At 39.2% G+C, this 144,179-nt stretch overlaps 3 protein-coding genes and 1 pseudogene across 12 annotated transcripts; 2 read left to right on the top strand and 2 right to left on the bottom strand.

Annotated features, from left to right (window-relative positions):
• Positions 1 to 1,142: 1,142 nt before the first annotated feature.
• USP45 (ubiquitin specific peptidase 45) lies at positions 1,143 to 63,421 on the bottom strand. Of its 6 annotated transcripts, none has more exons than XM_047761492.1 (18): positions 63,349 to 63,419; positions 58,312 to 58,421; positions 54,023 to 54,192; positions 53,293 to 53,396; positions 48,500 to 48,600; positions 34,257 to 34,399; positions 33,801 to 33,896; positions 29,996 to 30,126; positions 22,630 to 22,717; positions 16,017 to 16,098; positions 13,741 to 13,832; positions 11,577 to 11,633; positions 11,096 to 11,239; positions 8,344 to 9,016; positions 6,600 to 6,697; positions 4,720 to 4,806; positions 2,324 to 2,477; positions 1,143 to 1,710 (listed from the first exon to the last, which is right to left on the bottom strand). In XM_047761492.1, exons 2-18 carry the CDS (start codon positions 58,409 to 58,411, stop codon positions 1,580 to 1,582), a joined length of 2,451 nt encoding a protein of 816 aa, XP_047617448.1. In that variant the 5' UTR covers positions 58,412 to 58,421; positions 63,349 to 63,419; the 3' UTR covers positions 1,143 to 1,579. The 6 variants fall into 6 exon arrangements, with proteins under 6 accessions (XP_047617448.1, XP_047617441.1, XP_047617459.1 ...); XM_047761485.1 differs by having other exon boundaries at positions 54,023 to 54,195; positions 63,349 to 63,418; XM_047761503.1 differs by lacking the exon at positions 11,577 to 11,633 and having other exon boundaries at positions 54,023 to 54,195; positions 63,349 to 63,418.
• Positions 63,422 to 66,970: 3,549 nt separating this feature from the next.
• On the top strand, positions 66,971 to 73,196 carry TSTD3 (thiosulfate sulfurtransferase like domain containing 3). Its single transcript, XM_047769138.1, has 5 exons — positions 66,971 to 66,988; positions 68,677 to 68,845; positions 71,891 to 72,064; positions 72,160 to 72,319; positions 72,872 to 73,196. The coding sequence occupies exons 1-5, from the start codon at positions 66,971 to 66,973 to the stop codon at positions 72,942 to 72,944; spliced, it is 594 nt and encodes a 197-aa protein (XP_047625094.1). The 3' UTR covers positions 72,945 to 73,196.
• Positions 73,197 to 81,666: 8,470 nt separating this feature from the next.
• CCNC (cyclin C) lies at positions 81,667 to 107,751 on the bottom strand. Of its 5 annotated transcripts, XM_047761559.1 has the most exons (13): positions 107,447 to 107,745; positions 101,192 to 101,298; positions 100,415 to 100,499; positions 100,127 to 100,196; positions 96,395 to 96,446; positions 92,677 to 92,732; positions 91,651 to 91,686; positions 90,894 to 90,985; positions 90,280 to 90,347; positions 85,816 to 85,895; positions 84,398 to 84,516; positions 83,446 to 83,540; positions 81,667 to 82,899 (listed from the first exon to the last, which is right to left on the bottom strand). In XM_047761559.1, the coding sequence occupies exons 1-12, from the start codon at positions 107,476 to 107,478 to the stop codon at positions 83,489 to 83,491; spliced, it is 849 nt and encodes a 282-aa protein (XP_047617515.1). In that variant the 5' UTR covers positions 107,479 to 107,745; the 3' UTR covers positions 81,667 to 82,899; positions 83,446 to 83,488. The 5 variants fall into 5 exon arrangements, 3 of the variants coding, with proteins under 3 accessions (XP_047617515.1, XP_047617507.1, XP_047617520.1); XM_047761551.1 differs by lacking the exon at positions 83,446 to 83,540 and having other exon boundaries at positions 107,447 to 107,738; XM_047761564.1 differs by lacking the exons at positions 83,446 to 83,540; positions 107,447 to 107,745 and adding an exon at positions 107,308 to 107,432.
• Positions 107,752 to 130,755: 23,004 nt separating this feature from the next.
• On the top strand, positions 130,756 to 131,179 carry LOC125121035 (40S ribosomal protein S18-like; annotated as a pseudogene).
• The last annotated feature ends 13,000 nt before the right edge of the window (positions 131,180 to 144,179 follow it).

Below are 144,179 nucleotides of genomic sequence, written 5' to 3' on the forward strand. Positions count from 1 at the left end.
CGACCCCTAGCCTGGGAACCTCCATATGCTGTTGGTGCGGCCTTAAAAAAAAAAAAAGACACCCCCCAAAAAGGTAAGACCAAAACTGTCCTTTTTTATCTTTTTTTTTTTTAATATTTTTTTTTTTATTTTCCCACTGTACAGCAAGGGGGTCAGGTTATCCTTACATGTATACATTACAATTACATTTTTTCCCCCTTTTTTAATCTTTTTTTAAAATGATTTTTATTCTTTCCATTATAGCTGGTTTACCAAAATTGTCCTTTTTTAAACAAGTAAGCCTAAGTAATGGTAACATTTTCATGCCAAGTTTTGACAGCTTAATAATTTGTATTCTGGAGGGAAAACTACCATATTTTTGCTATTAATGATTTTAAAAGAAGATAAAAAAATGCCAACCTTATGCCCATTAAAATAATAAAAACTAAACACACTTGAACTTAATGATGCTTGCTGAAGACAAAAGGTGATTCCAAAACCTTAAAGCCATGATTAATATTTACTGACCTATAGAGCTAGAAAATGCATTATGTTTTCCTGCTAAGTATAATAAGAATATAATTCTCTATTACTTGTAAATATGATTTGATCATTTACATTTTAAAGGTATCTTATGGTCCCATATGGATCAACAATTTCTATTTATCAATTTCACATGTTGCATCTATAAATATATTTTTGACCTTGGCACATAACTTGTAAATTATCCTCAACTTCACCATGAATAGACTGCAAAGAATATGCTGAAAAATATTTCAATATTTTTCTAGTTCTCAAAACCCCAAAGCAATAAGCTAAATAACATATTATTTGTAAATCCGTATTACTAAAGCTACCTTTTTATATGGTTGAATCATACAAAATAGAACAAGGTCACTATGCCAATTGTGTAAGTACATGTTACAGCTAATATTTCCCATCAAGCAGTATATACATAGCCCTGAGATAATTTTAAGTGGAGTGCTTCATGAATGAACAATTTTTCTTAAATATTTATATTCTTATTTTAATGTTTATTTGGAAAAGACACAGCTAGCACATACAATATGGAATATGCCCAAAATAAAACTATGGTTTAAAAAGGCTAAAAGGTAAGGTTAAAAATAATAAGTAAACAATGACATATGATATATACATATATGTCTATATGTGTGTGTGTGTGTGTGTGTGTGTGTATACACACATACACATGAGAACAGAAAGGTGGGATGTGACTGTTTTAAGGAACGATTTGATTTAGCCAGCATCATTTCTGAATGCTTGTGATAAGCCACATCATAAAAGGGTTTCCTCTAGTACTGTAAATTCTAGGTTTTTTCAAGGATAAATATTTTTTAAAAAATACATGTTTAGCTTTATTTTAAGAATATAATTTTGAAAGCATTTAGTAAATCTGATTTTTTTTTTTAAAAAAGGATACACCAGATGATAAGAATGTTCAGGAGCAGTTGAGGGATATGCTATACATACAGAAGAGAAAAAGACTACAAAGAAAGGCACATTGCATATTATGGTTATCATTGCAGCATTTAAATAAAAGTGATCTAAATAATCATTGCCATTAATAATTAACAGATAATTAGAATATTCTTTCATAAAAAAGAAGGTACGCTTGTGCACTTAGTGCTCTTGATTCTGGAACCACCTGCACGTAAGTGTCACTAACATGGACCCACTGGCCTGCTGATTCACTATCAGGTTCTTTCAAACCTAACAAAACAAAAAGAAGTATAATTTTATAATAAATATGTTCTGACTTTACATATAAACAACACATTCATTACAGACTGTATTTATCTAATGCAAGATTTTACTGCATACGTCTGTTTCTTCTTGGGATAAAGCACCTTCTAAAATGAACTCCTAGAGCATTACTATTAGTATCATTTTACTTTAAGTACCTAGTGAACTATTAGATAGCCTTGTAAATATTTATTAATTCAAAGAAAGAAGCATTTGCACTAAAAAAGAGAGAAAAATAATACAAAGTTAGTTTGCTGATCCTAAGCAAATCCAGCAAATTTTCTACTCCAACTCTATTCTGAGGATCCGGTGTATCTTCAAAAACTATTGGTATTGTTAAATAAAATGCTACTTCACCGTGATACATGATAACTTAACACCTTGAAAAACTGGGTGTCACTTCACATCACCTGAAGTATACAGTTTTATGATCTTTAAGTTCCTCTAAGATTATCTAAGTACTCTTAAAGGTATTTCTCACTTAACAAAGTGACTCGACTTGAACTAACTTAACCTCTTCCAGAAGAGGAAGACTAAATTCATTTGTTTTTAAGAATAAAATAAACTTAGGATGGCATACCTGGTATATTTTTCTTTCCAGTGATATGTTCCAATAATTTCCTGGAGGGTGTTCTCACTTTCACATAAGCAGTGTAGTGACCTCCTCTCATTGAGCCACTGTGTTCTACTACGCCATAGAGACCATAGAGAACTTTATCACCCACACATACATTCTTTTAGACAAAGAAAAAACTCAAATTAGTAATATTTAGTGAAATACTAAATTATAAGGAAAATCATAAGGAAATTATAACTATAAGGAAATTAAGCTAAAAATACTTCCTACATTTCTTTTAAAATTTTATTTTACAGCTGCACCCCAGCATATGGAAGTTCCTGGGCCGGGGATTGAATCTGAGCCACAGCTGCTGCAACACTGGCTCCGTTAACCTATTGTACCCTGCCAGGGTTTGAATCTGCATCTCTGCAGTGACCTGAGTCGCTGCAGACTGATTCTTTTTTTTTTTTTTTTTTGTCTTTTTAGGACCGCACCCGAAAGTTTCCAGGCTAGGGGTCAGTCAAATTAGAGCCACAGCAACATGGGATCCGAGCCGCATCTTTGACTTACACCACAGCTCACGGCAACGCCAGATCCTTAACCCACTGAGCGAGGCCAGGGATCAAACCCATGTCCTCATGGACACTAGTCAGGTTCATTACTGCTGAGACAGGACAGGAACTCCTGCAGTCTGATTCTTAACCCCCTGCGTCATAGCTCCTGCACATCCTACTTAAAATAAGAAAGAAACGCATAGTAAGACTATGCTGGGGTAACTTCCCACATGTATTAGATTGGCAAAATGCAAAAACTTGACAATATTCTCTGTTTGCTGGGCTGTGGGGAAGAGTACTCACATGTGGGAATGCAAAGGGGTACACCCCTCTTCAAGGATATCTTGCTAAGTTATATGTGTACTACCCTCAGATTTATTAATCCTTTTTCTAGGATTCTATCTCAGAAGAATATGAGCAAAATGTAAAAAGATGTGCACCAGATTATTAACTGTAGGATTAGTTGTAGTATCAAAAAACTGGAGTAGACTCAAATGTCCATAAACTGGGGACTGGCTGAACAAACTATTATACATCCATAAAACAGAGTATTATGCTGCTTGAAAAATGGACTGCAGACTCTCTTTAAATACTGCTATTAAATAACCTCCAGGATATAATGTTAAGAATAAGGTGGAGGAGTTCCCGTCGTGGCGCAGTGGTTAACGAATCCGACTAGGAACCATGAGGTTGCGGGTTTGGTCCCTGCACTTGGTCAGTGGGTTAACGATCCGGCGTTGCCGTGAGCTGTGGTGTAGGTTGAAGACACGGCTCGGATCCCGCGTTGCTGTGGCTCTGGCGTAGGCCAGTGGCTGCAGCTCCAATTGGACCCCTAGCCTGGGAACCTCAATATGCCGCGGGAGCGGCCCAAGAAATAGCAAAAAGACAAAAAAAAACAAAAAAAGAATAAGGTGGAAAAAAGCATACATATTATTAAAGAAATGCAGATATAACATGCCTATTTATTTTTTTAAAATAGATGAATAAACCATAATTTTAAAAAATGCCTATCCTGGAGTTCCTGCTGTAATGCTGAAGGTTAAGAATCCAGCATTGTCTTTACAACAGTATGGGTTCAATTCCTCGCCCGATGCAGTAGGTTAAGGATCTGGCATTGCTGCAGCTGTGATGCAGGCAATGGCTACAGCTTGGATTTGATTCCTGGCCCGGGAACCTCCATATGCCACAGGTATGGCCAAAAAAAAAAAAAGTGCTCCTGCTGTGGCTCAGCAGTAATGAACTCAACTAGCATCCATGAGAATACAGGGTCCATCCCTGGCCCCATTCAGTGGGTTAAGGATCTGGCGTTGCTGCAGTATAGGTTGCAGATGAGGCTCAGATCTGGCGTTGCTCTGGTTGTGGCATAGGCTGGCAGCTTCAGCTCTGATTTGACTCCTAGCCTGGGAACTTCCACATGCTGCAGGTGCAGCCCTTTAAAAAAAGAAAAAAAAAAGGCAAACTATTGCATTTGGAGTAGATAAGCAATGAGATCCTGCTGTATAACAGAGGGAAATACATCTAGACACTTATGATGGAGGATGATGTGAGAAAAAGAATGTATGTATATGTGTGACTGGGTCACTTTGCTGTGAGTAGAAATTGATAGAACACTGTAAACCAACTACGATGGAAAAAATAAAAATCATTTTAAAAAAGGCTATCTATAAAGGAGGAAAGAAACAGGTGGAAAAGACATGGAGAAAAGCTATCCTTGTTTAAATTTACTCTGTTTCACACATTTGACTTTGTAACTACATGAATATTTTATGTATTAAACAAAATGTTTTTAATTTAAATGACCTAATTAACAATATATTCGATATCACTTGCAAGTCAATTAAATATCTTAATAATATACTATACCTTACAAGTGGCAGAACAGAATGGTGCTAAATCAAGCATAAGCGGAAAATCCACATGTCTGTTTACTTTGCGAAGACTCAAGCCAGCCTTAAAAAAATACCAAAGGAAATTTTCTTAATGCAACAAACTTAATTAAACAAGATCATTATGTTTGTTAATTAAAACCCAAACTGGAATCCTGGAAGTTAGTTTTTTCATGCCTTAACGGGTATGAGTTCTTTCTCTAAGTTGTTCCTAAAAGGGATGCAAGTACTAAATATAAAATAACTGTGGCACACCATAAAATTAGTTTCTCAGATCTGGCACGACCCTGGCAAGATTCATACAGAATCACTGCCAACATATACCTTCCATTACGCATTCTGATGTAAGGAGACATGATACAACTGCTTCTGCTCTCCACGGCCATTTCACTTCCACTGAGTTTCTGTTACAGTGGCTATAGAAAATCAAGAACTTAATCTAATTCCTGTGGGTAAGGATAGGGTTAGATAGAAAAAAAGCCCTTCCTGCCCATCCATGCATGGCCCACCTGAACTGTTGTTGCAGATATATAATCAAAGCAATCTCTTCCTTTGAAATTTCTTCCAAGGGTTTTTATACTTCTATCTTTCATATAGATGTTAGGCTAATAATGTTTATCAAGTTTTCTTCTAGTCTTTCAATAATTTGTTTCATACAACTAAAAACATTTATCTGAGGCATTCTCCTTATGGTTCAGGGGGTTAAGAACCCAACTAGTATCCATGAGGATGTGGGTTCAATCCCTGGTCTCGTTCAGTGGGTTAACGATCTGGTGTTGCCATAAGCTGTAGCATAGGTCCCAAATGCAGCTCAGATCTGGCGTTGCTGTGGCTGTGGCTGTAGCTGTGGCATAGGCTGGCAGCTGTTGCTCTGATTTGACCCCTAGTCTGGGAACTTCATATGCTGCAGGTGTAGCCCCAAAAAGAAAAAAAAAATTATCTGAAAATAGTATTGATATATATGGTATAATAAGAAAGCGCCATATTTTTATTTCTTCAAACACCTATTTTCCCTAAGTCCTTTACTGAATAATTAAGCCTCTTCCAAAATGATTTGAAATTCATCCTTTAACATAACAAAAGAGCTTTAAATTATACTCAAATTTTATTTTTTGACAATTCTGACCATACTGTTTTAATTATTAAAGTTTCTTCTAGAGAGGCAGGGGGAAAGTGTTCCTTTTCGAGAAAGTTTAAAATCATTTTATCAAGGCAAAAAAAAAATGAGAGAAGGCATTGAATTAAAACTATAAATAACTGGAGAAAAACCCAACACATTAAAAATATTTAGTTTCTCTCTCATTAGAGTCCTACAAGAATGAAGTCTGCCTTGCAGCACCACTCCCCCATCCTTTTAAATTGGCCTCAGCATACAGAGGCTTGATATGGGATCCCAGTTCCCAGATCAGGGACTGAACAGGACCTCAGAGGTGAAAACACCAAGTCCTAACCACTAGACCACCAGGAACTTCCCTTGTAGCCCTTTTTGGCAATTAGTCCCAGTCAACCACGGCCAACCCAAGCATCCCTCTCATCTCAAACATGAGAGCTCAGAAAAAAACTATGTGCACTAGGCAATTTCTTTGTTTCTAAGGGTTCTTAATAATCTTATTTTCCACTCACACACATGCATATGAATGCTACTTAAGTTCCTACCACCTAAATCTTCAAATGCTGTGAATTAAACAATTTCATTTAGAAAAGTAAGCTATTACAGCTGAAAAAGCAGTAAATCTCACATGACAAATTTGTAAATTCAATATAATTACTGTCTAATCCTTGACAATACTTTAACAAATTTAGGGCTCTGTAAAACATATGAGGAAAATTACTATAGTGCTACTAAAGGGAATTTACCTGATGAAATCTTTTAAGATGGAGAATTAGGATAGCTGGAACAGCAGAAATGAGCAGTTGCTTCCTGGCATTTGTATAAACCCCTTCTGCTTTCTTTTCTGCATAAAATGTAATATTATAAATTTATATGTGAAGTTCCATTTTATACATTATTTACCATCTAATATAGTTAAAATTTATACAGAAGCACTATACCACATTTTTGAAAATATTAAAAATGAAATCAGACTTCTAGTTACAGAGAGCCTCTACTTATCCCCAAACACCACTAATATGAAAGTGATTTTTTTTTTTTAAGGCACACACTTATAAGGATAAAGAATAGGGGAGGTGACACATGCAACATAACTTGGAAGCTATAAGCAGACAGACCATAAATGACTTGTGTCAATGTCCTCTAAAGATCATCAGAAACACAACTATAGCTGAAAAAAACTTGGTCATTACTCATTGCAGTGGAAGGAGCTTACTATTACAGGAACAATGGGGCATTTCAATAAGAGGCTGTTTCAAAGGACTCATGATAGGATTTGAATATGGCCAACTGCATGTTTAACTTGGATTAATGTTAAGTTGGCATTTCTTCCTCTCCCATTTAGACATTTAATTACTAATGTATTAAGCATGTCTTCATTCTGATGCTTTGATATATGGGGCCTTACTGACACTGGCAATCATCTCCTTATTTGCTGGGCTCACCATAACTGAATAATAAAACCTACATTTTTTTTGGCTACACCCATAGCATATGGAAATTCCTGGGCCAGGGATCAAACCTGTGCCACAATAGCAACCTAAGCTGCTGCAGTGACAACATCAGATAGTTAACCTGCTGCACCACAAGAGAACTCCCCAAATCTATATTTCGAAAAAACTAGTCACTAAGAATCAGTGTTTGCTCTATTTATTTATTTTTTTATTTTATTTTATTTTTGGTCTTTTCTTGGGCCGCTCCCGCGGCACATGGCATATGGAGATTCCCAGTCTAGGGGTCTAATCAGAGCCATAGCCACCGGCCTACGCCAGAGCCACAGCAATGCGGGATCCGAGCCGCATCTGCAACCTACACCACAGCTCACGGCAACGCTGGATCCTCGACCCACTGAGCAAGGCCAGGGATTGAACCTGCAACGTCATGGTTCCTAGTCGGATTTGTTTCCACTGCACCACAATGGGAACTCCTCATATTTCTATCTTATGACATGACTTTACAATAGACTGATGGGATTTGTGAAGAACATTAATCTTACTAGTAATAAAACTTTAAGTTTTAAGAATATTTCTTCTGAAAAATTTCAGATAGCTAGTCCCCTGAAATAAGATTATGTGGCTCTGTGGAGTTCCCATCATGGCTCAGTGGTAATGAACCTGACTAGTACCCATGAGGATGCAGGTTTGATCCCTGGCCTCCATCAGTGGGTTAAGAATCCCAAGTTGCTGTGAGCTGTGGTGTAGGCCAGCAGATACAGCTCCGATTAGACCCCTAGCCTGGGAACCTCCATATGCCATGGGTGCAGACCTAAAAAGACTAACTAACTAAATAGATCTATTGCAGATTGACTCTGCCCAGTCAGTATCTTCAGTGCTGAGATACAGATCTGAATAGACAACCCCTGCGTCCAAGCAGCTGAAGTGTGGAGACAAGGTTCTTAGGTTCCTCAACTTGGGATCTATGACCCACAAGTCACTAATGATCAGATCATCCACGAATACCTAAAAAAAAAAAATTAAGCTAAACATTTACCTGCAGAACTGGTTTCCTTTTGGTACTTCTGTTTCTTTTCAGTACAGTGCTCACACAGAAGTTTGTTATTCCCCATTAGTAATTCCATAGACGTAAACTGATAGAGACAGGATTGAATTGAACATTCTTTAGAAGTGGTTATATAACTCTGAGAAAGGGTCTGAAAAGCATTTTGGGGGCCTTGAGGCACCATTTGCTTATTCTCTGAAAAACATAAATTATTTGAAACATTTAGTGGTGGATTTTCTCGGTCAAAATCCCCATCTCCAGTTACAGTGCTGCTCAAACGAAGTTCAGAAACAGCTTGAGCCACTCCGCCATCACCACTGTCACTCTCCCTGGCGGGTGGTTCAGTTTCTGATGGGTGGCGAAGGTGTCCATTTGTGTGCACACAGTAGCTGTTGCCGGATCTCAACAACAAAGTCTGTTTAGGGGCACTTTCAGACTCTGAAGCCTCACTGTCAGCATCAACACTGCTGTCAGAAAGGCTGGCTTCTTTTTCACTGCCATCGGTAGGGCTTTCAGTCAGAGTGGACTCAGTGCTCCTGACGCTTGCAAACAATGAAGAGCCTCCATCCGTTTCAAGGTTTTCGTTTTTCTGGTACATGACAGCAGCCTTATCCTCTCCAGATGACAATTTTCTTATACATTTTCTGCCATGAATTAGTTGATTCTGTAAGTTGACAGTGTTTTCAGAGAAAAGAATCTTGTGACCTTACTGAAAATAAATGGCAATAAGTCTTAAATATTCCACAATTACTAAAATACTATTTCTAATATCTCTGGAATCTATTTCCTAAACCTACCTAAACTGCAGTCAATTGAAGATATGCTAACAAAAAGCTCTAATTCAAAAGTAAACTTCAGGAGTCCCATCGTGGCTCAGCCTAGCATTCATGGGGACGCAGGTTTGATCCCTGGACTCACTCAGTGAGTTAAGCATCTGGCATTGCTGTGAGCTGTGGTGTAGGTCGAAGACACAGCTTGGATCTGGCATTGCAGGGGCTGTGGTATAGGCTGGCAGTTATGGCTCCAATTCGACCCCTAGCCTGGGAACCTCCATGTGCCACAGGTGCGGCCCTTAAAAAGACAAAAAATAAAAAATAAAAGTAAACTCCTATACAAGAAACCAAAAATAATGGTTACCTACTCATAGAGAGGGAACAGGACTTTTGTGGAATGGTGGTATGAGGGAGGTTTTTCAAGGGTCAACCTTGGCATAATCTCTGTAGTCTTGTTCCTTAAAGAGCCTTCTGACAGTGAATTAAATCAGATAATGCATCAATTTGCCATGTTAGTACAAATCATATTATGTAAAAAAGGGTTTTTTTAATGAGATGCAATTTCAGATTGATTTCTTTAAATTTATATGGTATAATTCTTCAGTGAGGTATGTCCCTGGTGAAATAACAGGTCTAGTCAATGTTCATCAATGACTGGAAACATCACAGATGAAGGAATATCAAGCATGATGTGCACCCACCGATGGAAACAGACACCATCACTTAAAAATTTTCTTGCAGGAGTTCCCACTGTGGCTCAGTGGGTTATGACCCAACTAGAATCCATGAGGATGCAGGTTTAATCTCTGGCCTTGCTCAGTGGGCTAAGGATCCTATGTTGCCATGACCTGTGGTGTGGGTCACAGATGCAGCTCAGATCTGGCATTGGGTGGCTATGGCATAGGCCTGCTACTGCAGCTCTGATTTGATCCCTAGCCCAACTTTCTTTTTTTTTTGTCTTTTTGTCTTTTTATTTGTCTTTTTTTTTTTTTGTCTTTTGGGCCACTCCTGCGGCATATGGAGGTTCCCAGGCTAGGGGTCCAATCGGAGCTGTAGCCACCGGCCTACGCCAGAACCTCAGCAAGGCAGGATCCGAGCCGCCTCTGCAACCTACACCACAGCTCATGGCAATGCCAGATCCCCAACCCACTGAGCAAGGCCAGGGATTGAACCCTCAACCTCATGGTTCCTAGTTGGATGCGTTAACCACTGAGCCACGACGGGAACTCCCCTAGCCCAACTTTCATATGCGGCAGGTGCAGCCCTTAAAAAAAAAAAAATCAAAAATTAAATAAATCAAGCTTAAACCTAATTAGGTCTCTACCTCAAACTGCCTTAGAAAGGAAACAAAAGGGACAGAGTTACCTCTTAACAATATGTAAATGAATTAGTACACACAAAATGAATTACCACAACATGCAAAATGAGTTACTACTGATGTGAGAATGTGAGAAACTGCTGGAAAAAATGATCTGATTTCTCCAACAAATAAATTGCAGAGAAAAAAAAGGAGGAATCTGTGGATTAAGATATTTAAGAGACATGGCAAATCTATATATCTTTTTTAGACCCTAAATTCAAATATGTTTTAAAAAGCAAAAACAAAAAAACAAATACTTTCTGAGACAACTGCAGAAGTTTAAATTATGACTAGATATTTATATAATTAATGTTATTAATATTTTTAGGTAAAATAATGATATGATGGTTATGTCTTTTAAAGAAGAGCTTGTTTTAGAAATACATATTGAAGTATATATTTGGGATTTATTTCAAAATAATCTAGGATGGGGAAGAGGGAAATGTGGGATACAGATAAAACATGATTACTTGTGAATGATAACTGAAGCTGAAAAATGCGTACATGGGAGTTTATTATACTTTTTTCTCTACTTTTATATACTTTTAAACTCTTTCTTAATAAAAAAGTTTTAAAAAACCAGATATCTCATAAATGCTCAGAATCTTACCATATCTTTAGATGGAGAATGCTTCTTGGTGGCTTTGGGTTGCTGAGTATTTTCTACAGTAACAGAGCCACTGTACTGACCATTATCTGTCTCCTGTAAGCTTCTATATTTACTCGTTCTTCCCAAAAGTACAGGTTTTGAAACCTAGATAGATACCATGTACACAACACAAAACTTTAGGAAATAAACTCTGGATATCATCTACTTTTCAAAATTTTTAACTCATTTGAAATATGGATAATTTTCTTAACATTATTTCTCAAAATATAAAGCATAAGAGTTGAAATTCCTTGAGAATAAGAATTATGTCATACTTCATGCAAACATACACAAACTCCAATATCAAACACACTGCATAAACTCAAGTATTGCATATTAAAAATAATGACTCTCAGATATCTGATAATACATTCAACACATGTCTAAACATAGGAATTTATAACTCCCTTCACAAAAAGACTTAAGTTTTTTTTCTCCTTACCCTCTCTTCTATTATAGGAAGTGAAATATCAATAAATGGATCTTTCACTGTGGAGATCTTAAAAAGAAAACATGTTGAGGACTTTAGTTAGAATTCTAATATAGACAATGTAGTTTTGTAAAGTCTTAAAGAAATCAAACTTCCCAGGCAACTTAAAATTTTAAGTTATAAAGTGTTCCTGGAACAAACAGTAATTTGAGTATAGCAATGCATATTACTAAATCAAGATATTTTAAAACCTGAATAAACGCAATCCAGTTGAATTTTATCATACTGTTAATATGACTAACCTTTAATATTTAAAGTAATTTTAAAATAAATTGTACTTAATAAAATGGATGAATTGAAGACATAAACATATTTTTGGTGAAATTAGGACCATAACATAAAATATGAAATGTTAAAAAATGTCATGAAAAAAAGTCAGAGAGTTTGGTTCTATAGATTCTTTAGGATAATTTAAAAGATATTCTTGGGGGGGTTCCCTCTGTGGTGCAATGGAATAGGCAGTCTCCGGAGTGCTGGGACACAAGTTCAATCCCTGGTCCAGGGCAGTGGATTGGGGATCCAACGTTGCTGCACAAGCGGCATAGGTCACACCTGCTGCTCGGATCTGATCCCTGGCCCAGAAACTGCATGTGCTTCAGGGTAGCCAAAAAAAAAGGGGGGGGATGATACTCTTGTGGCACAGTAGGTTAAGGATCTGGTATGGTCACTGCAGCAACTTAGGTCAATGCTGTGGCGCGGGTTCAATCCCTGTCCAAGAATTTCCACATGCTGACAGTGCCACCAAAAACAAAACAAGATACTCTGTACCTCGTGAAAAAGAAAACATCTACGTTGAATATAATAGAAATTTGAGTGGAGTTGACCACTGAACAATGTGGGGGTTATGGATGCTGACCCCCATCCCACTCAACAGACAAAAATCAGAGTATAATTAGAGTTCCCGCTGTGGTGCATGGGATCAGCAGCACCTTGGAAATGCTGGGACACAGGTTCAATCCCTGGCCCAGCACAGTGGGTTAAGGATCCAGCATTGCCGCAGCTGCAGCTTAGGTGGCAACTGAGGCACCAATCAGACTCCTGGTCTGGGAAATCCATATGCCACAAGGCAGCCAAAAAAAAAATCAGAGTATAATTTTACAGTCGGGGCTCTGCATCCACAGATTCAACCAAACACAGATTGTATAGTACTGTGGTGGTATTTATAAAAAAAAAAAAAAAATTTAAACATGAGCATAAGTGGCCCTCTTGCAATTCAACCCATATTGTTCAAAGCCCAACTATAATATTACGTTGACATGTTCCGTGCTTTAGTATGACAGGCTAGAAGGAGATATACTATATAATCCTGGTTTTATAAGACTAGAGAGGAAAGGTACTCCATAATCTGGGACAAGTTAATGGACATAAAGACTCTCTCTTTTTTGGAGAGGCTGTACTCATAACATGTGGAAGTTCCCAGGCCAGGGATCAAACCTGCATCATAGCATCGACCCAAGACACTACAATGGTATAACTGGATCCTTAAACCACTGCACCACAAGAGAGCTCCAGACAAGTTTAAACCTATCATACGCCATATGCTTTCAGAAATATTCTTTACCAAGCAACTGAAAACCTGTAAAAATTTATACATATTTTAAGAAGTTGTTAATGTACAGATGTCATTCAAAATTAACATTTATCACTAAATTCAAAGATGAGTCAAGTCTGCTTAAAAAAACTTCAAGTCAAATAAATGTAAACTTTTAAAAAGTAGATCAGCCTTAATTATGTTACTACATTAAATTACTTCTATTCAGATTACAATTCAGAGCAGTACACAGTTATATTAACATGGCTACTCTCTTCACAGGAGTTTCTCTTTCATTTTCAATCCAAATGAGTAGCTATCACATTGAAGCATATTAAAACAAGCTAAATAAACTGCAAAGGTGTATTAAGAGGAAAAATTAGATAACACATTTCCTTGTAAAAAATTATACATTATATTTATTTTCTAGGAATGAAGGATATATTTTCAAGACTTAAAAAGACTATTACGTAGTCATCTGTCACAAATAAAAATAAATGACTGCTGATGATTACATGTGAAAGAAAGTAAAAACAATGTAACTATAATCTATTCCATGTTGAAGTGAATTCCAAAGTTACCTACATTTGCACATTCTTCACACATGACCGTGCTAGTTAATTCACCAATAAAGATACGATCTATGAAGTTCATTTTCACACCTTCTCTTCCATATGCTGTAAAAATAATACTTTTTAATGCACAAAAACATGTCAACCATCAACCTAACAATGTAATAGGCTTGTTTTCTGTTGAATCAACAGAAATCTGAATATGGCAGATATCTAGTACCATATTTAATAATATATTTTACTATGTGATATCACCATGTCTTTCTTCTTTACAATTCTACAGAGAAAAAGTAACTAGCAACTACAGTAGTCTCTAAGACTTAACAAACTGTTCTTAAACTTAAGAAGTAAAACAATAACCACCATTCATACCATACTCAACTTCTCCCACCAAATCCTTTATAAAGCCTCTGTGCCTAGCCTAGAGGTAGACAGAGGGATTGGGAAGAATATGATTTAGGATTACAGAGGCCTAGACTATAACTATGGAAACAACAGGGTAGTAAAAGACAAGTAAACACTGCATAGCATAAAGAACTCACATGGCAATTAATAACTCAGTTATATTTGTAACTCAACCATAATAAAATGTTAAAATTATTTATTTCAGAAATATTTATAAATAAAAGAACATTATGTCGATGATATGCTTCAAAATAATATGGAGTTGGAGGGAAATATATGAAACATAACACACCATGGACTGAATGTCATTTAACAGAGGCAATGGGCACACATGCACACAGGCTTCCTTAGACCATGCTCTCTAGTGGAAGTTTGAAATTTTCCATAGTAAACCATGGGGAAAAATATATTACCAAACCTATTCACTCCTCTTTCAAACGTCTCTTCTATCCTTTTTGGCTCTCTATCTTCAAATTTCATACAAACAACATTTTAAATCATTTAAAAACATTATTTGAATCACTGAATGACAGAGCAGACTTTATCTGGAGGTAATAATAAACATTTATTAATTACAATGATAGCTATTTAGATGTTATGTTAAACAAAGATGTTTCATTAAGAAAAATGGCCTGGGAGTTCCCATTATGGCTCAGTGGTTAACAATCCGATTAGGAACCATGAGGTTGCAGGTTCGATCCCTGGCCTTGCTCAGTGGGTTAGGGATCTGGGATTGCCTTGAGCTGTGGTGTAGGTCGCAGACACGGCTTGGATTCCACGTTGCTGTGGCTCTGGTGTAGGCCAGCGGCTACAGCTCCGATTCGACCCCTAGCCTGGGAAACTCCATATGCCGCGGGAGCGGCCCAAGAAAATGGCAAAAAGACAAGAAAGAAAGAAAAAAAGAAAGAAAAAAGAAAAGAAAAGAAAAGAAAAGAAAAGAAAAGAAAAGAAAAGAAAAGAAAAATTGCTGGATTGAAAATAGGTAAGATTACAAAGTGGAAAGAAGTGAAAGAACAAAATGAGCAGTTATTCCAAACATACACTAGATGGCACTATCTCAAAACAAAAGAGCAAAATATTCACGCTCTACATTTTTTAAAAATCTTGAACCCAATAAAGTTTTGTTACATACAACTATAATGTATGTATATCTGTTTATCAATTATAGACATGTATTATATATATGATGCTACAAAAAAAAGATGTAGAAAAGAGAATAAAATACAATGTTTAAATATTTTCTAAAAATGACTATACATTACTACCATTAGTTAATATCTCAAGGCAAAATATACACTTAGGACAAGGTAAATCATTAATAACATGGGATATAAACCTATATTGAAATATTGATCACTGTAAATGATCAGCTTTGATTAGTTAATCATTGTTTTGGCCTCACATTTTGGCTGATGAAGATTCAACACTAGGTATAGACATGTATACTTAACAGTACTCTCTTAAATAAATGGCTTCCTGGCAGGAGTCTTTGGAACACTGAAGCACTGTCTAGTAGACAACGGCCATAAATACACTTATCTAAGTACACTTTATATGCAAAACGTTACAATATGATAAAAACAAACTTCCAAGTGAGATTGCTGCTTTCAACCTTTCAGGTTTCCCATAGGATACTTCCCATAAGGGCATCAGTGTCAATCTGCATATATGTTATTGGTTTTATTTTTAAAAATTCACATGGATCCTAACATTTTCTATGACCCACCAGACTATCTCGCAACCACAGGTGTAAGTACACTCTTCCTTCTAAGGCCACTACTTCAGAGAATTAATTCACATAATGCTCAGTTCTTTCTCCCCAAAAAGAAACTTTTTAGTATTTTCTTCTAGAAGAAAGTTTTAACAGTGAAAGAGTCAACATACCTTTGACTTTTTTTCTAGTTTCATCATCAGCAGTTTTAGTAGTTGGGTTGTTAAACGCTTTTAGAATGCCAGCTTGTATTCGCTGTAAAACAAGAATTTAATAAGAATCTAAACTAGAATGTATTCTTTCAGAGCATTATATTGTATTCTCATGAATAGAATCTGGCTTCAGTAACAGTTGACTCAAGCCTCATCCTCTTAAATAAGAGGAGGACTTTTTTTTTTTTTTGCTTTTTAGAGATGCTTATACGGCATATGGAAGTTCCCAGGCCAGGAGTCAAATCAGAGCTGCAGCCACTGCCCTACATCACAGCCACAGCAACGACTATCATCATCTTTGGGGAACCTTCGTCCAATAATAGAAATAGGTTTATGCTTGCTACCCAGTCTTACAAAACTAAATTATAATGTTTAAGCATACAGAAATAGCTCTCAAAACAATAAGAAGTGCTTGGAAAAACAAAATAGGTAGATTTTACGGTACTAATGAAAAAAACTTTTTGTAACTCTAGGGGCAGTTGATATTACGCCTTTTTGGTCTTTTTAGGGCCACACTCTCAGCATATGGAGGGTCCCAGGCTAGGGGTTGAATCAGAGCTACAGCTGCCAGTCACAGCCACAACCACAGCAATGCCAGATCTAAGCCATGTCCGCAACCTACACCACAGCTCACGGCAACACCAGATCCTTTAACCCACTGATGGAGGCCAGGGATCAAACCCGTGTCCTCATGGATATTAGTTGGGTTTGTTACCACTGAGCCATGACAGGAACTTATGCTTTAAGCCACATGTATGTTGTACACATTGCTCTATATGTTCGATATGTTTTACAATAAGTTTTTAATATCCTCCCCCGATAATTATGACACTGAGTTTTGTTTATTGACTAGCCTATGGTCAGCATATTTTATTTCTTTAGAACTATTTTCTTCAAGCATATTTTGAAAACAAAATTTTTTTTTTTGTCTTTTTAGGGCCGTACCCACGGCACATGGGAGTTCTCAGGCTAGGGGTCACATCAGAGCTGCAGCTACCAGCCTGTACAAAAGCCATAGCAACGCCAGATCCAAGCTGTGTCTGTAACCTATACCACAGCTCATGGCAACACTGGATCCTTAACCCACTGAGTGAGGCCAGGGATCAAACCCATGTCCTCTTGGATACTAATTGGTTTCATTACTGCTGAGCTACAGCGGGAACTCTGTATTTTGAAAATTAATGCAATATTCAGAAACTTAAATATAGGAAGTTCCTGTGTAGGTGCAGCAGGCTAAGGTCCAGCATTGTTGCAGCTGTGGCACAGGTTTGATCCCTGGTCCAGAAATTACCACATGCCACAGCTGTAGCCAGGGGGGGGGGGAAAAAAAAGCCTAAATATATACAAAATGGGGTATAAAAGTAAACATACAGCAATCTGTATGTCATGTCATGCTCTCCGGAAATATACATAAAGGAAACTGAAACAATGTGTCCCAAAGCTATTAAGTATTGAATACTCTATAACTCAGACTCAATAAATTTGAAAATTGATATAATTTGGATTTGTCTAAGCTAAAGTTGACTTTTTACACCTGGAAAAAGAGAATTTATTGGATTAAAATAAGCAAAATAGAATGATGTGAATTCCACAAAGGAGAATATTTAATGAAAAATGAGAAATTCCAATGAATACCCATGTTCACCTATAAATTTATTGTATGTGTGAAAAGCTTCTCCAGCTACCAAACACCTCAGCTTTAGAAGATGGTGAATTTATCCTACAATTAGTAAAATGTTCAAATTCAGACATGATTTTCAATATGATTTGATGAGCCTTTACTATACTCTGAAAGGCGAACCATGACATCACACTCTTTATTTATTTATTGTCTTTTTAGGGCTGCAGCTGCAGCATATGGAATTCGGGTTCACTACAGCTGAGCCACAGTGAGAATTCTGATATCACAGTCTTTAAAAAAAGAGTAAAAACAATAAAGTTGTTTAAATTATTAACTTTTAAACTATTAGACTTTTGTCCTTTTATTGTAGCCTAGCCGTAAATTTATATTCTCTGCTCTAAGCTGTTAAAGAGTTGGTTAAGAGGTAGTTCATCAAGCCAAATAAAATAAATGGGCTTAGGTCCATCTACAACCTTTCACTGTTAAGAGTTGAGCTTTGACCCATTTAGGTTAAAAAAAAAAAAAGACTTTGGTTAAGGAGCTAATAATAACCACAATACATTAATCAATTAGCATTATCAAGGTTCAACTAGTTTAAATTTCCATGTTAAACTCCTTTCAAAAATAAGAATGTGAAACACTCATAATTTAAGTCAGCTGAGATAGTCTATCTTGAAAATAATTTACTCAATAATATACTAAAGTGATAAATCTTTGATAATAAAAATACAGTATCATTAATTTAGTGATAGCTCAAGTTAAAAGGAAAAGTGAAGAAGCATATATTTCTAAGCTGAGAAGATTGCCACAAAGGAAGTTCTTATTTTAAAGTTTAATTTATTTATTCCATACATAAAAATTTTAGTTTTTACACAAATGATCCCTTTAGCTCTCTAGTCAGCAAGAGCGTGTTATATCCCTCAACTTCACAGACATTAAAAAAAACAAAAACAAAAACCAACTTTAATGAAACAATATGAAAGAAGGTCAGTTCGTTTTTAATCATCACTAAGAGAGCCTGGTGGCAGACATACTGCTGTTGCCTTCCTTCAATCAAAAAACACATGGCAGTGACAAACTACAGCAATAGCCCGATGAACAGCTGTGGAGTTCCCAGGCTAGACAATGCAGCTCCTGCTTGGGTACTCACTGTAACTGACCGGCAGGGCTGTCCTTGCTTACAAGACTGAATAGATCCACAGACTTGACATTTTAATTTTGCCACACCATCTAAAAGCCTCAAATAGAGTGAAAAAAAAGGTAAGAGCTTTCAAAAGCCAGTGTTTCCTGCTGTATTGCCCAAGTTTTCAAGCTACTGTGAATCCCAACCCATCCTTATGACAGAAGAATAATTCAATTGTAACAAAGAATGCCATCAAGTAATAAAAGTAAAATAGAAAAAAATAGGGATAGATTTTATTTTTATTTGTAGTATCAACAGAGAAGAACACTTAATATAAAGAGGTAACTTTTAATTCCATTTCAATGATATAAGACCACCATGTAGAAAACATATTCCTGCAAATCACAGGGGGAAAAAAAAATCATTCTAGCAACCCACAGTTTGAGTTAATCCTAAAGTAACTCCTATGTCATCTGTAGGCTCTCAGAAAGTCAAAATGTGTTTACTATTCATAATAGAAAGACACAGCATCTCTTTCCACCTTGCTACCTTGTAGCAACTTCCTCAATAAGGGTATCAATATATCATAGTTACTGAATCAGATTTAACATTTTTTTCAAATAGTGAAATAATTATGAGTAAATTTTAAATAACAAGCCTAAAAATACATTATTTATGCTAATCACTGATGACCATGCATTAAAATTAAATTTTAATAAGAAGTATTGTGTAAAATTAGATCATTAGTCAGTGGAACTGGATAGAAAGCCCAGAGATAAACCCGGGCACATATGGTCAACTAATCTCTGACAAAGGAGGCAAAAATAGACAGTGGAGAAAAGACAGTCTCTTTAAGTGGTGCTGGGAAAACTGGACAGTTACATGTAAAAGAATAAAATTAGAACACTCTCTTACATCACATAGAAAAATGAACTCCAAATGGATTACAGATCTAAATATAAGACTGGATACTACTAAAAAAAAAACACACAAAAAAACTGGCACACCGTAAATCAACTATACTTGTAAAAATATTTTTCAAATTTTTAATTAAAAAAACCCCCAGATACTATATAACTCTTAGAGGAAAATGTAGGCAGAACACTCTGACATCAATCACAGCAATATCTTTTTGGATCCACCTTCTAGAGTAAAGAAAATTGTAACAAAAGTAAACAAATGGGACCTAATTAAATTAAATTTCTGCAAAGGAAATTATAAGCAAAATGAAAAGACAACCCACAGAATGAGAGAAAATATTTGCAAACGAAGTGACTGACAAGGGATAAATCTCCAAAATATATAAATATCTCATATAGCTTCATATCAAAAAAACAAACAACCCCAGCAAGAAATGGTCAGAAGATCTCAAAAGACATTTCTCCAATAAAGACAGACAGACGACAAAAAGCACATGAAGAGATGCTTAATATCATTAATTATTAGAGAAATGCATATCAAAATCTCAGTGAGGTATCACCTCACACCAGTCAGAATGGCCATCATCAAAAAGTCTACAAATAGTAGGTGCTGGAGAAGGTGTGCAGATAAGGGAACCCTCCTCCACTACTGGTGGGAATGTTATTGGTACAGTCACTGTGGAGAAGAGTATGGAGATTCCTTAAAACACGACATAAAGAACTACTGTTTGACCCAGCAATCCCACTCCTGGGCATATATCTGGAGAAAAACCATAACTCAAAATGATACTTATATCCCAATGTTCACTCAGCACTATTTACAACAGCCAAGACATGGAAGCAACCTAAACATCCATCAACAGAGGACTGGATAAAGAAGATGTGGTATAGGAGCTCCCCTTGTGGCTCAGCAGAAATGAATCCGGCTAGGAACCATGACGTTGCAGGTTCGATCCCTGGCCTCACTTAGTGGGTTGAGGATCCAGCGTTGCTGTGAGCTGTGGTGTAAGTCGCAGACCCGGCTCTGATCTGGCATTGCTGTTCCAGTGGTGTAGGTCAGCAGCTACAGCTCCAACTAGAACCCTAGCCTGGGAACCTCAGTATGCCGTGGGTGAGGCCCTAAAAAGACAAAAAAGACAAAAAAAAAAGTAGAAGATGTGGTACATATATACAATGGACTATCAGCTATAAGAAGAAAGGAAATAATGCCATTTGCAGCAACGTAAATGGACCCAGAAATTACCATACTAAGTGAAGTTAAGTCAGAGAAAGACAAACACCATACGAGATCACTAATATGTGCAATCTAAAAAAGTATGATACAAGGGAACTTGTTCACAAAACAAAAACAGACTCAGAGATTTTGAAACCAGACTTATGGTTACCAAAGAGAAAATGCTGAGGAGAGGGATAAAATGAGAGGTTGGAATTGACATAGACACAGTAAGACACATGGAAAGGATGAGTAATGGGAACCTACTGCATAGCACAGGAAAACCTACTCAATACTCTGTAGTGACTTATATGGGAAAGAATTTGAAAAGGAATGAATACATGTATTATAAATATATAACTGATTCAATTTTCTGTACACCTGAAACTAACACTACCTTGTATAGGAGTATACTATACAACTATACTATACTCCAATAAAAATTTGTAAAAAATTAGATCATTAGTTTGGTAGTCAGAAAGACAAGTTTGAATCTCCATTCTCAGTATCAGTTTCTAGTATAAGAAAATACGATCAAATATTAGCTCAGGGTGATTGTGCTAAAACTTAACTAATTACAAATCTCTTTAAAAAACAATTTACAGGAGTTCCCGTCATGGCTCATTGGAAACAAATCTGACTAGCATCCATGGGGGCGCAGATTCAATCCCTGGCCTCACTCAGTGGGTTAAGGATGCGGTGTTGCCACGAGCTGTGGTGTATGTCACAGATGCGGCTTGGATCCCGAGTTGCTGCGGCTGTGGCATAGGCCGGTGGCTCCAGCTCTGACTGGCTCTCGAATATCCTGCATTTTCTCTGAAAAACTATTCTATTTGCATAGGACCCCACCAAAAAAAGGTGAATAAACCAATTTGATATTAAAGCCAACCAACAGGCAATCAACTAAGAGATAGGATTACAATAAACAATGGGCAGTCTATCCAGTCCTTCGTTACTCAGAAACATTCCCTGATCCAGGAGGCTGGGACCCTAATCCTCTTGTCCCTGAGTAGATCCTAATCCAACATCAGATAATGAAGTTTCTCTCTCTTGGGAATTTAGACTTGGGATTCACCAACAGCCAGTTTCCTTTTTATATCTGTGCAACTGCAACACGCAAACCATGGTGGTCACGTGCTACCAACCAGACAGAGGAGCACAAAAACTATTCAGGCCACAGAGAGATGGACAAAGAAAATCTACAGAGCCAGAGAAACTGGGAAAAAAGGAGACTATTTTTTTTGGATTACTGAGAACCTTCCTGTCCTATATCTCCCTTTATCTGGATTATTAGATTCCTTTTTCTTTATTTAAGCCAGTTTTCATTAATTTCTGTTATTTGTAATCAAATAGCATTAACTAATAAAGGATAATAGTGTTGCGAACGGGTTAAAAAAATAATCTTATGGTAGGAGAGGCAAAAAAAGAGGGGTAGAGAATACACAGAATAGTCAAAAAATCACATTACTCTTAACCACACATTAAAATCTTGGCAAAAATTAATTCCTTCAGTTTGTACCCTCATTTTAAAGTGTATAGGGAGGTGGGGGGATGTGCTTGGGCTGTGGGATGGAAATCCTGTGAAATCAGATTGTTATGATCATTATACAACTACAGATGTGATAAATTCATTTGAGTAATAAAAAATAAAATAAAATAAAATAAAGTGTATAGTGATAAGCACAAGGAAACCTGACCTTTGTTTCTTCTGTCCTGACTGCATCCAGAAGATAATGAAGAAGCTCCTGACTGTCCTGCTGCTGGAGACTTTTAAATCCAGGGGCCCTATGATTTAATAACAAAACAAGAAAGAAAAAAAGATCAATCATTCTATCAACGATATATTCCTACCATACAAAATAACCTTGAGGAGTTCTCATTATAGCTCAGCGATAACGAATCTGACTGGTATCCATAATGATGCAGGTTCGATCCTGGCCTCACTCAATGGGTCGTTGATCCTGCACTGCCGTGAGCTATGATGTAGGTCTCAGACTTGGCTCAGATCCTCCCTTGCTGTGGCTGTGGCATAGGCCAACAGCTGCAGCTCTAATTCGACCCCTAGCCTAGGAACTTCCATATGCCGTAAGTGCAGCCCTAAAGAGCAAAAAACAAACAAAAACACCCCAAAGGAGAGGAGTTCCTGTTGTGGAGCAGCGGAAATGAATTCAACCAGGAACCATGAAGTGACAGGTCCAATCCCTGGCCTCACTCAGTAGGTTAAGGATCTGGTGTTGCCGTGAGCTGTGGTGTAGGCCGGCAGCTGCAGCTCTGATTCGACCCCTAGCCTGGGAACCTGCATATGCCGTGGGTGCAACCCTAAAAAGAAAAAAGAAAAAAAAAAAGGGAGAAATTGTTCCTGCCATGTCTCTGCCTACAGCTCCATGTCAACCATGTACAAGGCATTTACTGCCTTCTAAACCACTGAAGAAAATTTAATAAACCTAGATTTTTTTTCTTTCTTCTTTTACCTAGGACTGGGGAACGAATCATATGATGACTTACAGAATCTCTAATAAAGCCTATCTAAACTACTAATACCAAAATATATTAATTTTAACACCCTTCAAACTTAAAGGATAAAAACAGAAAAATCACCAAATATATGAAAAAAATCCACCCTATTCAAAGGTAGGGAAACAGTAAACATTCACAAGAATTGTACTTTAATAAAAAGTGTTACTATGAGAAAGAGTTGGGAACGCCTAAAAATCTAAAATTTAGGAGGAAAATGTATGATGCATATTCATAAAACAGGGACAGACTGTTAAAAAGAAATTTAAAATAAGAGAGACTTTGTGATGTCTTCTGGGTGAAGATGAATCAGTCTGTTCATAACCCCAAAACTCTCTCTGCTCCAAACATAAGGAAATATAAAAAAGAGAAAACAAACAAACAAAAGGCTTAGGAGTTCCCTGGTGGCTCAGTAGGTTAGAGATACAATGTTGTCACTGCTGTGGTGGGGGTTTGACCCTTGGCCTTGGAACTTCCGCATATCAAAAGTGTGGCCCAAAAGAAAAAAATACCAAAAAAATACCAAAAAAAAAAGTGTGTGTGTGTGTGTGTGTGTGTGTATATATATATCTCCCACAAAGCAAAAATAGAACACAAAATTGTAAGCAGACTGAAAAACAGACTTGATAAGACTCTGGGCCTGAAGGGTAAAGAGAACTAAAAGTATTTCAGACAGAGACCAGAGCCAGGCTCATTGTTTAAGTCTGGCAGATCTTACCAAGAGCAGGGAGAGTAAGCCTTTAGGCAAGTGTTGCCTAAGGCTACAATAGAACACAGACACAACCTGAGGGTGAGATGCGTCTTTTGCAGACTCCTCTCACATCCCCCGAACCAGGACAGCACAGGAACTGAACCATTAAGGAACCTGCATCTCGGAGTTCCCATCATGGTTCAGCAGAAATGAATCTGACGGGCATCCATGAGGACGCAGGTTCGATCCTCAGCCTTACTCAGTGGGTTAAGGATCTGGCATTGCCATGAGCTGTGGTGTAGGTTGCAAACTCGGCTTGGATCCCGAGTTGCTGTGGCTGTGGTGTAGGTCAGCGGCTCCAGCTCTGATTGGACCCCTAGCCTGGGAACCTCCATATGCCCTGGGTGCAGCCCTAAAAGGACAATAGAAAAAAAACAGAAAGAAACCTGCACCTCCAAGTCCAGCAGCCTGGAGGGAGGGGGTGAGGCTATCTTAAAATTTAAAATTTTTAGGCAGAGAGAGAAGGAGGGGTTTGCGGAAGGGAGATGATAGGAGGCAGAGAAGGGGATGAGAGTGTCCAGGAAACAAGCAGGGGTGGAGGAAATGGGAAAAAGCGAAGGGATCAAAGATAGGAACAGAAAAACAACTTCCCTCCAAAGAAGCCTACAATCCAATATTATAAAACACGCAAAGAAATCCAATGTTGAAAACTCACCAACTGAAACAAATTTACTTCACTCCAAATAAATTTTATAAAACTGTCACAAAAACCTAACCATAAATATGTTGGGAAGGTCCAAAAACGTAAAATAAAAGCATACTTCCAATAAAAGCTTAGATGTTAAGAAAAATAGGAAAAAACTAAATGAAAGCATGTACATATAGGATAGCCTGTTAAAAATATTAGAAATAAGAAAATAAAACCACAGATATAAAAATGCAAAAATAAACTCAAACTATATACAGTTGAAGGGTACATTAGTAAATTAGAAAATACACTGAAGAAATACCCATAATACTATATTATACTGAACTCTCTTGTTCTTTTTTTTTTGTCTTTTTGCCATTTTCTTGGGCCACTTTCGCGGCATATGGAGGTTCCCAGGCTAGCGGTGGAATCGGAACTGTAGCCACCAGCCTACGCCAGAGCCACAGCAACGCTGGATCCGAGCCACGTCTACACAGCTCCTGGCAACGCCGGATCGTTAACCCACTGAGCAAGGCCAGGGATCGAACCCGCAACCTCATGGTTCCTAGTCGGGTTCGTTAACCACTGCGCCACGATGGGAACTCCTCTCTCATTCTATCTGGAGAATTTGGTAGCACCCTTAAGGTATATGACACACCACAGAATATCACAAAATTAGGAATATATATATGTATGTAATTTCCTCATGGACAAAACCCAAAGAAAGCTCAGCATATCAGTATTAGTTAGCAACATAAAGAAATAAAGGAAGCAAAAGACAGGCATGAATAAGAATGGAAAAACAATCACTCTACAGCATCTCTAAATCTTGCAAGGAAGAGTTCATGTAAAAACTGGTGACATACAAATAAGATCTGTACCAGAGCTGCTAATTTTGCATTAATGTCAATTCTTTGGTTTTGTCAATGCACTGTTATTATATAAGATATTATCATTGGTGAAAGCCGGATGAAGGGTACACCGAAACTGTACTCTTCTGGTAACCTTTTGTGAGTCTTAAACTATTGCAAATAAGGTATTCAAGGAGGAAATAAACTAATGAAAAAGCCCAGGGAGTTCCCTTTGTGGCTCGGCAGGTTAAGAACTTGACACAGTGTCCATGAGGATATGGGTTTGATCCCTGGCCTCGCTCAATGGGTTAAGGAGCCGGCATTTCAGCAAGCTGCAGCATAGGTTGCATATACAGCTTGGCTCTGGCGTTGCTGTGGCTGTGGTATAGGCCAGCAGCTACAGCTCTGATTTAACCCCTGGCTTGGGAAGTTCCATATGCCACAGATGTGGTCTTAAAAAGGGGCAAAAAAAAAAAAAAAAAAAAAGGCCAGAAGACAGTCGAAGAACTTGCTTCTAACAATTCACCACAAGTGGTCAAAACATCTGACAATCACTATTACAACAAAATCTTCAAGAGATTGGTTCAACTTTCAAAAATCAATCAATGTATACATACAACATGGAAGACTCTCAAAATAATTACTCCACGTGAAAGAAGCCAGATCAAAAAGCCTATAGGGGAGTTCCCGTCGTGGCTCAGTGGTTAACGAATCCGACTAGGAACCATGAGGTTGCGGGTTCAGTCCCTGCCCTTGCTCAGTGGGTTAACGATCCGGCGTTGCCGTGAGCTGTGGTGTAGGTTGCAGACGCGGCTCGGATCCTGCGTTGCTGTGGCTCTGGCGTAGGCCAGTGGCTACAGCTCCGATTGGACCCCTAGCCTGGGAACCTCCATATGCCGCGGGAGCGGCCCAAGAAAAATGGCAAAAAGACAAAAAAAAAAAAAGCCTATAGGTTGCATGATCCATTTATAGTTGACCCTTGAACAATATAAGTTTGAAGAGTGTGGGTCCACTTACAGGCAGATTTTTTTCAGTAAATATGTACTACAGCACTACATGATCCCCAGTTGGCTGAACCCACAAATATATAACCAGGGATCTGGAGAGTGGGTTGCCTGTAAAGTTATATGCAGATCTTTAACTTCAGGGAGGGTTGGTGTCCCTAACCCCTGTGTTGTTCAAGGGTCAAATATACATGGAATCTAAAAAATGCAAACTACAGCACAGTGACAAAAAACAGGTAAATGGTAGCCCTGGGACAGCGCTCAGGGGAAGGAGTCCAAAGAGAGAGATTACAAAGGGGTCCAAGAAAATTTTTAGGGGCCAATGGATACATTCATCATATTGACTGTGGCGTGGTGTTACAAGTGTATACATGTCGTAACTTAACTGGTAGTATACTTTAAATACGTACAGTTTATTATATGTCAAATATATCCACTAAAGCTATTGAGAACATCCATAAATACAATTCACTATTTTGATGGATTAAAAAAAGTGATTATTTTAACAGATGAAGAAGAGCACTTGGTAAAATTTAATACCTATCTTTTCTTCTTAAAAAATGATTAGCACTTATTATCCCATGTTTTCTCTGGGCCGTATGAAAGTTCCTGGACCAGGGATTGAACCCATGGCACAGAGATGATCAAGGCCACTGCAGTGACAACACTGGATCTTTAACCTGCTTCACCACAAGGGAATTCCCCAATACTCAGTAATATCTCTCAAAAAAACTAGGAACGGAAATTTCCTCAACCTGATGAAAGGTTTCTACTACAGCTATTATCATTCTTATGTGTGGAAAACTGAATGCTCTGCCCTTGATATCAGGAACACAGCAAGGATGTTCATTTGACCACTCCACCACTATACTAAAAGTTCTTGTCGATGATATAAGGTAAGAAAAATATATAAGGAGTTCTCCTCATAGCTCAGTGTTTAACGAAGCTGACTACTATCCGTGAGGATGTGGGTTATATCCCTGGTCTTGCTCAGTGGGTTAAGTATTTGGCTTTGCTGTGAGCTGTGGTGTAGGTCGCAGACACAGCTTGGATCCTGTGTTGCTGTGGTTCTGGTGTAGGCTGGTGGCTTCAGCTCTGATTGGACCCCTAGCCTGGGAACCTCCGTATGCCGCGGGAATGGCCCTAGAAAAGGCAAAAAGACAAAAAAAAAAGGAAAGAAAAAGAAAAAGAAAAATATATAAGGAGTTCCCTCGTGGCTCAGTGTTTAACGAACCCAACCAATATTCGTGAGGATGTGGGTTAGATCCCTGGCCTTGCTCAGTGGGTTAAAGATCCGGTGCTGCCATGAGCTGTGGGGTAGGTCACAGACATGGCTCAAATCCCACATTGCTGTGGCACAGGCTGGCAGCTACAGCTCCAATTGAACCCCTAGCCTGGGAACCTCCATATGCTGCAGTGTGGCTCTAAAAAGAAAAAAGAAAAATCTATATAAGAGGATACAGACTGGAAAGGAAGAAAATGGTCTTTGCTTAACAATAACATTGTTTACACAGGAAATCCCAAAAGAATCCACATAAAGCTACTCTAACCAGTAAGTGAACTGAGCGAGGCAGCAAGAAACAAGGTCACTATACCAAAATCAACTGTATTTCTATATATTAGCAATGAACAACTGGAAATTGAAAAAAATCTTAAAGTATCAAATTACAATAACTAGCATTTCAAAAATACATGAAATTCTTAAGATAAATCTAACAAAATGGTGCAGGATCTGTAGGATGAAAACCATAAAACTTTGATGAGGAAAAATCAAGGACCTAAAAAACTGAAAAGGTATATCATAATCATGCACTGGACAACTCAACATTGTTAAGATATCATTTCCCTCCACATTGAGCTACACGTTCAATGTAATCGCAATTAACAAATTAATTCTAAAATTCACATGAAAAAGTAAAGTATCTAGAATAGTTCCAAAAAAAAAAAAAAAGAAAGAAAGTTTGGAGAACTTATACCATCCCATTCCAAGACTGACTATGTATAAAGTTACAGTAATCAAGACAGTACAGTATTGAGGTAAGAACAGAGCAAAGTCCAAAAATATACTCAACGCCTTAGCTTATATCTTCATCAGATTTTAAAATAAATCCCTTTTGTTAATATAGACATATATCTTTTTAAAGTAAACATAATAAAGCAAGAAAATGAAAATTTTAAAATATTTTCAAATCGGAGTTCCTGTCATGGCTCAGCGGTAATGAACCTGACTAGTATCCATGAGGATTCGGGTTTGATCCCTGTCCTTGATCAGTGGGTTAAGGATCCTGTGTTGCCATGAGCTATGGTGTAGGCCAGCAGCTGCAGCTCCAATTCAACCCCTAGTTTGGAACTTACATATGCCATGGGCGAGGCCCTAAAAACAGACCAAAAAAACAAAAAATTAAAATTAATTTTTTTTTTTTAAAAGGCTGCACCTGAAGCATATGGAAATTCCCTGGGGTCGAATCAGAGCTGCAGCTGCAAGCCTACACCACAACCACAGCAATGCCAGATCTGAGCCACATCTGAGATCTACACCGAAGTTCATGGCAATGCCGGATCATTAACCTACTGAGCAAGGCCAGGGGCTGAACCCACATCCTCATGGATACTAGTCAGGTTCTTAACCAGCTGAGCCACAACGGGAACTCCTCAAATTAACATTGTAACCCTATTTATCTTACAGATGTTCTCTCACAAGTACAACGATACACACACACACAAATACACACATATATTTATATGTAAAATCAAATAAGGTATATCTACATGTACTAACACAGAAAGATGTACAAAATACATTAAGAAAGACAAGCACGTTGCAAACTACTAGGCACACAAGAATTTTGTTTTTAAAAATACTGCAACAGCTTGAGAAATTTACTTAAACTCTATATGCCTCAAAGCTCATCTTTAAAAATAAGAAAACTAGGTTAGATGATCTATATAGCACTTCTGGATTTTATAATACTATCACTTCTCACTTTATGGTACTACATCATGGGCTTCTGAGTCAAGACAGACCTCTATCTGAATCTTGCCTTCATCGCTATGAAACAAGGTAAGCTACTCAATTTCTCTGAGTCTCAGTTTCCTTATACATAAAATGGGGATAAACAATCATTTCTTCAGAGTATTATGATATATAATTTCCATAAAGCACACAGCTGCAACTAAACAAATATTAGCTCTTTCTCTTGGTAGTCTAGGCGATAGTAGCCATGTCACAGTAAAAGTCAAACTACTCAAATTAAACGATAAACACAGTGTTTCATAACTCCTGATTATATATAATAAGAATGTAGATGTACCCACTTCTGACAAAGCTGATTAAAAAGAATTTTAGGAGAAAGTGGTCCTTTTTCAGTCTCCTTCATGCTGTGAAGAAACAGGAACAAGGCTGAGGTCAACGGTCCAGGGCTTGAAAGTTCCACCACTAATGGGTCCTTTAAAAACATGATCAACTCTATGTCAGAAATATATAATTTTAAAATAAAATATTATTAAAAACCTAAGAGTTATACTGTTTCAGTGATGACTACACTGCTTCAAGTATATTAAGAAACATTATTCCCTCATTTATAAAATGAATATATAAAAAATGAAAGTAAATACCTTTCCTTGAAAAATACAGGTATTCTCATATTCTCTGACCTTTACTTAATAAAACTTAAGAGTGAAAAACCAATTTTTAGTTGCTTGTAGCTCCCTAAATGTGCTCTTCTAACTAAAGTAAAATTACTCATCTATTTGATATCTGTACATATTCACAAATAATCATAAGTTACATTTATTGCAAAACCCCATATCCTTCTTTTCCCAACATACTTCACTAACAAAATAAGGAATGGGAACTTATGTCACAAAATTGGTACATCATCTCCCTCTTTTAAAGGAAAGAGACATAAAGATTGACTAAAGCAGCTAAAATTGTGTGAAGGATCACTACTCTTCATTCTAGAAATCTCTCCTAAGTTTTATTTTTTCAAATGTTATCCTCACTGGTAACCCCCTCTCCTTGTGGACAATGAATAAAAAGCAGATCCCAAATATATCCTCAGACATTATAGAATGTTACCTTCTAAGACAACTATCATATATGTTATCTCATTCACATATTCATGAAATACATGTTACATACCAACTATCCTTAAAAATCCACCATCTGGCTGAGTAAGTAAATAACCTCAGTTTTCAAAAGTATATTTAAATTTTGAAAATAAAAGTTTGTTGATGAGAATTCAATTAACAATGGCTCTCACTAAGATATTAACAAAAGCCAAATGTAAAAAGAGTGCATATTGTATAATTTCATTTATATATGATATTAAGACAAATAAAACTATTCTTTCCTTTAGAAACGAGGTTATCCTTGTAGGGAGGGAGGCAGGGGATGGAAGGCAACCTGAAGGGGCTTCTAGCTGCTGGCAATGTTTCTTGCATAAAATATTCATTCATTTCAGTTCAGTGTATTTAGCTTGTGAAAATTCATCAGCTATAAATTTATGACGTACACTTCCCTGTGTGAATACCTTAATAAAAAGTTCTTAAGAAATAAGCACACTATTGATATTCATATAAACAAACTGAATCCAGCAACATATAAGAAGAATAATACATCATATTGTTATAAGTGGGGTTTGTCCCAGGAATACAAGATAGGTTTAACATCTGAAAAAAACCAATGTAATTTACCACATTAATGGAAAATAAAGAAAAGCTATATGATAATCTCAGTAGATGCAGAATAAGTATTTGACAAAATTCAATACCCATTCCTAAAAAAAAAATTTAAAAAAGGAATTTCTGTGGTGGTGCAGAGGAAATGAATCGAACTAGGAACCATGAGGTTTCGGGTTCGATCCCTGGCCTTGCTCAGTGGGTTAAGGATCCGGCGTTGCCATGAGCTGTGGTGTAGGTTGCAGATGCGGCTTGGATCCCGAGTCACTGTGGCTCTGGCATAGGCCATCAGCTACAGCTCCAACTCGACCCCTAGCCTAGGAACCTCCATATGCCGCACGAGCAGCCCAAGAAATGGCAAAAAAACACACACAGAAAAAAAATAAAAAGAACACCTTTGGAAAAACCTACAGTTAAGTTCACTTTTCTTTTCTTTTTTTGGTGGTGCAGTTTCTAATCTTAAATCCTTTTTATTTTTCTTTCTTTCTTGCTTCTTTTTTGGTTGCCCTGTGGCATATGGAGTTTCCAGGTCAGGGATCAGATCCAAGCCAGAGTTTTGACATAAGCTGCAACTACAGCAATGCCAGATTCATAACCCACTGTGCTAGGTCAGGGATTGAACCTGAGTCCCAGTGCTCCCAAGATGTTGCCAATCCCCCTGTGCCACAGTGGGAACTCCTTTTTTCTTTTTATTAAAGTATAGTTGATGAACAGCATTGTATATGTTACCAGTACACAATATAGTGATTCATAATTGTTAAAGGTTTTACTCCACTTATAGTTATTTTAAAACACTGGCTATATTCCCCATGTTGTACAATATATCCCTGCAGCTTATTTTATACCTACCCTTAATAATAGTGAGAGACTGAGTGTTCTCCCCCTAATTTGGGGATAAAGGCAAGGAATACACGCTCTCATAACTTCTATTCTACATGTTATGGGTGGTTCAAGCCAGCACAATAAGGTAAGGAAAAGAAAGAAAAGGCGGACAGATCACAAAGGACAAAATAAAACTGGTGATTGAAACAATAGTGATCTACATTGATAATCTCACAGCTCAGGTCAACTGTATGTCCTAAAAACCTAAGACCTAAAACTGAAATTTTCCCTTTAGAATGACACAAACCTACAGTGACCAGCTATAATATTTTATTGCCATTCGGTAATTTCACAGCTCCACATGTGAAATACTTAAACCTAACATTCAATCACATTTAATAAGAAATCTCTTCAAATGACTACCATTAACTTCCATTCGGTTGTCTTCACTATCTCACTACACTTTAGAAAAGGGCATTGGGATCCACCATAAAAATCTTAAGAGGCTTTATAAGACTGTCTTTTAACAAAAAAATACAACAATACTGTCTTCCAAAATTGTCTCTTTGGTGGGAGTTCCTGTTGTGGCTCAGCGGTAACAAACCCAACTAGTATCCATGAAGAGGTGGATTTGATCTCTGGCTTTGTTCAGTGGTTTCAGGATCTGGCATTGCTGTCGCTGTGGTGTAGGCCGGCAGCTGCAGCTCCGGATTCGACCCCTTGCCTGGGAATCTCCATATGCCTCGGGTGCAGCCCTAAAAAGCAAAAAAAAAAAAAAAAAAAAAAAAAAAAAAAAAAAAAAAAAGCAAAAAAAAAAGAAAGAAAGAAAAAGAAAAGAAAGTGGGGGTAATTCTATGACGAGGTATCTCAATAAAGGAAGACTAGAATGAGGATAAAGCTGTAACTAGTGAAAAAAAAAGTCACGGTGACTCATTTTGGCCAAGAGAGGGTGTTTGGGATTTTTCTAAGTGGTAGAGTAACCTTATTTTGTTTGTGTTTAGACAAAATTATGAAGTGGCCTTGCTTTGTCTCATTTTAACAGTCTTGGCGTCACCTAGCCTGAGGCTGTTAGTCTATGAGACTGTCTTAATAACATGGGCCAACTGTGGGTTTAGGTTTGCTCCTAAATATCAGAGGCTGCTTTTTTTTTTTCTTCTTCTTCTTCTTCTTTTCTCATTAGTTTAAAACCCAATATCAAACTAGGTTCCAAAAAACCCTTTAGATGGTCACTATAAAAATTAAATCTACATTTAAAGAACGAAAATGTTATATTTAAGCAAATATCACCAGTAATCACAAAACAGGAGTCCTAGACATTTTCCTCAACAAAAGTCAAACTCCTTTTGTCTTTTCTAGTATGTCTGTTTGAAAGCTGCCTCAACATATTTCTTGTGTTATTTGACCCATGATATATTTGAACCATAACACATCTTAAAGCTATGATTATAGAAATTTTAAGTCTAATTGTTTTTCACAAAATGTTTTTGAATTGAGTTTTCAAAATTTCTGGCTACCACCTCAATTGATAGTTCTGAAAAACAGGAGAGGTAGGTTTTGGCAACATCACTGGTTCATGTGAAAAAAAGCTACTTGCTATCCAAAAAATTATACTTCTCACCAGTTGAGAGTCTAAGGAAGGAACAATCCTGAGTTTCACACCATGTTCTTTGATCTCATTCATCAGTTCAGTAAGAATGTAAGACTGTGCCAAATTCTGAAAGAAAACAAAAGTAACATCTTCTGATTCAGTTATAATTCTGATTTTACAGAACATTCTCTCAAAAAGTTTCAAATATCATCTGGCGTAGCAAAAATATTTTTAATTGAATACATTTTACATTTACCAAATGTCACTATTACTGACAGCTAAAATACAGAGAGCTTTCAGAAGCTGGTGGAAAAAGAAGGTGTGTATATGTATATGACACTAGCTAAAGATAGCCTAAAACAAAAAGAAATCAGACAAACTTCAAGATGAACATTTAGCAGTCATCTGACAGTCTATAGGCATGCCAATAAACCAATTAATTAAAATAACCTTTTACATTTCACAAAGCTTTTTTATGGCTCTTACCTGCATGACTGCATTAAAAAAGCATGTATTTCCTAAATTCGTAATTCCTTTTACAGATGTTACATTGCTGTTTTTTCTTCCCTTATTCTTTTCACCTGTTTCATATTTTTCTTCACAAAGTTTTATGATTCTAGAAAATGCATCTAAGTTAGAGGAAACATAATGGACATGAGATTTAAAATTAAATACATATTGTTTGACATCATATAAATGCATTATTAAAAATTAAATATGATTTTTCTTTGCATCGACATTCCTGAAGGGCAAAAATACAAACAAAAATAAGTGCCTCCAGTTTGGATCTTTTTGCTAAAGCAATTAAATTCATCTTAATATACACATTTGTGCCTCAAACCCCAAAGTAGAATAAATTCCATGTGAATTTAAAAATAAAATATTGGAATTCGCATTGTCTCTCAGCGGTAATGAACCCAACCAATAAACATGAGGACTAGGGTTGAATCAGTGGGTTAAGGATCTGGTGTTGCTGTGAGTTGTGGCATAGGTCGCAGATGCAACTCAGATCTGGCTTTGCTGTGGCTGTGGTGTAGGCCGGCAGCTACAGCTCCGATTGGACCCCTAGCCTGGGAACTTCCACATGCCACACCTGTGGCCCTAAAAAGCAAAAAATAAAAATAAAAAAATTCAATGTAAGAGTTCTCTTGTGGCGAGGAGGTTTAAGGATCTGGTGTGATCACTGCAATGGCTTGGGTCACTGCTTTGGCACAGGTTCGATCCCCAACCGGGAACGTCCACATGTCACAGATGCAGCCAAAAAAAAAAAAAACCCCAAAACCCCAAACAACAACAACTTCAATATAGATGAAAACTTACAAGACTAAACAGTAAATGTAGTTGAATTTTAGCTTTCTGTGAATCCAATGAGTTCTTAGGAGGAAATAAGACATCCCTTCCCCGCCCTTCTGTACAAGAACATTATGGGAGACGAAAAGCAGTGGAGATGGCCCTGTTCTCAGGGACAGGAGCAGGAAACAAACACCATAAAGAGAAACTTTAGTCTCAGGTAGGCAGACTGATGTCATGCATATCCTGTTGGTTTGAATAAGGTCTGACTTGGCACCTGGGACTTTTGCCAAAGAAAAAGCATCTAGATATAGGGCTTTAGGATCAATCAAGGGGATTATTAACACATTTTATCATACGGTTTTCATAAGGATTAAATGAGCCAAATTTGCTTTGCAAAGCACCTGGCAGCAATCTGTGCCAAAATTATTTGTGCCAAAATCCTTATCTTCATGAGGCATCCTTCATGTTCATTGATTATCTGCTCTTTTTTCTCTTTAATAAATTCCTGTATTTTCTGGATTTTTCCAAGTTTATCTAATTTATCTAATTGATAATTTTATCTAAGTTTATCTAAGTTTATTTCTAATTGAATTTTCTGAATTGCTACTCTGAATTTTATCTTTTATACTGACCTTCTGGTTTTCATGATCTTGGCTTTTTCTCCTAACATGTGGAAACATGATTGAGAAAAATAAATTGGTTTTGCAGATGTTTCTTTCACTAAGCAAATCTATTACAAGGAAGATTCTTTCAAGTCTTAACTTTTATCCTGTGATGCACTGTTTCATTATAAACTCCATTACCCTTTTTTTCACCTTTATTCTTATTTGTTATTCTTTAAACATTATTGATTGTTACTGGCTGTCATCCAGATAACGAAGAGTTGTTTTTAGCTGCCAACCCTAGAATTCTGAGTTAACACAGAAAGGAACTAGCAAAATAGATCTCTTCTTTCCTCCAGGCATTAAAATAAGTGATAAGAATTAAACTGCAAGGAGTTCCCTGGTGGCCTACGGGTTAGGATTCAGTGGTTTCAGTGCTGTGGCACAGGTTCAATCCCTGGTCTGGGAACTCATATCAAGCCACTGCACATCGCAGAAAGAAAAAAAAAAAAAAATTGAAACACCATACTAGAGCTTCAGGGCAAAGGCTGGTACAATCAATGGAGAAGGTCAGAGAAGTGTAGAGGCCAGGTATAGAGAAAAGGAGAAGGAAAAGGCCAGACAATATTCAAACCTGCAAGGGAATGGAAAAGCAAACGAAAAAGCCAGCCAGAGCTTAAGAAGCACTACACAAACAAAAGGAAGCCTCATACCGATCCTGGCTGGGTTTGCAAATGAGAGCAGTCCACCTCTTAATTATATCTGAGATTCTAACTAAAGCCCAGAATTAGCAGGTTTCAGGCTCTCATTAGAGCTGTTGCCACTAGATGGTTTCATAGTGCTTTTTAAAAGATTTAAGATGAAAGAGTAATTAAATCCAAACAGTGCTCCATCTTTCAGGGCAAGGCTGTTACTCTGATTTTACATTTACAAAACTGTCTCCAACAGGTTAAGTAATTTGCCCAAGGTTATAATGATAACCTTTTAATTATAAATCTACTGTTATTTTGCCAGGTAATTTCTCTTCAGTGATTTATGCACAACCAGAATTACAAAAAATAGTAGGCAAGGTTCTTACAGATTTGAGTCAAACAAATATGACTCCTCAGAAGTGTTTCCTTTAGTTAACATTCTTATTAAATGTTGCCATAATATTTTTTAGCTTATTAATATGAAAACAGAGTGGTTGGAATAAACCACACAGATTAGATTAACTATATAGATTATATTAACTATATACATAAAAATATCTATGTAAATATATACTTATTATTTGCCTGGGCAAACACTTCCAGAAATAAATTATATTTTAATATTATAAGACCAAATAGCATTTTTAAAACTATAACACACAAATGATTTATATATCTGTGTACTACATTTACCCATCAGTTTTCAAAACATCTGGGATAGCATCCTAAAGTAAACAATGTTCATAAGACCATCTGGTCAAAACTGCAGGCAAAAAAAAAAGCATAAACATATGGAAAAACAGATTTTACCCTTCCCTTCAGCAGTAAGGGATGACAAATGTCAAACCTAGATATATCCACGCTTCACTGTGCGATGCTTTTCAGCACCACCTGGCTCTCCATGCAGAGCCACCAAATATGGACAGCACTGCCAGAAAGAACATATCCACAGGGCAATGGCAATAAAAATAGTTTATTTCATGGTTAAATAGCCACTTCACACAAGTGGCAAGAGTCTGTTGACTTTTACATTAAGTCTGTGAGAACAAATTCAAAATTAATTATGCTATTAGACTTGAATATTAAATAGATCAGATAATATAACTAGAAAACAGAATTCCATTTTCTAAGAACTATTTACATGTATTTCAACTGCAAGTTTTTCCTTTTACTAAGTACCACATTTATAAATAAGAATCCAAATTCAATTGACTTATCAAATGTCTACTGAGTGACAGGCACTATATGAACCAATATCTGTAATTATTTATATTTAAATGCTTATGATTTATGTCCAGAGTATAAGGAATGAACATATAGTGAACAACATAGAGATATTAAGTCTTAAATTCATGATAACATCCTGGTAAAACTTTTAGAAACTAAGCATTCATGTACATTTGCTAAGAAACTGTCAGCTAAGAGTTTAAGATCCTAGTTTATTTAAAACAAGGGTGTCTGAATCAGTCTCTCAATTATTTGACCTACAAGCAGGTATGCATTTTAATAAAAAGCAATTCATTACTTCTAATGAAGAATAATTACTGATCATTTTGTTTTGGGAGACAATAAAGCTTTCTCAACCCGGTAGTGATTTCAGACCATATTCACTTAAAGAACTCTTCCTTTATAACACAGAATGAATGTACTAAGGACTGAGATTCAAGATATTTTGATGAATGAGACAATTAAAGGAACAAGGCTGGAGTTCCTGTCGTGGTGCAGTGGTTAACGAATCCGACTAGGAACCATGAGGTTTCGGGTTCGATCCCTGCCCTTGCTCAGTGGGTTAAGGACCCAGCGTTGCGTGAGCTGTTGTGTAGGTCACAGACGCGGCTCGGATCCTGTGTTGCCGGGGCTCGGGCGTAGGCCAGCAGCTACAGCTCCGATTCGACCCCTAGCCTGGGAAACTCCATATGCCGCAGGAGCGGCCCTCAAAAAGGCAAAAAGCCAAAAAAAAAAAAAAAAAAGAACAAAGCTGCTACAACAATAACAAAAAAGACAAATGACCCAAAATTTGAATCATTTGTTTTCCTCAAGTTTTGCTTGAATCCATGAAATGCCCATAATTATGAAGAATCATCACGGAATTTCTGGGTTAGAAGGTTATTTTATTAATGACACATATATTTATCAATGATACATATATCCAATATATTAGGTATATATTATCTATTATTACATCACCTTATATTATTACATTATTATCTATTATTACTTACCTCCTTCTTCATATTACCAACACTGCCATCAGGTATTACACTTATTTAACAATATAACATAGATACCCACGAGAATGCAAAGAACATGAAGAGAAAACTTCAGGCATTTTAGATTAAAAAGTTTTAAAGGTCTTTCATAGATATCTCTGTCATTTACTTTTATTTATTTATTTATTTATTTTGCTTTTTAGGGCCACACCCACAGCATATGGAGGTTCCCAGGCTAGAGTCTAATCAGAACTATAGCCGCCAGCCAACACCACAGCAACGCCAGATCTGAACCATTTCTTCGACCTACACCACAGCTCACAGCAACGCTGGATCCTTAACCCACTGAGCGAGGCCTGGGATCGAACCTGCAACTTCATGGTTCCTAGTCGGATTTGTTTCCACTGCGCCACAACAGGAACTCCTCTCTCGTTTACCTTTAGGCCTGTAATCTGAGTACTCAAAGAGTTGCCAGTTAATTGAGTAGACCTGATAGGCTTTGTACATACCTCTCAGGTTTGGCAAGACAGAAAATTCGCTGAAGCACCAGCAAAACAAAACAAACAAAAATTGTTTTCAACAATTTGGCTAAGACTATCTAAAAAATAACCTTAAGTACCTCAAATTTTTCTACCACAAAAATGATTCCAGGGAGTTCCCAGTGTGGCTCAGCAGACATGAATTTGACTAGGATCCATGAGGACACGGGTTCAAACCCTGGCCTCGCTCAGTGGGTTAAGGATCTGCTGTCACCGTCAGCTGTGGTGTAGGTTGCAGATGTGGCTTGGATCTGGCATTGCTGAGGCTGTGGCATAGGCTGGGGGCTACAGCTCCAATTCGGCCCCTAGTCTGGGAACCTCCATGTGTCTCGGGCACAGTCCTAAAAAAAAGATTCCAACACAAAGATCCTCTAACTATTTTTTTAAACCAAGTTTAAAGACATTAAATTATAAATTTAAAAAGCTCTGAACATACCAGAAACTTGTGGGTGAATATCTTTATAATCTTGGAGTACAAAAAGACTTTCAAATCATAACCCCCAAAGGCAAAAAACCATTGCAGAAAAGACTGATAGACTTGGCAGCGATGCCACTGAAAACTTCATTACTGCCAAAAACAAAAACAAAAAAACCTAAAGACTACAAACAAAACAAAGTTAAATATGGAAAAATGACTACTCTTATAATTTTTCTGGAGGGCAGCTTAGCAAAAGTAATCAAAATTTAAGATGTGTTTATAAAATGGTCAGAAATTCCAAAAAACTTAACCTACAGAAATAAAAGAGCAAGTACACAGAGATGCAGCTTTGCTCACCAAAGGAGAAAATTGGAAACAGCCAATAGTGGATTTGCTGCCAAGTAATACTGAATGTCTGTTTTCTCAAAGGTATAAATACTTGTGACTTGCCTTGGTTAAACCAGAAGTGGAACACCAGTGCACCCTGAGTTTCCCATAAGCACTGGGAAGCCAAACTTATTTTGCAGTTTGCTTATTTAAAGAAAGAGTCTGAGAGCATCATCTCCTCTGATAATTTTCCCCATTGTAAAGATGATGATCAAACGAAGGCACCAGCTAGTTATAAAGAGCAGATTTAGGAGTTCTGTCATGGCTCAGTGGTTTACCCAACTAGGAACCATGAGGTTGAGGGTTCAATTCCTGGCCTTGCTCAATGGGTTAAGGATCCGGCATTGCTGTGAGCTGTGGTGGAGGCCGCAGACTCGGCTTGGATCCCGACTTGCTGTAGCTCTGGCATAGGCTGGCAGCTACAGCTCCCAGACCTCTAGCCTGGGAACCTCCACTCGATGCTTCGGGTGCGGCCCTAGAAAAGACAAAAAGTCCAAAAAAAAAAGAGCAGATTCAAACCCAGGCAGTCTGGTTTCAGAATCCACATACTTAACCATTATGAACTGCTCTCCATCTATATAACGAAGGATGACAATGTTTAATAAATATGATAATCTAAGACAGTAATGAAGTGCTAGTTGTGATTCAAAAGAAAAGACCACTACTCTCAAGCAAAAGCTAGATGAGATCAATTGCTGGATGTCTTTGGTGTGTGAATTTATAGCTTTCTTAAAATTTACAGCAGCCCTTTTCAGAGCATTCCTCGAAAAAGTTAAGTCCTAATGCCCAAGGTACCCAATGTTTGCAATTAACCTCTTTCTATATGTCCAGAAGTTAGCGCTGTTTCGGGGATAACTGAGAAAACAGTCATTCGAATAATTCTCTATGTTCTATAGTTTGGACGAGGAACCCCAGATTTAAATCCTTTTATGGAACAAGTTTTTTTTTTTTTTTTTTTCTGGTCTTTTTGTCTTTTTCCAGGGCTGCACCTGCGGCATATGGAGGTTCCTAGGTTAGGGGTCCAATCAGTGCTGTAGCTGCCAGCCTATGCCAGAGCCACAGCAACCTACACATCTGCAACCGCGTCTGCAACCTACACCACAGCTCACGGCAACTCTGGATCCTTAACCCACTGAGTGAGGCCAGGGATCGAACCCTCAACCTCATGGATCCTAATCAGATTCGTTAACCACTGAGCCACGAAGGGAACTCCCACAAGTTGTTTTTTAAATGTTCAACATTTTTTTGTTCCTAACCCCTTTTGCCTAGGGAAATAACTATTTTTTAGTATTAATTTTTGAAAATGCGAATTTTAGGAATATGATTATCACTTCAGAGTAGAACAGAATGTATTACTTTATAATAAATTCAAAGTATTATATTACAAATTGTAACTGTAAAAGGATGATATTATTTATACTCTGATATCTTATTTCAGATCTCAAATGTACTGTTTATTTTCTTATTTCAAAAAAAGACACAGCAAACTTAATAAAACCAAAAGAACCAACATAACACGTCTTTTTATACCAAGAGTATAAGCTTAATGTATTTAACAGAATACAATATTTTATGCTCTAAGTTCTTTGAAAATGGCATCCCACTAATATTAAACTTATGAGCCAAATGTATTGCTTTAGAAAAGAATGTGAGATTTGTTAATCAATCTGTCTGGTTCACAAGCAGCAAGCCAATATTCAATGATATAATTTTAGTGGGAATTCCTATAAGCGCTTGTAGAATACTTATGTAACATTTACAAGACTACTAGAATGAGAAAAAAGCCCTTCAGAGAATATTGGCCCCCTTTTAACAATACATATTTATGATTGGGTCTCAAAGGAAAGTTTTCTTGCTCTTTTTTCAATCTTGTGTCACATATGACCTTCTCATGATATGGGGATTTTATTTGTTGTTTTTAGTCTTCTGGTATGTGTTTGAAGGGGAGGCGGTGGAGAGTTTGAGGGTTTTTTTTTCTGATTTTCTTTTGTTTTTTAAGCAAAGCCTAGCATCAGATGTGAAACCTACACAGCTGTAAGCATTCTTCTGGGAACCAGCACTAGGGTTCCCTCAACTGCTTAATGCAATTACCTAAACCAGTCATGTAGTATTAATGTAATTTGCCCCTTTCTACAGCTGAAAAGAAGTTTAATCTTTAAAGAATAAAAAGAAAAACCTTGCCATCTGACTACTCTTCTATCTTGGAACCAAATAATAATTACCTCACTTGTTTGTTCTCAAAATTCCAATAAATCCAGGCCTTAGAAATCTTTATTTGGTCATATAATAAAATGATATTGTCATATGAATGGGCAAGTATTCATACTCAAGCATTCCTCTCTATCTCCATACTACAGTCCGTTGATATTTCTAAAATACAAAACTGATCCTCCACGTCTCCACTTAACACCTATAAGTGGTTCTTCACTGCCTGCAGGATAAATTTTAAACTTGCAAGGCCCTTCAATAGCTATTTCTACTTACCTCTAGATTCTCACTTGTCACCATGGCCCAACATCACAAAACTCAACCCTGCATGTTATCAAGATCCCTCTTCAAAGAGCCGTCTCCTCTGCCTGGAGCATATTCCCACCCCTTCCCTCTCTGCCTAGCTAATATCTAGATATCCTTCAGCTCCCAGCTTAGAAATCTCTTCCTCTAAATAAAAAATTTAGGTTAGGTTACATACTCCTCCAAAGTGTTCTTACAGTCTATATGCTTGCTCTATCATGGCACTGTTTAAACAGTAATCATAATTAGGATCTGACAATATCCCTCACTGACCAAAAGATCAATAACGGCAGGAACTGAGAACTAGATATGTCTTATTCACTACTGTATGTCCGATATCGAGCATAGAGTCTAGCCCAAGGTAGAAATTCAAATGTATTAAAAGAATGAATGAATAAAATAAAACAATCTGATAATATTCAGGGGTGTTTTGTTGAAAATGCAAAGCTTATCTACTTAGTAAAAACTGGTAACATGCTAGTTCAGTTCAATAAAGCAAGAATTTACTGCCTCGTTATATGAGAATCAAAAAGAATGTAAGCCAGGAGTTCCCGTCGTGGCTCAGTGGTTAACGAATCCGACTAGGAACCATGAGGTTGCGGGTTCAGTCCCTGCCCTTGCTCAGTGGGTTGAGGATCCGGCGTTGCCGTGAGCTGTGGTGTAGGTTGCAGACGCGGCTCGGATCCCGAGTTGCTGTGGCTCTGGCGTAGGCCGGCGTCAACAGCTCCGATTCGACCCCTAGCCTGGGAACCTCCATATGCCGCGGGAGCCGCCCAAAGAAATAGCAAAAGACAAAAGACAAAAAAAAAAGAATGTAAGCCAGAGTGCAATCCTCAAGGCATGAACAGTTTTATAAATAAGACACGTAGACACATAAAAGCTAAACACCACAAAACTGAATGTTAAGATTCCACAGTATGCTTCAGAGAAGAGATACAGCAAAGGATTGGGAAAGTGTCATTGAAGTAGGATTTGAGCTTAGTCTTAGGGCAAGTAAGAACAAAGACAGAAACTATTAAGACAGAAATGTGCTGGCTAGTTCAGCAGTCCTGAAAGTGGATCTGAAGACAAACCCTTCCTTTCAGGTGTCTTTAAGGGCAAAGGTATTTTCATAATAAGCCTAAGATGTTACTACTATTATTATTTTTTTACTTTCACTCATTCTCAATTATACAAAGCTGTTTCCCAGAGGCTACAGGCCATGTGACATCAGAACACACTGAATGCAGAAGAAGGTATGAGAATCCAGCTATTTCTATTAAAGAGATATATAAAAAATGTAAAACAATGCCACTCATTATAAGTTTGGATTGTTTTGGAAAAGTGTTATTTGTGTTAACATGTCATGAAATTATTACTATTCTTCAGTAGATTAATAAATATTCTAATTTTCGTTTTAATTTCTAAAATGATAAATATTGATAGATACGCTCTACTTAACCAAAGCTCCTTAAGTCCTCAATAATTTTTTAAGAGTCCTAAAGGCTACTGGGAACAAAAGTTGAGATTCACCAAGCAGGGAAGCTGAAGTAGACGTATGAGACATGAAATCAGCCCAGGTATTGTAGAACTTAAAAACATGTTTAAGTTCATTTAATACAGGCTTTCCTCTCATTAGTTATTTTTACTTACCGCAAAATACAATAGGGCTCCTTTTAAACCATTCTTATTCTCTAACCTGAACACAATATATACAGTTTCACAGTCTTTTTGAATTACCAGACACAGACATGCTCACAATTATCATTTAAAATAGCTACATAACCATATCCAGCATTCTTACAAACCTCAATAGCAACTTGCGTATTTGATTTGTAAAGTATTTTATAGAAATACTCTATATTCCCCCAAACTTACTTTTAGAATACCAAGGAATCTTTTTTTAAATTAAACTTGCCTGAGAGCTGCTGTAGCCTGGAATGCAAAGAAAATAACATTTTGCCCCAGAATTTCTGGAAACCCTGAATTCAGAACTACATCTCTCCCGAAACTTTAAAGGCTCTAGACCCTCTCAAACACCTTCAAGAACCTGTTGCGCACTGATCCAGGTGCTACCCATGGTTGCAAAAACACAATTAAAGCTTGCATTGGTGCTTCCTTCCCACCACCTGAAAGGATTTCTTCCCTCCTCTCTCTCCAACTCTCCAAAGTTCATCCTTTAATGGTCAGCATGGAAGCCAGCTCATCCTGATTCCTTTGAGTCCCTTCAAGTGAACACTGCATCCCTCTCTGAATATGTGAAGGACTCTGCTTGAATATCACTCAAGATGCAAAATTCTATTCAGCTTACACCATTCTTTTTTTCAATCTCACACCTTTTTAAAACTTTTTTAGGAAAGGGCTTAATCACTTTCTATTCCCTGGAGCAAGAGGGAGAAGGTGCTGAGGAAAAGGAGGCTCAGACACATCAATTTGTCCTAGGTCACAGAGCTAGTGACTGAATGAATCAAATGTGAAAGCCAGACCCTGCCCGCATCTCCACTCCTCCAACTCAAGGCTTATGTTTCTTCTCTCATAGCATTCCAGGTTCCCACCTTATATCCTTGTGATAATAAATATTCAAGAAACCTGTAAAACTGAATGGAACCAGACCAGCTTTGCTCTTCAAGGAACCTCCAATGTATAAAGTCTAGGAAAAAAAATCCAAAAGTACAATCCTACTTTTGCCACCCTTGGCATCATCTCCCTACATTTCTTCTCTTGGCCAATGAAACTAATTCGCACCTTTCAGGAGACAGCATTAAGACTGACATCTGTAAGTATTAAATGTCTACAACCACCATATTCTCCAATGAATGAGTGATAAAATTAGTCACTTCTTTTGCTGTCCAAGAACCCACGTTTACCTTCTGTAGTTCCTCCTCCAATTTTTTCACTATGACTGTCTCAGAGCAATAGCTAACAAAAACAGTTATACAGTGGGCTAGAAAAAAATACAGCAAGTTCCCATCATGACTCAGTGGTTAACAAATCCAACTAGGAACCATGAGGTTGAGGGTTCAATCCCTGGCTCAGTGGGTTAAGGATCCAGCGTTGCCATGAGCTGTGGTGTAGGTCGCAGACTCGGCTCGGATCCTGCGTTGCTATGGCTCTGGTGTAGGCCGGTGGCTAGAGCTCCAATTAGACACCTAACCTGGGAACCTCCATATGCCTCGGGAGCGGCCCTAGAAAAGGCAAAAAGACAAAAAATAAAAATAAAAAATAAGAAAATATAGCTGAAGGAGTTCCTGCCGTGGTGCAATGGGATCAGTGGCGTCTGAGGAGTGCTGGGACACAGGTTCCATCCCCAGCCAGCACAGTGGGTTAAGGAGCCGCCCAACTGCAGCTTAGGTCGCAAGTGCTTGGATCTGATCCCCGGCCCAGGAACTCTATATGCCGCAGGGTGGCCAAAAAAGAAACAACACCGAAAAAGAAAATACAGCTGAAAACTATATTTTTACCTAATTTTTCAGTTTCTGATTACATCTCTAAGCAGTTCAATTCCTTCTCCAAAGGCATTTCAAAATTATCATGGCCATTTATTCCCACTCAACTGGTTAATCAAAATCCTGAGGCTTGTCCTTGATTCCTCCTACTCTCCCTCACTCATTACACCTAAATTATCAGTTCACCAGTACCTATACTCATCTCTCACGTGACTACCACAATAACCTCCTGTCTTTTTTTTTTTTTTTTGTCTTTTGTCTTTTTTGTTGTTGTTGTTGTTGCTATTTCTTGGGCCGCTCCCATGGCATATGGAGGTTCCCAGGCTAGGGGTTGAATCGGAGCTGTAGCCACCGGCCTACGCCAGAGCCACAGCAACGCGGGATCCGAGCTGCGTCTGCAACCTACACCACAGCTCACGGCAACGCCGGATCGTTAACCCATTGAGCAAGGGCAGGGACCGAACCCGCAACCTCATGGTTCCTAGTCGGATTCATTAACCAATGCGCCACGACGGGAACTCCCCTCCTGTCTTCTTAACCCACCTCCACTCTTAACCCACAAGAGTCTAGTCTCCAAATGGCAATCAGAGTTATCTGTTTTTAAAAAGATGAAATGACTGTTACCCTTCTGCTTCAAACTCTTTAATAGCTTCTATTGCACTTCCAATAAAAGAGGAATTCTGGTCACTTCTGAGGCATGCAGACCTCCCAGGCCAGGAATCAAACCCAAGCCACAGCAGTAACCCGAGCCATAGAAGTGACAACGCTGACTCCATGACCTGCTGAGCCACCAGGGAACTCCTAAAACAGAAATTCTTTACCATGGAATTCCTTACAGTATCCTTCAGGATCTGCCCACCTACTTCTTAACTTCATCACATTCTACTCTCTCCCAGCAAACCATACTCCAGCCACACCAGCCTTTCCTGATCACTAGGACCACTAGATTATTACCTATCACTGCAATCTGTTCCTTTCCTTTGTAGTACTTATACTACGGCCATATATTTCCTTATATATTATAAGCAAGTTATATATTTGCTTATGTTTCTGTCTCTCCTACTAAGCTCTAAACCCCGCAATGGCAAGAGAAAACTTGTTTTATTCTACATGTCAAATAAAGTATAAAACTTGACATGTTGTAGGCACTTAATATTTTTGAACAAAGAAACTGCTTCTCTATATACAATAAATTTACATTAACATGTGTTACATATTCCTTATATGTTGGATAACAAAGTGCCATATATAACACATTCCTACTGTACAATAAAGGATTTGGCTGTCCTTTTGTCGAGGTTCCTAAGAAGCACCCTCTAAATCCTTGGATTTCCAGTGTGACAAGAGTATCTATTTTACTCATGGTGGGCTCCTTGGAAGATAATTGATAGTTTGTGTTAACTAAGTATTTTTTTTATTCATTGTGGGACCTTAGACAATTTATGCTAAATGAGATGACACAGGATGGGAGCCAGCCAGACCAGAAAAGCCAAACATGTAATTAGAAGGTTGAGATACTGGAGACTGAGTTAAATCATGCTGGTCAATAATTCAATTAGCCACACCTATGCAATGAAACCCTAAAAACTCTGCACACTCCAACTCCAATGAGGTTCCCTGGTGAACAAAACTTTGTGTGTACTGTTAGAGTCCATGTGCTGAGAAGATGGTGCATCTGACTCCACAGAAAGAAGATACAAAAGCTTCACGTTTGGGACCTTCTCAGACCTCATCTCATGTGGCTCTTCTTTTCAGATGGTTCTGATTTCTATTTCTTTTTGTTGTCGTTGCTACAATGAAACTGTAACTATAAGTAGAGCACTTCCCTGTTCTCTAGGTCATTCTAGCAAATTATTGAACCGAAAAGGGTAGTGGGAACCTCCATAGCCAGTTGGTCAGAAATGCAGGTGGCCAGAGAACTGCTAGCTTGAGAATGTCTGAAGTGAGGGCAGTATTTTCAGGGAACTGAGCCCTTAATCGGCAAGCTGAGCCTAACGGTAGGTAGGCAGTGTCAGAACCACATGACAATTCTGTAACAAATAACGGATATCATTTCCTAAGTATGTGCTAGGGACTATGCAACTGTGCAAGGATTTTTGCACACTTTATTTCCAAGTCTTTAGAAAGCAACCCTAAGCCTCACAACAATCCCATGTGACAGAATTACTGTACTAACTTTTTTACGTAAGGAAGCTATGGAGTAGAAGCCACACCGACAGGAACTTGAATCTAAAATCAAATTCAGCACTGTTTGGGAAGTTCCCTTGTGGGTGCAGCAGGTTAAGGATCCAGGGTTTCCACAGCTGTGGCGCAGGTTGCATCTGAGGTGTGGGTTCAATCCCTGGCCCGGGAACTTACACATGCCATGGGTGAAGCCCCCTTCCACCCCCCAAAAAAGCAAAAACAAATTCAGCCAATGTTTAACTCAAAAGGCCACAATCTAGTCACTACTCTCTCCAGCTTCTCATTATCAGTTACGTATATACAACACGAGATAACATCATCACAAAATTGCTACCTAAGAATTCATGGCACGCCTACTGAGAGGTCACAATAAAATCCAAAGTACTCTTTATGAATTTATTATCTCCTTATAAGAATTGTGAAATATCATAGTTTCATACAAATTTCTTTAGCAACTGCTTAACTTACTTGTTTGTGTTTTAGAAACATGTTTCTGGAGAAAATCAACTATCTGAGCCAAAACCTTCTTATTACAATGTGTTGATAATTTTTCATCACACTCATAACACCTGAAAAAATATAAAATGTAAGCAAATATTAGAAAAGTAGCTTCAATAATTCTGCACATCAGGTAATAAAGGTGTTATTTGTCTTTAAAGAATGAGGTAACAGGGATTTATAGAATGAGGCAAGAGAAATAAGGTACACCTACAGAAATAAGCAGGGAACAATTCATATAGAGCCTCATCATTCAAATTAGTTTATCCTAAGTGTAATGGAATGCCAAGAGAAGTTTTTAAGCAGGAAAGTGCTATGATCCAATTTACATTTTGAAAACATCTCTCTGACTAATGTCAGGATGGATGGTATCAGGAATGGAAGCAGATCAGGGTTGATGCAGTGGATCTGGAGAGAAATGAAAAGGTTTACATATTTTCAGGTAGGAGTAATGAATGGGATATAAGGAAGAGCAAAGGGAGAAGCCAATGTGGGGATGCCAGTGATACCCAAACAGCAATTCTTCCCCTCAGAGGATATCTGGCAAGGTTTTGAGACCTGTTTCGTTGTCACAACTGGGAGAGCTGCTACTGGCATCCAGTGTTAGAGGCCAGGGATGCTGCTAATCCTGTCCCCTCACCGGATAGCCCTCTCACAACAAAGAATTATCAACCCAAATGACAACAGTGTTGAGACTGAAAAATCCTGGTCTAGATGAAGTAAGACATCCTATGAGTTAATGTTTAAAGCTGAACGATACAGAGGAATTCATTATACCACTTTGTCTATCTTTGTTAGAAGACTGGAATAATAAAATGAAATAAAAAAGGGGAAGAAAGTAACTGCCAGGCTTCTGGCTTGAATGCTTAAGTGATGGAGGTTCCACTTACAGAGAAGAGCAAGACTAGACAATATAAGTGTTTCATTCTGTTTGGGGTTTATTTGGGAAGAGGGGGTTAGAAAAGATATTTTCAAAACATATTCCTTTTCAGAATACTACACTCCACTAAGTTTACTCATCAGTGCACGTAGTATTAATAAAGGTTTCTTCCACACATTATCATCTTAATGAGAGCTAATGATCAAATGAGAACAGTGACAGTACTGAAAGTGTTTTATAAATGCAATGCCTTATGCCAACACTGCCTTAGATATTCGCAATCTTCTTGTTTATAACTTAGTGGTCCTGGGATCAATGGCTGTAAACTTGGTTTGGGTTTCTTTTCTAAATAGCATTTAAAATTCAGTCAAATGTTTACTGAGGATCCACTCTATCACTCTGCACACAGAAATACAGATACATAGCTACTATTTATGTAGTATTTTCTTTTCTTTTTTCTTTTTTCTTTTTTTTTTTTTGTCTTTCTAGGGCCGCACCTGCAGCATATGGAGGTTCCCAGGCTAGGGGTCTAATCGGAGCTGTAGCCACCAGCCTACGCCAGAGCCACAGCAACGCCAGATCCAAGCCGAGTCTGCGACCTACACCACAGCTCACAGCAATGCCGGATCCTTAACCCACTGAGAGAGGCCAGGGATCTAACCCACAACCTCATGGTTCCTAGTCAGATTCGTTAACCACTGAGACACAATGAGAACTCCTGTGGTATTTTTTTTTAAATGCTTGTTATATGTGTTTACATATACTTTCATATTTTAATAATTTTATAAACATTAATTTTGTACTCTGTAAGCATGCTAAATTCTTGAATTGTTTGTAACAAATATTTTTTTGGCAAAAAAAAAAAAGAGAAATACGGATACATAGATAAATTGGTGAAGGAATGAAGTCACAGAAAATACTCCCTAAATATCTTTGCCAATAGACCATGATGGAATTTAAACAATTATAGTTATCAAGCAGCCACTATAACAGATGCTTTATATTTACTGATGCAATGATTGATACAAATAATAAAAATATAACTGCTCATTTGAGAAATATTGAAATGTCGCAGCTTTTACTGAGATTGCAATTGAATGTTTACCTGTTATTAAACACATTGTTGTACCGTTAACAGTACAAAAAAATACATAAAAACTGCACAATGGCAGGGAATTTGGAAAAAAAAGGAGAGCTCAAGATAATTCTATTTGTTTCCATTAGAAATAACCAAAAAAATAATCAAGCACTTACTATGCACCATGCACTGTTCTAAAAACTTTACATGCATTTTCTGGTTTAATTCCTCACAACAATCAAAAAAAGTATTATCGGAGTTCCCGTCACGGCACAGCGGAAATGAATCCAACTAGGAACCATGAGGTTGCGGGTTTGATCCCTGGCCTCGCTCAATGGGTTAAGGATCTGGGGTTGCTGTGAGCTGTGGTGTACGTTGCAGACGAGGCTTGGATCTGGTGACTGGCTGGCGTAGGCTGGCAGCTGTAGTTCCAATTAGACCCCTAGCCTGGGAACCTCCATATGCTGCGTGTTCGCCCGCCCACCAAAAGTATGATCATTTTAAAAATAAATAGCTTAATAGAAGTGCAATATTTGCTTTTTACAGATGAGAAACTTAGACACAGGCTCACAAGTCAGTAATAAAGAAAATGATAAATCTTCTTTCAACAAGCTTTTGAGTGATTTAAAAGCACTCATTTATATGTTATTTTTAAGTATCAAGTCAGTGCCTCTAAATCCTGGTTAGGTGTAAGAATTACCTATGGAACTTAAAAATAGAGAATCCCAGATTTAACAGAGGATCACTGGTGTCTGTGGGTTTTTCAAATTTCATTCTGATTCTGATGTGAAGTCAGAGGTAAAAAAACAACAATGACTAGTGATAATCATTATCTGTTCAAGCAACATTAAATCCACTATCCAGCAACACTTTGTTAGTCATGATTAAGTCATCAAATCTGCAATAGTCCTTTCTTCTTTTTAGGTTTTTCATGTTTTTCTCTGGTTCTGGCTTGCCTTCTCTAATCCAAATTAGTGAAGTTTATACTGAAATTGTTAAACATTTTAAGGTTTAAGAATTAGATGAGAAAAAGAAAACAGTCACAGCTTTTAACTTTCTGTAAATGCATGTGACAAACTTGAATTTCTTCCTTTGAAAGAGAAATAATTTTATGGATTGCCAAATGTGACTTAAAATAATTTTCATTACAATACAAATTGAACACATTCATCTCACAAAACTCGGTAAATTCACCTTCCTTATAACTCTAGACTTGTAATGCTATATAACTATGAAAGCAAAATTACAATGAAATATAAAACAAAATTACAAAATCAATTCAGTTAAAACTAACAACTCTATTATGCTAAGTAGGGTTTTGCTGCTAAAATGAAGTCATGATCCATACCATAACTGTGGTCCTGAAGAACTACAACAGAAGTTCCAATTCAGATGCACCTGAGATGAACCTATTTTACCAGATGCCACTCAATTCTCCTGCTACCTCTTTCTGTTTCAGTGGTCCTCAAGCTGTGGCCCCCAGACCAGCAGCATGGGCAACACCTGGGAACTTGTTGGAAATGCAAATTCTCAGGCCCTACTCAAGGCCTGGGACCCAGTCATCCATTCTAACAAGCCCTGCTGATGATTCTGATACACCCTACCACTGGAGACACTGCACTATTCAGATTACTGAGAAATGTTTGCTGAGCCACACACTAGGGCATCCTGCCCTCTCCCTGGGCTCCAATGCTTCATCTACATCTTAAGTTCTAGCTGTTCTTTACTCATTCGCCCCAACTCTATTACTTGGGGCCAACAACAGCAAAAACACAAATGCAGCAGGCATCTAACCCTGTGACTAAATTAAACTATACAATGAATGCCTTTTCTATAAACCAAAACATCCTTTTATTGATTTTAGAACCCTGAAATGAAACAAAAAGTTAAAATATTTTCATCTAGAGAAAACCTGAAAGCTTTGAAAATTCATGCAAGTAACCCTAGGAGTCTATAAATTACAGTTAGTTTTTTTTGCTTTTTAGGGCTGCACCCACATGGCATATGGAAGTTCCCAGGCTAGGGGTTGAATCGGAGCTACAGCTGCCAGCCTACACCACAGCCACAGCAACATCAGATCCGAGCTACATCTGCAACCTACACCACAGCTCATGGCAACGCCAGATCCCCGACCCACTGAGCAAGGCCAGGGGTCGAACTTGCAACAAATCCTAGTCGGATTTGTTTCCGCTGTGCCATGACTGGAACTCCAGTTAGAAAATTTCTGTTGTTAAGATATAGGAAAAGCTTTTCAACACAGTGTACACTTACACCACTGAAGCAATGTTCTAGGCTGGTAAGGGACTAAAAGAATCAAGAGACTTATATTAGCGCCTGGGTCTTTACAGTGTAACCACAAAAAGGTAAATGATACTCGGTGTCCTTATACATAAAACGGGGGAACTAGACTTAGTTCCAAACCAGGGTTAAGTAACAGAATCATCTAATAACTTTTACAAACTATATATGCCTAGGCTTTCCTTTTTCCCTGCAGAGACTTGCCAAACCGCTTGACTACTTTAACCACCTTCCTCCTCTTAGTAAGTTTATTAAAAAAAATCAACTTGCAAGAATTTTCTTTTATTGTACAAAGAAAATGTTAACGAAAATTAGTGGGATGACTAGGTTTTCCCTTATTTAAACTGTATATGCATGGATAATGTTAATTTTCTAAAATTATTCCATATGTGGTGTTCAAGTTAAAAAGCATAAGCTGGTATAACATCGTTAAATATCTTACCTTATAAAACTCAAAAAAAAGGTACTTTTTATAGTGGACACAAGTACTAACAAAATGGAACTTACCATATAATCCATGTGCTTAGGCTAATTATAATACAATGAAGCTCTGCTCTCCAACTATTGAAGTGCTTCACTGAATGCTGGCTTTCTGAGTTCTTACCACATCCCTAAAGATGAAGAGAATACCATTTGCATGATTTACACATAGGTTTATTTCATACTAATCAAAACTTAAATCATACTCGAACTTATAAAAAAGTTTCTTTTGTTTTTAATTTCAAGGAGGATAGAAAAGTTTCTGAAAGCAACAGAGATTCTCATTAAATCCAATTTCTTGCAAAGAGGCTAACCTGGTTTTTGCTGTACAGTAAAACAGTAATGAGCCAAGTTAATTTCCATACCATTAAAAAATGTACACACTCTCTGTCTTAGCAAGGTGGGCTACTGAGCATGCTCACAGGCCAGTAGTGCCCCTCCCCTGTACACACCTCCACAACTTGGATCCATTTCCGAAGTAAATACAAACAGATAAAGGCAAGTCCACATATGAGAACTTTTGCAAGTGGGTTGGATTCCCTTTCAAAGTATTTATAAACCACACATGATTACTTTCTGAACATAACACAGAAATGTTTATGTTTACCATAAACATTTCTAAGCTCAGCCTTGGAGAGTTCAGTCTCAACGGAGAGTAAATTTATCTTAAGTTCCAAACATTACCAACAGTCCAACTCACAGTAGGCATTTAAGGAAAATACTTAAGACAAACTCATATTACAGAGATTTTTCTCACCTGAAAACCACACTTGAGGCACAACCAAATATCAGAAAGCAGTACTGGCTGTCCATCAGAGAATCGTCTCTCTTTTAAACATTCCGAGCAAACTGACCACAGATTCTCAGTTATTGCTCTTTTCACATGATTCACATTGATAGCATGGCTTACATGTTGGCAAGTGAAACCTACTGAATAAGACAAAACAAAAGTTAAACATTTTCTTTGCTAAACCAAAGCACCACCATTAGCAAGCAAAAGTTAATATTAAAATGTTGTAATAAACACAGAGATTCCAAAAACAAAATAACTCAAAAAGGATACATACTGCATGATTCCATTTATAAAACATTTGTGTAATAAAATTGGAGAGCAGATTAGCGGTTGCCAGGAGCAGTGGTGTGGCTATAAATAAGTAGCACTCAGGGTGGTGACAGTGTAGTCAAGTAACTTGACTGCAGTGGTTATAGAAAGCTACACATGTAATAAAATTGCACGCACATGCACATGTGCGCACCCACACAGACAAAATGTATGTACATCTGGTGAAACCTGAATAAGCTCCAAAAATTATACTGATGTCAATTTCCTGGTTTTGATATGGTGCTATAGAAATACAAGATGTTAAATCAGAAGAGGCTGGATGAAAGGTGAATGGAACTTCCTTGTATATGTCTTTGTACCCTCCTGTGAATCTAAAATTATTTCAAAAATTAGAAGTTTAATTAATAAATAAAGAAGATTATTTATTGAGAAGCTACTATGTGTCAAAAATTTTAGTATATTTTCTTTTCACTAAGATACACAAGAGAAATCTTTTCCCATGGGCTATGACACTATTTTCACCATTGGGATGAAGAAAAGAGAGGAGCAAAAAATGGCATAATTTGCAGGAACAAAGTTCTCCTTAATGGCTGTTCCCAAAATAACCAGCATTTAGCATGGTCCTTAATTATCCTTTATAATAGATTTCCACTGAGTGCACTGTGTGGAGACAAATGGCCAAAATGAATAAGTATGTTTTTAGTTCTTCAAATAACCATATTCTTCTCCCAAGGGCTCAATAACACTTCCATTTCTCCCAAACACTGAATGCTTCAATTTCTACACCTCAAATGTCCCAAACACCAAACCTACAACGACTTGCTAAAAATCAAACAACAAAGGCAGAGACTGAATACCTTGAAGAGGGAAAGAGAAGGAGCATTTACATTTCAACTTTCTCTACTTCTCTTTCTGAAGGCAAAGCATTGCTTTTCACCTACTGGTTAACTAGAGACTAAGCATTAGTTTCATTTCATTCTGAAGACGTAGAATATGATTTCTGACAAATTATTTATAATAAACAATTTTAACAAAAATAATATGTAAATCTGATAAAAGATTAAAACTTCTAGAAGTTCCTGTTGTGGTTCAGGGGCGACAAACCCAACTAGTATCCATGAGGACTCAATTTCGATACCTGGCCTCGCTCAGTGGGTTAAATGACCCAGCACTGCTGTGAGCTGTGGTATGTGTTGAAGATGCAAGTCAGATCTGGCATTGCTGTGGATGTGGTGTAGGCCAGCAGCTGCATCTCTGTCCGATTTGACCCCCCAGCATGGGAACTTCCAAGTGCTGCAGGTGCAGCCTTAAGAAGCAAAAAGCAAAAAAAAAAAAAAAAAAAAAAAAAGATTAAAGCTTCTAATTTTACACCAAGAGCAAATTTGGTGTAAAACCAGACTAATAAAGGAGTAATTCTGAAGTCCTATGTTTCAAAAGCAAGTATGCATGACATTAAAGGGCTGTTCAGGGGAAGACTGATAAAAAAAGATCATACAAGACCTAGAAACAGTTTACCAAATGTCATTGCTTTGTTTGAGTTTTTTTGGGGGGCAGAGGTTGGTATTTTTGGCCACGCCTTCAGCATGTAGAAGTTCCCAAGCCAGGGATCAAACCCACACCACAGCACTGACCCAAGCTGCCACAGTGACAATGCCACATCCTTAACCCACTGTACCACAAGGGAACTCCTGTTTGGGTTTTTATATTTTAAAATTCCCTAAGGGAAAAATCATTCCACACAACTTCTACATCACCTCTGGCGTGGCATCTGGCCATGGTACAACTCAACTGTTCTTTAATTCTACAATTCAGACTCAGGAAACTGAAATTGTTAGTGAATTCAGATGTAAGTGAATTCACGATTAAAAGCATCCAGGCTTCTAAATTAAATCGATTAGCTTTTAAATATCTCAACCACATATATTTTTTATAAGTAAATTAAAAAGTCTGAGGTTTCCCTACAAGAGCTACAAGTATTAAATAGTATTCACTATCTTTTGTGGGGAAAATGCAAAAAATTTCCTTCTACATTAATAAATAAATTTCCTCAGCTTTCTGCAATTTGTTTCATCATATAATTGTCCAAAGTTCATCTGACAAGTAGGTCCTTGAGAGATTCCTGAATGAAAATATAAAAATGTAAAGTCTATAGTTGTTTCACATTAACAAATCAAAAACAATAAACAAAATCTCCATTTTTTTGCTTAAATATTAATAAAAACTTTAGGAAGTTCTTGTTGTGGCTCAGCAGTAACAAGCCCAACTAGTTAGTATCCACGAGCATGCAGGTTGGATCCCTGGCCTTACTCAGTGGATTGAGGATCCAGCATTGCCATAAGCTGTGGAGTGGGTCGCAGATGCAGGTCAGATTGCCTGTTGCTGTGGCTGTGGTGTAGGCCAGCAGCTGGAGCTCCGATTCAACCCCTAGCCTGGGAACTTCCATATGCCTCAGGTTTAGCCCTCAAAAGCAAAACAAAACAAAACAAAACAAAAATACTTTACAAGGAGGTCTTCTAGTTTGCAAATGGTGACATAAAATGAACATTTTCTCTTCATCCTCCCCAACACTATCCAAGGGCAAAAAGAACAGGAAACAAAAAGTTCAGGAGTTCCTACTGTGGTGCAATAGGATCAGGGTCGTCTTGGGAGTACTGAGATGCAGGTTCGATTTCCAGCCTGAAACAGTGGGTTAAGCATCCAGAGTTGCCACAGCTGTGGCTTAGGGCACAACTATGGCTGGGATCTGATCCCTGGCCTGGGAACTCCATATGCTGTGGGGCAGCCAAAAAAGAAAAAAAAAAAAAAAACACCAAGTTCATTTTCAGAAAAACTAGGAGACAATGCTCTGGTTTTCCTTCTTACACAAATATTCTAAAACCAACTGGCCCAAAAAAAGCAACCCTACATCAAAGAATGGCTAATCAAAGAAAAATCAAAGCCACAAATTCTATGCTAAGATAATATAAGGAAAACCAAAGAAGGGAAAGGAAAAAAGGCAAAGCAATCACTGTTACGAAGTAACAACACAAAAAAGAAGCAAATACTTTAGGCCAAGGTGGCAAAACGATAGGAAGTGACCAGCACAGTTCAGGAAAGAAATGGAAGTAAATAAACCACAAAAACAAAGATACAGCTAAAAAGATGGTAAGGTGAAAGAGACACTGCTGAAGACATAGTAAGAAATAAAAATGAAGAAGTTCCCCGGGGGCTGAGCAGGTTAAGGGTCCAGTGTTATCACTGCTGTGGCTTGAGTTACTGCTGTGGAGAGGGTTTGATCCCTGGTCCTGGAACTTCCACATGCTACGGGCTTGGCCTCAAAATAAATAAATAAATAAATAAATAATAAAAATTAAAAAAAAAATGAAAACAGCAGACAAAAGAAAAAGGAAATAAGAGTTTTAGAAGATTTGAGGAAAAATATTAACTTCAAAAGATAGGCAAAAGAGTTAACAGAGGAATAATTAGAACCCCTGAAGAAAACTGTATTAACAGAATTGAACAAATATTTAAAGACAATTCAGACTTCCTTCAATATGGCAATCTAACTAACCTGAAACACTCCTCCAAGTTAAAAACACTTAGAAATGGAAATAATACATTAAAAACATCTTTTTAAATAGAGGACTGAACGGGTAAGTCAGTAAGGAAAATCCTCAGAGGCCAAAACCCAAAGCATGAGGTTAAAAGAAAAAGCCAAGCCAGGAAGCCAACAGCTCCCTAGGGTCAGCTGCCAACCTCACTGGCTTGAGGGCTTGGTTTTAACAGCCATGCAAAACAACAACAAGAAAAGATGCCAATTCTAAGTTACTTTATAAAATAAAGAAAATATCAATAAAAATGCCAACAGGATATTTTGGAACTAGACAAGCTGATTTTAAAGCTCATGCAGAAAACGATGAAATAAAGACTAAAGTATTAATTAAAAACATAACTATTATTTCTCCTCTGCAACACTATTCAGGAAGCCAGACATCACAATTTACCAGCAATGTCATCTGAAGAGTCTTCATCATGAGGTATAGTAGGTCTTTTACTTCTTTTGGCTTTCTCAGTTAAAGCTTTGGATGGCTCTTTCACCCGCATCTGTTATTTACTGAAAAGGTTCAGGGAAAAAAATACATATTAATCCTCAAAATTAAAATTTTATGTATTTTGGAGTTCCTGCTGTGGTGCAACAGGATTGGTGGCATCTTGGGAGTGCTGGGACACAGGTTCAATCCCTGGACTAGCAGAGTGGGTTAAGGATCTGGTGTTGCTGCAGCTTCAGCTTAGGTCGCAACTGGGGCTCAGATCTGATCCCTGGCCTGGGAACTCCATATGCTTCAGGGAAGCCAAAAAAGAAAAAAAAAATTATGTATTTTACTTAATGAATACTAAAATGGAAATGAACTTGATTTCAATTGGTCTAGTAAATTAATAAGAAGAAGAAGAGGAGAACATCAGCTGAAAACCAAAGAGATCTTTATTAAACCAGTATACAAATGGCACCTTACATTTGACTTTTACTTGCTGATCCCCAGATGCAAGATGTCAGGATGAATAAAAAAAAGTATTTATGCTGCTTCTGGTTCATGTGCTCCCTCTGCCCTTTCTCCCATTTCACCAAGTAGGAGAAAGCAGGAGCTGAAAAAGCCACAATAGACCAGGGATGGAAGCCAGGTGCCAAACTCAGTAGAGCCCCCTCCTGTACTGTAGGACCCAGCAGTGGACGACTGGGAGAGAAATATACTTCTATCTTGAGTTATGGCACTTTTTGTGGTTCCCCTCCCCATTTTTTATTATAACAATGGGCAAACTTTCACAAAAGTTAAAAAAAAGTATAATAAATACCTACACACCATCTACATTGCACATCTAGAACATTTTGCCACGTCTTATCTAAATATCAATGTGTGCATATAATATACATATATACACACACGTATGTACGTTTATTTTTCCTGAACTATTTAAAAGTTGCAGAGCATAGGAGTAACAATCGTGACTCAGTGGTTAATGAACTTGACTAGTATTCATAAGGATGAGGGTTCGATCCCCAGCCTAGCTCGAAGGGTTAAGGATCTGGCGTTGCTGTGAGCTGTGGTGCGGACCAGCAGCTGTAGCTCTGATCCCATCCCTATGCTGGGACCTCCATATGCTACAGGTGTGGCCCTAAAAAGACAAAAGACAAAAAAAAAATGTTGCAGAGTATGTATTCCTCAAGGGGATTCTCCTATATAATCACATCATTATCAAGTCTAAGAAAATTAGCAATAATTCCCTAATATCATCTCATATTCCATCATACTCTAATTTATTCAGCTGACCCAAAGTATCTTCTGTACTGGTTTTGTTTGTTTTTGCTCTTTAGGGCCTCACCTGCAGCATATGGAAGCTCCCAGGCTAGGGGTCAAATCAGAGCTACAGCTGCCAGCCTATACCACAGCCACAGCCATATGGGATCCAAGCCACATCTGCAACTTACACCAAACTCAGGGCAATGCCGGATTCCTGACTCACTGAGCAAGGCCAGGGATCAAACCTGCATCCTCATGGATTCTACTCAGATTCCGCTGTGCCACAACAGGAACTCTTATACTGGTTTTTTGAATAAGGATTCAAAGTTTGCTCATTGTATTGATTATGTCACATTAGTATTTTTTAGTCTACAAATATGTTCTTCTCATAAGAAATAGAGAGTTAATAGTGTCTTACTTTCCTAAGACACTGACTATTTAAAGATATCAGGATAGTGCATATGAGTCACCCTGGAGATCTTATTAAAATGTGGATTTTGATTCATCAAGCTAGCAGAAGACCTGAGGGTCTGCTGTCTGAAAAACTCCCAAGAGGAAGCCACTGCTGGGATCCACAGGCCACACTTTCAATAGCAAAGCTGTATAACATCCCACACCGAACTTATCTCTTTCTCCATGATATTTATTTACCTCTATATTTTTAATAAACTTTTTTTAAATAAACTCTTTATAATAAAAAAAAACAAAAAAAACTAAAAGTCAGGAGTTCGCTGTGGCTCAGCAGGTTAAGAACCCAACACAGTGTCCCTAAGGATGCAGGTTTGATCCCTGGCCTCACTCAGTGGGTTAAGGATCCAGATGCAGCTCAGATCTGGTGTTACTGTGGCTGTGGCGTAGGCCAGCAGCTGCAGCTCCAATTTGACCACTAGCCTGATAACTCCCATATGCCATGGGTGAAGTCCTAAAAAGACAAAAATAACTACATAAATAAACCACTATATCCTAAATCCATCCTAATGTCATGCTACTCCATGGCTAAATGCTATTGGAATTTCCATGGTGATTTGTTTATTTGCTTTTATTGATCAAGGTGGAAAACTCTTTGAATTCAATAATAAATTCTGAATCCTGATTTAGTCATACCATGTTCCACATAAGGAAGCTTCTGAGTTTATCATTTTAAGAGCCATTTCTTTAAGTCTAAGGGTCATCACCATTGAACAAAGCTGCAATAAATTAAGGCCTTCAGGGTTACAGAGACACACAAGGCCTCTGGGCTCCTTAACCACTTTGCTTCTGCCTGCCTTCACCGTCCAGACTGCATCCACTTATCCCTATAGTTCCCACTTGCAAAATCACTAATACAAGTTCCATTATCTGATCACAACGTTGAGTTCTTCCAGCTTTCATGGTCAGCCATTCCTACCCTCCTCTAGTGCACAGGGTGACAAGAGGCTGTATCTCAGCGAGTGCTTCCACAATCACCATAGCAGGGAAGGAAGAAAGACAAGTGGCAAATGGAGTCCTGGTTCTTCAAGCTTCATTTGCAAGTGACACATGTCTGCTTATATATTACTGGCCAAAGCAAGTCATATGGCCACAGTCATCTTCAAGTAGACAAGGGGGTTGGGGGTGGGCATGAGGAGAGGATATGTGAACAAAGACTGTAACCTTATCATGTACCCAGAAAGAACACAATATGTGTGCACAGCCTTAATGACCACCAGACCACTCCACTAACAGAACCCCAATCCTAGATGAGCTCTTTCTAGGATTATTAGCCACTTTCCTCATGTCTGCATCCAAGTAGGCTGGAGAAAGTCTTGCAAGAAAGTAAATTGGATCTGCCAACTTCAGTCACAATCTCACATGGATCAAAACATCCCATCATCTACTACACCTTCTGGCCAACTTACTTACAGAGCCATTTGGCAATCTCCCAAACCTTCTACTCCTCCTTTCCCTACTCCTCCAAATATAATCTGGTATTCTATTTTACTGAGAGAAAAGAGACATAATCAGATAGCAAATCTGATCTTTCTACCCTCAAACTCTTTTAACTTGCTGCCCTGAAAATAGACATAACACAATCCCATGAGAAATTAGTCATTTTTTCACTCCCCATGAGAGTTTGATATAAATGAGCATTAACACATAGCTAAGGCTGGCAGAATACCCAAAAGAACAAGGCATTTGACCTGTGATCTATAAAAGACCTATGCCTATTTTCAAATGCACTGACTCTAACTTAACTTGGCCATGTCGAATCAATGTCCAGTGATTTTTCTGACACATGCAGTATGTCTAAACATAGACTCATTTTTGGACAGTAACCCACTATTTGGCATCACTTATCTGTATGGCTTTATTTTTCAATTCCCCTTTCAGGAAAAAAGAGACAAAATGAAAAACCAATGGTAGAGCTTCAAATACTTTCTGTCACCAATACTGCATCTGGGGAGTTCCAATACCACCCTCCCATTTGGAGATCCACTAGAAAGACTCACGAGACCCAGCATATAGTTAGACTCATGGCTAAAATTTATTAAGCAAGGTAATATGGACACACAGACTGATCACAGGGAAAAAGACACAGGCCAAGTCCAGAGGAATTCATGTGCAGGCTTCCTCAGGTTCTCACCCTCCCAGGAGAGGTCAAACAAACCACACTCTTCCCCACAATGAGTAAAGTCCAATAATGTCTGTGCAATGTTTCTGTTCAGGGAAATCTATTACAGACTCACAGGCATGGGATATTTATGGAAGCTGCTAACTTCTGCATAAACTGTATCCTACAGCATATTGTTCCCAGATGCTAAGCAAGGCCCAACCCTGCAAGCGGAACCTTCTAAGGAGAGCAGTCTCAGGCCTACTATGTTAAATCTTTTCAGCACAAATTAAGTTCTAGCCATTCTTCCAGTTTTCAACTTCTGCATTACCCTAATCTGTCTTTTCTCTAAGGTAGGATGTGCAACTAAATTGTTTAGAAATGTTTCATTTTTTAAAAAGGCCATGCATACAAAAGCCCCTACTCAGAAAAAAGAAAAAAAAAATTTTCCCCCAGTCTTGAGCAATTATTTTTGGCAAGGGTTCTGGGGAAGGGCGGAGAGAGACAAAACTCTCCTTTTAGATACCAGGCTCAAAAAGATGCACTTGCACTTACGTATTTAATTGTGCATGAATCTCATTAGGTTCTAAGCACTTCAGAGATAACTAACCCACCTGATCCTCACAATTACAATCATAACAACCATCTTATGAGATAGGTTACTATTGTCCTCCCTCCCCCCATTTTATGCTTAAACTGAGACACAAAGGGGTCTCCCTGACTTGCAGAGGCCAGGAGCCACTAAGTGATGGATGAGGATTTGGACCCAGACAGTCCAACTCCAGGTTCCTAATACTACACGATGCTGCCAGAAACCCGTGGTAAGACACGCTTCCTCCAGTCACAAAAATATCCAAAATTTCTGAAAAGAAAGTGAGCTGGGAGGTGTGAGCGAGGGGATGTGGGAAGCCGGAAGGGTGCTGAGCGGAGGCGCCCCTAGGTCAAGGTGAGGCGGCCCCTCTCCCCGCCCCGCCTCCCCGGCTCCTCCCGCCGCGGCCCGGATGCCTGGCCGGCCCGGCAGCGCTCACGCGGCTGTTGGTGACCTCCTGGCGCCCCCAAGGATCGGGAAGGTGAGGGAGCGGAAGGGGCTTCTCTCCCCGGCGGGTCACGCCACAAGGGGTCAGGAACGAAGACAGAGAAACTGGGGCGACCCCAGCACCGCACCCCGGACTCACCCTGCCGGGCCGAGCAGCCGCGTCTACAACCAGAAGAAACTGCGCCTGCGCGGCCGTCTCTCCCGCTAGCGGGGGCGGGGCCTCATGTGCCGCCCCCACGCCGCAGGAGGGTGGGGGTTCGGGACCGCCCCTCGCGTGGACGCGCACCGGGAGTTGGGTATGGACAGGGCGGGTCTGGCTTGCGTCCCTCCCGCGTCCTCTAGGTTTGCAGGGCTGGGTAGGCCCTGGCTAATCTTAGAGTAATGTAAATAGACTCATAATTGGATCCTGGCAGTGGCCTGGAATTCGCAGCTCGGAGTCGAAATTGAGTCCCACTTGTTGCTGTGCAGACCGCTCGAACAACTTCCGACTTTCCAGCGTCGCATTCTACTGTGCAGTAAACTCGTATCTAACATCATATATTTTCTTGCTTTTTCCCATTATTATTGTCTTACCCGTTGTTCTCTCTTCTTTGACAGTTAATTTCTTGACCTATACATGTATCTTTTCATCTGTTAAAGTGGTTTGCTCTTTGCATATGTTTAGTAAAAATAGTTGGTTGAAAAATACTTTGTTTGAATGATAATCATAAAAATCAACACTGGTTGTGGATAAACTGTACAAGTCTTATAAGCTTTCGTAATTCTTCAGCCAAGGAACAGATGGCCTTATGGATAGAGCCTTGGATTATGAGTCAAAGTTACTAGAAATAAATCCAAAAACTGATTCTCCCTTAAAAACTCTTGTTCATTTCTTATAAAAGAGGTAAAATTATTTCCATATAGCAAACTTGAAAAGGAGATTACTAGATATTTGCATTGTATGTATTGAAACCATTCATTCAACAACTGTAACTGAGTACAAATGTGTGGGCCACTAAGTATTGAAGTAGGTAATCAAATTTCAGGGTGGGGGAATTTTTTTTCCCCAAGAGAAAAAGAAAATAATCACCAAATAAGAATAGGCCATGTAAGTCAAAACAGAACTGTCTACATCATAAATCATTTAACATCAGATTTGAAACAGAACATGGAGGGGTAAAGGACATGTAATCTTGAGCAAATCTACATAATTTGAAAACTGATGTGGCTCTGGCGTAGGCCGGTGGCTACAGCTCCGATTCGACCCCTAGCCTGGGAACCTCCATATGCCGCGGGAGCGGCCCAAGAAATAGCAAAACAACAACAACAACAAAAAAGACAAAAGACAAAAAAAAAAAAAGAAAACTGAATTGCATTTCAGTAAAAGGAATGTTTAAATTGTGTTCTATGTTGGAATCCAGTTTACAGAGGGAAAAAAAAGAGAAGACTGAATTAGAAAATTGAAGTTTATGTCCTCTTCCTAAAGAAATTTAGGAATTATGCAAATCATCATTTAATACTTAAATCTTCCTTTCTTTCTTTCTTTCTTTGTCTTTTTAGGGCAGCACCTGTGGCACATGGAGGTTCCCAAGGCTAGGGGTCCAATCGGAGCTACAGCTGCCAACCTACACCAGAGCCACAGCAATGCCAGATCTGAGCCAGGTCTGCGACCTACACCACAGCTCATGGCAACGCCAGATCCTTAATCCCCTGAGCAAGGCCAGAGATAGAACCGCAACCTCATGGTTCCTAATTGGATTCGTTTCCGCTGTGCCACAATGGGAACTCCTACTTAAATCTTTCTTGAAAAATGCCAAAAATCCGAAAGCTGTCTTCATTTCTAGCAGATATACCCTTAGCATAACCAAAATCTCCAGAGATTGCAATCTCCATTTGAAAACTTGGCATGAGTTAGGGAAAATTGTCTAACACTAAGTTTTTGTTTCTGATGTTCTTCAAATTATTTATCTTTTCACTTACTTGAAAGTAAAATTTACTTTTTGATAGATCCTTCACAGGAAGGAAATTATTATTATTTTCTTTGGAAACCTAATTGCTTTTATTTATTTATTTAATTTTAATTTGTTGTTGTTGTTGGCTGTACCGGTGACATGTGGAAGTTCCCAACCCACATGTCAGTGACCCAAGCTGCTGCAGTGACAATGCTGGCTCCTTAGCCCACTGTGCCACAAGAGAACTCCTGGAAATTATTTTCAGATGGTACCTAATAAGTGTATTTTTAGTGCTATTGCAAAAACATTATAGCAAAGTACCAAATAGAAATGTAAATGTGCTAAAAGTCATCTGTGTATATATTTCAAATAAGTTAAATATCTTCATTTTATCTTCTTGTTCTGCCTGGAAATATATGTAAACTTTACTAAGCTATAGGCTATGCATGGTAAACCAGTTTTTACCATGGTTTTTTGGTTTGTTTGTTTTTTTGCTGCCCGGCATACAGTGGCTGGATGTGGGAACTCAGTTCCCAGACCAGAGACTGAACCCTGACCTCACTGGTGAAAGCACCAAATCCTAACCACTAGACCACTAGGGAACTCCCTATCATTTATTTTTAAAGATGCACTCTTTATAATAAAAGTAATACATAAGAGTTTGGTATAAAGTTCCTCATCTTTTCCTCCTTCCCACACTCTCATTTCCTTTTCTCAGAGGTAACGTTTTCTTTCCCCTATTTGCTGTTTCTTGTGTATAGTTTCAGGAATTGTCTTTGCATATACAATATACATTTGTACTACATTTTTACATGACTATCACTTGTTAAAATTTAAAAGTCAAGTTAGATTATGGTCTACGTTGTAGCCTACAACTTGATTTTTTTCACTTGATTTTATGTCTTAGACATATCTCTACATTAGCCCCATTGTTTTGACTAGTTGGCTTAGAACTCCAGTGATGGATGTATCATTTTTTCCCAGTCAGTCCCCTGGTGATATACTTTAATCTTTGCCTACTTGTGCAGATATTTTAGGTAGGTAAACTATTAGCAGTGAAAATGCTGAGTCAACAGATGCTCATTTTAAGTTTTAATAAAAACTCTTCAAAAGAACGTTGCATGAAAGACATACATTTCCTAACTCTTCATTCGATTTGTCTAAAATCTGGGGGTTTGATGTTGATTTAGGAAGAAATGGGAAAAATCTCAAGTGTGTTAAAACCCTCCTCCTTTCAATTGTTCTTCACTTGCATTGTGGCAAAAAAAAGAGTTGTTTGAGAATTAATGATTTGTATCAACTCAGCAGTAGTAGACCTTTCCTAGAAGTGTCAAATTATTTCTTTCCTTTTCATCTCATTTTAAGCCTTACTTCCCCCCATCACACTGACTTTGAAGGAAGAACTCGGATACTTGTCCAAGGAGCAGGGATCGATATTCTTGTTTGATACAATCTTTTTGCTCTAAGTTATCTTAAATAAACCAAATTTGGCACTGTGCTAGTTACAGGAGGGTATATTCATCTTTTCAGAACAGAAAAATATTTCTGAAATAATTAGTCATGAACACTTGAAAAAGAATTGTTTAGTAATATGTGCTCTTACAAAAGTGTAAATTAAATTAAATGTGATTCACTGAGGCCAAGTACACTGTTTCCATATCTGTGTCCATGCTATCGGTGGTTTATGATGGGGATGCCATAGAGAGTACAATATATAATGACATCTTAGTTCAAAGTCAATCCCCAGATTAAGAAGATGTGGTACATATGCATGCAATGGAATATTACTCATCCATAAAAATGACAAACTAACACCACTTGCAGTAACGGATGGAACTAGAGACTCTCGTACTAAGTGATGTAAGCCAGAAAGAGAAAGACGAATACCATATGATATCTCTTATTTGTGGAATCTAAAATATGGAACAGATGATCCTATCTAAAAATAACAAACAAACAAGCAAACAAAAACCAGAAACAGATCTTGGCCAAGAAGAGTGGACTTGGTGTTCCCAGGGGGAAAGGGGAGGGAGTGGGATGGATGGGCATTTTGGAAGTCTTGGGGATGCAAACTGTTATATTTGGAATGGATAGGGAAGTGTGTGATTGGGACACTTTGTTGTACAACAGAACTTAATGAAACATTGTAAATCAACAATACTTTAATAATAATAAAATAAAATAAAATTTAAAAAGTCAGTCCCCAAAACAGATTACACAGAGACTATAGTTAAACTCCAAATGATTTGGAAAAACGTAATTATAAGTGATGTCACTGGTTTAGAAAATTGAAGTGATTTTATTGATTATTGAACACTGAATAACTTTAATGCTTTTTCCACCCCTTTGTTGGCTGCTCCTGTGGCATATGGGGTTCTTGGGCCGGGGATTGGACTGAGGCATTGTTGTGACGTACACACACCCAACACACATACCAAGATGTTCTAATACTCAGAACCTATGAATATATTACTTTAAATGGCAAAAGGATTTTGCACATATAATTAAGATTATCTTAGTGGTCCCAGTGTAATCACAAAAGTCCTTATGAAAGGGAGGCGGAAGGGTTAGAGGAAGAGAAGTGGATGTGACAACAGAAGCAGAAGTCAGAGTTAGGAGAGATTTGAAGATGCTAAACTGCTGGCTTTGAAGATGGAGAAAGGGACCACCAGTCAAGGAATACAGGCAGCCTCTAGCAGATGCAAAGGTAAGCAAAGAAATTCTCCCCTATAGCCTTCAGAAGGAGCGCAGGCTTGCTGACACCTTAACTTTAGCTGAATGACCTGTAACCTACAAAACTACATAATAAATTTGTGGTAATTTGTTATAGTAGCAATGTATAGTAACATTTTATTTTATTTTATTTTTGTCTTTTTGCTATTTCTTGGGCCGCTCCCGTGGCATATGGAGGTTCCCAGGCTAGGGGTCGAATCGGAGCTGTAGCCACTAGCCTACGCCAGAGCCACAGCAACACAGGATCCCAGCCGCGTCTGCAACCTACACCACAGCTCACGGCAACGCCGGATCCTTAACCCACTAAGCAAGGGCAGGGACCGAACCCACAACCTCATGGTTCCTAGTCGGATTCGTTAACCACTGTGCCACGACGGGAACTCCCTGAACACATTTTATAACATAGTTGGATCTAACTGTGACAAGGTTATCCTTGATGTAGTCAAATACCATGTTGCAGGGAAAAGATGACAGCATGAGATTACCTTAATACTGACATCAGTTGAATCAGCTCTGGGAGTGCAGAGTAATTCTAAGAAAAGCCTCCATGTAGTTTGCTTTAACCCTGTCATGAAGTAAATTGGAGAGCATTATTTAGTTTTTATCTTTAAACATTATCTTTGTTAAATTTTCTTTCCACTTTTCAACTTTGTCTCTCCTTAAAAAAAAAATAATAATCAGCACCAAAAAAACAAGCCCAACTCTTAGTTGCTTTTCACATGATTTTAAGTTTTAAAGCAGGGCACGTTTCGGTCCACTATTACTCCAAGGGGCACTACCCGGTTCGGCCGGCACCAGGCTAGAGGGCGCTCGAGAGCCCGGCGCGGCTTCACCAGCGGCGGGAGGAGGAGCAAGAGCGGGAGGAGGGAGCGGTCGGTAGCCCTGCGTCTGGAACCCGCAATGGTGCTGCAGCGGCTGCTGCTCGAGAGTGCGCGCCAGGCAATCCTCGGGTCCGCGGAGGTTGCGTTCTGGGTGAGCTCGGCTGTCGGGGAAAAGGAGAAAGCCTAACCTCGGGGCCCTGGAGAGGGATAGCATTGGTGGGGGTGCTCGCTTGTTTAAGGTTTCCAGTTAAAAGCCAGACGCATTTCTCTTGGTCCCTGGGTATGTAACACCCACTTACAGTTCTTATTCCTTCAGATTTCGGGCTGCTGGGGTCTGGGGTTCTCGGCGGACGAACGGAGAGGGGTAAACTTTGTTCCAGGGAGCTCGCGTGCGAAGGCAGTTTATAAAGGTGCTTGCATGAGTAATGAAGGTCAGAGGAATGAGCCCAATGGCCGGTTCCTCCCAGGAGAGACGCAATTACGAGCCCAGCCTTGCGAGTTATACTTGTGACCTCCCAGTGTTTTGTAGGTTGATGAAACCTACAGTTATCACATGTTAGGGATATAATAGCACCACCCCTAATTTTACAGCTGACGAAACACAAGCCAGAGAAGCAAAGGTGGTTAGTGGAGGAGGTGGGTCTAGAACTCAGATCAGGCCTCCGGTCCCTTCTCTTTGCTTTACATGCTGCCTCTCCTTTAGCAACAGCTTTAGTGGATAAAGCTACGGGGACTCCAACCATTACACTTTCTCCCCTCCCCCGCCCCAGTCCAATTATTCTGTTTTAACTCTGGGTACATCCTCTGTAGTTGAAGATGTGTAGTTCATGGAAATTCTTTATTTGATTTTACCTTTAATTAATAATCATTTATTGAGCTCTTAATCTGCCAGACGCCCCTACTGGGGATACAGCTCACCTCACCATTTGGGGGGTGGGGTGGACACAGATTTAAACCATCACCACACAAAGCCCAGTCATGCAGTTGAAAGAACAACTGATGAGTTGGAGAAGGTGTTAGAGAAAAGGTGCCTGTTTCATTTTTAAAATTCTACTTGAGGAGTGCCCTTCGTGGCTCAGCGTAAACGAACCCCACTAGCATCCATGAGGACGCAGGTTCCATCCCTGGCCTCACCCAGTGGGTTAAGGATCCGATGTTGTGGTGAGCTGTGGTATAGGTCACAGACGTGGCCTCGTATCTCAAGTTGCTGTGGCTATGGCTGTGGCAATGGCGTAGGCTGTCAGCTACAGCTATGATTTGACCCCTAGCCTGGGAACCTCCATATGCAGTGGGTGCAGCCAGCCCTAAAAACACAAACAACAACAACAAAAAAAAACAGACACTTATTGTGCCCTGTATAGATTATTTAAACCTCACAGCAAATTTTCAAGGTTAAATATTATTTGATCTTAGAAATAACAAATAGTCTCACAGAGTTTAAGTAATCTGCCCAGTCACAGAGCTATTTGGGCAACCAGGATTTGAACCTAGGTTTATCTGACTGTAAAATCTGTGCTCTGTGGCGCAATGGGATCTGTGGTGGCTCTGCAGCACCAGGATGAAGGTTCAGTCCTGGCCCCACACAGTGAGCTAAAGGTTCTGGCGTCAGAGTTCACTGTGGCTGGGATCTGATCCCTGGCCTGGGAACTTCATGTGCTGGCAGGCTGGGAAAAAAAAAAAAAAAAAAATCCCTGCTGTTTCCACTATAAAAGTGAGATTAGAGCATATATATATATTTTTGATGTATGCAGCTGGAGGGTAGGATAATTGGGGCAGACACGGAATGAGGAAGAGTTTTGGTAATTATGTTGATGAGTTGAGGGACGTTGTGGATCATACTAAGAAGTTTGGACTGAATCCTGTAATGTAGGCTGGAGGGAGCAACCAGGTGAGGTTGGATTTACTAGTGTGGAAATGGCAAAATTGGAGTTTATTTAAAGTTTAAGCTCAAGAGTTCCCATCATGGCGCATTGGAAACAAATCCGACTAGGAACAATGAGGTTTTGGGTTTGATCCCTGGCCTCACTCAGTGGGTTAAGGATCCGGTGTTGCTGTGAGCTGTGGTGTAGGTCGAAGATGTGGCTTGGATCTGATGTTGCTGTGGCTGTGGTGTAGGCCAGCAGCTACAGCTCCGATTCCACCCCTAGCCTGGGAACCTCCATATGCTGTGGGTATGGCCCTCAAAAGACAAATGAATGAATAAATATAAAGTTTAAGCTCAAAAAGTGAAAGTCACATAGTCTGTATTACTCTTAAAAAATCCCTGAAGAGAACCATACATTATCTCTCACAAATCCCAAACAGCTAAGTTTTCTTCAATGTGGGAGCAGATTGCTGTTTTTTTTGCTTAAGCACCAGATAAAGTGGAATTTATGAAAACACACACTATGGCTTTAATAATTAGTGTGAAGTACAGTCTCATACTGTGAGAGGCTCGGGGAAGCTGAGACTCATCCAGGAACATAACATGCTTGCTTCAGGCTTTTGCCCACTGAGTGGAGGACAGGAGATCAAGTCTTTTTTTTTTTTTTTTTTGGTCTTTTTAGGGCTGCACCCATGGCATATGGAAGTTTCCAGGTTAGGGGTCAAATTGGAGCTGCAGCTGCTGGCCTACACCACAGTCACAGCAACACCAGATCTGAGCCACGTCTGTGAACTATACCATAGACTGAGGGAGGCCAGGGATTGAAACTGCGTCCTCATGGATACTAGTCGGGTTCATTAACTGCTGAGCCATGACAGGAACTCCAGAAGATCCAGTCTTACTGATTATTCCTCCTGTTCTTCACCCCCTCACCCTTGTTTAATTAGAGTTAAATGTCAGTCTAATGGACTCTACTATACAAGAAAGACTTGGATTAGGGTAAGATTTACAAATTATTTGTGAAGTTACCAAACGCTGAATGTGTATTTACAACCACCCCCCCGCCCCCAGGCCCCCGCTAATGAAGGACTTGGAGAGAGTAGAACATGGAGCTGGCCTAAGACCAGCCATAAGTATGCAGGACAGGAAGACAGGCCTACATCTCACTGCCCAGATAGGCTGTGTGCAAAATACATACATCAGTTACAGTTTAGTAAAGTCAGAAGACCAGTATGGAGCTGAATGGAACAAAGGGGAAAAATCCTTTGACCTACTCTTTGCAGATATTAATAGTGATGTCATTTTGAAGGTACTTAATTTTATTCTTTCTAGGTTTGAAGTCAATAAAAGGAAGCTACCACAATTTTTGTACTGCTGTGTGTAAAGATGTCACTTATACGGAACTTAAAAGCCTCTTGAAATCCAAAAAAAATATGTTAATTGATGTTAGAGAAACCTGGGAAATTCTTGAGTGTGGAAAAATCCCTGGGTCTGTCAGTATACCATGTAAGTGCCATGTGTCTTAACCTGATTCATTAGAAAAATATATAGCCAGTAATTGCATCTAAAATTTACTTGAAATTCTTAACATTTTCTTTCAGTGGATGATGTAGGTAAAGCTCTGCAGATGAGCCCAAAAGACTTCAAAGAGAAGTACAATGAAGTAAAACCATCCAAATCCAACAGTCTAGTGTTTTCTTGTTTAGCTGGAGTGAGAAGCAAGAAGGCTCTGAACACAGCAGTATCTCTGGGCTTTAACAGGTGTGTAGGTGTAGGATAAAAATGGATTCAAGAATGTGTATTGCAGTGTTTCACAGATATTTTCATTGGCCTGCTGAAGAATTTCTTATAATTACTATGTTTGTAATGGGAGGACAGTGAGACTGCAAGTCTCTACTTACCCTGCAATCTTTTAAATAGGCTTAAAGTCTAAATAGCCTGGTTAGAAGCCATTGCATCTCTCTTTAAAGTTCTTATCTCCAGGAGTTCGCGTTGTGGTGCAGTGGAAACGAATCCAACTTGTGTCCATGAGGATTCGGGTTCGATCCCTGGTCTCGCTCAGTGGGTCAGAGATCCAGCATTGCCACAAGCTGTGATATTGGTCACAGATGCAGCTTGGATCCTGTGTTGCTGTGGCTGTGGTGTAGGCTGGCAGCTGTAGCTCCAATTTGATCCCTAGCCTTGGAACTTCCATATGCCTAAGGTGAGGCCCTTAAAAAAAAAAAAGTAAAGTTTTTATCTCCAAAGTTCCTTTCAACCTTGTGCTACAAAGCATGAGAAAATGTTTATAGCACTAATTATTTATGTTTTTAGTGCACAACACTATGCTGGAAGATGGAAGGAATGGGCAACATATGAATTTTCAGAGAAGAAACAAGGAAATTGAATTTTGGAATACAACTGGCCCTTTCCTTGTGTACATGCAACCCAGGACAGTGGAATAAGCAAAAGAATAAAAATGTAGCCCTGGCACCATTGGTTAATGGCAAGGGGATTTATATAAGTCAAATATTTGTTGAATCCTTTTCTCACTTACAAATTGAGAATACCATGTGCTCTGCCTACTTCCAAAGGCTACTGAGGATTGAGGTAATTGTATGTGACTTGCCATGGAAATAGAAGGATTGGGATTCTAAAAATTAATTTGTAAATAGTTTAGTATAGTTCAGTAGTATTCCAAAAGACCTGGTTACCTGTAATGCCTAATCATAATGTGTGACCATTTGTGTTAGTATAGCTTCTGTACTCTTCATCAAAGAGGCTATGAGCTAGACCAGTAGATTAACAGACAGATTTAACCTTAAAACACCAAGAATCTGGGATCCAGAAAAGTAGGTGAAAAATCAACAATGAAAATACATTAACAACATCCAAAGATTTTTGGCAGTGTGGCCATTAATGGTGGTAATATAATTTGCAATTTAAAAAAAAATATGATCTATGGGGATAGTAATCAGAACAGAGGTTGCTTCTGTGCAAGGAAGATTAGCTGGAAAAGGCAAGGAGGAAAATTTCTACAGTGTTGGAAGTGCTCTATATCTTTTTCTTTTTTTCTCTTTAGGGCCACACCTGTGGCACATAGAAATTCCCAGCATGGGGTCGAAACGGAGTTACAGCTGCCGCAGGATCTGAGCTGCGTCTTTGACCTACCCCACAGCTACAGCAATGCCAGATCCTTAACTCACTGATCGAGGCCAGGGATCAAACTCCAGTCCTTATGGATACTAGTAAGGCTCATTATCTTTGAGCCACAATGGGAATTTCCAGGAAGTGCTCTATGTCTTGATCGAGGTGTCGGTAACATAGGGGTATACATTTATGAAAACCTGGAGTCCCCATCATGGTGCAGTGGAAATGAATCCAACTAGGAACCATGAGGTTGTGGGTTCGATCCCTGACCTCGCTCAGTGGGTTAAGGATCTAATGTTGCCCTGAGCTATGATATAGGTCTCAGATGTGGCTTGGATCTGGCCTTACTGTGGCTGTGGCCTAGGCCAGCAGCTACAGCTCTGATTAGACCCCCTAACCTGGAAACCTCCATATGCTGCGGGTGTATAAAAAAAACTTAATTGAAGTGAAAACTTTAAAACTATACCTTATCTGTAATTATATTTCACAAATAATGAAAATAGAAAAAAGTTTAAATGTAAATGACTCCCACTAGCATAAGTATATTCCTTTGGAACATTAAGTCCTGTACTTGGTAGTACACTAGTGCACTGGTGGTAAAACAAAATCTCCTTCTTCCATCCGTGTCTCTTCAGACCCATCTGTTTTTAGTCTCATTTATATAGTCATTCAGATTATGTAATGCCTAGCAAGTAAATTATAAGTTCTTGATTTTGTCCTAAATGACTTATTAAGCCATCGGAGAACCTGGGGTAGGGATGTGATGTTATCACCTTGAACTTCTATTTCTGCTATGTCTAGTTTCTAGCAGAGAAGACTCCCTAGAACAAGAACTAGACAACCTGGAAAACACACACACATAACAGACACACACACACACACACACTTCTGTGTTGGTTCATCCTTTATGCCTTTCCTTCTCCTTGGACCAGTGCTCTCCAGATCATGGCTGCCTTAGTAATTCTTTGATGCCTTTAAACAAATTTTATTTATACATTTATACAAACAAATATTACTAGGGCAATATACTAAGGGAGTAAGAATCTGAGGAGCCACAATCTCACGGAGAAGAAAAGCTGTAGAGAATGAACCACCGTTGAAGTGCTGGGCCCATCAAAGAATAGGTAAATACCCCAGACTTTTAGTTAAAAGCTCCGAAAAGCTATACCCTAGGAGTAGAGGTGAATTGGAAAATGACTAATCCTCATAAAAATGCAAGGGTACCTTTGAACCAACTAAATCCTTGAATGAATTAAGGTGATCTTGATACCCTAAGGGCCTTCCAGAAGTATATTCTCTCTTGGAGAAAGACACCATTATCTAGCTGAAGCAGAGGTTGGCAAAAGAATATATTTTATGTTTGTAGGCCATAAAGTCTTTCTTTGTTTCAACTATGCAACTCTGCTTCTGAGCACAAAAGCAGCCATACACAAAAGGAAAACCACTGAGTGGGGTTGTATTCTGATAAATCTAAGGTTTGAATTTTATATTTCATATGCTGCCAAATAGTCTTTTGTCTTTTTGCCATTTCTTGGGCCGCTCCCATGGCATATGGAGGTTCCCAGGCTAGGGGTCGAATCGGAGCTGCAGCTGCCAGCCTACACCAGAGCCACAGCAACTCGGGATCCGAGCCGCGTCTGCAACCTACACCACAGCTCACGGCAACGCCGGATCGTTAACCCACTGAGCAAGGGCAGGGATCGAACCCGCAACCCCATGGCTCCCAGTCGGATTCGTTAACCACTGTGCCACGACGGGAACTCCCAAATAGTCTTCTTTTAATTATTTTTCAACAACTAAAAAATATAGCACTCAAAGTCAAGACAGAGGTGGCAGGTGGGATGTGGCCCATAGAGCATAGTTTGCAGAACTCTGTGCTGGAGCTACACATTATTCCTATAGTTTTTCATATGCAACACTCAAAATTCTACCAAAACTAGAAGTAGCAGGAGTTCCTATTGTGGCTCAGCAGTTAACGAACCCAACTAATTAATATCCATGAGGACACGGGTTTGATCCCTGGCCTCTCTCAGTGACTGGGTTGGGATCCGGTGTTGTCTTGAGCTGTGGTATAGGTCGCAGACACAGCTTGGATCTGGTGTTGCTGTGGCTGTGGTGTAGGCCAGCAGCTACAGCTCGGATTCGACCCCTAGCCTAGGAACCTCCATATGCTGCAGGTACGGCCCTAAAAAGACAAAAAACAAAACAAAACTTACTAGAAGTAGCAATAAATAGGACCTCATGATTGAAAAATAAGAAAAAAGAAGATACGACAGAAACAGACCTATAGAAGTTCTACATTTTGGAGTTTTCAGACAGACTTTATATGGTAGATAGGTTTAACAGCAGATTAGACACAACTGATGAGGATTAATAAAAATGAAAAACTGAGGTGCACACATTAATATGGATGACTCTCAAATTGAGATTGTGAGAAAAAGCAAACTACAGGAACATACACTACAAAATAGCGTAAAACATACAAAATACCATATATTATGCATTTTACATGTACGTACACATATGTGCATGTATAAATTATGAGAATAATAAATACCAAATTCAGAAGTTTCCTCTGGGGTGAGAACACAGAAGGTTGTGATAGTATTTAATGTATTTGGTGGTTAAATACTTTTTCTGTGTAAAATGGGATAGGAACTTCGTATCCCCACTTGGAGACACTTTAAACTAGATTCTATAATCATAATACCTTTGGATTCTTGGTACTTTTTTAAAGAAAAAAACTTATGATAAATAATGTATCTTACCTAAATGTAATTGTATCTTTTTGAAGAAGCAATGGATTAATAAATCAGAATTTGTTTTCTACATTAAATTTAGTTTTAGTTGTCATTTATTTTGAAAAAGTTAAATTACATATCTGAAACAGCACTGACCTGTACAGTGAAACTCTCAAGAGTAAAATCATTACTAAAGTCTGCTATCAGATGCCTCAAAATGTGAAAAAATAGCACGATTTATTTATTTATTTATTCTTAGCACTGTACTTGTGGCACATGGAAGTTCCCAGGCTAGGGGTTGAATCAGAGCTGCAGCTGCCAGCCTATACCACAGCCACAGCAACGCCAGATCTGAGCCACGTCTGTGACATAAACCACAGCTCACAGCAACACCAGATCCTTATCCCACTGAGCGCAGCCAGGGATTAAACCTGCATCCTCATGGGTACTAGTCAGTTCGTAACTGCTGAGCCACAATGAGAACTCCCCAAAATAGCACGGTATATAATACATCACTAACAAGTGGCTGTTTATTTCAATCATGGGAGAATATCATTTTAAATCTGATAATGCAAGAGTAGATCAAAAATTTCAGAAATATAGAAAAGCCAGATTACATTTGTAAACACTCTATGTGCTGTACATTATTTTCATAATGGAGTAGAAGAAAGATGTCCTAGAAAATGTGGCAAGAGTGGACAGTCTCAGCATTCTGAGTTAATCAGTGTCCCAGGTTCCTCATTTATATTGTACATTTCCCACCTGCCTTATGATTTGAGTGAGTTCTCTTGGATTCTGTGATAATGCAGCTTTTTGCTGTGTAGTATGAATATACCATAGAAATATTAGAGAAGTAGGATCAGCAGCTAATCTGTGAGTTTTTATTACTAAAGACAAATGGGAAATTGAATCTTCTCACCATTCAGTAAAAATTATTTTCCAGTGTCTATTTATTTATTCATGGAGAAATGTAATTTTGTTACCACCTCTTTTCAGTGCTAGAAGTTTCAACAGGAGCAAGGATAAGGGAAAAGGGAGAGAAATTTTAATAAGTTATAATCAATACAGTCTGGTACTCATTTATAAGTAGTTGATATTTTGGGGTTGCTATTTGCATTCATTTACCATTAATGGGTAAAGAAGGCAGGTGAAACTTCCAGTTAAACATCTGAGGTCAGTAATGGCAGTAAGATCTCATACTGAAAAATACAAAGATAAAGTGAAACTCTGAATATTGAATAATACCTACCCTCACTTACCTCCGAAATTCTGACAGCCCAGCTCTTACCACTTCAAATTGAAAGCTAGAAGCTTCCTCTCTAGAAAAGTGGATCCATTCCAAAGAAAAAAGCTTCAGAATATGATGCTGGTGTTAGGAGGAATGGGTCATGAAAAAGCATTGTTGCTCCCTTTCCCTACTGTGAAGCCCAGCACTGCAAAGTCCTACCCATGCAGAGACCTTCCAGTTAGCTTTCTCTCTGCCTCTTAAATATGAAGGATCTGAAGATAAGGCAAGAGTCTAACTTGAAAAACTATGACCAAACTATATAGGAAAAAAAGGAACTTCAAGGAAACATTAATGCAGGGAGCAAAGAAAACTTAAAAACAAACAAAAAACCCCTAAATTAACATCCTTAGAATGATAACACACTGCATTCTCAAATATGAATGAGGTGCTAAGTTCCCTTCATGGCTCAACAGTTCACAAACTCAACTAGGATGCATAAGGATGTGGGTTTGATCCCTGGCATCACTCCGTGGGTTAAGGATCTGGTGTTGCCGTGAGCTGTGTGGGTTGTAGACTCAGCTCGGATCCTGTGTTGCTGTAGCTGTGGTGTACCTCTGATTAGATCCCTAGCCTTGGAACTTCCATATGCTGCAAGTACGGCCCTAAAAAGCAAAAAAAAAAAAAAAAAAGAATGAGGTGCTACTATCTGAACAAAAAGACGAAAGATTCAAGGAAGAATGTCTCCCTGTGAATGATTTGTGGAATAAATGAAAATGATTTTGTGATAAATGATTCTGGTGATAAGTTAATAAAAAGTATAAGGTAAATTGAACAAGTTACAACCAAAACAATTACTACTTCCAGAAAGACAAAAAATGTCAAAAGGAAATACTTCTGAACACATTTATCTATGTATACTTAAATATGTACTGAATATGAGTTTATCAAAAATGACACAATTAAATTGGGAGGATGAGGGGAGGAGAAGTCCCAGTGTAGAACACATTTGGGAGTGGAGGAGTGAGGTGAAAGTTTTAAGTGGAGAATAGGAGGCATGTGAGAAAGTGAAATAAATCTTCATCTTCCATAGTAGGAAGTTAATAGATGATATTTGGAAAAAAAAAATCAAAAGAAAAAAGAAACTGGAGGGTACGCAGAGGAGGCAACATGGTTAAGTGTCTTAAGAGCCTGTCCCCTGGAGCACAGCTCCCCAGGTCTTAATAATCTAATCCAAGTTCCTGTCACTTGACTTGAGATTCAGTAAGTTACTTTTTGTTCCTGAGTTTACTCATCTCTAAAATGATTATTCTGGAGTTCCCGTCGTGGCGCAGTGGTTAACGAATCTGACTAGGAACCATGAGGTTGCAGGTTCGGTCCCTGCCCTTGCTCAGTGGGTTAACGATCCGGCATTGCCGTGAGCTGTGGTGTAGGTTGCAGACGCGGCTCGGATCCTGTGTTGCTGTGGCTCTGGCGTAGGCAGGGGGCTACAGCTCCGATTCGACCCCTAGCCTGGGAACCTCCATATGCCGCGGTAGCGGCCCAAAGAAATAGCAAAAAGACAAAAAAAAAAAAAGATTATTCTGAGAATTAAATCACTTCATCATGCTGAGAGTTTAGAACATATTTGTCACCTAATAAGTGCTCAATAAATGCTATATAATCATTAGCTTGTTACTTGGAAATGTGGAAGTAACACAACAGCAGAGAAATGACTAAAAGTTGCTCTGGGGAGCAAGAATAAGTAAGGGAAATGAGACTGGGATACATTTTCCTTATGTCTTGTAGCAGCGCTGTCCAAATGAATTATGATGTAAGCCATGTGATTTTTAATTTTCTTACATTTTAAAAAGTAAAAAATCATTCAGGGAGTTCCTGTCGTGGCTCAGTGGTTAATGAACCCGACTAGCATCCATAAGGACGTAGGTTTGATCCCTGACCTCACTCAGCGGGCTAAGGATCCAGCATTGCTGTGAACTGTAGTGTAGGTGGCAGATGTGGCTCAGATCCCGAGTTGCTGTGGCTGTGGTATAGGCTGGTGGCTACAGCTCTGTTTCAACCCCTAGCCTAGGAACTTCCATGTACTGTGGATGTGGCCCTAAAAAGACAAAAAAAAAAAAAATTAAAATTTGTAATCAGGAGTTCCCGTCGTGGCACAGTGGTTAACGAATCTGACTAGTAACCATGAGGTTGCAGGTTTGATCTCCTGCATTGCTCAATGGGTTAAGGATCCAGCATTGCTGTGAGCTGTGGTGTAGGTCGCAGACACAGCTCAGATCTGGCATTGCTGTGGCTCTAGTGTAGGCCGGTGGCTACAGCTCCAGTTAGACCCCCAGCCTGGGAAACTCCATATGCCGAGGGAAGAGGCCCTAGAAAAGGCAAAAAAACAAACCAAAACAACAACAAAACAAATTTGTAATCATTATAAACAAATTAGATATTTTTATCTTATTTTGTCTTGTACCAAGTATTTGAAATCCGATGTGTATTTTTACATTTATAGCACATCTCAATTCAGACTAGCCACATTTTGAGTGTTCAATAGCCATGTGGTTAGCGGCTATCACACTGGGCAGTGCAGCTTATTATTTGACAATGCACATAATCAATGGCTGCTAAATCACAGAAAGAGAAAGCCAGCTATCATCATATGCCTCCAGTTGGAAGACACTTTACACAGTAGGCTATAAAGGAAAAAAAAAAAATTGAGCCTGAACCTGATCAAACTTTGGATTCAATGACCAATTTATTTAGAAATATGGAGAAGAAAGGGACATGTTGTTACACCTCAAGGTTACAACCAGTAAAATATATATGGTGGGAAACTCTTAGTGGACAAGCAAACGAAATGGGTATCTTTTAAATGAAATAAAGGAGGAATCCATGAATTTAAAAAGATTGTGTCCTGTCAATTTTCTACTGTACAGCAAAGTGACCCAGTCATTCACTCACACACACACACACACACACACACACACACATTCTTTTTCTCACATTATCCTCCACCATGCTCCATCACAAGTGACTAGATATAGTTCCCAGGGTTATACAGTAGGATGTCATTGCTTATCCACTCCAAATGCACTATTAATCACAGATTCCTAGTCCATCCCACTTCCTCCTCCCCTTTATTAACGAGATAACTAAAAATATAAACATGGGACATTTGATATTACAAAATTCTTATTTTTTTCCTTTTTTGGCCTCACCTGTGGTATGTACAAGTTCCCACAGCAGCACCTGAGCCACTGCAATGACAATGCCAGATCCTTAACCCACTAAGACACGCTAGAACTCCTCACAAAATTATTTTGACTATTCTTTTTTAGGTACAGAAGGACTTTCATAATTTTTTAAAGACCCATTATCTTTTAGGATTACATACTGAAATAATTATGGACAAAATGGTATCTTGGATTTGCTTCAAAATAATATGCATATTGGAGGAAGTGGTGGGAGTTTAGACAAAATGAAATTGGCTGTGAATTGATCATTATTGAAGTTTAGTGACAGGATACACGGAAGTTCACTGCAGTATTTACTTACTCTTGTATATGCCGTTTTAAAATTTCTACAATAAGAGGTTGAAAGCAAAACTACAAGGCATACGTATTTTCAAAATGAAAAGGTCTTAGAAATATAGATAAGCTTAAAGGAAAAATTAAGCCATATAAAATATGCCATATAATTCACTCTGCCCTTCAAACCCAAGCCCAGCCTTAATTCCTTTGGAACCCAAGCCCACTTAATTCCTTCAGACCTGAGAAGAGCTTTTTTCTTATTTCATAAGCCTAGAAGACCTATGTTTGTCACTAGGACTTACTTTATAATCTCTCCAGCTTATTTGATACTCTCCACAAAAAAGCAGAACTCTAAAAATATGTTTATAAACCATTTGAAATTACCCACTTGATAAACTACAGAAGACTTTAATATTTATCCAAAGGAAGAAAGACTCTCAAAACACAACATAAGGCAGAATCAAAATAATAAATTCGAGACACTAGTTGATATAGCTGGAGAATTTACTTTTATTCTTGCAGTTTTATACTAGCAAGTCAACATTTAATTTAATAATCCATTGTTTACAACTGATTTATAAAAAAATTTAATCCTTAAATTGTACATCAATATCCTATGACTCCAAATTTTATTTATCACTCTCCTTCAAGTCTGAAGAAAATGATCACGTAATTTAAGTTCCACAGACAGCACAGTCCCACTGACGAAACATTTAGTCTTAAGTCCTACACTCATATGAGAATTAAGAATTGCCAGTATCAAAAGTGGCATGAAACCTGATTGTGTTCCTGGCTCAGGATACCTGTAATAAATTGGTGAGTCCACACTAAGACACAAAAATAAACTAGGGTGTGTATGTCATATAAAAAACTTTTCACAGTAGAGTAAAAATAACATTAAAATGTTACCAAATTTTCAACCATATTACCATGTTTTATCCAATCAGCTTTCAAAATGCCTGATTAAATGAATTAAATGCAAATACTTTATGTACCATTTTTTTAAACATTTGCCCAGCATTTCAAAATGGTTAAGGAATTAATTATAACTTTTAAAATGTCAAAGTATGCTATACATATTGCACTTTTCTGCTAGGCTGGGCTAGTATCCTCCATGGCAAGATACCAAAACTACTGAATAAAATATACTTTAAAATCAATAGGTACTTCATTAATTTCCCTGAAATTATCAGTATCATTACTAAAACCTTCCAAGATTTGATTCCTTAAATACAGTTTCAAAGTTTAACCTAAGGGGGGGGGGGAACCCTCATATATTTGATTTTATTTCCTTTTTTGGTCGTTTAATGACCAAAGAGAATTTTAAACAAATTATGCTTCATGTTTCCTGGTTTAATAAAAAGCTACAATTTTTATTATCCAAATTACAAAAAATTATATGAATCAAAAGCTATTAATTTTCAAATGTCTGTCTGTCTGTAGGTCCCCTTAGAATCTTTCCAAACCTTTATAAACAATAGATTTTAATCAATTAGATACTAGAGTAAAATTAGGTAAGGAAAACTTATTTTGCAAAAATAAAATCACTTCCCAATATGCTTGACAGAAACAAGCTATTCATTTTCATTTGTGTTCCATTGACGACATTACTGAAATCTGTCCAATGGTTTATTTCCAACTGGTCCACTACGGAATTCTTCCGGAATGTTTTAAGATTGGCTGTAGCTAGAGTTCTGACTTCCATTTGGACCCTGCTCTCCTTCACTGTTCAAGTGGGGAAGAAAGAGATTTCACACCAATTAAAAGACTCATTGGCAACACCCTACTAATAAGTAAGCCTACTAATTTAAAGTTAGTTATTCTGTGATACAACTCTACAAAACAAAGACATTCCCGATTGAAAGAGATGTGGAAAAATTGAAATCCAGAAGACTAACATTTGGTTTTATATTTTTATTCTTACATAACTTAGTGCCCTCACATATAACAAGCATTCTGGAAGTTAGTGACCATATACACTCAAAAGTTTAAATTAGGGTATGGGATTTCGTTGTCATTACAGGTATCACTCAACATAGAGATTAAAGTTTCTTCTAAGACAAATTTCCTATAAAATTAAATTGTACATATAAAATCTTATTCCTACTAATCATGAAAATCAAGAAATATTCTTCCAAAAAAAATTATTGTCCAAAGGTAAAATAAAACCATACGTAAATACAGCAAATCGTTGTAACCATGTCATAAAGAAATATGGTAATTTCCTGTGAAATGCTGAATATTTAAAATAAAAACTAAAACTGAAAATACCAGTAACTGTGGCAAAAGGATTATTGCCTTATCTTGTCCATCATCATCTTGCAGCTTCAGGCCCTGCCACTAGTGAAGAATCACTCAGGGAATTTCTGCAAAAAATGCATCCAAAGGTAGCTGTTTGAATGACTGCCTTAAACAGCTCCTTGTATAAAAGTATTATTTTTTTCCAAACGGTAAGTAACATTTACCTATCACATCTGCAAATCTATCTTAATGTTATATAACTTAATTATTTTCTTGATAAATGATTAAGGTAGGTAACATTTCTTTGTTTCCCTTTTGACCTTTATTCCCTACCCCGAACGATCTGATGTACAGCAAGAGCTGAGAACCACAGAACTTAAACCAACTCATCCTATTTAAAAAAAACTAACACAAACAAAACCCCCCACCACAACAAAAAACCTTTTTAGCACAAGTGACTCATACTTAGTGAAATTATGTTACTGTGTGTAACAGATCTTTGCGTCACTCAAAAGCCAAAATTCTTTATTTATCTTTTTAATATCAGATAAATCATCTAGGTTTTAGAAAAAATGCTACTGAAATTTATAAATAGGATAACAGCCAGTGGTGGTGGGGGGAGGAGAAAGATGGCACAGAGTCAAACTGACATGGAACTACTACAGAATTCTTTATCCTTGAATTTCAGAACTTGTCTATCTCTGTTCTGTTTAAGTTATGTACAGTATATAGCCATATGTTGAGGGATACCTGTAATAGACCTGCCACTGCATTAGGAAAAGCTACTTAATAGATGATTATTAATATTGTATTTTTTAAAATGAGACATTCTCAATCTATCAAGTCACAAGAAAAAAAATTAACACGAGTCATGAAGTTTTGGAAAAAATTTTATGAAAACAAAACATAATCTATGAAAAAACATGATATGTATATGAAATATACAAGTAAATAAAATCAATATTTAAAGTCTACAAAGTACCTGTTTGGAGGAGGTTTTGGTTTCGGCATCTTACTAAGGATAGTTGCCATCTCTTTCCTCTCATCAAAATTCTTCCACTGCTCATACAGTTTTAAAATAACCCTGATTATTTCCAAAATCTAGAAGAAAATATTTGAAAAGTTCTCTACGGCAATATCAAGCAACACTTAGTATATAAAGAAGACATATCACGTATTAGATATCCCTCAGAAAACAGTGAGAAGATTGCCTTTGTCCTTCAGCTTAGATTAGACAATCCTGATAAATGTGAAAGCACTATTTTTACCATACAGCAATTTCGGCTTTTACTCCTAACCTCTCATCTTTAATATGTATGCGTGGTCTATCCTTATCCATCTCCGCAGTTAGTTTCCTTCTATCTATTGATATCTTAAACCAAACCAAAATACTGAGGTACTAAGGAACAGAGGTCTGGATTATGAAGAGTATGCCACTACAGTGTATGCTCCTCTAATAACAATTGTTTCAAATAATTTAATGGACAGCAGTGCACAAAAGACTTCGTTCTGATTCTCTATTAACTACGCTACACATGAGAGAAGGTGCTCAAAAACCAGCAGCTACAAATCTCTCAAATCTACTTTCCAAATCTGCCCTTTCTTCACCTGAGTAGACCTAACCTTGGATTGATTCTAGAATATTTCAGCAAAAAAGGTAGAAAAAAGGGCAAAAACTACTTTGTCAGGAGATAGGCTATATTACAAAAGTTTACAGCAGTATTCACTAGGTCACTTGTCACCAGGCAGCTTTTAAAACAGTCCCAGGAGTTCTCTGGTGGCTAAGGATTATGCATTATTACTGCTGTGGCTCAGGTTTGATCCCTGACATGGGAACTTTTGCATGCTGAGGGCTCGGCCAAAATATAATCAGAGCTAAAATAATCCTTGGAGTTCCCATCGTGGCTCAGTGGTTAACGAATCCGACTAGGAACCATGAGGTTGTGGGTTAGATCCCTGGCCTCGCTCGGTGGGTTAAGGATCCAGCGTTGCCCTGAGCTGTGGCGTAGGTTGCAAATGAGGCTCGGATCCTGAGCTGCTGTGGCTGTGGTGTAGGCTGGCTGCTACAGCTCCGATTAGACCCCTAGCCTGGGAACTTCCATATGCTGCAGGTGCAGCCCTAGAAAAGACAATTAATTAATTACTTAATTAAAGTAAAATAAAATAATCCTGGCAATTAGAGGCTGCTTTGCAACCATCAAACCCTAAATTTACCATTCTATTTAAGCCTAAACTGAAGAGAAATATAACCTAAATAGTCACATATTTCTTAGCGTTTCTTTACCAAAAATATTCTTAGCCTGGCTGACATCATGAAATTTGGGTCTCATAGTAAGTAAGTATAACATTAATTTTAAAATGTTCAAGTTTACATTCAGTTAAGGAAACTTTAAAGATTACCTTCTCCATGTCCACAGAAAGCTCAGCAAACCACTGTCTGGCATCTTTCTGCTGTACAACACAGGCTACATGCAGGCAGGCTGGAAAGAAAATGAGACAAAGGTCCATGTTTTAAGTGGAATGCATGGACTCACTTAAGATTTTAAAAGTCACCTAAAATTTTATGTGTATTTTCTTATATTCCTTTTAATATTTATATAGATTCATGTAACAGTTACCAGTGATCACCCTATTAATTTAATCTTACATATAGGAAAAGTTACTGGGCTACATATATTAAAGTTCTCCCCACTGAGAGCTAGTCATGGTGTGGTTGCCTTGAGAGTCAGGGCATGTCAGAGAGGAAAAAATCCACTGAGGAAACTACAGCAGGAAAGGATCCCTGAACAGCAGTACAAAGCAGTGGTGAAAATGCACCCAAAAGTCCATGTGACAAAAAGAAACAAAAATTTAGCCAATCAAAACACTGATAAATGTCAACAACACTGACTATGTTTTGGTATTTCAATTAAAAGTAGCATTCTCTCTGTTTTTTATTAACATAAGATCAAGTTAGGTATAAACTGGGCACACTAGCACAGAGTTTGATGTTATAATTAAATAGAGCTGAGGGAAAAAAAAGTAATATACTGCACACAATGTAATTATATACATTATTTACAATATAAACTAACAAAGATAGTGAAAGAACTCAGAGGCAACGATCTACATCATAAATTTACCTAATATAATTCTCCCAACCAGCCTGGCTATAGTGATCCCACACAAAGTTGTTAAGTGTTATAGTCCCTAGTCTGGTTACCCATAAGATTTTGCTAAGAAGGATATTCTAGGCAAACAGCAACTCAAACGTGAACTTACATACTGGCTGCCCTATGTTAAACAAAGCTGTAAAGTAAGGCTTAGGTCAAGGACAGATTGAGATCAAAAGACAAATTATAAAAACATGTAATTAGGGAGTTCTAGCTGTGGCACAGTTGGTTAATAATCTGGCTTATCTCTGTGGCAGAGCAGGTTTGATCCCTGGCCTGGCGCAGTAGGTTAAAGATCTGGTGTTGCTGCAGCTGTGGTGGAGGTCACAGCTGCAGCTCAGATTTGATCTCTGGCCTGGAACTTCCACATGCCATGGGTATGGCCAAAAAGGAAAATGAATGAATGAATGAATGAATAAATAAATACAGGTAATGAAAATACAGTGGAAAATGACATAAGTCACACATAAAATAAATTAGGAACAGAGGAGACATCCTAAACCCAGACTGAGGTGATACAGAAAGTGCCATTAACAAGATAGAGGAGTCAGCTTTTAAAAAAAGTGAACTGGGGAGTTCCTGTCGTGGCGCAGTGGAAACGAATCCGACTAGGAATCATCAGATTGCAGGTTTGATCCCTGGCCTCGCTCAGTGGGTTAACGACCTGGTGTTGCCATGAGCTGTGGTATAGGTCAGACGCAGCTCGGAAATGGCGTTGCTGCGGCATAGGCCAGCGGCAACAGCCCTGATTAGACCCCTATCCTGGGAACCTCCATATGCCACAGGTGCAGCCCTAAAAAGACAAAAGACAAAAGAGAAACAAACAAACAAACAAAAAAAACAAAACAAAAACCCAAAAAAGTGAATTGGGAGCAGAAATGGTAAAAAGAAGGTGTGGATTTTATCCAGAAATTGGGAGGAGCACTGAAAGATTTTAATAGGGGTATAAATCCTGCATTTTATTATTTTATTTTATTTTTTGGCCTCGCCTGCAGCATGTAGAAGGTTCTTAGGACGGAGTTCCCATTATGGGTCTGCGGGTTCTGAACCTGACTAGTATCCATGAGGATGTGGGTTTGATCCCTGGCCCTGCTCAGCAGGTTAAGGATCCAGCGTTGCTGTGGATGTGGCATAGGCCAGCAGCTGCAGCTCCGATTAAACTGTAACCTATACCACAGCAGTGACAATGTCAGATTCTTAACTGCTAGGCCACCAAGAACTTCCAAATTCCGCATTTAAAACAGTTCTTTAGAGCTCAGTTTCTCAACCTTGGCACTACTGACATCATGGTCTGGATAATCTTTGAGACTGCCCTATGCACAGCAGGATGCTTAATGACATCCCTGGGATTTACTCACTAAATGCCAGGGGCATGCCACCCCAGTTGTTATAACCAAAACCATCCCATAGGGAGCAAAATTATCCCAAACATCCCATAGGGAGCAAAATTATTATTGAGAACGACCAGCCTTGCTCGAGTGTGGAGAATAGGCTGGCTCTCTTAGAACAGGGACACTGAGAACAGGGATGCTGGAGGCCAATTAGCCAGGAAGGAGACTGTTCTAATAACCTGTATAAAAATGAAGATGGTGGAGTTCCCATCATGACTCAACAGAAACAAATCTGACCAGAATCCATGAGGATGCAAGTTTGAACTCTGGCCTTGCTCAGTGGGTTAAGGATCCAGTATTGCCATGAGCTGTGGTGTAGGTTGCAGATGTAGCTCGGATCCCACGTGGCTGTGGCTGTGGATGGCAGCCACAGGTCCAATTAAACCCCTAGCCTGGGAACTTCCATATGCCATGGGTGCAGTCCTAAAAAGATAAAAGACAAAAAAAAAAGATGGCTGTGAGATTATAAAGAGGAAGGCACAGCAGGTGCTGGTTATCAACTAGATTAGGTATTGAGGAAGATGAAAGAGCCTAACTATTGGGATATTGGGTTTCCAACTAAGGCTACTAACTAGTGCTATTCATAAACCTAGCAAAGATACTAAAAAGAGTTTGTTTTGGGCAAACTGATGAGTTCAGTCCTAATCATGAGCCTGAGGGCCAATGAGATGCCAAAAGAAGCTATCTAAAAGGCAGAGATTGAAATAAAGACTAGCTCATGGAGTTCCTGTCATAGCTCAGTGGAAACTAGTATCCATGAAGATGTGATGTGATGCCTAGCCTCACTCAGTGGGTTAAGGATCCAGTGCTGCTGTGAACTGTGGTGTAGGTTGCAGATGCAGCTCAGATTCGACCCCCAGCCTGGGAATGTCCATATGCCAAAGGTGCAGCCCTAAAAAGATACACACACACACACACACACACACACACACACACACACACACAGATTAGCTCAGGAGCAAGATTTTGGTTAAATAAGATATTTAATTGTCTTAACACATAAGAGATAGCAGAAGCCATGGGCCTCAGTGAGACCACCCAAGAAGAACAAAGACAGCAGAGATGAAAAAGATATGGCGCACATCTCCTATCCATGCAGACAGATCCCAGCATTTCTTCCCACTGAACCCAGATGCCACTTCAGAATCCTTCCAAAAACAGTATTTCCAGGGCACCTCCAGTACTGTAAAAATATAACCTATTTGCCACCCTTGATGTAAGAAGGCTGAGAAACATTAACATTTAAGGAGTAAATGAATAGAGAAACCAATGCAAATAAGTCTGGACTTGTAAAAGAATAGGGGGTGGGTGTGGAAATCAAGATAGTCTTGGAAATCAATAGACGACAGAAAGGGAATAAAAACTAACAAGTGCCTAATATATGGCAGGAATTATTTAAAAGATTTCTCATTTAACTACTTAACTCTTGTAACAACTCACTCTATACCAAGTCTTTAGTACCCCCCCTTTACAATTAAGGAAACAAACTCAGAAAGGTTAGATAATTTTCCCACAATTGTAGAGGAAGTAAAGTTTAATTTAAACCTGGACTATCTGACTCCAAAGACTGTTTCTAAGCCATGACAGTACTACCCTCCACAGATAATAGAATGGTGGCTAAATTCCCCTCCAGCCAAAGCATTATGGCCCACAAATAGTCCTTCACCTGACCTCTGAGAACCTGAATGGGCTCAGGAGATGAAAGATAGGCCTAGTTATTTTATACAAGTTACAACCAATATTAGCAGGCTTATTTCTTTTTTTTTTTCTTTTCTTCTTTGGTCTTTTTAGGGCCACACCTGTGGCATATGGAAATTTCCAGGCTATGGGGTGAATACAAGCTGTAGCCGCCAGCCTACACCACAGCCACAGCAACAAGGAATCCAAGTATCGTCTGTGACCTACACAACAGCTCATGGCAATGCTGGATCCTTAACCCACTGAGCAAGGCCAAGGATCAAACTCATGTCCTCACGAATACTAGTTGGGTTCATTACCACTGAGCCACAAGGGGAACTCCAGAAGGCTTAATTCTGAACTTCTCCTAAATAAACAAAAATGTTCCATTGAGACACTGGTTAAAATTATTTTAAACAATTTCAAAAAAAAAAAAAAAAACTTACCACAAAAGGGGGGTGGGGGGACAATAATCCTGATTTTTGACAGATGCAGTTCATATTATTGAAAGTTCACATGCAAGGAATAGTCTATTATTCCAAGGAACATAAAAACATAAAGTACAATAGGGTGAAATTTCTTTTAAGATGACCTAAATAGGTTTATAACAATTTAACTAATAAAGGTACACCATGTTTACATACCTAAAGCTATCATGAAAGGAGGATACAGTAGGCAAAGATCCGTCCTGTAGGTATCATTCACTATCCTCCTATAGAAATGAAATTCATACTATTACTCAAAGTAGAACTACCTCATATGATTGTACATTTCCCCCCAGAGAGAGCCATATGAATCTGACAATGAATAAGCATATTTTAATGAATAAAAATGCATATAAATATATTTAAAAATTTAAAACCTCACAATAAATTTTAATAGGATGAACATTTTTCAGATTTTTCGGAAATTAGAAAATCAGAGGAAATCAGAAATTATACAATGAACTAATATATACATTGAATAGCACCAAAATACTCTATTTAAACATTAATATCTTAATTTTCATGTAAAATCTTTTTCATAAGAATCAAATTTTAAGGGAAATAGTCATCAAATAGATAATTTAAAGATCTTTATCACTTTAACATGTATACCAATATAGTTATTAAAATTCAACTAGCAGATACTTCACTCAACATTAAAATATTGTGGGGCACTAGTTTAATTACTTCAAAAATACTAATCTTCAAATGTAGTTATCAAACCTTCCTAGCTGATAACATGTTACACTATAAATAACTTCTGTTCTAATTACCATGCAAGGGGCAGCAACATGTCTTCTTGGCCCATGTCCTGCACATACTGGAGCAAAGGTCTATAAGGATGATACACTATCAAGCAACAATCCTAGAAACAGTTTAAAAAATGTGTATGTATAAAAACAGATTGATTATAACACAAAAACCTTATCATTACCCAACTGATTTTCAAAATATGTTTTTCTAACTCATGCTTGCTTCCCTCTTATTCTCTTAAGCAAGCAGTATGGCAGCCCTAAACTCTACTATAATAGTGAAGGCAGTGCTCTCTCTGGAATATACCTTGGTAAATCGGTTGGCAGTCAGTCAGCATCCATTCCCTTAGAGACTCAAAGTGTCACATCTGCAACACACTGAAACCTCTTATTAGCCTATAAATCCGTAATTCCCAACTGGAGGAGCAGAATTCTGCCAAAGACATAATCTATCTTTAAATAACACCACACACATACACAAATTGTGCAAATAATTTACAGTGGTTTAATGTCCTGACTGGTTTCCTTGTAATCCTCTTATTATAGTTACTATAGAACAGAAAAATTCTCCCAACCTAAGTAGGATATACAAACTATTTTATAGGCTTCCAAGAGCATGTAGATGATGATGCTACTAGGTACTACCATTTCACCATCACATTATTATTTGGACGGTTTTAAAATGAACCTCTTTACAAAACATTTCTTTAAATTTATGACTTCACTACATTTGAAAATATGTTTTACTTTATTAATCACAAGGAAGAAATATACTTACCATTAATTCTAAAAGATAGAATTCACATTCTAATATCTGTTAAAGAAAAAAAAAAGACTATAAATGTCAACATGAAACAAAATCAGATGGATCTCTTATCTAACAAAAGAATTTACAGACATTTATCAAACATTTTTAGGAGTTTCCACTGTAGCACAGTGAATTAAGAATCCATCTGCAGAGTCTCAGGTCACTGGAGGTGTGGGTTTGATCCCTGGCGCAGGAACTTCCATGTGCCATGGGTGTGGCCATAAAAAAAAAAAAACTTAAAACATTTTTACTAATTTTTTAAAATCAATAAACACAATAGCTTCTATCAGAATGGATGTATGCAATAAAGCTACTTTTTGCTATTACACCATGCATTCAAATATCACTCCTTATAAAGAAAAGTCAGCCTCATAAGCATACTACTTTTTATTTAAAGTAACCTGTGTAAACTTCAGATTTTCCACTACACTTTCCATTCAACAAATGCAAAAATACATTAATCTCCACCTAAATGTTATGCTTGTTATTATAATCAATCGTAGAGAATACTGAAACAAAAATACAATTTAAATAGGTGGAAAAAGAACATGCCTATTAAAAGGCAAAAGAAACTCATCTTCTAAAATAATACAAAATTTCAAGTATTTTTTTCAAACTGTTCCATCATAGTAATTCTCAACCCCAGCTGCACATTAGTAGCACCTGGAGCTTTTAGAAAATACTAGTATCCAGGTTTAATGCCTGAAAATTCTGATTTAGCTGATCTGGAGAGTCTCTGACATCAATTTTATTTGAAAAATTCCCAAGGTGAGTTAATGGGTACCCAGGGTTGGTAGCCACTGCCATTTTTTATGTTTTTTTTTTTTTTTCCCCCAATGGTAGAAGCAATTTAAATTTAACTTAGAAATAAAATCCATATTCCCGTAGAATTTGAAACTGCCATTTAGAGGAGACTACTCAGTTTATTCAAATATAAAATAGAGCTAGATTATATACAGCTGTGACAAGTAGTTTTATTTTATACAATATACTTACATGGTTCATCCTATAAGGAAATTCCTTTGGAAAGGCATATGAAAATCTAGTTTTTACTGCAGAAAACAAACAAACAAAAACTTTGAGAAAATGGTGAAGTAAATGAACACAACACTTCTTTAACATACTGTAAAATATTAGCAGTAGAGCTAAGTTATTTTTAGTAGGTCTTGAAGATGCTTAGGGATGCAGATTTTTTTTCTGTTTTCATGCGAGGGGAAAGGATGAGTGGCAGGAGGCCCCAGGTCCCTGTCTGTATTACAATCAGAGAGTTTCAATTATAAATTTAATATATAAGAAGGGTTCTGCTGCTTAAAAAATTAAAGAGAATGGAAAAAAAAAATCACTGGCATTTATAATTTCTAAAATCTTTCCAGCTCTAGAATGGTATTGCTCTATTCTTCAATAATTTAGCTTAGAAAGAAAACAAGTTATCTTTGTGTTTTGCAAGTATATGTTTGCATACATTTGTAAATATATACAAATGACCCTTAAATACACATTTGAACTGCATGGATCCAGGCATACACGGATTTTTCTAAGTACTACATGAACCAAGGCTGTATACACAGATTCAACTTCTTAGAGAGCCAACACCCCCTAACTCCTGAGTTGTTCATGGAGTAACTGTATATATAAATATTAGAAGGATAATACAACCAATAAATGTTAACAGTGGTTCTGTTTGAGATTTAAGGATTTTTACTCATCTGAACTTTCATCTAAGTATTTTTTATAAGAGATATTTATCAAGTTGGAGCTGTAGCTGTCGGCCTACACCATAGCCACAGCAATGTGGCATCCAAGCTGCGTCTTCGACCTACACCAGAGCTCAGGGCAATGCCGGATCCTTAACCCACTGATCGAGGCCAGGAATTGAACTTGCGTCCTCAGGGATACTAGTCAAGTTTGTTCCCTGAGCCACTATGGGAACTCCCTATCAAGATACATATTTAAAAAAAAATCATGACTATATGTGCAAAGGTCTCTTGACTTTCTTATATCACATACAAATACATACACACACAGTTACCACTCGTATGTCACTAAGAAATTACAAATGAAAAAATTGTTACTCAACCCTTGATCTCCTCAACATGGTATGAGTATATATAATTAAATACTATTTGAGAAAACTGAATTCAAATCATTATGATACAATATTTCATTGAATAAGTGACTACTAACAAGTTCTAGAAGATCTGTTCTGTGACCCCTTCCATTTGTACAAAGTCCAAGTGACTTCATGGAGATTAAAAATAATTTCATTTATTGTATGTTCTGTAGTTTCAAAAAGTTAGTACCTTGTAAACTGAATATCCTAATCACTAATTTATATAGGTAACATCTACCAAGATTTGAAACCTAAACGACTTCAACTTGACATTAGGGAATTTCTATTTAACCTCTCCTCTCTTCTCCATTAGTTTCTGAGTTTTATAGATCCTTTTGATGTAAGCAAGATGTGAAGTGTACAAGCAAAAGAGGCACTTACATAACGTTAACGAATCAACAAGGTTAAATTATTTACCTCTGTACATAAAGCAAATCTACATCTCTAACCCCTGGACTTTGACACCTAATTTACTGAAATCAGATTTACCTGATGCTTCAACTTCTCTCCTACTCTATGATAAAACTGCTTTTCATTTTGATTTTCTACCTCCTAATTCTTTTCTTCTGACCCGGAGGAAAATTCATCTCTCCTCTCTATTGCTACCCCTACCACTTCTGCATTTGCTTTCACCTAGTTAACTGATACTTTTTTTTTTCTTTGTACCTTTAACCATTCCTTCTACAATAAATCTGTTCCACCACTTATTGATATGCTCAAATTTCCTTTAAAAGCAAAACAAATAACCTCTACCATATTATATTTCTCTGACTTTTAAAAGTAGACTTTTAATTACACTGCCACATAAAAACTCAATGAGAAGGAAGCTGTCTGCAAGCCAGGAAACAAATCATGGTCATAGAACTACTCAAGACACGCACTTTGATCTTGGACTTCTCAGCTTCCAGAACTATGAGAAATAAATGTCTGCTGTTAAAGCCACCCAGTCTTTGGTATTTTGCTATAGTAGCTGGAGCAGACCAAGACACCCTCTTCACCTAGTATCCCCAGTCTACTTTCTATCTATTAATTTGATCACTCTAAGTGCCTCATAAGTGGAATCATAGAGTATTTACCTTTTTGTGATTGGCTTATTTCACTTATTATAATGTCCTCAAGATTTATCCATACTCTATCACTTGAAAAACTTCAAAATTTGTCTGTTTTACTTGACTTACACTCTCCTCCATTTCACTTACATAATTCTGCTAGAATCACCTTCCTAATGCACAATTCTGACATCACCCTCATATTGAGAAATAAAGCTTTCAAAGGTATTGCCACTGACAACAGAACAAACTGCACTCACTAAAGACCATCTATTATTTAGCCTTAGACAGACAGGGCCAGTTTCTACTATCTCATTACCCACTATTCACTTTATGTAACTCATTAGTTTTGTGTTTGTTTTTATTTTTGTTTTTTTGTCTTTTGAGGGCCACATCCTCCACACATGGAGGTTCCCAGGCTAGGGGTCCAATGGAAGCTACAGCCGCCAGCCTACACCACAGCTCTCGGCAACACCAGATTCTTAACACACTGAGCGAAGCCAGGGATTTAACCTGCAACCTCATGGTTGCTAGTTAGATTCGTTCCAATGCGCCACAATGGGAACCCCTCATTAGCTTTTCCTTATTTTTCTTTTTTTGTTTTTTTTCAGGACCACACCTGCAGCACATGGAAGTTCCCTGGCTAGGAGTCGAATTGGTGCTGTAGCTGCCACTTACACCATGGCCATAGCCAGGCCAGATGCAAATCACATCCGTGACCCTGGGACCTACACCACAGATCATGGCAACGCCAAACCCTTAATCCACTGAGCAAGATCAGAGATCAAACCTGTGTCCTCATACATACTAGCTAGGTTCATTACTGCTGAACCACAACAGGAACTCCCAGATTTTCCTTATTTTTATTATTTTTTCCTTTTTTTGGCTGCAATGCTGGGCCAGGCATTGAATCCAAGCTGCAGCTGCAACCTACACTATGACTGCAACCAACACTGTAGCTGTAGCAATGCTTGAGCCTTAACCCAACTGTGCAGGGCCAGGGATCAAACCAGAATCTCCACAGGGACAAGCCAGATCATTAACCCACTGCATCACATTTTTTAACACTAAAAGTAATGTCTTAAAGATAATACTATTTTTTTTTGTTGTTATTTAGAAATTTTTAGCCAAATACATTAGGCATAAAGGTGACCTCACCTCAGAAGATTTAATAGACCCAAATAATCTATCACAGGTCTCATAAACTGAAAAACAACTATGTCCTATGGAGCTCTCTTTAGAATTATATTCTTTTTTTTTTTTTGTCTTTTTGCTATTTCTTGGGCCGCTCCCGTGGCATATGGAGGTTCCCAGGCTAGGGGTCGAATCGGAGCTATAGCTGCCAGCCTACACCAGAGCCACAGCAACTTGGGATCCGAGCTGCGTTTGCAACCTACACCACAGCTCACGGCAACGCCGGATCCTTAACCCACTGAGCAAGGGCAGGGACCGAACCCACAACCTCATGGTTCCTAGTCGGATTCGTTAACCACTGCGCCACAACGGGAACTCCTAGAATTATCTTCTTAAAACAGAATGTATCTGTTGCACTTACATACAGAAGTAGCAGCAGAAATCAATCTTGTATTTGAGACCACTCCAAATTCCTAGAGAAAGAAAAGCAAATGAGATTAGATATATAGTAACCCAACAAATCTAAGTATATCTGAGGTCTATTCAAAACAATAGTATTTCCTATGTTCCTCTGATGTTTGCAGTTTATCTACCTGCTTGAGGAATGATGTACTTAACTCTCTAAATTGGGAGTTCCCATATTGGCTCAGTGGAAACAAATCTGACTAGCAACCATGAGGACGCAGGTTCAATCCCCAGCCTCGCTCAGTGGGTTACGGATCTGGTGTTGCTGTGAGCTGTGGTGTAGGCCAGCAGCTACAGCTCCAATTCAACCCCTAGCCTGGGATCCTCCACATGCTGCAGGTGCAGCCCTAAAAAAACAAAACAAAACAAAAAAACCCCAAAAAACTACATTTATTAACTTTCCTTAAAATTACTACACTTTAACATAAATGTTTAAAAAACTTTCTAATTTTGGAGTTCCCATTGTGGCTCAGTGGTTAATGAAACCAACTACGAACCATGAGGTTGTGGGTTCGATCCCTGGCCTTGCTCGGTGGGTTAAGGATCCAGCGTTGCCGTGAGCTGTGGTATAGGTCAAAGATGCAGCTCAGATCCCAAGTTGCTGTGGCTCTGGTGTAGGCTGGCAGCTATAGCTCCGATTAGACCCCTAGCCTGGGAACTTCCATATGCTGTGGCAGCGGCCCAAGAAATGGCAAAAAAAAAAGACACAAAAATAAATAAATAAATAAATAACTTTATAATTTAATATATTATTGAAAGGTATCAAATTAGAAACCAAGCTTTTAAGTAACAAGGCCAGCTTTAAGCACTGAAATTAGTTTCAAGGGTTTTTAGATTCTACACTTAATTGCTAGAATAAGCTTTTTTTTGTTTTTTTTTTTGCCATTTCTGGGGCCGCTCCTGCGGCATATGGAGGTTCCCAGGCTAGGGGTCGAATCGGAGCTGTAGCTGCAGGCCTATGCCAGAGCCACAGCAACACAGGATCCGAGCCACGTCTGCGACCTACACCACAGCTCATGGCAATGCCGGATCATTAACCCACTGAGCAAGGGCAGGGATTGAACCCGCAATCTCATGGTTCCTAGTCAGATTCGTAAACCACTGCGCCACGACGGGAACTCCTAGAATAAGTATTAAGTATGCTTCCTATTCAACTGAATCTGGACTGACAAACAAATACTTCAGACCACTTGGTAATAAAACAGTGAATCTGTGAAGAAAATAAACTTTAATATCACCAAAAGAACACAAAAGACCACACAAACAATTATTCTTTTTGGAGCAGGAAGGTAAGAATGATATATGATTTCAGATGTCGGAGTTTCCATTATGGCTGACTGGGTTAACAACCTAACTAGTATCCATAAGGATGTGGGTTCAACACCTGGTCTCACTCAGTGGGTTAAGGATCTAGTGTTGTCACAAGCTGCACCACAGTTTGCAGATGTGGCTAGGATCCTGAGTTGACTGTGCATAGGTTCCAGCTGCAACTCTGATTCAACCCCTAGCCTGGGAAATTCCATATGCCAAGGTGTGACATAAAAAGAAAAAAAAGATTTTGGATGTCACTTCCCATTTCCTTTTTGAACTTAATATACCATCACTGTGAAAATAACTAAAACAACTTATTCTTTTTTAAACTTTTTAGGGCCACTCCTGTGGCACATGGAAGTTCCCAGGCTAAGGGTTGAATTGGAGCTGCAGCTGCCAGCCTATGCCACAGCCACAGCCAGGCAGGATCCGAGCCGTATCTACAACCTACACCGCAGCTCATGGCAATGCTGGATCTTTAACCCACTGAGCAAGGCCAGGGATGGAACCCAAATCCTCATGGACACTAGTCAGGTTCATAACCCCCTGAGCCACAATGGAACTCCGTAAAAATAACTAAAATTTATGAGGTGATTCATCTTACATACAGTCTCATTTCATTTTACTAACTTTATAGGATTACTAAACTCTTTATTTTAAAGCTGAAAAAAAATCAAGAATTGGTTCCTTATCCAACAAAAGAAACTAAACCATATATAGTTTATTCAAAAACCCACAGTGGTGGGGGGAGGTGGCACCTGTGTATGCCTGTGTATATATTTATATTTACATTTAAACCTCAAACTGTAATAACTGAAACTGGAAATTAAATGCCTGAGACATCTTCTTAATGTCTTTCAATACAATTTTCACACAAGCAGACAAAACACAGATAGATTTGGTCATAAAGATAAAAAAAAATGCTATAACTGAATACGAAAGGATACATTTTTTCCTAGGGATAATTCTTTACCTTAAAATTCTTAAAGCAAAAGCTTCCACTTAGTAAATCATAAAATAGGGTTATACTCAGCAAGTCATGTAGCAAAAGATATTGTTACAAGGATATAACTAGGATAAAACTCCAAGTTAATTTATAAAAGTTTATAAAGATTTGATCTTGGTTTCCCATATTGGCTGTCCTTCAGCCACACAAAATTATATGGTGATATTTGGGAAAACCACCCCATAATACAGGCCTTTTACAATCACTTTCTTAAAAAATAACAGGGCTGGTTCTGCCTCCTTAAATTACCACTTACAATTACATTCAATATTAAAGAAAGCAATTACTATTCTGAAGACATCATCTAAAAATAGAAACATAATACATAGGATTCATATTACCTAAGATAACATGAATTATTATGAACACCAGTCAATACGTGCTATTAGTACCTGGATTTTAGCTGAGCTTTCTCAAAAAATACTGAAAGGGTAAATAAAGTGATCCAAGATTTGGTCTCAGCTGCAGGTTCCCATCTCTCTTCTCTTTCTCACCTAATTTCTCAACCTTCACAACCCAAATTATTCCTTGCTAGAAGGAGTATATCTGCAGCTACTCCGGTCCTCCTAGGCAACCAATCATTAGGAGACAGGAAGGAAAGACAGCAGGACATAGGACACATATGGAGTTTGAGAAGGAAGAACATTCTCAAGTTATAGTGGACAAGCTGTGGCAATTATGGAATACTCCTTAGAACCAAACAATAAATATCTTAAAGGTAGTAAAGCAAAGCAGTTAAGAGTATGGGAGGAGTTCCCGTCGTGGCACAGTGGTTAAGGAATCTGACTAGGAACCATAAGGTTGCGGGTTCGATCCCTGGCCTTGCTCAGTAATTTAAGGATCTGGCGTTGCCATGAGCTGTGGTGTAGGTTGCAGACGGGGTTCTGATTCCTCGTTGCTATGGCTCTGGCATAGGCTGGAGGCTATGGAATTAGACCCCTAGCCTGGGAATCTCCATATACTGTGGGAGTGGCTCTAGAAAAGGCAAAAAAAAAAAAAGGAGAATAGGATTAGAAGCTAGACTCCTAGGGTTAAAATACCCTGTCACTTATCAGCTCCTTAATCTTTTTTGTGTCTCAGTTTCTTCGCTTATAAAATGATATTACAAATATATACCCCATAGTTTGTTATGAGGATTAAAATATTTGTAAGAGGACTTAGAATAGCACTTGACACATAGTAAAGTGTTACATAAGTGCTTGTTAACTGAATATATATAATAAAGATATGCATATACTTCTTTGATTTTGTACAAATTTCAATATTTTATATAAATCATCATCTTATTATTTTTACACAGGTAATGTGAAAACTGGGTTTAACCAATACCGTTGACTGTACTTTGATGAAGAACAGAAAATTAGTTCATACCTCTACTTTGGATGCCAAAAACACACATGTAGGAGCCATTAATACAGGATCTATACTTTTCAGAGAATACCTAAAAATACAATTAATTAAACAAAGTTAAGCAATATTCATAGAGAAAACATAAATGAAAATAGAATTCATACAGAAAACATCTATATGGGAAAAAATCAGGCCAACTCTATAGCAAACACATGGTTTACTTACATAAGGTTCATCCTCATTAGATAAGAGTTTCAAATACATGATATTTTAAATACAAATAACAGTCCCAAAATAACACAGCCCTACCTGGCATAGAATCTCTTGAAATAGACCGTAGCAGTGGCAATAACTTGTTGTCTTAATTTAAGATGTTCACCTAATGCTTGGATAACTAAAAGAAAAATAATAATAATAAAATCTGATATCAATATAATATAAAACTGAACAATAACTTCCATGCAGTTAAATCATGACTATATTCATTTTTAACAAAGAGAAAAATTTACACATGCTATAATGCTCTACGTGGATCACAGTGGTCTAGTACTAGGATTACAAATTTGTTAAGGCTAAATGACAGGTATTTCTCCTCTTATCAGACACCTATCAGTTTTACAAAGTTCATAAAAAATCCAAAATGAATCCTCAAAACAAGAGAGAGGTAGGTTTGCATAAGAGTGAACTGAGGCTTAGAGAGATCCTGGACAAAGCCACCACATGGCACAGCAAAGACCTTCTAATTCCAAATACCCTTCTCTCCAAAGCAAACTTGTAAGATAAGAATGACCAATACAGGATGTCAATCCAAAGAATTATTTATCCTCAAAGTACTTCATTTTAGCCAATCTTAAACTGGGTTTAATGATGCATTATAACTGTTTAGGAAGATTAACACTTTTAGATTGTCTTGAATATCTCTAACATGTAAGTCACTTTAAAAAAATACATTTACGTTATAAAGAGAATACACATGTTAAAAAAAAATAAAGGGACTAAAACAGTCACAAATTACTACAGAAAAACACCTTAGTTCAGAGTTAACCAACTATACCATTTAAACCAATTTAAAAGAAAAAAGTTTACCATTTGTAAAAAATATCTGTAATTTCCAATACTCTTCTTCTGAGAGAAACTTTAAGTCCTTTTGGCGTTCCTTCAACAGATCTTGTTTATCCAAAATCCATTGCAAACTAAAAGAAGCAAAGATTCAGACAACCTATAGAAAATCAACTAACAAAGTCACAGAAAACATTCTAAGACTGAACAAGTTTTAGCCTGAGTAGTACAAAATACAAAAAGTAACCTTGAAAGATGTTTTTCACATTTCTTGGAACTCTGATGTTAGAATTATCTCATTAATAAGTGTAAATTAAATGTGCCCTGAAAAAAAAATCTGCTCTAATCTTCCCTTCCTTCTCAGTCTGTCTTGTCTCTCTTCCCACTCCCACATGTCACTTTTATAGTGTATTTTCACTGATTCTAAGACGCTGGTATCAAGATGCATCTTTGGTGATCCTAGCATTTTAATAAGCAATAATGTTTACACTTTTCTGGTGATAAATAATGGTGACATTATTTGACACCAGGTGATGGTGGCTTAGATTTAAAGTCTATCTTTTTTCAGTTGTTCATGAGTAACTAAAGTAATTTTGCTACTTCACAAATTCCAATCATGTTAAAACCTGCTTCAAAATTTATTATACTAGAGTTTCCCTTGTGGCTCAGCTGTAATGACCCCAACTAGTATCCTGAAGATGCAGGTTCGATCCCTGGCCTCATTCAGTGAGTTAGAGATCCAAGGATCTGGCATTGCTGTGGGCTGTGGTGGTTAGGTCGCAGATGAGGCTTGGATTCTGAGTTGCTGTGGCTGTGGCACGGGCCGGCAGCTGCAGCTCTGATTTGACCCCTAACCTGGGAACTTCATATGCCACAGGTGCGGCCCTAAAAACCAAAAAAGAAAAAGAAAAAAAGAAAAAAAAATGATCACACCAAGAGCTTCCTCCTCCTCCTGCCTAGTCTAATCTATATTTAAAAAGGCATGCAATTGACATGATCCCCCAAAATATTCTGTAACATGCTTTTGTCACTCAGTAGGTATTGGGAGTTTTACGTGAACGAACTTGTTATTCAGCATCATTTTAAATTGTTGTACGATATTATGGATGGATCAGTATTTGTTTAGTTAACCCCTATTGATAGGCATGTAAGTTACCATTTTTTTTTCCACTATTACAAGTAATACTTAAATGAACATCTTTGTAATTCATCCTTGTATATTTGAGTAATATTTGGAATAATTTCCTAACAGTAGTAGGTCAGTTTTGCTGGTAGTTTTCATATGTGTTGTCAACTTGCCTTCCATAAAAGTCACACCAATTTCCATTCACAGGAGTGTCACTTGAGTGTGTTTTAAAATACTTAAACCTATGGGTTACTGTCAATGTTTTAAATACTTCACAATTTAAAGGCAAACGAGTATCTTTTTTTTTACGTCTAAGGTTAACATTCTTTCAAGCCTTTATTGGTCAAATACAGTTCTTTGATACACTGTAATTCTAACAACCATTTTTCTCATGGAATGGTCATCTTTTTTTATGATTAAGGCATTCTTATGACCTAAAATTTGCATATTATAGATAAAAATCATTTCTTTGTCAAATATGCCCCAGACATTCCCCAAGTTAGGCATGATCTCTCAATATTTAGTGACATGTAATACAAAAATCTGAACCATGTATTTATTCAAATCTACATATATTTTACTCTGATTTTATGTTTGTCAAACATGCAAAGACCTTCCCTGACATGAAATAATAATAAAAAAAAATTCCTTAATTCCCTCACTTTTCTTTCATTCTCTTTTTTTTTTTTGGCTTTTTAGGGCCACACTGGTGGCATATGCAAGTTTCTAGTCTAGGGGTTGAATCAGAGCTACAGCTGTTGTTGGCCTACACCACAGCCAGAGCAACGTGGGATTCAAGCCACATCTGCAACCTACACTACAGCTCACGCAACACTGGATCCCCGACCCACTGATCGAGGGCAGGGATCGAACCCATATCTTCATGGATAGCATCCTCATGGATACTAGTCAGGTTAGTTTCTGCTGAGTCACAAAGGGAACTCCTAATTCCCTCATATTTTCTAATACCCTTAAGGCTCTTTTTCTTTAAATTTGTGATCCAGGAGTTCCCGTCGTGGCTCAGTGGTTAAAGAACCCAAATAGTATACACAGGACGTGGGTTCCATCCCTAGCCTTGCTCAGTGGGTTAAGGATACTGTGTTGCCGTGAGCTGTGGTGTGGGCTGGCAGCTACAGCTCCAATTGGACCCCTAGCCTAGGAACCTCCATATGCTGGGGGTGAGGCCCTAAAAAGACAAAAGAAAAAAAATTGTAATCCATCTGAAATTTGATACAGGGTGTAAAGTATAGATCCAGCTAAACATTCTGTCAGATGGTTATCCAAATGTCACCAAAGAAATTCCTGATGTGTAATTCTATTCTTATACTTGAATCTTCTTTAAAATTTCCTATTTTTAATTTTGTGTAGTTGTTGTTCCTATGCCATGCTATTTTAAAACATAAAATTAAGTAATTAAAATCTGGTATGGGAGTTCCCACTATGGTGCAGTGGGTTAAGGATCCAGCATTGCTGTACCTGTGGTGTAGGTCACAGCTGCAGCTCAGATTCATTCCCTGGACTGGGAACTTCCATATGTCATGAATGTGGCCAAAAATAAATAAATGTAAATAAATAAATAAAATATAGTATGAAAAAAAAAATCCCTTGGTACTATTCTTCGGAAATTTTCTGGCAATTCTATTATAATTCTTATTCTAAGACCAAACTTTAGAATTATCATATCAAGCTCTAAAAACAAAGTTCATTCAAAATTTTGGTTGCATTATATTTAAAGATCACTTAGAGACAAATGATCTTACAATGCTAGAAGTCAAACTCCACTTATTAAAATCTTTATATTCTTCCACAGAATTAAAAAAATTTCTTCCTATAGGTCCTATACATTTAAGTTTATTCTTGAGTATTTTATATTTTCTGTTGCAGTTTTAAGGTTTTTTTCCCAACATTTTAAAACAGCTTTCTATTTTTACATTTTTGAACTGGCTGTGTTATTAAACTTTTATTAATTCTAATAATTTTTCAACTAACTGAATTTTCTAATTAATTTTACCTTTACATATTGATAATATTGTCATGTTTATATCTCATTTTCCTATCAATTAGCTTGAGAGTGGCATATTTGGAACAATGTTGTAGAGGCATCCTAATTTTCCACCATTAAATACCTCTTGTTAATGCTCTGATATGATTTTATCACATTAAGAAATCATCCTGGAGTTCCCGACATGGCGCAGTGGTTAACGAATCCGACTAGGACCCATGAGGTTGCGGGTTCCATCCCTGCCCTTGCTCAGTGGGTTAACGATCCGGCGTTGCCGTGAGCTGTGGTGTAGGTCGCAGACACGGCTCGGATCCCGCGTTGCTGTGGCTCTGGTGTAGGCTGGTGTCAACAGCTCCGATTCGACCCCTAGCCTGGGAACCTCCATATGCAGCGGGAGCGGCCCAACAAATGGCAAAAGACAAAAAAAAAAAAGAGTAGAAAGAAATCATCCTATTCGTTTTTAGTAAGTGCTCTAATAATGAATGGATGTTGAATATTATTGTCTTTTTAATGCCCTCACTGTTTACTAACAGATTTCCTAGTATTGACTATATTTCTGTAATAAAATCCATGTCAGTTTTTTATACTTCTAATGTAACATGGGACTCTTTTGATAGTAGTTTCTATTTGCATCAATATTCAAAAGTGATTGTTTTTAGTGCTACCTTTGTTAGATTTTATCAGTGTTATTGTGGCTTCATGAAGAGAACTGGAAAGCTTTCTTTCTGTATGGACTGGAACAACTTCAATAGCAGATCTTGAAAACGGGAAAAAAATTTTATCCATGAAATAATGTAGGCCTGGAGTATTTTTTAAATGAGTAGCTCTTTGGTAACTTCCTTAATTTATCTTGGCTTTCAAATTTATTTTGAAAATGGACATTATTATTCAAAGGTACATTTGGGTTTAATTTTCTCATTATTAATTGTTTTTTAGGCTAGCATAGTTTAGTCTACCATTTTGGTTTTCCCTCCCAAAGAACCAGCTCTCATAATTTTTATTTTCTCCCTTTTAATATATAAATATCCATGTTATCTTTATTAAATCTATTTCCCTTAGGTTTATTTCACTGTTTCCCTTTAACATTCCTAAGTAAAATATTTAATTTTTATTATTTTTCAGTTATTCAGTATGTTAATTTTCTTATAAATTTGGCTTTGGTCACATCCCAGATATATGAATATATATTGGCCCCATTATGTTATTTCCTTGATACTATGTAACTGTATTTTCAATTTCTTCTTTGATATAATAAAGTATCCAGAGTTGGTTTTGTAGTTTTAATTTTTATTACTTGTTCATTACTTCATTCAGTCAACCAGCAAATATTTAGTGTCCTTCTAGTTTTACCACATCATGGTCAAAGAATGTGTTACGTTCTACCTTAACTTTCCAGAAAATACTATGATTTGTTCTGTTTCAGAATTATCATTAATTTCTTTTCCACAGTCATTATATATTTTTAAACAGATAAGTATCACAGGCAAATATTTTAAAGTTTTTCCTCACAGCATGCAGTATGGAAGATAAACCAAGAAACATCACATATCATCAAATTTGATATTATGCTAATTGTAAGATTTCACTATTATTTCATGTGCTACTAAGAAAAAAATTGTTATGCTGATTGCAAAAATATTAAAATGGGTAATTTGAGGCCATGAAAAATAGTGTATTATCAAGTCAATTTTCCTCCCTCACCAAAATCAACAATATCAACAACAGCTTTCATATCTCTTTGTTTTTCCTGAACTGGTTGTTTTGTCCTTTACACTTGTTATCTTTTGCAGATCAGGGATCCCGGATTTTCAAGGGTTTGAGTCCTCCAGGACTAATGAAACTGGCAGGCAAAAACAGTTTCAAAAAAGCACATTTAATATTATAATAATGTTATATTTGAAAGGTGAAAAAACAATTGGTTTTATAAAATGGATCTTGGCACCCTTTTGATAGGCCAACAGCGAATGAAAACAGTGAGAATGCTTATCAAAAGGGGGTAGGATCTTTTTTTTTTTAAGGTCTGTGAACTTCTGATAATCAACAGCTAGTGACCTGTCAATTCTCTCAGTTTCTTTCAAAGCTTATCAGAACGCCTCTTCCTCACTATCTAAATTTTCCGTATTTTAATTTTGTCCAAATTATTTCAGTGAGTGAAAACAGTGCAAAATAAAAATGTGATCAGAAATAAAGCTTCTTTCTATACCATCTCATCTTCACGTAATCACTTTATAGGAAGAAAGCCTGCTTTTCTGAAAATAGATATCAAAGCCCATTGTTTCTTTTTTCTAGGCCAAACGGCTAAAAGACGGAAGGAACAACATAGAAATCCATCTTCTTCAAACTTAAAATTTAGTTACTAATGCTCTCCTGGCATTAAAAATTATTTGCACCATATCATCTTTATCAGATCTGTTCATTTTTCAACTACACAATGCAAAGTCTAGCCAATGTTCAATTAATCCCATCATCCTCTTTCGTACATGCTTAAACAAACGTATTTAGGGAGAAATGTTTTCAATATTACTCTAGTTCTTCCATGGTACTGACAGACACAAAAACTCACGAAAAAAAGGTTAAAGATATTGGCAAAGTCACTGGAAAATACACTTATTAAACAGAACATGAGGCGCAAATAAGTTCTGAGAGCATTTGCCCCATACCTTACAAACATAAAACTCCACCTAGGCTTAAGGTAGTGGCAGGAAGCGGTTAGTGAGCAGAATGACAAAAGATTACGGTGCCAATCCACTGAAGAGATAACAGGCAAAAGGGAACAACAGTCCTCAAGAGCCAGTCTCATAGTTCCGAACTGTGCCACACTTGCAAAACCTTTGCCTACCCCATCCCAACTGCCGCCGGCCTGGTCCCTCCACCCACACCCCCTCCACCCCGCCTCCGCCTAGCTAATCCAAGAATCCGAAATTAAACTCTCGAACCTTCTTTCTCCGGAGACAGCCCCCCCCCCCCCGAAACCCGGCCAGGGGGCGGAATGAGAGTCGCCAGAGAAAAGCGCACCTCGCTTCCGGCTGCCGCCACCTCCCGGGAGACTCCACCGAACTTGGGACAGGGATCCAGGCCAAGGAGAGTCGCAGGCCCGGTCCACACCGCCCCCCACAAGAGCCCGCCCTGGACGAGAAGACGTAAGATCACTTACTAATGGGAGCTCTGCCAAAAGTTCCCTGCCATGGAACACAGCTTGCCCTGATAAAAAAGCACCAGCCGGTGGAGCGGCCCACAGAGCGACCATAGACCCAGCCCAACCGGTAACCGCGCTCCTCGATCTAATCTGCTGGGCTCGCTCCGCGGCGGCGACGGTGAGAGGAAGAGGATGGCACCCTATTCTCTTTGCCGCCGGCCGGCAACACTCTACTTTGTAAACCCGTTCCTATGGATAAAGGTTCCGGCCTGCCCCGCGACAGTGGAGGAGGCTGGAGGGGAGGAGACAGTCTTTGGGCGCGCTGAGATAGGCGACGGTAACTGGCGCTCTGGAAGGCTCGCGGCGGTCGGGAGCCTCTCGCGAGAGTTTCGCGCCGGTTCCGGCTTAGAATCGGTGGGTTCCGGCCTAGAACTCGGGCGGCTCGGTGTTCTGCAGTCGCTGCTCTTTGCAGGAAGGGCATGGAAAGGGGGAAGACGCTGCTCCCCACCCCAGTTCGGAGCAGACTTCCAAAGCAGTGCGGTGGCTTTGTAGTGAAGTATAAGATTTCCTGACTTCAGTTCCTTTTCTTGCTTTTGGCAAGAGAAAGATTATTGTAGCCTCAAGGACCTACCAAAACCTAGCTGCACCAAGCCAGATATGTAGTTAATGGAGTTCTTTTGGAGGGAAGCACAAACTTTTAGAGCAGCAGTACGTTTTTTTTTTTTAATGCCAGAGACTGACAGCTTTGTGTGTTTGTGTGTGTACCAAATAGAAACATACAACCAAAACAATCATTTAATTTTACGCAATTTCTTTTATCTTTGTAACATTGCATTTATTGTAAAGCTGCTAATCGAATCATTGGACACATACGAATAAAGTTTTTCACGGATGATAAGTGTTCCGAGGAAGCTCAAGACAGTATTTTTCACACAGGTTGTGGTGAAATTGAATATGATATGCATTTTCCTAGATAAAAATATCAGGTATATCAGAAGTATCAAGGGCACTTATAATTTTTGATTCAGTTACATATGTATATGTGTACTTGGTCAGGACGTGAAATTATACATATATATATATATATATTTTTTAGGGCTGCACCCCAGGCATATAGAGGTTCCCAGGCCAGGGGTGGAATGGGAGCTGTAGCTGCGGGCCTCAGCCATAGCCACAGAAATGCTAGGTCTGAGCCACATCTGCGACCTACACTACAGCTCATAGCAATGCTGGATACTTATCCCACTGAGTGAGGCCAGGGATTGAACCAGAATCCTCACAGATACGAGTCGGGTTCATTATTGCTGAGGCACAATGGGAACTCCTGAAATGAATTTTAGTAGCTTAGTATTTTATGTCGCACTTCATTCCCATAAAGTGATGTAGGTTAGAAAGCACCCATTAAAAAAAAAGAAGAAAGCACCCATTAGTGGATGTCCTCCAGATCTTGAAGGATCTAGCATATTTCCATCTTTCAACTTCAGTGAATCTTTAAGCAAGGGGGCTTTGAATTACAAGGGTCTTATACAGGTGAATCTTACAAAAAATAAATATGGGAGTTCCCGTTGTGGCTCAGTGGGTTACCGACGAACCAGACTAGTATCCATGAGGATGCAGGTTTGATCCCTGGCCTCGCTCAGTGGGTTAAGGATCCAGCGTTGCTGTGAGCTGTGGTGCAGGCGCAGATGCAGCTCAGAGCTAGCAGTGCTGCGGCTGTGGCGTGGGCCAGCAGCTGCAGCTCTGATTCGACCCCAGCCTGGGAACTTCCATATGCCATGGATGCAGCCCTAAAAAAAGACCAAAAAAAAAAAAGTTTAAAACATGGGAACTGAAGAAATACCAGGCCTTATGCTACTTAACAACAGAGGTTCAGAATTTCTTCAACTCCCTAAGGTGTTTTTTTGTTTGTTTGTTTGGTCATCCTAATATCTGTCAGAAATACTGTAACAAATTTGCATTGTTAGATGTTTTTTCTGTGTGCCCGTATTACACTTTGTTTCTACCACTAGACTAGGTTTTGTTTCAGGCCTAATTCTGCATTCTTCTTCCCACAAAACTGTGAGCCCCTTCATCTTTGTATCCTTATTAGTTCAAAGCATAACACATATTAGGCACAACAGATACTGGTATTTATTTGAACCTGACTCATATAATGGTGTGTGTGTGGGGATAGTGTTTAAAGAAAAAATATTATGGACACAAAGTTAGGTTGAAACATTAGACTCATAGACAGAAAACAAACTTATGGCTACCAAAGGGGAGGATGGGGGGTGATAAATTAGGAGTTTGGAATTAAAATATATATAGTATGTATATATAATTATATTATGTGTAAGTGTAGTGTGTGTGTGTGTGTGTGTGTGTGTGTGTGTAATTTTTGTATGGCCTTTCCTGCAGCATATGGAAATTCCCAGGCCAGGGATTGAATCTGAGCCACAGTTGCAGCCTACACCACAGCTGCAGCAACTCAGGATCCTTTAACCCACTGTACCAAGATGACGATCGAACCTGTGTCTCCACAGCAACCTGAGCCACCTTAGATTCCTAACCCACTGTGCCACAGCAGGAACTCCACTACTATATATAAAGATGAATAACCAGGGAGTTCCCGTCGTGGCGCAGTGGTTAACGAATCCGACTAGGAACCATGAGGTTGCGGGTTCGGTCCCTGCCCTTGCTCAGTGGGTTAACGATCCGGCGTTGCCGTGAGCTGTGATGTAGGTTGCAGACGCGGCTCGGATCCCGCGTTGCTGTGGCTCTGGCGTAGGCCGGTGGCTACAGCTCCGATTGGACCCCTGGCCTGGGAACCTCCATATGCCGCCGGAGTGGCCCAAGAAATAGCAACAACAACAACAACAACAAAAGACAAAAGACAAAAAAAAATTAAAAAAAATGAATAACCAACAAGAACCTACTGAATAGCACAGTGAATTATACTCAATATCTTGTAATAATCTATAATAAAAGAGAACGTAAGAAAAATTAATAAACGTGTGCATGTGTGAATCACTTTACTGTAAACCTGAAACTAACAAAACATTGTAAATCAACTATATTTCAATGAAATTTTTAACACATGGAGGAGGTGACTCCTATGGCACTGAAAGGCTGCTGCCCAGGTAGCTGAGAGTCCAGGAACTGTCCAGGAACTCTTGGGCAGTGGCTTGGGGGAAGCCATGTTCAGCCCCATCGCTGATCTCCCTTAGACACCTGTGTGCCTCTTGTCCCCTCTGAGTGTGAATTGTCCCCTCTCAATACTCCCATCAAAGAGGTGCCTCAAGGAAAAATGTCTGTTCAAGGAGAAAGGACTTTGAAATCCCTGGGGCCAGATACTGAACAATTTGGCTTTGCCAGCTGATGGAGAATTTCTGGAATGAATGATTTGGTCTTTGCAAAATTATGCAACAGTTTATATCAGTCATGTGAAGTGTTTATCCAAAACAGAGCAAGATGGAGACCAAATTCTCCCACTGGGACCTGTGAATAGTGAATTTAAAGGGGAAAACTGTAAGGTCCCCAATATAGGGGAGATTCCATCCCAGCCTCCTGGGACATCTCCTCACCAGCACCCTCAGAGAGCAGAGCTTGGGAGCAGCTGTGCCATTTGAAACTACTGTTCAGGGTGAAGTTCACACCATGACTGCCCCAACTGTCTTCACAGAGGCATGTGCAGAGATGGCCAGGGGAGGCCCCCCCACGGTTTCTGTCTTCTCTGCTCTCCTTTGGAGGCATAGTTTCTTAGGTACTCAATAAAATTGTGCTGTATTGAACTGAAAAAAAAAATTCCCAAATTAGGTTGAAAAGTAAGTGAAAAATTAATGTAGAAAGAAATCATAACAAACTACTAGAGTGTTGAAGATTCAGTTCTCTTCCTTCTGTAAACTTTTAGGCAATTTCCCAGAAATGCTACGTAGAAATGCTTTCTGTGTCCACCCTGGTTTCTGCTTCAACCCAGAACTCCAAATATGCACCAGCCCTCAGTGCTCACAGTGACCATGCAAGTCAGGGGCCGGAAGCTTAGGCTTCATTCATTTTCAAAGTAAATCTTCTCTGAAGGACCCTATAAATGTAGGTTGAATTGAATTGACTTGAACCAAAAGCTAATTCATTTTAGGATATCTCTGATGGAATGGAGCAATTTGCAAAAGCTGTTAAAATGAGTAGATATCCCAGGGAGTTCTCATTGTTGCTCAGCGAGTTATGAACCGGACTAGCATCCATGAGAATGTGGGTTCAATCACTGGCCTTGCTCAGTGGGTTAAGAATCTGACATTGCTGTGAGCTGTGGTGTGGCTGCAGATTGGCTCAGATCCCACATTTCTGTAGCTGTGGCCTAGGCCGGCAACTTCAGCTCCAATTCAAATCTTAGCCTAGGAACTTCCATATGCCTAAAAGGAAAAGAAAAAAAAAAAAAAAAAAAGCCTAGATATCCCAGCTTACTTTGATGCAAAAGATGATGAACCATGTAAGTTTGCTTCCCCTCCCCCCAGGTAATTTTAAAAATAATTTAGAATTCTTTATAATTTTAAGAGTATTATTTTTCAGTCCTCACCTCCCACATTAATTTAAACTTACTGAAAGCAATCAATCTCGTCCCTTCTAATTATTCATTTACTTTGAGCTTTTCAAATAGTGAAATGATTGGTAAATTCTTGATGCTAATACTGATTATCTTGTGACAAGAAAGTATTTATCATTTTTCTTGCATCGATTTCTCCAGGAGCATGAATAATACTATTTCTTGCAAACCAGAGCCTAGAAATTTGGTATCTTTATCAAGCTTATTTAGCTAGTTAGTGGCAAGAATAGCTAGAATACAGTTCTGATTCTTAATGCAACTATACAGCTTCAATAAGTCTGTAATGAATGAAAATACTGTAAACACATTATTCCAGTTTCCTAGTAGAGGTTTCTTCTCCCAAACACCATCTGCTTACTTTTAATTAAATTATTATTGTAATTTGATTGGGTACTAACAGTCTTTATTGTGAAAATGTCCTCCACTCTATTTAGTCATTCACTGTGCTTCTCTTTCTTTTAATTCCGGGATATCTGTATTTGCTGAAGATGACTAAACTAATTCATGATAAAGCATGATATTAGGAACTCTAGCATGCTATTAGGAACTGTAGTCTCTAAACTAGACTGGTTATTTGAACCTTCAAGTAATAACTGCCACAGACTAGTTGTGTAACTGTCTTAGATCTGACTACTATAACAGATACCATAAACTGTATTGCTTAAACAAGAGACATTTGTTTCTCATAATTCTGGAGTCCATGAAGTCCAAGATCAAGGTGTCAGTAGATTTGGTTTCTCATGAGAACAATCCTTCCAGTTTGCAGGTGGCCTCCTTCTCACTGAGTCCTCACCTGGCAAAGAAAGGACACTGGACCCTCATGGCTTTGCCTTATCTAAACCTAATGAACTCCCCAAAGCCCTACTTCCAAATATCATCACATGTTAGGGATTTAACATATGAATTTTGGGGCAACACATACGTTCAGTCTATAACTGGTCAAACTACTTAGCCCTCTAAACCTCAATTTTGGCATCTTTAAAATAGGTCTTATTGTTCCTACATCATATGGTTCTGGTGAGGATTAAATGAGCCTAAACTGAAATTAGAATAGTGCCTGAGGAATTCCCATTGTGGCTCAGTGTGTTAAGAACACAACCTGGTGTCTGTGAGAATGCAGGTTCAATCCCTGGCCTTGCTCAGTGGCTTAAAGATCTGGCATTGCAGCTTGGATCTGGCATTGCCATGGCTGTGGTGTAGGGCTGCAGTTGCAGCTCCCTTTTGATCCTTAGCCTGGGAACTTCCATATGCCCCGAGGCAGCCCTAAAAAGACAAAAAAAAAAGAAAGAAAGAAAAAAAAAAGAATACCGCCTGATACATGGTGATAGCTCAAGAGCTCATACCCTTTACTTTTTTTTAAACTCTTAGGTTTTATCATCTAAAACAAGTTTTGATTCTACAAGTTAGACTATAAGAATTCTGTTTTCAGGATTTCCCGTCGTGGCACAGCAGAAACGAATCCAACTGGGAAACATGAGGTTTTGAGTTCAATCCACCTGCAAACTAGAAGGATTGTTCCTCGCTCAGTGGGTTGAGGATATAGTGTTGCTGTGAGCTGTGGTGTGGGTCCCAGATGCGGCTCGGATCTGGCGTTGCTGTGGCTCTGGCATAGGCCAGCAGCAACAGCTCTGATTGGACCCCTAGCCTGGGAACTTCCATATGCCACGGGTGCGGCCCTCAAAAAGACAAAAGAAAAAAAAAAGAATTCTGTTTTCAGAGATAAAGGCAATAGTATTACTTTTATACAAATAAAGATGTAGTCTATTTCTTAATACTAGCCCTTAACACTTTGTTTGTACTCAACAGGGGAAATAATCAAATGTGTTGATTTAAGATGTGCCAGTTTACATACACCATTTGTCACTTGTTCTGCCCTGCATGCTTCTAAGTTTGGAATCCCCAAACAATTTGGGAGATTCTGGAATCCATTTTCCTGGTTTCAGTTACTCTGGAATGGCCTCTGAGAGAGCACAATGTGTCAATAACAAATATTAGAGCCAGAGCCCAAATATTCCTACTGTCTGAAGAGTCCCAGGACTGGAGTTCCCTTGTTGTGGCTCAGCCAGTTACAAACCCAGTTAGCATCCAGAAGGATGCAGGTTCAATCCCTGACCCTGTTCAGTGGGTTAGGGATATGGTGTTGCTGTGAACTGTGGTGTTGGTCGCAGATGCAGGTGTGTTGCTGTGTCTGGTGTAGGCCAGCAGCTGTAGCTCCAATTAGACCGTAGACTGGGAACTCCTATATGCCTTAGATGCAGCCCTAAATAAATAAATAAACGAAGATTCCCAGGACCAAGAATTGGAATATTTCCAAGAAGCTCCTCCAGAATAAAAAATGTCCAAATAATAGATAAACATCTTAAGCCTAGTCAAAGTGAATCACCTGTGGAAGCTTGTGTGGATTGTGATTGTAACTAAGTAACTTTGCTTTAAAAAGAAGGTATTTAGGGAGTTCCCGTCATGGCTCAGTGGTTAACGAATCCAACTAGGAACGATGAGGTTGCAGATTTGATCCCTGGCCTTGCTCAGTGGGTTAAGGATCTGGCATTGCCGTGAGCTGTGGTGTAGGTTGCAGATGCAACTCAGATCCTGTGTTGCTGTGGCCCTGGTGTAGGCTGGCAGCTACAGCTCCGATTAGACCCCTAGCCTGGTAACCTCCATATGCCGAGGGAGCGGCCCAAGAAATGGCAAAAAAGACAAAATAAAATAAAAAATAAGAAGAAGGTATTTAGAAGTTCCCACTGTGGCACAATGGGTTAAGAATCCAACTGTAGTGTCTCAGGTTGTGTGTTGCTACAGCTGTGGTGTAGGCGTAGGTCACAGCTACGGCTTAGATTCAATCCCTGGCCCAGGAACTTCCATATACCATGGGTATGGCCATAAAAAAAAAAAAAAAAAAAAGGTATTTAAGGAAGGGAACTTTGTGGAATACATAAATGGAAATCAGAAAGATCAAATTTGGCAGTATGCCTATTTGAGTTTTCTGTTACGGCTGTTAACAAATTGCCATAAGCCTAGTGATGTAGAACAATACACATTTATAATTTTTCAATTCCAGTGTACAGAGCCCTACATTAATGGGTCCCACTGGGATAAAATCAAGTTATCACCAGGGCTATGTTCCTTCCTAAAACCTCTAAGGAGAATATGTTTTTCTTGTCCTTTCCAAATTCTAGAGGTTGCTCACATTCCTTGACTCATGTCCCCCTTTAATTTTCAAAGCTAACAATAGTCAGTTGACTCTCCCATAGCAACAGTGAGACACTGACTTTTTTGCCTCCCTTCTCTACATTTAAAGGACCCCATAATTTCTACATTGGGCCCACTTGGATAAGCTATGCACCTGCAGCATATGGAGATTCCTAGGCGAGGGGTCTGATCGGAGCCGCAGCCGCTGGCCTACGCCACAGCAATGCAGGATCTGAGCCGAGTCTACAACCTACACAACTCTCGGCAACGCTAGATCCTTAACCCACTGAACGAGGCCAGGGATCAAACCCACAATATCATGGTTCCTAGTCAGATTCGTTTCCGCTGAGTCACGACGGGAACTCCAAGAATAGTCTATTTTCAAGTTAACCAACTAACAACCTTAACTCCATGTGCAACTTTAAATTTCCCATTGTCATATAAAATAACCTATACACAGATCTGGGGATTAGGATGTGAACATCTTTGGAGGGGTGCATTATTCTGACTTCTGCAGTGCCTTCAGATTGCACAGTGGCTCTGGCTTACAGACTTAAGTATCTTAGGCTCTTCAACAGATATGTTCTCAGAACAGAAGTGGATGCCTCAGAGTGATATAGCTTGATAGTACAAACACCAACTAACTCCTATTGATCTAATTATATACTTACCAAGCAATATTACAGTAATAATTTGCTTTTCCACATGGATTTGCCTATAGAATAATAATGTTCTGAGCAGTGAACAAAAGAATCTGGTTAATTTGGCAATTATTATTATCCCCATAGATCGATAAATTAATCTTTCTTTCTTTCTTTCTTTCTTTCTTTCTTTCTTTCTTTCTTTCTTTCTTTCTTTCTTTCTTTCTTTCTTTCTCCTTCCTTCCTTCCTTTCACCTGCAATCCCGGGCCACAGATCAAACCTCTACCACAGCAGTGACCTGAGCCACAGCAGTGACAATGTTGGATCTTTAACCTGCTAGGACACCAGGGAACTCCTTAATATATTTATATTGGATTTTTAATATATGAATGTCTGTGTACTTGATTGTTATGTGTCCATACCTAAGAGGTGTCTGGACTTGGTAAGCTGGCAGCTCAGGTCTCTGAGTCTGCAAGAATAAAAGTCAGATCCTCAGACTCCGAGGAAATCCATCTGTCTCAGTAGTCTTCCCAAATGATTGAAATCTAACTTTGATAAAATTTTCTCTTCAAACTGAAACTCAGATCTCACTATCTGACTATGGACTGAATACTCTCCTAACTGCTCCCATCATATCTTTTATTCCTGGAACACTGGCCAATATCCCGCCATCTTTTCATTCATCTTTATTTCAAATCTATATATTTTAAGTAGACTTTTTTTTTTCACTTTTTACAGTCACACCTGCAGCATATGGAAGTTCCTGGAAGCTCCCAAAAATAAGTTCCAATTGTTGTTAAGATGCTCAGCTGGACACTTCCAGCACATTCAACTGCACTGATTTTATTTGTTCTACTTCTCAGAAAATAGAATAAAACTTATTTATAAGTGACTTGAAATTAGGAAGCATATGTTATACTTTTTACGTATTCTTTGAGGAAACAGTTCTAAAACTTTCTGTTCAAAGACATTTAACATGCTGAAAAGGGGAGAAATAGCATGCTCTCTTTAAAACAGTTTTTCTCTCTGAAAAACTGTTGGAACTGAACTTGGAAAATAATGTTTTATGTTAATTATTAAAGCAATGGATAAATGAGAATAGGAGAAATGGAGAAAAAACATTACCATATTTTCTTTTTTTCTCTTTTTCTGATGAAATAGGAGGGGAAAAGTCAAAGAATGCAGAGTATAGTGAAAAGCTTTAAATGGTTTTATGGAGACAATTTATTTAATAAGAGATAATTAGGGAGTTCCCATCATAGCCCAGCAGAAAAGAATCTGACTAGTATCCATGAGGATGCAGGTTCAATCCCTGGACTTGCTCTATGCGTTAAGGATCTGGCATTGCTGTGAGCTGTGCTGTAGGTCACAGTTGTGGCTCAGATCTTGCATTGCTGTGGCTGTGGTGTAGGCCGGCAGCTGTAGCTCCAATTTCACCCCTAGCCTGGGAATTTCCATATGCCAAGGGTGCAACCCTAATAAGCAAGGAAAAAAAAGAGAGATGATTAGTGGCAACACTGGGGGCAAGAGAATCAGGCACCGGCCAGTAAGAGGAAGGCCTTAAATAAGCTGATTTAGAGGTTTTTCTTAAGGAGTTCCTGTTGTGGATCAGCGGGTTACAAACCAGACTAGTATCCTTAAGGATGCAGGATTGATCCCTGGCCTTGCTCAGTGGGTTAAGGATCTGGAATTGCCCTGAGCTGTGGTATAGGTTGCAGACCTGGCTCAGTCTGGCATTGTTGTGGCTGTAGTGTAGGTTGGCAGCTACAGCTCCGATTTGACCCCTAGCCTGGTAATTTACATATGCCACAGGTACTGCCCTAAAAAGCAAAAAAAAAAATTAAAGATTTTCCTTAATTTGAGGGAGTTTACTGGTGGTCTAGCAGTTAAGGACTCAGCGTTGTCACTGCTTTGGCTCAGGGGTCAATCCTGGGCCTGGGAACTTGGGCATGCCACACACAGCCAAAAAAAAAAAAAAAAAAGGGAGTTCCCGTCGTGGCGCAGTGGTTAACGAATCCGACTAGGACCCATGAGGTTGTGGGTTCGGTCCCTGCCCTTGCTCAGTGGGTTAACGATCCGTTGTTGCCATGAGCTGTGGTGTAGGTGTAGGTTGCAGACGCAGCTCGGATCCCACCTTGCTGTGGCTCTGGCGTAGGCCTGCGGCTACAGCTCCAATTCGACCCCTAGCCTGGGAACCTCCATATGCCCAAAGAAATAGCAAAAAGACAAAAAAAAAATTCCTTAATTTGAAAGCCAAGATTTAGTCAAGTTGTAATAGAAAATACTTGAATTTGGTAAACTCATGCTCTAGTTCTATCTTTCCTTATAAACTGTAAATTTTTTTTTTTGTCTTTTAGGGCCGCACCTGTGGCATATGGAAGTTCCCAGGCTAGGGGTCCAATCGGAGATGTAGCCACCAGCCTACGCCACAGCCACAGCAATGCCAAATCTGAGGAAAGTCTGCAAGCCACACCACAGCTCACGGCAACTCCCAATCCCTAACCCACTGAGCGAGGCCATGGATGGAATCCAAGTCCTCACAGATGCTAGTCGGGTTCATTAACTGCTCTGCCATGACAGGAACTCCCACAAACTGTAACTTTAATGATGATTATAAACATTTAATATGAGCAGTCTTTTAAATATACATTATTGAGTACAGAAATACTTATTCGACTGCTGGGTAATCAATTCTTCTTTTTCTTTTCTTTTTTTTTCTTTTTTTTTTCTTTTTTTTTTTTTGCCGCCCTGAGACATATGGAGTTCCTGGGCCAGGGATCAGATCCAAGCTGCAGCTGTGATCTATATCACAGCTGCCATGATGCCCAATCTGTAACCCACTGTGCTGGGGCTGAGGATCAAACCTACATCCCAGTGTTCCCAAGGTATTGCCGATCCCATTGCACCACAGCAGGAACTCCTGGGTAATCAATTCTTGATCTATCTACATGAAATTGAATTTAGGTACTTGAAATGTTACCACAGTTAAAAATCATTGTATGTATATACTTGATTTAGTCCTATTAATACATGTACATAGTTTATTTTGTCTTATTAACGTGCCTATTAAGTAGGTATCATTCTCTTTTTGTGAATGAGAAAACGGGCTGAAAGGTTAAACGAGCCCAGGTCTACATATGTAGTATGCTGAGGGCAGATGCAATACCATTTCTGTGTGTCTGGAATGGGTATGACTTCTGTATTATAACAATAGTGCTAAGAAGGGAGTTCCCATATTGGCTCAATTGGTTAAGAACCTGACGTAGTCTTCCTGAGGATGCATGTTCTATCCCTGGCCTTGATTAATGGGTTAAGGATCCAGCATTGCCACAAGATGCAGTATAGGTCCCAGACATGGCTCAGATTTGGCATTGCTGTGGCTGTGGTGTAGGCTGGCAGCTGCAGCTCCAATTTGACCCCTAGCCCAGGGAAACTTCCATATGCCATAGGTGCTGTTGTAAAAAGGGGGGATAAGGGGGGACTAAGAGGGAGAAAACCGGCTACATGAAGACTGAACTATTAAGGACAAGCAAATATCACACTCCCACAGGCCCTCCCACAGTAATGAGCACTTCACTAGTTATTCTTCAATAAATATTTATGATTAATTTTTTTAAATGTCCTTGTTGAAACACAACTACACTGTTTATGGATGGTGGGCAGAGCACAGAAGCAAGCATCAAACCCACATATTAACAAGGACTCTTCTACTAACTAATCATGTGTCATGGACAAACTATTTAACTTACCTAAGGCTCAGTTTTAAAAATCAGAGTAGTAATACCTGTTAGGCCTACCTCCCAAAGTTAGCACCACATGTGGAGATGATCTTTGGAAAAATGAAATGCTTTACAGCCTCAAGTTCTCAGTTAAAGAGGCCCATTTAATAGTGAACCCACTTCTTTGGAAAAATCAGCTCAACCTCAACTACACAGACTTGATTATGGTGTAAACCTGGCTCAACAGCCCACCTTAAGTCTGGGTAATAACTTCATTCCTTCATCAGATCCTACTGCTGAACCTATTCTTCTGAATTTTTCACTGGATTCCATCACCCTCCATCCAAACTAATCAGCTTCTTTTCCAAAGTCAGTTTTTGGTAGCTGAAGAGAAGAAAATATGCTACCCAGAGTTTAGAGGCAATATGTTCAAAGACCACAGGAAACTTCTGTCCCTTTTTCTTACCCAAGTCTGTGTTAATTATATGTACATATATTTCTTTTTTTATTGATGTATCTGCAGCATATGGATGTTTCCTGGGTTAGGGGTCTAATCAGAGCTGCATCTGTGACTTACAGATCGCATATCTGTTTCTTTTTTCCTTAACCCACTAAGAAAGGCCAGGGAATGAACTCACATCCTCATGGATACCATGTCAGGTTATTAACCTGCTGAGCTACAATGGGAACTCCTAATCATATTTTTAAGTTTTCCATTTATTATGACATTTTGATATCTTACAAAATCTGGGGAGAGACCGTCCCTAACAGGGCTAGCCAAGTCTTAATATGAAATGTCCACCTGATGCATGCCTTTGTGATGTAAACTTGAACCCAGAGCCAATCTTTCTCTATCTGGCCACCAGAAGCAATATTCCTCTGCCCTAATCATTACGGGCTAGGTACTAGGCAATTAGAGACCAACCCTAAAGGGTCAAGGAAAACTATTCAAGCTAGCAAATCCTAAACTGTTCACCCTGTCCTGTATTACATTTCCCACAGGAACCCTAATAAGAACCCTTGCCTAAACATAAGGTTTGCTCCTGCCTTTGCTTCATGGTCAAAACCTGGTGTTCCTTCCATGGCCCTGTGTGGTAAGCCACTCTTCTTATTTCTAGGAGAACAATAAGCAACATTAAAATTTTCTTTCAATGGCACTGATTTCTCTGTGTTGTCACTCAGACACTTATTAAGCTAAGACCTAGGCATATAACACAGGCCAGCAGTCTTTTCAAAGCCAGAAGCTAAAGTAGCTTAAGAGGAAAAAAGAATACTTAGTATTATAAAATAATAACTTCCACTTCAGGGCAAGGTTATCAAGGTGTACTTATGACTCTCATTTCTTTAATTCACAGATCTTGATCTATGTTAAAAACAGTGGAGAGTTCACATGACTTAAAATCACAGTATTTCTGGGAGTTCCCACTGTGGTGCAGTGAAAACAAACCCAACTAGTATCCATGATGATGTGGGTTCGATCCATGGCCTGGCTCAGTGGGTTAAGGATCTGGCGTTGGAGTTGCTGTGAGCTGTGGTGTAGGTCACAGAAGAGGCTCTGATCCACATTGCTGTGGCTGTGGTGTAGGCTGACAGCTGTGGGTCCAATTTGACCCCTCCGATGGGAATTTCCGAATGCCATATGTGTGGCTCTAAAACAAACAAACAAAAAAAACCCCACAATATTTCTTTGTGAGAAGGGCAAAAGGGACATGGTGTTAACACTACCTTTCTTTTTGTTAGTTTATTTGTTTATTTTTTCTTTTTATGGCACCGGTGGTATATGGAAGTTCCTAGGCTAGGGGTGAAATCAGAGCTGCAGTCGAGGCCTATGCCACAGCCACAGCAACTCAGGATCCAAACTGCATCTGGGACCTGTGCTGCAGCCTGCGGCAAGGCTGGATCCTTAATCACTTGAGTGAGGCCAGGGTTCAAACTGCATCCTTGTGGAGATTATTTCTGGGTTCTTAACCCACTGAGCCACAGTGGGAACACCTTTGTTTCTAATCATTCAATTGCCCAGGTACTCCCTTCTCATTCCCCTCCTCCTTTTTTTTTCTTTTTTTCTTTCTTTCTTTCTTTTTCTTTTTTTTTTTTTTTTTTTGACTCTTTTAGGGCCAAACCGAGGGCTTATGGGAAATTCCCAGGTTAGGGGTTGAACTGGAGCTGTAGCTGCCAGCCTATGGCACAGCCACAGCAATGGCAGATCTGAGTCAGGTCCGCAACCTACATCATGGCTCAGGGCAGTGCAGGGTCCTTTAGCTCAGTGAGCAAGGCCAGGGATTGAACCGTCATCCTCATGGATACCAGTCGGGTTTGTTACTGCTGAGCCACCAGAGGAACTCCTCTTTATTCACCTTATTTATCAAGTCTTTGTCTTCTCTGGGTGTCCTTCCATGAGACTAGAATGATGGATTATGTTTAGACCCTAAAGACAGAGGTCTTTCCCTGGTATGGAAAATATACTGAATGTCTTAGTACATTCAGACTGCAGTAACAAAATACCATAAATGGGTGGCTTAAAAACAACAAACATTTATTTCTCAAAGTTCTGGAGTCTGGGAAGTCCAAGATCAAGATACAGACAGATGATGTCTGGTGAGAACCTACTTACTGCTTCATAGACAGGAATTTATCTCTGTCCTTAAATGGCAGAAAGGGAAGAGATCTTTCAGGGATGTATTTTATAAGAGCACTAATCCCATTCATGATAGCTCCGCTCTCATAGCCTTCCTTAAGTCCCACCTCCTAATACTGTCACATTGGACATTAGGTTTCAACACACTCATTTTGAAAAAAGCGCAAACATTCAGACTGAATACCATAAGGAAGTAGGTAATTTGCCCTAGACCACACTGCAGAAGATATCTTCAATCATTCCTAGAAACACAAGGAAAAGGGAAGGGATGGTTCTAGTTTTATCCCACTAGTCCTGTTTTCCCCTTCCTGTCCTGTTTGAGGTGATGAATGGGAAGATGGTCCAGAGGCAGAATCTTCTTTACTACAGCTTCTCTTGGTCTCTGATTCTTTTTTCATACAATTCAACTGACTGGAAAAATAAGCTTACTGAGGCCAGATGATTTGTCTGTTATTCACTTTTGTATCAGTGACTGGCGCATTGGCACATAGTGGGCGCTCAACAAAAAATTCTTGTTAAATGAATGCACCATTATTTTACTGAGCTTCTGTGTTCCCTGGGACCACGCTAGGAGCTGAGAACAAGGAGGTAACGACTCCACCGTGGTTCCTATGGAGGCGGACACTGGACAACAAAAATGGATGGGCTAAGTGCTCAGCCTAACAGAGGGGAACTCGCGCTGAAACCAGCGCAAGGCGGCGCTGGGTGGCGTGCGCATCTGCAGGGTCTAGTCTGGCCATCCTCTGGCTCCCGCAGCGCGGACCGATCTGCAGCGCCAGCAACAGACCCGGGAGCTGCTTGAATGCCAGATGATTCCTCCCGAAGGACTAGGCCCCGGGCACTCCACTTTCGCTCCCAGACGCTTCCTGGTGCTCCGGGGTTTGGCAGCACGCACCTGTCGTCCCAGCCTCAGCCCAGCTGCGGCTCAGGCTTGCAGGACTCTAGGGGGCGATGAGCCCTCTGCAATCCCCAGACTGCGTACCAGAACAGCAGCGGAGCTCAAACTCCCCAAATTCTTCACTGCGACCTCACTCCCTCGGCTCTGCGGGTTCCAAGCTCGGGAAGTGCGTGGAGCGCAGCCTAGCGGGCGGCTGCGGCGCTGCACCGCGCGGCGCACCTCGCGTGGGGGTAGGTTGAGGGGTTGGCGGGTTGGGCTCTGAGAGGTGCTTTCACTTCGGTCCGGGCAGGGTCAAATCTCGGCTGTGGTGCCGTCTCTCCCAGCCAGGTTTGGCTGGAACCAGAGAAACCCTCCGTGCCCAGGTGCCAGTCTCACGGGTGGAATTCCGGAGAGAACTTGAAATTCCACTTGTGTCCTAAACCCTCAACAGTTGCGAGAGATCTGGAGGAGGAGCTGGCAGGGGGACAGCAAGAGGAGTAGCAGCGGTCGAAAGCTGGGCGATATGTGCATCCTTCTCCCAGCTTTTCTCCAACCTACGCGTTCTCGGACACTCGGGAACCTACTAACCATCTTTTATCTAAACAAAGAGCTCTGATGCCCTATTTTGTGCCTGACGTCCCCAGACACTGCCAGGCAGTGCTACTGCTGTGTGGCGAATTCAGGGTTGGGAGTGGGTGGGGGGAAGAGTTAAATTCCGCGGAGGAATAAGCATCCGTACCCTCCCGCCACTTGTGTCTTAGCGACAGTGTTAGACTTCACCTGACAATTTCAACATTTTCACCCCCAAAATTTTCCAGAAGAAAGAGTCTTCTTGTTAAGCATGCTTTCTTGTATTTCACAATATACAGAATCATGTTGCCTGCCTACTATGGGCACAGGAAACCAATCACTACCTTTTTACAATCAGTTTCAGGAATTTTCTGTATTTTTCCTTAGATTACGAATACTTATATTGACTACAGGTTTAATCAGCTGTAGTTGTAATTTAAAATGGAATTAATTTTACATATTCAAACTTTTTTTTTCTTAAAGAAGTAAACAATAATAATGATAAAAGCAATCTGGAGTCTTCCTGGTCTTCTTCCAGGCAGCACCAAGCCCTTGACTTTGGTCCATTTTCTTTCAAGTGTCAAAACCTGCGTCTAACTCCTGATTTGAGTCTGGTACATTCAAGTGAACTGGGCAACTTTTTCTGTGCATGATCGTGCCTTTGTAATGGTCACGAAGCTCTCCAGGTCTTTTGAAAACGGTCTACATAACAGTTGCCTTGCCGTGCTCCTGAAAACTTGGGGGAAAGATCATATCTAAAGGTCTTTCGGAGCGGAGGCGGGGAGCTTAGCATGATGCTTGAGTAGAGCTGCCCACTGTACTTGCTTATTAGGTGTTCACCGACAACATGAGTGATGCGTGAATTAACTTTAGGTGGTCATACCAAGTTTCACAGACAAATCTCAGCTCCTGCTTCTCTTGTATTATCAGTTATGCTTTTATCAATAAGAAGCATATAATAGAATTATTGTAAACGGCTTCTTGCCATGGAAAGTTCCATGCCAGTCCGGTACAGTCATGGCGGCATCGGATTTTGGCACCCACGGGCCCCCCGAGCCCCCCCCCCCCCCAACCTTCCTGGAGCGTGCGGCCGCGCGACCCTGAAGCCGCGTTCTCTGCGCCCTGCGCTCTGCGGATTAGCGGCGCTCGGGGCCGGGGAGCGGGTGGAGAGCAGGATGCCTGAGGAGCGCGAGCGCCGGGCGGTGGTGCAGGGCAGGGGCCGCAGATGAGGCACCCGGCTCCTCCCGCCCTCCGCGCGCAGCTTCAGGCATCAGCCTGGAGGCGGGCGGCTACACACGCTTCCTCCCAGGCTTCTATCGTCGCGCGTGGCTTTCCTGGAGCAAGCAGTCCCAGGGCCACTGAGATGCAAGCCGACCGCTAAGAAGGCGTTAGGGCGGCGTGAGATGTCCACCGGGAAGAAGCAAAGGTCCTGCGCGGAGGTCTGGGGAGAGCCTTTCCTCTCCGCCTCCGCAGGAAAACAGCCTGATCCGGCGGCGGGTCGAACCCCAGGAGGAGGGCCGAGAGATCCCCGCGCCTGGTCCTATCCAACTCGGGAGGAGGTGCGAGCGCTCCTCCTCCCCCGCGCGCCGGACCTGGGGCAGAGGCCAGACCTCGCCCTCTTCTGCGCCTGAGTCTGGCTCTCGGATGGAGCCCTTCTGGTTACCGCTGCGAAAGCCCCCGGGCCGAGTGTGGCTCGGGCCCAGTCTCTTAGACCAGGGATTGGGACGTCCCTCTTCCGCAGCAGGGGGCGGGCCTCAGCGCGAGCCACAAAGATCCCTGCGATCCTCTCCCGCCCTGGCTGCGTTAGCATCTGCGTTTCTGCTGATGCCCGAAGTCAGTTTTTCCAGAGGGCTGAAGAACCACATGGGGGAACTGATGAACTCTTTATTCCTTTCTCACTTCTGTGTCTGTCAAAGGGCGCATGTGTGGAGCTTTCTGCAACCGGGTGTCACTTTGATGGAATAAAGTAAAATCTTATGCACTTAGCAATCAGTCATTTTTTTCGGAGATGACTCATTTAGTCATTGGAAATCCCAGCTAAATGCATTGCTCCAGAAAAAGAAATCTTTTTGAGAGTCCAGCATTCATTGTAACATTTGGTATGAACAGAATGTAGAATCGATTGTTCGAATATGTTTTCTAAAAAGGAGGTGGGGTTGTAATGTTACAGATCTCTATTCACTTTTTACAAGAGGAAACAATGCTGAAAAGTAAGTTAGTTGCAAGCACAGAAGGGAAAATGCTAGTTAGAAAAATTAAAACATCAAATGAACACTGGTCCCCCCTTTAAAAAATCTTCCAGCAATATTTTCTATTTCAATCCCTGATTTTCAAGAGGAAGAAGCAAAGCAAAATACCCACATTTCATATTTAGATTACAGATATTATTGTCAATTTATTCAAACACCCAACATTTCTTTATTCTTTGATGTGAAAGTCTAATTGCCTAAACTTAAAAAGTTGGGCAGAAACTTTCCTTAGGACAGGACTTTTCAATAGTTGAAGTTCCATTTCTTTAAAATTTTTATATCTAAGCTAAACCTCCCTTGATTTTCTCAAATGGAACAATTCCTAACAAATTTCTAACATAATTCTGCCTAATTCAGAATGTGTTTTGGAAGGAATAAGTTTATGATACTGATAGCAAAAGGTCTTCTTACCTCTTCCAAATAACACTATTTTACACAAATATCTTCTTTTAAAAATGAATATTTCAGTTGGCCAGATCCAAATAACTTTAGTCTTAAATTCATTTGGTAATAAGTGAATTCATTAATAAATTTGGTACTATTCTTAATTTTAATTTTCTCTCATATTTACTCTCTTCGGTGCCAAGAATAGGTTAAGGCTTTGAATAAATCACAACGATCCTTAGTCCACAAATTCTTTCCAATTTGGAAGAGGGTGTAACTTTCTTTCTGATATTAAACAATATTTTCTTTTGTTTTCCATATGTTATCTCCTTGGCCTTCCACTCTAATAACAGGAAGCCTTGAAAGTTCATTCTCTATTATGAAGACAGTATGAAAGAAATAGGAATGGTTTCAGTGGTCAACACACATACTGAATTTATTTTCCTTGTAAATATTATGTGGAGTCTAATTAGTTCTCCACTCTCACTGTCTTCATCATGTAAAATAATCAAAATTAGAATTTTGAGGTTAATTCTATTAAACAATATCAGTAGTTAAATTTTTTATATCTGGGTAATTTAGCCTTCACTTAGCAGCTACGCCATAAAATGGAATAAAATTCAAGAAAATGTAGTTTGTGTCTTCAGCATTCTCATCATTAGGATTAACGGAAATAATAATCTGCCTTGAATTTATGCCTGCTCTTTGGTGACTTTAAAGTGACTTTGTGTGGGGCTCCTCTGATTTTTGGTATAATTTATTTGTTATAAGAAGAAAGCAAGTCTCTCCCTTTTGTTGGACCATACAATATTAAGACCAAAGAAGATCGAATACGTCTAGAGTAGAGGGATGAAGAGGGGAACATTAAGTAAGAGCCCATATCTCTCAGAGGGTTACCCATTCCAGTATCAGTAAGGATAAAGTCAAGATGTTCTATGGGATTTTATTTAATTTAGCAACCCAGAAGAGTATATATATATATATATATATATATATATATATATATATATATTTACCTTAAAAAGAATCTAAAGATTGGGACTTGGACCCTCCAGGTGTCTCTTTGGTTCTGAGATCCTTGGCTTCTTGAAATACAATACAAATGGCTTTTAGGAGTTGCCTAGTGCCTAGGCTATGGCACTGTCTGGTAGGGCTGTGTTAAATGTTGGGAGTTCAGTCAGGTTTGGGAGAAAAAATAATGATTGCTCAGTGGAAGTAATCAATTCAAACTGACAATAAACTATCTTGGTTTCAGACCCCTGAGTCAAAACGCTTTCTCTCTCTCTTTTTTATTTTAATTTATTTTTTTTTGCTTTTTAGGGCCGCACTTGAGGCATGTGAAAGTTCCCAGGCTAGGGGTTGAATCAGAGCTACAGCTGCTGGCCTATACCACAGCCACAGCAACCCAGGTTCCAAGCCATGTCTTCGACCTACACCACAGCTCACGGCAATGCTAGATCCTTAACCCACTGAATAAGGCCAAGGATTGAACCTGCATCCTCGTGGATCCTAGTCGGGGTTGGTTACTGCCGAGCCACAAAAGGAACTCCAAAACCCTTTATATGAATGCATCTAAAACTCATTTAGATCCTGGTCACCCAGATTAAATGGGGCTCCAATGCTACTTGCAGGAAAGCTGATGGGCCATGCAGGTCCTTCCCTCTGACTTCCAAGAGGAGGCATGAGAGGACCAAGATGAAAAGAAGACATTACTTCTCTCACCTCCTTCCTTAAAAAAAATTTTTTTTTTTTTTCTATTTAGGGCTGCACCTGCGGCATATGAAGTTTCTGGGCTAGCGGTTGAATGGGAGCTGCAGCTGCAGGCCTATGCCACAGCTACAGCAAAATGGTATCTGAGCCGCATCTGCGACCTACACCACAGCTCACGGCAATGCCCGATCCTTAACCCACTGAACAAGGTCAGGGACCGAACCTGCAACCTCATGGTTCCTAGTCGGATTTGTTAACCACTGCGCCAGGACAGGAACTCCTCTCCTTTTCTTTTTTGAGCCCCACCTCTATCAGAATTTACCCCCATCTATCCAGTGGGAACTTCCGCCAAAGTTAGCACTGACCACCGCATTGTCACATCTAAAGATTGACTCTTAAATCCTAATTTACCTTATCTCTCAGCGGTATTTGACAGAGATCATAATTCTTTTTTCTAGAAACTTCACTTGACTTGCAGGACACTACTATTTTAGTTCTCCTGCTTCATGGTTTGCTCCTTCTGTCTTCTCTGCTGCTTCCTCCTCACCGCTCTGACTTCTAAAAGTTGAAATGCCCCATGGCTCCGTCCTTGAAATTTTCATCTCTGTATGTACTCATTCCTTTAACAAGTCCATCCATTATCATAACTTTAAATACATACTCTACACTGGTGACTTTTCAGTTTACATCTTAAGCCTGACTCGCCTCTAAATCCTAAGTTTATATATTCTAATTTCCTTCTTAACTTCTCTGCTTGGATACTGAGAGACATCTCAAATTTAATATAAACATGTGTTTCTCTCCAAATTGCTTCTCTTTCAGTCTTTATCATTTTAGTAAATGGCAAATTCTAACCATTTGCCTAACCTATGAGATACCCTTGATTTCTCTTTCTTTCACATTCTAACACAACCCAGGTGGCTGTGCCTTAGAAACACCTCCAGAAGTTTGCCTCTTCTCATCACCACCACCACTCTGGTCCAAGCAACCATCACCTTTCCCCTGGATGTGGGTAGAGTGTCATATTTAGTCTCTGCTTCCACCTTTGTGGTCTTTAGCTTGTTGTTCATATTGCAGCTGGTGTGATCCTTCTAAAGTAAAACACCAATTGTGTCATAACTCTGTTCAAAATCCTATAATGATTCCCCATATCACCAGAGAAAAATCCACAGTTCTTAACATGATTCAAAAGGCTCTATATGAACAGGCCCCATTATTTTCTCTCTAGCCTCATCTCCTACCACTCTTCCCCTTACACACTCCACTCCAGTCATACTGACCTTGCTGTAACTGGAGTTTACCAGGCACATTTCTACCTTGAGGCCATTGCACATCCCCCAGATAGCTCATGTGGCTTTTTCTGTCACTTCCTTTGAGTTTCAAACATCATCTTATCAGAGAGACCTTTCCTAGCCATCCCATATAAAATATCACATTCCTCCATCAGTCTTTCACCATTTACTTTGCCTTATTTTTTTGATAGCTCATTATCTCAGATATTATTTATTTATCTAAAGACAGAAGTGCTCTTAAATTGGTTAATTCAATGTCTCAGAATGGCTTAATGACAAGTCTCTGGCCTCCTTAGCTTGCTAGTTTCTGTCCTCAGGTTTGTTCCCTCAAGATTGATGTTACTGTTCCAGGAATCTTATCCTAACACAACATTCAAAGACAGAAATGATGGGGACTCTTTCCTTTTGGACACCTTTTTTTTTTTGTCTTTTTGCCTTTTCTAAGGCCGCTCCTGCAGCATATGGAGGTTCCCAGGCTAGGGGTTGAATTGGAGCTACAGCTGCCGGCCTATGCCACAGCCACAGCAATGCCGGATCCGAGCCGCATCTGTGATCTACACCACAGCCCACGGCAACGCCAGATCCTTACCCCACTGAGCAAGGCCAGGGATGGATCCAGAAACCTCATGGTTCCTAGTCAGATTCATTAACCACTGAGCCAAGATGGGAACTCCTGGACACCATTTTTAAGGTCAGAATAAATCTTTCCTACATGTTGCTAGAAAATTCACCCCCATGTCATTTTGGCCAGAATTGTTTTGAATGCATATTCTTAAACCAATCGCAAGCAAGAGAAAGCGAACTGCCATAGTTGATGTAAACTAATCAAGATTCACTTCCTGGGATTTGGAGTATAAAGTAATTGACCACTCAGTTTCCCAAGAAAATAGGAATAAAAGCAAAAATAAACAAATGGGACTTAAACTTTTAAACTTTTGTATTTCCCATCATGGCTTAGCAGTAACGAACCCGACTAGTATCCATGAGGATGTGGGTTTGATCCCTGGCCTTGCTCAGTCGGTTAAGGATCTAGCATTGCTGTGAGCTGTGGTGTAGGTTGCAGATATGGCTCAGATCTAGCATTGCTGTGGCTGTGGAGTAGGTTGGCAGCTGCAGCTCCAATTAAACCCCTAGCCTGGGAACTTCCATATGCTTTGAGTGCAGCCCCAAAAAGCAAAAAAAAAAAAAAAAAAAAAAAAAACCAAAAAAACAAAAAAACCCCAACCAACCAACCAAACAAAAAAACCCCCAAAACCAAAAAACCAACTTATAAGCTTTTGCATGGCAAAGGAAACCATAAACAAAATGAAAAGACAACCTATAGACTGGGAGAAAATATTGAAATGATGTGCTGACAAGGGCTTAATTTTCAAAATATGCAAGCAGCTCATACAACTCGATAACGAAAAGAAACAACTCAACTAAAAAAATAGGCAAAAGGCTCTTTCACTGGAGGCCTACACGCCACCAGCGCTGCAGCCATGTCTCTAGAAATCCGTAAGAAGTTCCAGCATATTTTGTGAGTACTGGATGGCAGTGGAAAATTGCCTTTGCTGTCACTGTGATTAAGGGTGTAGGACGGAGATATGCTCATGTGGTGCTGAGGAAAGCAGACATCGACCTCACCAAGAGGGCTCACAGAGGATGAGGTGAAACGTGTAATCACCATTATGCAGAATCCATGCCAATACAAGATCCCAGGCTGGTTCTTAAATAGACAGAAGGACATGAAGAATGGGAAGTACAGCCAGGTCCTGGCCAACGGTCTGGATAACAAACTCCGTGAAGACCTGGAGTGACTGAAGGAGACTGCGTCTTCACTTCTGGGGACTGCGTGTCCAAGGCCGTCACACCAAGACCACAGGCCTCCGTGGCCGTACTGTGGGTGTGTCCAAGAAAAAATAAATGTGTCGGTGCTGCTTGTTAATAAATAGTTTATGCAGGCAAAAGACCTAAATAGACATTTCTAAAAACAGACATAGATGGCTAACAGGCACATGAAAAAAATGCTCAACATCACTAATTATTACAGAAATGAAAATCCAAACTATGAGGCACCACCTCACACCAGTCAGAATAGCCATCATTAAAGTCTACGAATAGGAGTTCCCGTTGTGGTGCAGCGGATACGAATCCGACTAGGAACCATGAGGTTTCGGGTTCAATACCTGGCCTTGATCAGTGGGTTAAGGATCTGGTGTTGCCATGAGCTGTTGTGTAGGTAACAGATGTGGCTCAGATCTGGCGTTGCTGTGGCCGTGGCGTAGGCCAGTGGCTACAGCTCTGATTAGACCCCTAGCCTGGGAACCTCCATATGCCATGGGTTCGGCCCTAAAAAAGACAAAAGAAAACTTAAAAAAAAAATAAAGTTAGCAAATAACAAATGCTGGAGAGGGTGTGGAGAAAAAGGAACCCTCCTGCACTGTTGGTGAGAATGTAAATTGGTGCAGCCATTATGGAAAACACTATGGAGTTTCCTTAAAACACTAAAAAGAGGAGTTCCCTGGTGGCCTAGTGAATTAAGGATCTGGCATTGTTACTGCTGCTTCTCGTCACTGATGTGGCGTGGGTTCAATCCCTGGCCTGGGAACTTCTGAATGCCCCTGTTGCAGCCAAAAACCCCTCAAAACAAAAAACGAAAACAAACCAAAAAACACCTAAAAATAGAGTTGCCATTTGACCAGCAATACCCCTCCTGGGCATTTACCTGGAGAAAACTCTCATTCAAAAAGATAACACACCCCAGTGTTCATAGCAGCACTATTTTTTCTTGTTTTTTTCTTTTTCATGACTGCATCTGCTGCATTTGGAAGTTCCTGGTCTAAGGGTTGAATCAGAGCTACAGCAGCGGCCTACACCACAGCTTGTGGCAATGCAGGATCTTAACCCACTGAGTGAGGCTAGGGATTAAACCTGCATCCTCACGGAGACAACACTGAGTCCTTAAACCACTGAGCCACAACTGGAACTCCCGGCAGCACTTTTTATGATAGCTAAGACATGGAAGGAGTTCCTATCATGGCTCAGGGTTAACGAACCTGATTAGCATCCATGAGGACACTGGTTTGATCCCTGACCTTGCTCAGTGGGTTAAGGGTGCAGTGTTGCCATGAGCTATAGTGTAGGTCACAGGCATGGTTCGGATCTCACATTGCTGTGGCTGTGGCTGTGGCGTAGGCCAGCAGCTGTAGCTCTGATTCAACCCCTAGTCTGCCAAGCTCCACAGGCCATGGGTGTGGCCCAAACAAACAAACAAACAAACAAAAAAAGACATGGAAGCAACCTAAGTGTCCATCAAGAGATGAGTGGATAAAGAAGATGTGGTACATATATACAATGAAATACTACTCACACATAAACAAAGAATGAAATAATGCCATTTGTAGCAACATGGACGGACCTAGAAACTACCGTGCTAAGTGAAGTCAGAAAGAGAAAGGCAAATACTGTATATATCAGTTACATATGGAATCTAAAATATGACACAAATGAACCTATCTACAAAACAGAAAACAAACTCATCACAGACATAGAGAACAGATTTGTGGTTGCCAAGGGGGAGGAGGGAGGAGGGAGTTGGATGGACTGGGAGTTTGGGGTTAGAAGAGGCATACTATTACATTTAGCACGGATAAACAACAAAGTCCTACTGTATAGCTCAGGAAAATATATTGAACATCCCATCATAAACCCTAATGGAAAAGAATATGAAAAAGAATATACATTGAATTATTTTGCTGTATGAGTCTAATCATACAGCATTGAACCTAATACAACTAATACAGAAACTAATACAACATTGTAAATTGACTATACTTCAATACTTCATTGTTTTAAAAAAAAGAATTGAAAGCACATGTTAAAAGTGTTTGATCACTTTTATACACAAATATATTTATGGTTCTGTTAGCAAAAAAGAAAGACAATGGCTATTGGGTGGACATCTTAATAGTGTTTTCCACACTTGTGATTAATCAAAACCCCATTTTGTTGGCCATCTTTTATCTAAGTAGGTTATGCTCTCACATTTCTAGGTAGCTGATCATTTGACTCAAGACAGTTTCCCCCATTTATCTCTGTTGTATTTAATTATATTCACTTATAGGAATTTATCTATTATCTGTTGCTAAATAGCTAACCACTTTGAAACTTAGTGGCATACAACAACTATTTCTTGCTTCAGTTCTGTAATTGTGCTGGCCTTACCTGAATGGATCCCTTGCTGGTATCACCTAGGCTTATTACACCAAGATTGTAATCATTTGTGGGCAGCTGGGGGCTGAGTTCCTCTCTCCTCGTGATCTTTCATTTTTTTTGTTTTTTTTTTGTTTGTTTGTTTGTTTTGGTTTGGGCTACATCCACAGCACGAAGAAATTTCTGGGCTAGGGACTGAACTCATGCCACTGTAGTGACTGGAGCCACAGCACTGACAATGCTGGATGCTTAACCACTAGTCCACCAGGGGACTCCTGCATATATTTAAAATGAATACTATTTAGTTATCTAAAACTGAATTCAAGTATGGATGGAGGAGACAGAATGAAGGACAAGATAAAAATGAAGCATTTTGTCCATTTTTCATGGACAAAAGCAACCTACTTTGCCCTAATTCTCTGTCTGTCTGTTGGTTTTATTTTACGCAGCATCATTGGGTTGTGAAAACAAAAGTCAAGTCGTTATTAAGACAAGAACCAGAAAATTGTCTTCAATTTGTCATCTTCATTAATTACTTGGCAACATATCCTAAAAAAAGAGTCCTTTCTGCTCAGTATAATTATAAGGGAGTAGGTAGCTTCTGACGGCTGTTCTTTGTTAAACCACTCTTTTTGTGGTGAGTAGGCACTGAAATGTCTACTGAGTCATTGAAGGAGAGAAAACATTTTGCTGAATTACATTTTTCTTATCAAATATTAAATCTAGATGCTGTCCCAGTAGAATCCATCTCTCCCCATATTTTGCATGCTAGCTATCAGCAAATCATTTCAATTTTTTCTGTTGTTCAGCTGTGAACAATTCTAACAGCTTTTCTCCCTCCTTTCCTCCTTCTCTTCCTTTTCCTCTCCCCTGTCTCTTTATCATCTATTTTTCTCTTCCAATTTCTCTTTTTAAAAATTATTCCTCTCTCAAATCAGCTTTCCACATGACTTCAAGTGAAGCAGCTGAAATTAAATAAAATCCTCTGTTGTCACCACCAGTGGTAAATTATATGGTTGTGGGGTTTGGTTTGATCTTGGAAACCACTTTGGTTTGATCTTGGAAACCAGTGAGAATATCTCCTTCATTGTTCATTGATGGGAACCTGCTTTTACCTCCTGCACTTAATATAGTTTCATTTGTTACGTTTCCCTGAGAAGACTAAAATATGTCACATAGCTGTTTGATATTAGGAATAAGTTAATCAATATTGAAAAATAAGAAACCGAAAAGGATAGATGCTATGGCAATAGGTGAATGTCCTTTATTAAGCAGCTACTAAAATACATTTAAACTTTGGCTCAATTGACAGTGTCCACAATTTATGCAGACCACAAGTCCCTGAATGCATAATAGTGTTGTACTAGACTTAAAGGACGTCTTTATTTTAAAAAATTAAGGGGCAATTTTCAGGAGAATGGTTCCTGCTTTTGCTTTTGTTTTTTATGTTGTTGTTTTTTGGCTGCACCTAAGGCAAGAGGAAGTTCCCAGCACCACAAAAATCCATACCACAGCAGCCACCCCAGCTGCTGCAGTGACAATGCCAGATCCTTAATCGGCTTTACCACGAGAGAACTCCCTGATTCCTGTTTTAATCATGATTTGAAGTTTTGTTTTTATTATCCAGGCATTTTGGATAAAATAAAATCAGTGGCATCTCAATTTAAAAGGCTTATTTGTTTACATACCTCTTAATTAATTTTTACTTTTATTTATTTTTTTTAGGGCCACACCTGCGAGATATGGAAGTTCCTGGGCTAGGGGTTGAATGGGAGCTGCAACTAAGGCCTATACCACAGTAACAGCAACATGGGATCCAAGCCGTATCTGCTACCTATGCTGCAGCTTGCAGCAACACCAGATCCTTAACTAACTGAGCAAGGCCAGGGATCTAACTTGCTTCTTCATGGATGCTAGTTGGGTTCTTAACACACTGAGCTACACAGAGAATTCCTATATAGCTTTCGAATATAAAAAGTGGCCCAAATTACCAATAAATCTAAAAAGTCAATTCACTGATGATACACACACACAGCCAAAGCCCCCAAGGAGACAAACCAACACCTTCCATTTGCCTGTAGTACCACTGAGGAATTGCTTTCAGCTATGAGTAATACGACCTTCTTCCCTCCTCTGCCTCCTCCTCCTCCCTCCACCTTCTCCCTCACTCTTCTACACACATCCAAAGTAATGACTTAAAAACATCAGTGTTTGTTTTCACCTAAATCAAGTCCAGACATAAGTATTCCAGGTTTGGTGTGGTGGTTCCATTAAGTCATCTGGGATCCTGCTTCCTTCTACATTCTACTCAGGCATTCCTCTGCCCTTGGCTTCCATACACAGGGACATTTCATAGACCAAAATGGCTTCTGTAGCACCAGACGTTGTGTCTGCATTCAGGGATGAGGAAAAGGAAAAGGGAAGACAACACTCTGCTTACATTACATTTACCTTAACTAGACAACACTCTGCTTACATTACATTTACCTTAACTAGAGCTTACATAACCACATCCAGCTATGAAAAGGCTGGGACACACAGCCTTTGTTCCACAGCAATGTAAGCAGCCGTAATGCAATGTAACCAGAATTCTGCTAGAAAGTGGGGAGAATGGGTACTTGACAGTCCACTAGAAGACTTTGCTACAATGAATAAGGGAATGTAGTGAAACTGCATGTTATCATCACTACTAGCATTACTTGCTACCAGAATTATGAAGAGTCTTCAACCCTGACTGGGAATGTCCTACTTTTTGGCCTCATTCTTCCCCTGTTTGTAAGGCAAAAGCTCACTTTCTCAGCCTTATTTATTTATTTATTTGCATCCAGGGCATAGCAATGCAGCTTAGAAGAATCTAAGTCAGATACCAGCATCCAAGACTTTGATTTGGAAGAAGATAATGTGTAGAAGCCAATGCCCATGTGGAACACACTTTTGTGAGGATAGCAGCAGAGATATCATATTTCCAGAGGCAGCAGTGACAGTATGGCCAGGGCTGTCATGTCTACAGTGGGGCCATCCTGTGAATGCATTGGGGCCGTTTTCCAGGGATGTAGCCTCCAAGTCACACTCTCTGTCATTGCTTAGAATTGGAACCACCTCATATGATTTTCTGTTCAACAACTAAGAGAGGGTTTCCTTTTTTTTTTTTTTTGCTTTTTAGGGTCACACCTGACATATATGGAGGTTCCCAGGCTGGGGTCTAATCGGACTGCAATTGGTGCTGCTGTGGCCAACGCCACAGCCACAGCAACTAGGGATCTGAGCCATGTCTTCGACCTACACCACAGCTCACGTCAATAACAGATCCTTAACCCCTGAGCAAGGCCAGGGATCTAACCCTCAACCTCATGGTTCCTAGTCAGATTCGGTTCTGCTGTGCCACGACAGGAACTCCTAAGAGAGGGTTTCTGATATTTGTACCTGGGTTGGTTTGCTGTAGTTGTTGTAACAATGTACCACAAATTGCGTGGCTTAGACAACAGAAGATTATTATCTCGTGGTTCTGGAGGCCAGAAATCCAAAATCAAAGTATTGGTAGAGTTGGTTTCTTCTGAACAAGCTTGTCTGTGGGGGAGGGGTCTGTTCCAGGCCACCTCCTCTGGCTTATAGGTTGTTGTCTTTATGATCATAGGATGTTCTCTCCCTATTCGTGTCTGTGTCCAAATTTCTCCATCTTATAAGGACAATAGTCATAATGGGTTAGGGCCCACCCTAATGGCCTCATTTTAACTTGCTTACTTCTGTGAATTCCCTATCTCCAAATAAGGTCATATTCTGGGGGGGGGGAGGACTACCTCCAAATAAGGTCATATTCGGGGGGGGACTTCAAGGTATGAATTTTGAGGGGTGCAATGCCACCCATAACAAAATACATAAGAACTCTCACTGATGAACGTATGTCTTAGGACATCAATTTAGGGGCACAGTACCCTCAAAATCAGTAATACAGAAGACTCTCCTCCTCCCCATCACCTTCCCTCCTTCTGTCGGTCTCCAAAACAGAACTACAAGAGTTCGAATGTCAAGGATGGACGTAAAATGACTTCACTGATTTCTTTTAAAGAAAAATATTTGTACAAATAAAATTACTTTAAGCCATTTATAACTGAATTAAGCACAGACCACATTTGGTGGTTTCTGTTCCAAATCAGAAGAGGAGAAAGAGTTTTATTCAATGCCACAGGATTCGCATTTCTGATTGTGAGAGCTTTGGACATTGTTCCTATGGGTTATGTAAGCCTGGTGGGGCACCACTGTAGTTATGAGGATTCCAGATGGTCACTTAGATCACACACTCTGCAACTCAACACTTCTCTCTGGATCATCCCTTGTATAGCTTCTTCTTCTTCTTCTTTTTTTTTTTCCTTTTTTGGCTGCCCTGGGTATATGGAGCTCCCACCCAGGCCAGGAATCAGATCCAAGCCACTGCAGTGACCTACCCTACAGCTGAGGCAATGTCAGATCCTTAACCTACTGTGCCTGGCTGGGGATTGAACCTGTGTCCCAAAACTCCAGAGAGGCTACTGATCCTGTTGCACCATGGCAGGAACTCCTGTAGAGCTTCTTAAAAGATCACAGAGCCAAATAAACTATTTTTTTCATGGATTTCAATTAAATATTAGCAATGTATACACATGCATTTCTTGCTGCAAATCTCTTCCACCATGCTATTTTTTTTTTAAATCAACATTTTATTTTGGAAAAGTCCCAGCACATATAAAAGTAGGAGAGAATGGTGTAATGAACCCCCTGTTTCCATCACTCAAATCCAACAATTATCAATTTTTTTTTGTCTTTTTGTCTTTTAGGGCCACACTGGTGGCACATGGAGGTTCCCAGGCTAGGGAAGCTATCGGAGCTGTAGCCGCTGGCCTATGCTGTAGGCACAGCAATGCAGGATCTGAGCTGCATCTGCGACCTACACCACGGCTCATGGCAACACCAGATCCTTAACCCACTGAGCGAGGCCAGGGATCAAACCTACGTCCTCGGGGATGCTAGTTGGGTTCGTTAACCACTGAGCCACAACAAGAACTCCTAAATCCAAAAATTATCAATTTACGGCCAATTTTGTTTCATCTATACACAGTGGTATCCACAGAGGGTAATTTTTTTTTAATTAAGGATTTTTATTTTTTTCCATTATGGCTGGCTTACTGTGTTCACTGAGGGTAATTCTGACCCTAGGAAATATCTGGTGTCATTACCAGTGGAGGGATTCTAATAGGCATCCAGTAGTGCCTAATAGGCATGTAGTAGACACCAGGGATGATGCTAAACATTCTACGATGCACAAGACAAATCCCACAACAAAGAATTGCCAGCTCAAAATGTCAATATGCTGAGGTTGAAAATCCTGACTGATAACTGTACTTGCTGCCCCCCTACCATAGAATTACTTGAAGAAAATCCCAGACATCATATTTAACTATAATATTTCAATGTGCATCTCTGAAAAGAAGGGATTAAAAAATTAAACATACTACAGTTACTTCACTTATAATTAACATTAATACTGTGAAATATCTAGTCAGTTTTAGAATTATCAGGGTGGACTCTGCAATACCTTTTATGGTCTCATCTCAAAAATCACACAGTCACCTCTGCCTTGTTCTATTCATTACAAATCAGTCACTAAGTCTGACTCATGTTCAAGACTCCACATTCGGGGGAGAGGATGGTCAAAGAATCTGTGGACATATTTTAAAACCACCACATCCTTTAAGTTTCTTTAAATCTTTCATTTCTCCTTCCCTTTCCTTTCCTTCCTTGCAACCTATTTGTGAAAAATAAAAACAGGTATTTGTCCTGTAGAGGGTTCCACAGTCTGTTTGCTTTTCTGACTGTATTCTGATGGATTTGTTTATCCAGTTCATCTGTCCTCTCTATTTCCTATTATCAGAGTGATCACATTCAGGTTTAATTTTGTTTCCTTGCTTGCTTGCTTGCCTATTTTGTTTGCTTGTGTATTTCATAGTCAGTGTTGCCCATTCGCATTCAGAGGCTTGCTCTTTGTGATGATCTGAAGATCATTGCCTGCATCCATTATTCCACTGGGGGTTGCAAACAATAATATTTGAATTCTTGAACTCTTCCTTTATTAGCTGGAATAAGTCTACAAGGCAAGGCTTCCCCTTATACATCATTTGTTGCCCTGAGATTCGCATGACTGTTCTTATGCGACTGCCTAAGTGGCCTCTGGTGTCAGAAGTCCTGAGCCATTTATCATGTACAATTTCCAGCCTAGCAGTACAGCACCTTATCTTGGGGCTCAGTGAATGGTAAGCATAAGCATCATTATAAAAATGTTAATAACTAACATTCTTGAGTACATCGTATGTTCTGAGTACCGTGCCAAGCCCTTTCCATCAACATCTCATAATCTTCTCAACAACCCTGTGAAGTAGGTCTCATTACTCCTATTTTAGAGATAAAGAAACTGAACCCTAGAAAGTTTGCCTTTGCTCAAGGTCACGTGGCTAGTAAGTATCAGAGGCAGAATTTGAATCCAGGCAGTCTGACTCTAGAGCCCATTCTCTCAATCACTAGGACCTCGCCTGATAACTTAATGATCCTCATAGAAAAGAGCAGATGTGTGAAGTCAGTTAAAAGTTCTGAATGTAGGGTGGTCAAGTGAAGATAGCCTAGGCTTTGAATTCAGAAGGATATGGGAGGAATTCTGTCTCTATTATTTACTGTGCGACCCTAAGCAAGCTTATTAACCTCCATGAACTTTTCTTATTGGTAAAACATAAATAATAAAATCTACCTCAGAGTGTTGTTACGATGGTTAAACCTAACAGTCTGTTTTATGGTGGGCATTTAAAAAGTTATAAAAGTAAGTGTGCTCAATGATAAAAAAGTTATAAAAGTATGTGTGCTCAATAATAAAATGACAACCCAGTTAAAAATGGGAAAAGGATTTGAATAAACATTTCTCCAAAGAAGATAAACAAATGGCAAGAAGGACATGAAAGGATGCCTGGGCATTAGTCATTTAGTCATTAGTGAAATACAATCCAAAAGTACAATGAGATTCTATAATAAAAAGAGAAATATTGGGTATAATAAAAAGAGATGGGTATAATAAAAAGAGAAATATTGTTGTTGGGAGTTCCCGTTGTGGCTCAGTGGAAACGAATCTGACTAGTATCCATGAAGATTCAGGTTCGACCCCTAGCTTTGCTAAGTGGGTTAAGGATCTAGCGTTGCTGCGAGCTATGGCGTAGGCCGAAGACATGGCTCAGATCTGGCGTTGCTGTGGATCTGGCCTAGGCCAGCAGCTGCAGCTCCAATTTGACCTGTAGCCTGGGAACCTCCATATGCCCTAAAAAGACAAAAAAGACAAAAAAAAAAAAAGAGTTTATGAAGAAACGTTTGTTGGAATGTGAAATGGTGTAGCATTTTCGAAAAAAGTTTGACAGTTATTCAAAGAGTTTAACATAGATCCAGCAATTTTACTTGTAGGTATATATTCAAAGGAAATGAAAACATATACGTACACAAAAAGCAGTGTGCAAATGTTCATAGTGGCATTACACATAATAGCAAAATGGGAACAAACCAAAGGCCTATCGACTGATAAATAGTTGAATAAAATCTGATATATGTATACAATAAAATATTTCCCATCCATAAAAAGGAATGACATACTGAAATATGTTTCAAAATGGATGAACCTTGATAAATAATGCTAAGTGAAAGAATACAGTCACAAAAGACCACTTCTATATAAAACATGCAGCATAAGCAAACCTTTGGAGACAGGAAATTGGTGGCTGCCTATAACCGGGGAGTTTGGAAACATATGGAGAGTAGTGCAGGCGGGTATGGCCTTTTTTTGGAGAGGAGATGAAAATGTTCTAAAATTAGATCGTGGTGATGGTTGCACCATCCTGCAGATATAGTAAGGCAAACACAAACACCAAACCCATCAACACTGAACTGTAACTTTTTCCCCTGGCCGCACTGAGGCATATGGAACTTCCCAGGCTAGGGGTGGAATTGGAATTGCAGCTGAGGCCTATGCCACAGCAACGGCAACACAGGATCCTTAACCTGGGTTCTTAACCTTCTGAGCCACAACAGGAACCCCTGAATTGTACACTTTAAGTCGGTGTGTCGTATGGTACGTGAATTATATCTCAACAAAGCTGTCTAACAAAGAAAAATGTTTTTTGTATATGTGTATAAAAATGAGCCCTTGGAGTTCCCATCGTGGCTCAGCTGAAATGAGAATCTGACTAGTATCCACGAGGACGAAGGTTTGATTCCTGGCCTTGCTCAGTGGGTTAAGGATCTGGCATTGCGGTGAGCTGTGGTGTAGGTCAAAGACATAGCTCGGATCTGGCGTTGCTGTGGCTGTGGCATAGGCTGGTAACCATAGCTCTGATTTGACCCCTAGACCTCCATATGCCACAGATGCGGCCCTAGAAAGACAAAAAAAAAAAAAAAAAAGCACCCTTTATAACCTTATCTAATTTTCATGTTGTTATCATGTGTATAATTAAAAGGCTTACTGAATGTGACTCCCTACCGTAAAATCAAGTCCCTACATTCTTTCAGGAAAATAAAAGGTATTATCAGTTCGCCATGGACATGAGCAGGAATAACACAAGTGATGTCATCCCATTTTAAATGAGACAAACACAGAGTCAGTGGTGACATTAAGATAGTACACAGGATCCTACTAGTGAACCTACTAATTATTATTCAGAGGTGCTGATTATGAACCTGAATTTGATCTTAGTTGTGATATGAGCTGGGTATTATTATTGCTTATTCCTGTTGCTATCATAATGACCACTTAATGAACATCTATCACTCACAAGTGGTTTGAGGGATTATACAGGTACCTGCCAGAACAGCTTCCTCCCTTTATACACTACTGGGTCATGGGTTAAGGGAAAATTCTGTGCCTCCTGAATGTAGATATTTATGTTCTTTCTTCATGAGGTGGGCCCATCTGGGGAGAAAGGAAGGTTTTAGATCCATGGAGGAGCTGAAGAAAAAAAAATGTTTGACTCATGGCTCACTCTGCCCAGAATCATTCTTGTAATTGGAGAGTTCACCTTTCCACCAGGCAGAGAGGGGAAGGGGACCCTAGAAATACTGAGTTTGGGAACCTCATTTTGAGTAGAAATTTATTACAAAACTCACTTGCTATTACTCCTTTTCTAGATCCACACATTAACTTCCTTTTCTTTTCTCCCTTTTTTTCCCCCTCTTGTCCTATACACACCTTAAAAAAATTAGATCTCGGGAGTTCCCGTCGTGGCGCAGTGGTTAACGAATCCGACTAGGAACCATGAGGTTGCGGGTTCGGTCCCTGCCCTTGCTCAGTGGGTTAACGATCCGGCGTTGCCGTTGCGTGTAGGTTGCAGATGCGGCTCGGATCCCGCGTTGCTGTGGCTCTGGTGTAGGCCGGAGGCTACAGCTCCGATTCGACCCCTAGCATGGTGAACCTCCATATGTCGCGGGAGCGGCCCAAGAAATAGCAAAAAAGACAAAAAAAAAATTAGATCTCAAAATAACTTTTAATTGGAAACACATTCTTATGATACCAAAAAGAAACCAAAAGTGAGAAGTCCCCACCTGTCCCTGAGCTTAGACACACGGCATCTCCTATTTCTCAGGAAACCTAACCCAGGATGATTTAAACAAATCAAGTGGATTTAAACAAATAATCCCCAAGTGGATTTAGACAAATGAAGAGAAAAACAAGGAAATCCAGATAATCCGAGTTCTCCTTCACACTTCTTTTGTTTAGTGGTCACCTGTCATTTCTATCTTCCCTGATCTGGGGCTAGAGGAGGCTGTCACTGCTTTCTGCTTAAACAACAGTCCCATACTCAGTTCAGTCTGATTTCCAGCTTTCATAAGACCTTGTCTCCTTCAGCTCAGAAACCTAGAAGCCACTTGGAAGTGGATATTTACAAGAGATTATACATCTATACACACATCTGAATGTATAGGAATACTCATCATTATGTGCTTGTGTTATAACATAACACAAACACACACACACACACACCAGGAAATATTTTTTTGACTTATTTGGGTGTGAAGTTCTCTTTAACATACAAAAGAAGACACTTTTGTTTCTTTTGACTTTTTCCCCTAATGCAAATACTAAATTGTTCTTATTATTGTCCCAAGAGAGGGTATGTTCTTTGGGGGTGGGGATGGGAGGCAGAGATAAAGAAAAAGAAAGCCCAGCTCTTCAAGACGGCGGGTAAAGGGAAAGGGGGGGGACGTCTGGGAATCTCAAGAACATCTTTATTTCGCCTTTTAACTCTCCGCCTTTCTGATTAAAGAGTTCAGACTGGCTCCCCCGCCCGCGTTCAATTATCTCCTAGCATCTTTTCTCAGAAGCTGTCACCACCACTTGCTGAACCACAGCCCCACCGTGAGCTATTAGCTCGGTTCTTTTCCGTTTGCTTTTCTTTCCTCAGTTTCTCCCGGCAAGCTTTATAAATCTCCCTTGGAGGAGGAGTGTCCAAGCGGGTGGAAGTCTGAACACAATGCAACCTGAGAATTTCTGTCACTCTCTGCATATGCTCCTAAGTGCTTTAATCCCAATTAGGGGCGGCTGACACACGGTCCTATTCATTCCCATCAGCTCTTGAATACATTTGCCTAGAAATGAACTTCACAAATAGAGGCGCTCCTAAATGTGCCCAACAGCAAGGAAAATCGAATTGAGTGC

Source organism: Phacochoerus africanus, chromosome 2, assembly GCF_016906955.1.
Source record: "Phacochoerus africanus isolate WHEZ1 chromosome 2, ROS_Pafr_v1, whole genome shotgun sequence".
Taxonomy (NCBI): Eukaryota; Metazoa; Chordata; class Mammalia; order Artiodactyla; family Suidae; genus Phacochoerus; species Phacochoerus africanus.

What these genes read in the sequence shown, in the direction of transcription:
- USP45 (XM_047761485.1), bottom strand. Translation starts at nt 58,411, where the DNA reads ATGCGGGTGAAAGAGCCATCCAAAGCTTTAACTGAGAAAGCCAAAAGA. An exon ending in TGTTTCTAAAACACAAACAA is followed by an intron (nt 34,400 to 48,499) that starts GTAAGTTAAGCA and finishes CCTCTAACTTAG; the next exon opens with ATGCATTTTCTAGAATCATA. An exon ending in CTTCCTTAGACTCTCAACTG is followed by an intron (nt 30,127 to 33,800) that starts GTGAGAAGTATA and finishes ATGTTTTTAAAG; the next exon opens with GACCCATTAGTGGTGGAACT.
- CCNC (XM_047761551.1), bottom strand. Translation starts at nt 107,478, where the DNA reads ATGGCAGGGAACTTTTGGCAGAGCTCCCATTA. An exon ending in TTCAAGAGATTCTATGCCAG is followed by an intron (nt 100,197 to 100,414) that starts GTAGGGCTGTGT and finishes TTGTATTTTTAG; the next exon opens with GTATTCTCTGAAAAGTATAG. An exon ending in TTTTGGCATCCAAAGTAGAG is followed by an intron (nt 96,447 to 100,126) that starts GTATGAACTAAT and finishes TTCTTTCTCTAG; the next exon opens with GAATTTGGAGTGGTCTCAAA.
- TSTD3 (XM_047769138.1), top strand. An exon ending in CCGCGGAGGTTGCGTTCTGG is followed by an intron (nt 68,846 to 71,890) that starts GTGAGCTCGGCT and finishes TATTCTTTCTAG; the next exon opens with GTTTGAAGTCAATAAAAGGA. An exon ending in GTATCTCTGGGCTTTAACAG is followed by an intron (nt 72,320 to 72,871) that starts GTGTGTAGGTGT and finishes TTATGTTTTTAG; the next exon opens with TGCACAACACTATGCTGGAA.